This window comes from Schistocerca americana, chromosome 2 (genome assembly GCF_021461395.2).
Source record: "Schistocerca americana isolate TAMUIC-IGC-003095 chromosome 2, iqSchAmer2.1, whole genome shotgun sequence".
Taxonomy (NCBI): Eukaryota; Metazoa; Arthropoda; class Insecta; order Orthoptera; family Acrididae; genus Schistocerca; species Schistocerca americana.
In genome coordinates, this window is record NC_060120.1 from 48,334,099 (window position 1) to 48,478,277 (window position 144,179).

A 144,179-nucleotide genomic window follows, 5' to 3' on the forward strand; every position below is an offset into this window, starting at 1 on the left:
ATGTTCGCAGTTTTTTCCAGCGTGTGCTACACTATTTCGGCCATTACAAATGATTCTATGCATAATATTCAATCTTCTTCAATTTTCATACTAGATATTTCTTGGTCAGCTTACAAATAAACCCATGTCAAATTTTTTTAGCTACTTCCACACTTTTTACGGTCACTGTTTAACCCTGTAACATCGTATTTGTGAGTTGCTAAGCATAAGGACACTGCATTTGTAATGCTTTAAATTATGCAGCGTGTATAATCATTATTGGCAGCAACCGCTAAAGGTGAAAATAAACGAAATCGAAATGTAGTGGTAGTAGTAGCTTTATTCATCTGTAATTATCTTTTTACAAGGCTTTAGGACACGTCTAAGTTTTTACAACTTTAGATCAATTTAAAATAAGCTAATTCGTATACACATATATTTACAGACTTCTAGTGAGAGAGAATCATTAGCGTTACTCCTGGTATACAACACGTTTTTTACAAATAACTTATTAAATAATGTAATGCCACATTATTAACTCGTATCTCATTATCAGTCACTGTACACACTATACACACATTGTTCCATAACACTTCATTCACTAAACACACACACACACACACACACACACACACACACATAAACAGGTGATCTCGGGGCCATTTTCTGTACCACAACCTCCCATTTGCTATCCTGAAAAACTGAGGCAGCATCCCTCCATAATGAGTGAGGTATTGAGCTCAGAAAGAGGAAGAGGTGTTAATATGGTGCTATGGATAGCTTGGGGGTTACTATTTCTACAAAGGAAAAAGGAAGGAAAAAACATAAAGTGAAAGTGTTATGTGATATGTTAGATGTTTAATAATCCTTATGATAATGATTTATTTGTATATCTTTTTTTTATCAAACCACAGCTCTGTTTTATCTAAGTAATCCTTCAAAGTAAAAAATGTACTGCATAAGAAGTACTTTTAGCTGCCTTTTTAAATAAGTGTATTTTTTCGATTTCTTTAATCTGTTTTGGTAATTTTTTGTACAGTTTTATTCCTTGGTAGAATATCTGTTTTGAGTTTTATGTTTATTTTTTGTTGGTAAATATAAGTTGAGTCTATCTTTTGTTGCATAATCATGGACAGAGCTGTTTGTGCAGTAATTACCAATGTAACTTTTGATGTGTACAAGTGACTGGTAAATGTATCCACATGGAGCACTTCAAGTCCCCAGAGTTTTTAACAGATCTTTAAAATGAGCTGAACTGCTGTTTTTGGTTATTATTCTTATGGCTCTTTTCTGGAGTTTGAAAATTGTGTTCATTTTTTGTGCCATAGCAAAGAATTGAGTGTACATATGAATAATACATAACTAAAAGACACTGCAAATTACACACTGATGATAGGATTCTTAGTGCATAACATACTGTTGACATTCTGTTTGCAAGTACATTTGTGTGTTAACACCACTTCAACTGAGAACCAATATTAATTCCTAGAAATTTTGCATTTGTTATACAGTCTATACAGGAGCGAACTACATTTAATTTAACATTGTCATTTTTCCTCTTGAAACTGAAATTCATGGCATTAGTTTTATTTATGTTCAATGTCACTTTACTGCTTATTGACCAATCATAAATTTCCTTCAGAGTTTCTTTTGCTTTCTCAGCGAGGATATCTTTTGTTTTCTCAGTGGGTTTTCTCAGTGACTATAATATTGCTGTCATCAGCGAAAAGAACTTTTTTACTGTGAGTAACACTATTGGGAAAGTCACTGATGTGTATCAGGAATAGTATTGGTCCTAATATGCTACCTTGTGGAACTCCTATATTAATGTATTTTGGTTCTGATAAGCGTTTTAGTAAACGTTTGTTTGAAGTATGTGTTATCTCTGCTCTTCGTACTCTATCTGCTAAGTATGATCGAAATCAGTCATTTGCTACCTCTCTTATTCCTAATGATAAGCGTTTTACTAAATGTTTGTTTGAAGTATGTGTTATCTCTGCTCTTTGAACTCTATCTGCTAAGTATGATCTAAATCAGTCATTAGCTACCTCTCTCATTCCTAATTCTGCTAATTTGTTTAATAGAATCTGGTGGTCCGCTGTATGAAACGCCTTAGAAAGATCCAAAAATATGCCTGTGACACACTCATCTTTAGCAAGAGTATCAAATGCAACTTTTGTGAATTGTACTATGGTAGACTCCGTATCTTTGCCACGTCAGAAACCAGACTGTGATTCGCTTAGAAGATTGTATTTATTCAAGTAATTCATTAATCTATCTCTCACAATTGCTTGTATTATTTTTGAGAATGCTGACAGCAGGGAAATGGGCCGGTAATTTTCTATGTCTTTTGCATTACCTTTCTTAAGCAAAGTACAATTCTTGCCTGTTTTAACTGCTCTGGAAATCTCCCTGATGTGAAGGATTCATTTATTATTTTTGTTAAGGGGCCTTGTATAGTCCCTATGCATTGGGATTTTTACAGGGTTTGGGCAAAAATATGGAAGAACGCGATAAATGCATGTTTTAACATGAACATGATGTTCGCCAGGGCTGCACGTTGTGCTGCTCTATTTGGCCACTGAAAGCACCTGTGCAGTGTCCTCTGTACGTAGCAGATGTCCGCCGTGTTCAGAACAGTGTACTGTGTAACTGTCAGTGCATTATGTCGGAGCTAATTGAAGCTGAACGAGGGAAAATGGATGGTGTTCCAACAGCAATTACTTCTTTAACCAAGGGGGCCAAGTTTCTGGTGTTTCAGGAGGCACCAATCGGTTTTTTATACACCGAACAAGGAGGCCGGAAACACATTATCCACTAAGTCAAAGAGCAGGTAATAGGAGTTTGTTCAGTGATCGTGGCAGATGGTTACTGACAAGGACTGTGACGAAAAATAGCAGTACAACTGCAAAAGTCACCAAAGCAGGTATGTCTCACTTAGAACCATCAGCTCCACAAGAACACGAAGGGAATAAACAGGTCCAGTGTTACCCATCACATACCTATCTAATTCGCTGTTCTTGTCAAAACACGGTTTTATTTAACGTATTTATTCAGTCCACAGTTACCGGTAGCCGAAGTGGGAAAGAAAGACAAAAAAATGGCTCTGAGCGCTATGGGACTTAACTTCTGAGGTCATCAGTCCCCTAGAACATAGAACTACTTAAACCTAACTAACCTAAGGACATCACACACATCCATGCCCGAAGCGGTATTCGAACCTGCGACCATAGCGGTGGCGCGGTTCCAGACTGTAGCGCCTAGAACCGATCGGCCACTTCGGCCGGCGAAAGAAAGACAGTTTGAATTCATTTTCCATATGTGCGTTTCCTAATAGGTCCTCATGTCCATATTCGTAATGTTCTTGAATAGATAATGCATCAGTGTATCGTCTGAGCGGAAGAGACCGCAGTTGGTACACTAAGTCAGTAGTTATCTTCGAGCATTGTCTTGCTTGCCACTAGTTACACCAAAGAAATTTCAAAGTAGTGTTGGAAATGTTTGGAGGTTGGTTGACCAATGTGGTAACAAGGCGGATGCCCACTACTGACGAGGTGGAAGATTCCTTTGTGGGAAGCCCTGTTCCGGCATTCTGCCTGTGGTTCCTGTACTGAAGAGTCTAATGTCTTCTGTGCTCCGTAACGTCATCTCGAGAAGGGTATACATGTGACACATGTGAAATACTTAAGACAGTAGTTAGAAAAAATGATTTCTCTTTTCACGTTATCAACAACGAATAGCATATGGGGGTGGGGAGATTTTAATAATTTTAACATATCTTTGGGCATGTGAATCTTTGGAACGTCAGGTTTCACTTTGCCAAGCCAATGGTCATGATAATACTGCATGTGTTTGTTTCTCAGATGAATTACAACGTGGGATTGTTATTAAGTAGAGAATATTTAAGTATTCCGTGTGCTCATTTTGATTAAATCATCTGGTGAGTAAACTATGGCACAGAATTTGTTTAATGGTGCTGTGCAGAGAAAAGAGAACGGAAGGGCATTACCAAAGTTGAATCAGTAATCATTTTTTATTCAATCATGTTGATTAGTTAAAATTTGTTGTTGAGATGGTAAGATAAGCTTAGTCTACATCACACACACATGGTAGGGGTACAACGGGTTAACACCCATGACTGTAGCGTCAATAGAAAGATTTCATGTGATAATGATAATTTGATTTAGTAATATTTCGTGTGAAGTGCTTCTGACTTTTGGTTCTCCGAGAGAGAATGAAGGTCAGTTGTTAGCTATTTGCCAGCGGCTCCATGCGGGTTGCATTGCACTGGGAAAAGATCTTCAATGTTCCCGAGTTCAAGATAGATTTGATAGGAAAAAACGCGTGTGTGAAATCTGAAAAAATATGGCGTGTGAAAGTAACTTGGTGTATGTAGAAGTGATGTTCGTAAAACAGAACTCACTACGAGAGCGCGAAAGTTTCTCAGAAGAGTTTGTAAGTGCAGCATTCCTTTTTTGCAGACTTTTATTCGTTCATGAGACGGACGTACGAAAACCGATGGTGTCAACGACAAATGCTTTCACTTTTACGACAAAAAAAAAAAAAAAAAACCGAGGCCATGCACGGACAGATCTCAACGTTGGGGAACAAACTGCAGCGTTGCTCGGTTTGGGGACGCTTGTAATGGAATTACTGCTGTCGTGCTCTGATCCCCCTGCGGAATTGCAGAGAGTCGTGACGCGCCCGAACAATGGATTGCGCTGTTAAGTCCCGTAATTGGTCCGTTAATTGCTATAGCGTGCTCGCGGTAGCCAGGTAAAACGTACATCGGCACAGAATTTGCTCTCAATGTGTAAACGAGATTTGAGTTTTGCTCTGAGATGGTCCTTCACGAATTCCACATCATTGTCGCTCTTCATCAGTAACTGTGCATTCTACAAATGTCTGTTCACTTCTGTCGAGAACGGTTCCAAGCATTAGCGCTGCTAACGATAAACAAATTTTAGTGTATCACTGGACCGTCATTAGCGCAGATATGAATTTTTTTTTACCAGCAGTATTATTTCTGTAGGGTCCGTGGTAGGATAAGGGCATATTTAATGAAGCTAATGGCGTTTGGAGTTATAAACAAGCGTCTCTAGAACACATTTTTTTCATGTTTTGCAAATATTGTTTGTCTAAGTATATCAAAATTTTGGAAGTGCATAGTGGATTCAAAATACTGAGACCGATAAATGTAGCTAATCAATAAAGTGGCGACTCAGAGCATTTTGTACATGCTCGAGATTTTCGTTTATTATACCTTGCTGCTGATGTTACGCGCTTAGTCATAAATTGTAGGGTATCCACCACACTAGGTCAGCGATCAAAATTAACATATGGTTTAATTTTGATGGAATCGTACAAAATACTTCTGTAATTATCTGTGCATTATATAAGGACAGACGTTGTACTGTTGCAGTTTCAATAGAATTCTTCGATGTGTGTCTGTGACGATATGGCGATACAATTAAGCCTCCGACATTTCGGCCAAAATTGTAAACAGAGTTAATCAGGACTGCTCTGATAAAATTTTCCAGGAAGAGAATCTGTGACGTCAGTAGTCTTATCACATCAAGACGTGGTCCCACGATCAGCATAATCTTACTTAAATGTACATCTGCGCTAAGAACGCTCTCCGACCGTATGCTATAGGATTATATAGTACGAATTTAGTGTTGATTTCCCTCAGCTCGAATACGTCGGTCATCTATCTTCTAATAACCAAAAACGTCATATCAGTTGGTATAAGAGCGTAGTTGACACTGCTATGTCATTCTACGTTTCCAATGTACGCGGTGCGTTTCTGTTATTTGTGTAATTATATTATTTTCATAAATGTGAATGCAGGTACATGTTTTGCTTAAAAGGTCTAAGTCTACTGTTCACTGCTTGGCTTCTGGAATTACCAAATTCGAATAATATTCCACTTTACAAACGCAAAGATGTAATGCGGCTTATGTCACCTACCTTTTCAGCGAGGAAGAGGAAGGTATATGCAATGCACAACAAATAAATACGCACAAACTGCTTGCAATGATACCTTCCCTAGAAGAAAGAGCTCGATCGTAGGAGGTAGTCGTGATGCAGGCAGTAAAATACTGCACTCTTTAATTAATATTTTGAAACATTTCCTCCCAAGAATCATACTAGAAATAGGTCAACAATTTGGCCGTCGGAAGAGAACGAGGAAGAGTGAGAAAGCATTATACATGATTGCAGGTCGGTTAAAAAAAATGTTAGGCGCTCTGATGTTTTGCCGCCATATTTATAACTTCCAGCATTCTCGAGTTTCCGCTCAGGGCGATAACAACAATATCTACATCAGTATCTAAAAGACACTTGACGGTGTGTGACTGAGGGAACTTCTGGAACCACTACTAACTGATCCTCCATTCCTGTTCTACTCGCTAATGGTGGTGGGAGAAACGATTGTCGACAAGGCTCTGTATTAGCTCTAATTTCCCCAATTTTCTCCTCGTGGTCATTTCGTGAGACGTATATGTGTGGAATTAATATGCTGTCTCACTGTTCCAAGGGAAGGATCCCCCGAAATTTCGATAGTGAACCTCTGCGTGATGTGCAACGCCTTTGTAGTAGTTATATGGATATGGTGTCTGTTCTTTCAGACATGCCCGAAAGAACAGACACCTTATCCATATAAGTATATAGTTCTGGCAATACCGGCTATGACCTTCTTCTTCTGTGTGGATGGACACATACTACCCCAACTCTTACAGGACTTGGTAACAATGTCTTCCACCAGTAATGAGTATGTTGGCTAGGGGCACTACAAATGTAGTGTGTGGACATATAAGGTGAGAATGTGGGTCTCGCGGGAGGCATGTGTGAGATAGTCCCTGCAGTCGCACTATCCTCTGTGCCCTTGGTGGCTCAGATGGATAGAGCGTTTGCCTTGTAAGCAGGAGATCCCGGGTTCGAGTCCTTGATGGGGGCACACATTTTCACCCGTCCCCGTTGATATATGTGAATACCCGGCAGCAGCTGAAGGTATTAACATATAATCCTAATTCCTTTGTAGTAGTGTCTGCGACTGGAGTTTGTTGAGAATCTCGCTTACGCTCACGCGCCGAGGAAACGATCCCGTGACGGGATGCACCGCTCTTCGTTGAATGTTCTCTGTCTGTTCTACCAGTCCTCCACGTTAAAGGTCTCAGATTGCGACAAATACTGAAGAACGGTCGAGCAAGCGCTCTGCAACACACTTCTTTCGTGGCTGAGTTGCATTTCCTAAAATGTTTCTTATGTATCTCAGTCTGGCATTTGCTTGTCCTACTGTTTGTTTTGTGTTATCCTTCCACTTCAGGTCTCCACGGATAGTTACTCCCAGACATTTTACGCTGCATCGAGCAGCTTGTCAGCAATAGTGTAGTTGTAAAGTAGTGAATACCGTTTCCTATGTGTGCGCAATGTGTTACATTTATTTACGATACTTCGGCAAGCACACTCATTGCCATCTTCAGTGGTTTCTGATTACTGCTACACTGCTCTAGTTGGCATCCTGTGTTGATTGGCTATGGCCCCTCCATCACGCCGCTCTTTTCGATATCTGACTATCCGTTGCAACCGGCGGTGCACGAAACAGCTGCGTGAAATTACGGTCGTTTACTGCTCAGACCGAGACTTCACACAACTGTTACGTACACCGCCAGCTGCAGCCGTATGGTGCATTGGATCTGAAGATCATCAGCATAAAAGGCCAGTAACGGTCATCATTTTTAAATAAATGATTATTTCAATTTAGACTGTTTTATTAATTGATATTTTATAATAGTACGCTGTAAAAGTTCAGAACCTTATTTCTGACAGTTAGGAATGCTTATCGAAACTGGTAGTCTTTCATAAGCCTCTAGATTTTCACAACCCGGGTATACTTCAACAAATGTGGCCGATAGCTATGACACAATCGCGTCTTGTTCACTATACAAGTTGAATAATGCATCTGACTTCTCCATATCAAGTCCTAATTAAAACTTACGGCACCACGAAAAATCAGCAACTGACGAGAATTGTGCTAATGGGTCTTTGTAGAATGTCCTGAAAGGACCGTTCTGGGATGTTAGGTTGTCAGGTTCTGTTGACAATTTATTAACAGACATAGAAATCCCTTCTGTCAACGTGAAGTCCGACTTTTGTCATCTCCATTTTGCATGCAGTCTATAATTTATTAACGAAATTTTGAATATACTCGCAGATAGGAAGGTAAAAATATTCCAATACTTACATTACCTTCGTTTCTCATTCTCCCTCGAAACGCAGAAAGTGGACTTCATATCAAATGGTACTCACCAAATAACAAAATTTTATCATTAGATTTCAGTCACCACACCTTCTTTTTTTATTCTACGTCGATTATTCTACGTAGTTTTGGAATGCAACCTAGGCACCACCACACCTTGATGGCTTGGCACATCTTAATAGTGAGCTGCGAAATAGTACTGTAAACAATAACCAGCTTTTAGACATTAGAGTTTGATTACCGCGTAGTTTGTAGGCTTTGTTTGATCAATAGATGGCAGCTTAAGTTGTATTACTTTTGGTAAATCAGGGACCTTGTTAAGTCCATCGTCATTTAGCGTCAGTGTTGTGTCACGGAAGCAGACTGTGTAAACATGTTTAACGTAACGTTCTGTTATGTTTCGCAGGTGAAATCATGCTGTTAAGGTGTGTTGTCGGAGAGGGAATAAAGCGGTTGTCACATCGAAATCACCTGGTAGGGTAGCGCGGTGGTTACCCCAACGGACTCACATTCGGTAGGACGACAGTTGAAAGCCTCGTCTGGCGATCCTGATTTAGTTTTTCCGTGATTTCCCTAAATCGCTTAAGGTAAATGCCTGTATAGTTCTTTCGAAAGGTCGCGGCCGCTTTCCCTATTCATCCTTCTTTACTGTGAGCTTGTGCTCCGTCTCTAATGACCTCGTTGTCGACGGGACGTTAAACACTAATCTCCTTTCTCTTCCTCCACGTCGAAGTTCGATCCGATCCGTTATGTGGCACCAGGTACAACGTAGAAGAGGGGCAGACATTACATTTTTTTTGAAAACTGGAAGCTTTTATGCGTCCAGTAAATCAAAAATGTTTCAAATGGCTCTGAGCACTATGCGACTCATCAGTCGCCTAGAACGTAGAACTACTTAAACCTGACTAACCTAAGGACATCCCACGCATCCATGCCCGAGTCAGGATTCGAACCTGCTACCGTAGCGGTCGCTCGGTTCCAGACTGTAGCGCCTAGAACCGCACGGCCACTCCGGCCGTCTCCAGTAAATAAAAAAAAAAAAAAACTAAGAGACATATCACTATATAATTTCTTGCCCCGTACAGTTTTCTGTCTCGCAGTCTGTTTCAGTCCACATCTGCAGTCATTCTCTACAAAATACTGAATCACGATGAAGCATTGCAGTATCAGCTATTAGGGCTTATTTTCGTTCAATTCACGTATGCAGCGGGGAAGAAATAACTGTTTAGCCCTTTGAGCCCCATTAGTTTCAACTTCAAAGCACCATTTTGTTAATTTTGTTACAGGTAAAGGTGGCTTTAGCATGAAACCACAGATGCTACTGAAGCCTTCAATGAGGGCTTCATTACCGTCGCTTGGTTCATGCCAAGTCACTAGTATTTGAAACCAAATTGATAAAACGTTGGTTTGAGGCAGAAACCACCGTGTCTCGAGGGTTAAGTCAGCATAGAATGCAAACAGTGTTTCTATATACATAAACTTTTGCAGTTATATTTGTTAAATGGGGACGGATTTCTAATTGGCAATGGAGGAATAAAAGTCCCATGAATAGGTGTCCGGAAATGCATCGTTGCCACGGCAGATGGCGCTGACGAATGAAAGTCCCTCAGACCATGTGCTGCGTGTTCGTTACGGATTTCAGGCTGTGTGACTAACGCAGCGTACGGTAAGCAGCAGAATGGTCTGGTATTCATGTAGGGAAGAAGCTGTGATGGTGTTTGTGTACGGTCAAGCAGGTGAAAATGGTCGAGAGGCCGCATATGAGTATAGAACACGGTCCTCCAAATCTGGTGTACGCACGTTCGTCTGGCTGAAAGAACCCATAATCACACAGACGCCTAAAAAGGGCATGAAATGTTGTGTGATGTGGTTGGTGTCTGTGAGGATAATCGTTTTGGTACAGCTGAGGTGCCTCTCGACCGTTTCCATCTGCATCGCCGTTGACTGACACAATCTCGGCTTGTTCCCGACATGAATACGGGACCATTCTGCTGCTAACAATACGCCGCGTCAATCATACAGCCTGCAACCCGCCAGGCACACGCGACACGTGGTCAGAGGAACTTTCACTCGTTAGCGCCATCTTTCGTGGCCACGGTGCATTTCCGGTCACTTGCTCGTAGGACCCATTTCAATTCCGTCCCTGCAGTTTTACTGATTTTTGCCCTGTATCATTAAATGTGTTTGTGTATGTAACTCACAAAGTAATCGGTGACGGGAAATGTATTGTGGTAGGCCGAGATAAGAAACGTTACACTTTCTGTGGAGCTATGAGCATAGTTTACTGTGATCTTTTTCAAAAAGTTACAGCAAAGAGATACATTTTTTAAATGGACCAATACTTCTTTCTACCATTCGCTGTAATCATTAAAACGAGCATTTTACTAATCAGTTCAAATCCCATTCCTGTCACGTTTTGTTTGAGAGCTACAACCATTCAAAGTTTCAGGGGCGGATACTACGCGCTGTACATGATACCGGGTGATCAAAAAGTCAGTACAAATTTGAAAACTGAATAAATCACGGAATAATGTAGATAGAGAGGTACAAATTGACACACATGCTTGGAATGACGTGGGATTTTATAGAACCAAAAAAATACAAAACTTCGAAAAATATCCGACAGATGGCGCTTCAGCTGATCAGAATAGCAATAATTAGCATAACAAAGTAAGACAAAGCAAATATGATGTTCTTTTCAGGAATTGCTCAATATGTCCACCATCATTCCTCAACAATAGCTGTAGTCGAGGAACAATGTTGTGAACAGCACTGTAATGCATGTCCGGAGTTATGGTGAAGCATTGGCGTCGGATGTTGTCTTTCAGCATCCCTAGAGATGTCGGTCGATCACGATACACCTGCGACTTCAGGTAACCCCACAGCCAATAATCGCACGAACTGAGGTCTGGGGACCTGGGACGCCAAGCATGACGAAGGTGGCGGCTGAGCACACGATCATCACCAAACGACGCGCTCAAGAGATCTTTCACGCGTCTAGCAATATGGGGTGGAGCGCCTGGTCCTAATAAAAACCACTGTCATTTGAAGCATGTGTGTCAATTTTTATCTCTCTATCTACATTATTCCGTGGTTTATTAAGTTTTCAAATTTATACTGACTTTTTGATCACCCGGTACAACGTGCCTTCTTAACCAACGTCGGACGAGCTGTAACGTCGCCGTTGTCACGGAGCGACAAGCCTCCTCGATGCGCTCTTAGACTGTCGATTGTCACCGTACAAGGACGTACAGGTGACAGGTCGAAAAACACAAACAAACGAGGTTGTGTCCGACGGTTACTGACATAGGATGAAGATGGCATACTCGTATAAGGAGTACGTTCACATGTTGCTGATGCCCGGCAAATGCCGACGCGATACCACTGAAGCAGCCATGGCGTAGGCCGTGAGATATCCTAACAGAAGAGCTCCGGCAGCCACTAAGTTCTTACGTCCTGAACAACGACCAAAGAAAACAGGCAGCTCGACAAGCGCCCCAGTAACAGGCGAAGAGCAGCAAGATGTGAGGAGACGGAGGTGTCTGTTTTAGCTGCAATACACCGCGATCACAACTTCAGTTCACGAGACATAGCTGCTCTCGCATAATTCAACCGTACTGCCGTCGCTGACCCAGGAGCTGGTGGGAACGACTTCAATCGGAAAGATACTTTCTGTCATCGGGCCAAGCGTAATTTCTCTATGGACTCCTTAAAAGTGTTGCATCGTCTGTTGAGCTCAATTCACAAATTATGGTGGAGTGAACCTTCATAACATACACCATTAGGCCGTAGACAATCCTTTGTGGGTACGACTCGTCGCACAAAATGGTTCAAATGGCTCTGAGCACTATGGGACTTAACATCTATGGTCATCAGTCCCCTAGAACTACTTAAACCTAACTAACCTAAGGACATCACACAACACCCAATCATCACGAGGCAGAGAAAATCCCTGACCCCGCCGGGAATCGAACCCGGGAACCCGGGCGTGGGAAGCGAGAACGCTACCGCACGACCACGAGCTGCGGGCCTCGTCGCACATCAGCGTAGGTGTCTATTGGGGATGAAATCACCGGTCCACACTACTTCCCAAGTATGCCGCCAGGTGAGATGTTGCAGGCTTTTATAGTCGACAATTTGGGTGCTCTTCTCGAGCATGTGTGTGTAGACATCAGAGTCCATATTTGGAAGCCACACGATGGTTATCCATCCTATTATGCGCATGCTATTGTGCAAGGACCGCATGGTGGCCCGATTTAACACCAGCAGATTTCTTCTTGTGGGAATATCCAAAGAACCGTGTTCATGTCACTAAGCCCACAACTCCAGATGATCTAAAACGGGGCTTCCAGGAAGTACGTCCCTCCGTGACACTGGAGACGTTATATGTCGTCTGCAGATCCTTTAGAAGGCGCATTGCGTTGTGCATTCAGGAACATGGACACACACTGGAAAACCTCATTTAAATCAACATTTCGTAGCCAGAAGGTTGGTAACCACATAGTCACGTACGAGTATTATATAAAGCGTATGGTATTCACCCCTGAAACTCTGAAGGGTTGTAGCTCCCAAACTAAACGTGATACGAATGTGATTTAAATTGATTTGCACGCAATTGGTTTCAACAACTCCAGTGCACAATAGAAAAAAAAACTACTGTTCCATTTAAAAAGAAATGTATCTCTTTGCAGTAACTCTCTGGAATATAACACAATAAATTTTGTTTATAAGTTCGCAAAAGTGTACCGTTTCGTATGTTGACCTACCGCAATATATTTTCCCATCACACTTTACTTTGTAAGTTAGAGAGGCAAACACTTCTAGTGATACAATATGTGAATGTGTGTGTGTGTGTGTGTGTGTGTGTGTGTGTGAAGTCTGTATATCTGTGGTTTAAATCCTGTGTGCACGCTGTAATTAATCTAATAACGTCCTCACAATCTCTACGGAAGCGATACGTAGTGGACGTAAGAATACTGTGAGAGCATCCGTGCATTAACATTAAAGCTGATGGACGACTTAGACATATAAAGACACACACACACACACACACACACACACACACCACACACTTTAAATTTCAGATCTTGTTTTTGTGGGTAGCAATGGTACATCAATTTATCTGGATTGGGTTCATACCAAGGTAAAATAGGAGCACGCGGGACAGCCAGTGTTAGAGGTGCGATCAGCATTAATCAGTATTACCTCTAGATACTCCTCGCCACTGAAAAGATGTAAACACAGGTAAGCAAAACATAGCTAAGTGTTCCATGTGACATAACGTCCTAATTAAATGTTATTTGAATGTCTCCAGATATATACATACAAATAGGTTGCACTTGCATAGATTGAAAATTTGAGCCGAGAAAAGCATAGCTCCTTTTATATTTCAGTGCCTGGGATAGACAAAACTCAATAGAGTGAGCAGTTGTCGAGATCGCATAGGTGCATTTTTATTCTTTATGGAAACTATAAATCGGCTCTCAGTCGTTTCCAAGGCCCTGCATGCCTGTTAGCTTGAACAAAACTTGCCATAAAACAGGTTTAGCTTGGATATTTGTTCTCACTGCTTCAGATAACGGGCTTATGCTATGTTTACCACTGCTTCTGATGTCCACGTTTCTTTGGTTGCCTCTCTATAGGCTATTTGTTCATATTAGCTAAATTTTTTGTCGATGCACTGTAATTCCTTCTTTTGAGAACATTCGCTGTGGATCCTGCAGGATAACTTAAGAGACGGTGTCTTTCAACAAATTACTTTTCAATGGTTAGAGGAATAAAAACTGTAACTTCCTGAGGAATGAAAAATGTGCCGGGGCGATATTCGAGAGTACGATCTGGGCTCTTCGCGGACAGTGCTAATGTGGTGTGTCCAAGGTGTCTGATTGGATAAGCGCACAGGTAATGAATGTCACATTTTTCAAAACTTTCAGCCAATTTCGGGACAGAGTGTGCAGGGTAAAACGTCAGTCAGTTATATGATTGTTTACCAGTAACTGTTTATTTATCTCCACGCCGGGTTTCAAGGGTATAAACCTTCAAAATCAGGTGGATTTACATTTGTTAGTATAACATTTGTGTGTGTGTTGTGTTACTATTATTTGGAGGAACTTGTGGCACTGTCTTCAGTGGTCACAGGTTCCTTTCACTGTCGTCATACATCACATGTATACTGTCATATTGTATTTTACAGAATATTTTATACTGTCTTATTTTGTTTTACAAAATATTTTATACTGTCATATTTTGCAAAACAAAATATGAGAGTATACATGTGATGTGTTACGACAGTGAAAAGAACGTGTGACCACTGGAGACAGTGCCGTAAGTTCCTCCCAAAAATCGTAACACAACACACACACAAGTGTCATACTAACAGATGTAAATCCTCCTGATGATGGATATTCAAACCTTTGAAACGTGTCGTGGAGACAAATACTTACTGGTAACAGTAAATTTGTTGCTTCATTTAACGTAAATAACAGTCACGGTAAAACCTAACCTAAAATGTTCGCATTTATAGTTAATCTGTTTGTCTAGTTGCATTTACAAAGTGCGCACTGCTAATGATCGGATTCCGCTGAGCAGTAGACTATGAATCTGTTCACGTTATCTGAGAGAAAAGCTTTTATACTGTCAGATTTTGCTTCCTTTTTATGGCCTTCCATTCTGTGGTTTACGACATCACGGTAATGTCATTTTGTTGACGTTTCCCGAAGCAACCAGCTAGTGAGAAATACTAGCCGATCATCCCACGCGCTTCGCCACAGGCACTCCGCTCGCAAAACGCGCAGCCGTTACGCGCATCTGCTGGGTAGTGATCATAGCGGTGAAGAGCAAACACGTCAGTCTCGACATGAATATTCAGTAGAGCATTGATCACCCTGCTGCTGAGCGGCAGGCGGAAGCCACAAGCGGACGTAACTAGTCAGAGGATCAACGCTATCCGCTACCTGAGTGCACTGCAACACCTACAAGTAGGGAACAAAGTTTAAAGTTACGACCTAAATGTTCTGAACATTATATACCACTTAATTAATTTCGTCTGCTGGAAATTGGCTGCTACATAAATTTTGCAGCGAACTATAGGCAGTTGTCTTAGATATATAGGCTAAATTACTTTATAAGATGTGTCACATGTATCGTGACTATAATAGTTTAATTCAGTGGTACACAATGCTGAAAAAAAGTTTTTCTATTATCATGTGATAGACTAGAACATAACATATGTTCATTATAGTTATCGAGTTTGTACTAAGAAGTGATACGGTTTTCACTATGGCTGTTAGTCAGCAACCGTATACTAGTTTCAAGAAAGGATTAAAGAGCCAACAAGTTGCACATAAAGGGCAGGTACATTGACCTAGGTTTCCACACCTAGTAGGGGTGTCTCCATAAGAATGAAATGTTGCTGAATCGTAACATTACATTGCTAAAAATCAGTAGTCAGATTTATATATATATATATATATATATATATATATATATATTTCGACGCTGCGGTCGCTAACGCTTCCATAAGACGATACGTGTCTGGCGCAGTTGTTAGGTCGGTTACTGCTGCTACAATGGCAGCTTATCAAGATTTAAGTGAGTTTGAATTGGATTTGCTTACGGTGCCTTAACTTTGACTGCCGAACTTGTGCAGTCATGAAAATTGAACTGTAAGTATGGTGCAATTTGAGAATAGCTAAATATGTGACATATATGGCAATATCTTTTAAATTCATTGACTTCGAAGCTACATTTTCAACACCGCCTAGGTACCGGAACATAAACTTTAATTCCACGGTGCTGCCCGTTCCTGGGACAAACGGATCTTAACAGAGAGATAGACAGACGAACGAGAAAGTGATTCCACAAGGACTTCAATTATGTTTTATAATAAGAAAACTTCGTCTTTTGCAACTGATATTTGTTCCTGAGTACCAGACATGTTTCGCCTATTAACCCTCAGTGAGATTAATTTTTGGGTCTTGTTCATACAGCCATTTCTTGTTATACATATGCTAAGTGCAACAACAAATGATTAGATGAACAGCACCCAAAAATGAATACCACTGAAGATGCCTAACACGAATATACGAAATATATCTGGCACTCAGTAATACCTTCCTGTTGCTACACATGGTTTATTACAAAAGTAATTCAAGTTATTATTAGTAGCTGAAGAAAATGGCTGCAAATATTAACACTATGATCGTATTAGGGTTCCATTTTACCGACTGAGGTGCGGAAACATAGATATAAGTTCACTTCTTCATTTCAAAAGTAACGTTCGTAATTCTTAATACATTTATCCCGCTTTGGGACATCGGAAGAATTTTGGTGTTTGCCTCTGGAAATATGATTTTTCTTAGACTTACGTTTATTCACCTGAAGCAAATCGGTGACCACGAATCTCTTTCTTCAGGGCTCCAAAAATGTGGAAATCGCAAGGAAAGACATCTGTTATGTATGGAGGGCGTGTAAGAACTTCTCAGCAAAAGTTCTGCATGGTTCTCGAAACAATCTTAGTAGCATATTCAGCAGGCATTATCCAGCAACAGAATGATGCCATCTGTCTGTAGTCCCGAGCGTTTCGACTTACTGGCGAGTTTAAATTTTTACAAAGTGTCCACGAACAGCTGTGGGTTACTTGTGGTGTCGTATTACAGAGAATCAATAACCAGTTGTCAAAGGAAGAGGCCACCGTAATACTTAAGGAGCTGGAGCGGCTGTTTTCCGACTACGCTAAACTGTGGGAAGCCCTAAAACATCCTCCATAGTCCGATCGCTCCACATGCTACACTACTGGCCATTAAAATTGCTACACCAAGAAGAAATGCAGATGATAAAGGGTATTCATTGGACAAATATATTGTACTAGAACTGACATGTGATTACATTTTCACGCAATTTGAGTGCTTAGATCCTGAGAAATCAGTACCCAGAACAGCCATCTCTGGCCGTAATAACGGCCTTGATACGCCTGGGTATTGAGTCAAACAGAGCTTGAATTGGGTGTACAGGTACAGCTGACCATGCAGCTCCAACACGATACCACAGTCCATCAAGAGTAGTGACTGGCGCATTGTGACGAGCCAATTGCTCGGCCACCATTGACCAGATGTGTTCAATTGGTGTGAGATCTGGAGAATGTGCTGGCCAGGGCAGCAGACGAATATTTTCTGTATCTAGGAAGGCCCGTACAGGACCTGCAACATGCGGTCGTGCATTATCCTGCTGAAATGTAGGGTTTCGCAGTGATCGAATGAAGGGTAGATCCACGGGTCGTAACACATCTGAAATGTAACGTCCACTGTTCAAAGTGCCGTCAATGTGATTGGTTGGTTGGTTTGTGGGGGTTAAAGGGACCAGACTGATACGGTCATCGGTCCCTTTTCCCCAAAAAAAAGAAAAAAACTGAAATCACCCACAGAGAGTAAAAAACGAACAACAGAAAAGACGGCAGACGACACAGGACAAGAAAGACTCAGACAGAGATCAGACAAAACAAATTAAAATCACTCAGAGCGTGACGGTGGTTGGCCGACCATAGAGATAAAAAAGAAAAAGCCAACCACCGAGAACACATTAAAAACGCAGTCTATAATCGTAGGCCAAAGGCCAGAATCAAAACAAAAACGACATAAAAAACACTCAGATTAAATGATAAAAGCCCCCTGCCCTAATAAAACGCAAAACTAAGTCCACTATGGCACAGTCATCTGTTAAAAGGGCAGGGATCGTTCAGGCAGTGCGAACGTCTGCCTGAGCACAGCTAAAAGTGGACACTCCAATAAAATGTGGACCACCTTGAAAACGGAGACGCAGCGACACAGAGGTGGGTCCTCACGTCGCAATAGGTGGCCGTGCGTCACCCATGTGTGCCCAATGCGCAGCCGGCAGAGGACAACAGACTCCTTGCGAGAGACCTGCAAGGAGGAGCGCCACACGCCGGTAGCCTCCTTGATGGCCCAAAGTTTGTTACGTGAAGGCAGGGCGCGCCATTCACTGTCTCAAAGTTCGAAAATCTTGCGGCGTACGATCCCTCGCAAATCACTCTCCAGAAGGCCAATGTCCAGAGATGGTTTACTGGTGGCCTCTTTCGCCAGGCGGTCAGCATATTCATTGCCAGGTATCCCGACATGGCCTGGGGTCCACACAAAGACCACAGAACGGCCGCAACGGGCAATAGTATGCAGAGACTCCTGGATAGCCATCACCAGACGAGAACGAGGGAAACATTGGTCGATAGCTCGTAAACTGCTCAGGGAGTCACTACAGATAACGACGGACTCATCTGAGCAGGCGCAGATATACTCTAGGCACGAAAGATGGTGACCAGCTCAGCAGTAAAAGCGCTGCAGCCAGCTGGCAGTGACTGTTGTTCATAGTGGTCCCCTAGAGTCAGAGCATAACCGACACGACCAGCAACCATCGAGCCATCGGTGTAAACAATGCCAGAGCCCTGATACGTGGCCTGGATGGAATAAAAGCGGCGGAGGAAGGCCTCCGGAGGGACTGAGTCCTTTGGCCCCTGTGCCAAGTCGAGCCAAAGACAAGGGCGAGGAACACACCATGGGGGTGTACGCAAAGGGGCCTGGAAAGGAGATGGAACAGGGAAAACCCTAAGCCTGCAGAGAAGCTCTTTGACGCGGACTGCGATCGTACAACCCGACTGGGGCCGACGTTCTGGCAGATGGACGACCGATTGAGGGAACAGAAGACGATAATTTGGATGCCCGGGCAAGCTAAAAACATGGGCAGCATAAACGGCCAGCAAACGTTGGCGCCGTAACCGCAGTGGAGGGACACCCGCTTCCACGAGTTTGCTGTCCATAGGGCTGGTCCGAAAGGCTCCAGTGGAAAGTCGTATCCCGCTGTGTAGGAGTGGGTCCAGCACCCGCAACGCTGAAGGGGATGCCGAACCATAAGCTAGGCTCCCATAATCCAGACGGGGCTGGATTAACGCCTGGTAGAGCCGTAAGAGGGTAGATCGGTCGGCGCCCCAGCTGGTGTGGCTCAGGCATCGCAGAGCATTTACATGCCGTCAGCACGTTTAAGCTGCCGAATAAGAGGCAGCCAAGTCAACCGGGCATCAAAAACTACACCCAAAAACCTATGTGTCTCCACCACAACAAGAAGTTCGCCATCAAGATAAAGCCGCGGCTCCGGGTGAACAGTGTGTTGCCGGCAGAAATGCATAACGCAGGTCTTGGCAGCCGAAAACTGAAAGCCATGCGCTACAGCCCAAGACTGCGCCTTGCGGATAGTGCCCTGAAGCTGACGTTAGCGGCTGCAATGCCAATAGAGCTATAGTAAAGGCAGAAGTCGTCAGCATACAAGGACGATGAGACAGACCTTCCCACTGCCGCAGCGAGCCCGTTAATTGCTATTAAAAACAGGCAGACAAAACAGATCCCTGTGGCACCCCGTTCTCCTGAACTCGGGTGAGCTATGTGAGGCTGCGACTTGCACGCGGAAGGTTCGATGCGGCAGAAAATTTCGGATGAAAATCGGCAGTGGACCGCGAAGACCCCATCCATGAAGCGTAGAAAGGATGTGATGACGCCATGTCGTATCGTACGCCTTCCGCATGTCGAAAAAGACAGCGACCAGGTGCTGACGGTGGGCAAAGGCTGTACGGATGGCCGACTCCAGGCTCACCAGATTGTCGGCGGTGGAGCGGCCTTTACGGAACCCACCCTGAGACGGAACCAGAAGGCCCCGAGCCTCCAGTACCCAATTCAAGCACCCCTCACCATCCGTTCAAGCAACTTGCAAAGAACGTTGGTGAGGCTAATGGGACGGTAGCTGTCCACCTCCAAAGGGTTCTTGCCAGGTTTCAAAATGGGGATAACAATACTTTCCCACCACTGCGAAGGAAACTCACCCTCGACCCAAAGACGGTTGTAAAGGTCGAGGAGGCGTCGCCGGCAGTCCACTGAAAGGTGTTTCAGCATCTGACAGTGGGTGCAATCTGGCCCAGGAGCGGTATCATGGCAAGCGGCGAGGGCACTGTGAATTTCCCACTCACTGAATGGAACACTGTAGGATTCAGGATGGTGGGTGCGAAATGAAAGGCTCCGACGTTCCATCCGCTCTTTAATGGAGTGGAAGGCCAGTGGGCAGTTCGAAGAAGCGGAACTCTGAGCAAAATGCTCTGCCAAGCGGTCGGCAATTACGTCGGAGTCAGCACATACTGCTCTATGCAGCGAAAGCGCAGGGTCGCTGACAGGGGTCCGATAGCCATAGAGGCGTCGAATCTTGGCCCAGACCTGCGACGGAGTGACATGGAGGCCAATGGTGGACACATGCCGCTCCCAGCACTCCTGCTTGTGTTGGCGGATAAGGCGGCGGGCTCGCGCACGCACCCGTTTGAAGGCAATGAGGTGTCCTATGGAGGGATGTCTCTTGTAACGCTGGAGCGCCCGCCGGCGATCTTGAATCGCTTCAGTGATCTCGGGCGACCACCAAGGCACAGTCCTCCGCCGGGGGGACCCAGAAGAACGGGGAATTTGTGCGGCATTAACGATGCTGGTGGTGACTGAGTGAACCACCGTATCAACGGCTTCATGAGAAACAGGGTCAATAGCGGCAGTGGAGGAGAACAAGTCCCAGTCAGCCTTATTCATAGCCCATCTGCTAGGGCGCCCAGAAGAGTGACGCTGTGGCAGCGACAGAAAGATTGGAAAGTGGTCACTACCACACAGGTCGTCATGCACACTCCAGTGGACAGTAGGTAAGAGCCTAGGGCTGCACATCGAAAGGTCTATGGAGGATGGCGGAGTACGTGCCATGCGCCACACTGAAGTGTGTGAGGGCACCATCATTTAAATGCGAAAGATCGAGCTGTGCCAATAAATGCTCAATGGTGGCGCCTCGACCTGTTGCCACTGACCCACCCCACAGAGGGTTATGGGCGTTGAAGTCGCCCAGTAACAAGAAAGGTGGCGGCAATTGGGCTATCGGCGCAGCCAGGACATGCTGCGTGACATCACCATCCAGTGGAAGGTAAAGACTGCAGACGGTAACAGCCTGTGGCGTCCACACCTGAACAGTGACAGCCTCTAAAGGTGTTTGTAGAGACAGACTCGCTGTGATGTGAGTGAAGGACATAGATGCAGACACCACCAGACACCCTTTAATAAGCTGCCAAGTTCTTATAATAACCCCATGCCACGTAGTGCGGGGCTTCGAATTGCTGGAAACCGAGTTTCCTGAAGAACACTGCAGAAGAAAGTGTGAAGGCTGATAAGTTGTCGGAGCTCAGCTAGATGGTGGAAGAAACCGCTGCAGTTCCACTGGAGGATGGTACTGTCCATGGCTGAGAAAGGCATGAAGGGACTGGGGAGGCTGTTTGCGCCTTGTGTTCACTCGCTGCCACTGTTTCAGTACCCGTGCACGTGACATCCATGGCGTCTGAGAGACCGGCGAAATCAAGGTCCTCAGCGGATGCCAGGATCTCGACCTCATCCTCAGACGCAGAGCTCGAAGGGTGCAGTGGGGTCGGTGCCACCGCAAGTTCTGTGGCCTTGCAGGTCTTTCGCTTGGACTTCTCTCACTGAACTTTGGGTTTTACTGGCTGGGAAGGCTTCACCGATTCAGTCTCCGGGACGGAGGAGGATCGCGAAGCCCTACGACCAGCTGGTGGTGGGGACTTATGCCACTGTCTGGCGTCATCCTTCCCGCTGGTGGAAGCCTGGGAAGGGAGGGACCCAAGGGGACCCTTACGAGCTAGAGTAGCCAAAGAAGTTGGACGCTTCTCCGGCTGAGAAGCGGGGACAGATGTCCCCGATGGGTTGGATGATGTTGCTCCTGAGGTAGGTGGTGCAGGAACAACCGGGTGGGTAGAGCCCCCCACGGGCAAGGGGGCAGGAGGAGTTGTACTGCTCATCGAGCCAGCTGGAAGTCTCGAAACTGACGGGGCTATCACAGTTGTTGTAGCAGCGGCATAAGAAGATGTCATTCTCACAGGATGTAGTCTGTCATATTTCCTTTTGGCCTCAGTATAGGTCAGTCGGTCCAGGGTCTTATATTCCATGATTTTGCGCTCTTTCTGAAAGACTTTGCAGTCTGAGAAGCAAGGTGAATGATGCTCTCCGCAGTTGACACAGATGGGAAGCGGGGCACATGGAGTATTGGGATGTGATGGGCGTCCGCAATCTCGACATGTGAGGCTGGAAGTGCAGTGGGAAGACATATGGCCGAACTTCCAGCACTTAAAGCACCGCATCGAGGGAGGGATATAGTGCTTGACGTCACAAAGGTAGACCATCACCTTGACCTTCTCCGGTAATGTATCACTCTCGAAGGCCAAGATGAAGGCACCGGTAGCAACCTGATTGTCCCTCGGACCCCGATGAACGCGCCGGACGAAATGAACACCTCTACGCTCTAAGTTGGCGCGGAGCTCGTCATCAGACTGCAAAAGTAGGTCCCTATGGAAAATAACACCCTGGACCATATTTAAAATCTTATGTGGTGTGATGGTAACGTTAACATCCCTCAACTTGTCACAAACAAGTAACCTGTGTGACTGGGCGGAGGATGCCGTTTGTATTAGTACTGACCCAGAGCGAATTTTGGGCAAGCCCTCTACCTCCCCACACTTGTCCTCTAAATGCTCGACGAAAAACTGAGGCTTTGTGGATAGAAAAGACTCCCCATCAGCTCTCGCACAAACTAAGAATCGGGGCGAATAATTTTACCGCCATCCTGAGACTTACGCTCCTTCAACGGCGTGGCAAGGGAGGGGAACGTTTTCGGATCGTACTTCTGAGCATTAAATTGAGCCCGAGAACACTTAGAGACTGCTGCGGGCTGGCCGCCAGCGAGAGATGATGTACCACGCTTCATTGTGGGACATCCGCCCTGAGGCCACCCACTCCGACCAAGGGCCCTCCCCACAGGCGCCACCCAGCCTTTGCAATAGCCACCTGGCAGGATGGCCATTGCCGGGAGTCCCGATACCCCAGGAGGATAGGCATCTACTCCTTGGCATACGTGGGGAGTTAACGACGCAGGCATCAGTAGATCGATCCCTGTGTTGTCAGGGGGCTACAACCAACAGGGTACATGGCGGACCCACCACAAAGGATTGGCTACCGTGCTGGATGTTAGGTGACATGTGGTTCATGGTCGCCGTCAGTTCAGAAAGTGGCATTGCACAGCGCAAGGTGGAAAGTGCACGCAGGAACGTATATACACCCAAGAGATGGAGAACGGGCAGGACTGCAATGCAACGACAAATAAGCTGGCGAAAGGTCTGATCGAAAGATGGACACAATGCACCAAGTAAGGCGCCCTTCCCCAATCGCCTCGCTCTTAGGAAGAATTTTGAGACATGGAGGTCAAACCCGATAGGGGACCATCACATAAGGCTGAAACTTTTGAGCCTCCTTTTAGTCGCTTCTTACGAAAGGCAGGAATACCGCGGGCCTATTCTAACCCCCGAACCTTCAGGGGGGCGTCAATGTGAACAAGAGGTGACCGAGACGTGTAACCAATGGCACCCCAAACCATAACGCCGGGTGATACGTCAGTGTGGCGATGACGAATATACGCTTCCAATGTGCGTTCACAGCGATGTCGCAAAACACCGATGCGACCATCATGTTCCTGTAAACAGAACCTGGATTCATCCGAAAAAATACGTATTGCCATTCGTGCACCCAGGTTCGTCGTTGAGTACACCATCGCAGACCCTCCTGTCTGTGATGCAGCGTCAAGGGTAACCGCAGCCATGGTCTCCGAGCTGATAGTCCATGCTGCTGCAAACGTCGTCGAACTGTTCGTGCAGATGGTTGTTGCCTTGAAAACGTCCCCATCTGTTGACTCACGGATCGAGACATGGCTGCACCATCCATTACAGCCACGCGGATAAGATGCCTGTCATCTCGACTGCTAGTGATACGAGGCCGTTGGGATCCAGCACGGCGTTCCGTATTACCCTCCTGAACCCACCGATTCCTTATTTTGCTAACAGTCATTGGATCTCGACCAACGAGAGCAGCAATGTCGCGATACGATAGACCCCAATCGCGATTGTGTACAATACGACCTTTGTCAAAGTCGGAAACGTGATGGTACGCATTTCTCCTCCTTACACCAGGCATCACAACAACGCTTCTTTACTAGGCAACGCCGGTCAACTGCTGTTTGTGTATGTGAAATCGGTTGAAAACTTTCCTCGTGTCAGCACGTTGTAGGTGTCGTTACCTATGCCATCCTTGTGTGAATGCTCTGAAAAGCTAATCATTTGCGTATCACCGCATCTTCTTCCTGTTGGTTAAATTTCGCGTCTGTAGCACGTCATCCTTGTGGTGTAGCAATTTTAATGGCTAGTAGTGTATTTCAATATTTTTCGTTTCCTGAAGTAAGACATTCGGGGCTGTTGGTTTGTTTCGATCGAATAAGTACACGCCTTGTAATATCACTGTTCCGTAGGCAACCGAAAACTTTTTTCCATGAAGACACTCACTGTTATGTCTCACAGTGTGCTAAATGTATTAACAGTTAATGCGATTACTTTTGAAAGATATGTAATAAATACTTTTTTCCATTTGTCTCATTTTCATTTTGCTGCACCTTACAGGAACAAAACTTTGCAAATTTAAACACATGTGGAACAGTTAATGGAAGTTTGATATGTAAATCCAAAAATGAAACTATACTTGAACTGTATAGAACAATGACGATTCCTGTAGATTGTATGGAAGTGAGACATACGAGCTTTCAAACAAAAATAGCTGTTAAATTACGTCACGTGAGACGAAATTTCTAAGTGAAGTCTAAGTCTACGTGAAAGCGAAGGGGAGGATCTGTAACAGGGATGAGACAAGAACTACTTATCTTCAATTAAGAAAGGAAAATAAAGAAACGAGAAGGAGGGATAGGAAAAGTTATTTTCCGGAACAAGCTGTGTAGCCTGTTGCGTGAAGTGATGATGTGATGAATTTATTGTCTGTTACAAGACGAAAAAAATTTTACAATCACTTTCTCATAACCAAAAATACCTAATATCGCACGACCTTCTTCTTCTCCAGTATCTTTGGCTAAATTTGATAAGGTGATCAAACTACAGATGTTAAAAATTGTTATGTTCAAAACAAACGTTACGTGTTGCATGTGTTCAGTTTTTAAAATGTATTTCGGGAATACATCTCATCGAATGATTTACGCATGTGTATGACAAACAATACAGTAATATATTTTTTAATTAAGGAAGGTGGTTTGGGACTTATAAACGAAGAGACAGTGTGAATGATTGCAAAATACATGGTGATTCCGTTAAGCAGTTCACCTCAGATTTTTCCAGAACAGTTTAAGATACAGAAAGTCCGTTCTCACACAGAAGGACGGTGAGAAAATCCTGATGAAAAGGCGTATTTTCTCTTTTCACAGTTACGTTGAATCTAGAGACACTGTTATCAATTTCGCGTTTTCAGATTTAACTACAGTAATGCTAGTGTCTTGGTTCTAAAAGATACGAATTCAATGGTATTTCGGTCTTCGAAATCTAATTAGTTTTTTTGGAAAAATTGCAATATTTATAAGTTAGGAGTACCATTTTACAACATTAAGCCCATTGCTTTCTTGTGTGCGATTTCTTGATTTCGTACCCAAATAAGGAAGTACATCACATGCGACAAGAAGGAAATAACGTTGCACAATCGCGATACCGGTATAAATAAAAAGTACATGAAGTGTACGTCTCATTCCGTCTGTATCATTCGTAGACAAAGAGAAGCCAGTTATGCTGCTAATTCACGAAGAAAGGAGAAGAAATGGGGAGAAAACATCAGTGGGGCACTACCAAAGATATCCCGGCATAAGGTGTTCAATAAGAATGACAGTTTGGCGAGTGTTGAAAAATTGTTATTGGGAAAGCTCTGGAATACTACTCATTGTTACTGGGAAGGCACTGGAATTCGTAGGGTACGGAGCAGGCCTGAAACTAACGGAGCAAACGAAATACATGTTCTGGAAGCTGTTGCTCGTAAACGTGTGTAAGGTCCCCAGAAAGAGTGCCTCTGAAATTAATGAGCCCAGCAATGTACGCATTTTCCTCGCGAACAACTTCCATATATATCATGTGTCATTCCACCAGAAAACTAACAGGTGGGAATGCAGAAAAAGCAGCGAATTCTGTGACTCGATTCTGATGCGACATCACGACAGTTCCTCCTTTCTTCCTGGCTTTTTATCGAGGAAGCTATCTCTACGAACCGCAGAAAGCTGAATGTAAGAATCACACGAAATTTCGAATACTTGATGACATAATCGCCTTTTACGAAAGTGATTATGACTACAATATTTTCTGATTTCCTTTTTGTTGCTCTTGAAGATATAAAGTAAAGATAAGACGTAAAGTCAGGCTGCGTCTTGCACTGAACTAATGACGCTAAGTTAATATTTACTAATGTCTTCATTCCATTCGATTTTTTATGTGCATCATTCTTTCTAGGCTCTAGCAGAAGCCAGGATAGAACTATTGCCATAGATAACAGGTTAACCATCCCTATATACCACCTCCTTGGTCTTCCAATTGGTGTGTCGTTTCAGTAACATGCCGATGACGATGTAATTCTGTCAGAGACAGAAAAGGACTTGGAAGAGCAGTTGAACGGAATGGACAGCGTCTTGAAAGGAGGATATAAGATGAACATTAATAAAAGCAAAACGAGGATAATGCAATGTAGTCGGGTGATGCTGAGGGAATTAGATTAGGAAATGAGACACTTAAAATAGTAAAGGAGTTTTGCTATTTGGGGAGCAAAATAACTGATGATGGTCGAAGTAGAGAAGATATAAAATGTAGACTGGCAATGGCAAGGAAATCGTTTCTGAAGAAGAGAAATTTGTTAACATCGAGTATAGATTTAAGTGTCACGAAGTCGTTTCTGAAAGTATTTGTATGGAGTGTAGCCATGTATGGTAGTGAAACATGGACGATAAATAGTTTGAACAAGAAGAGAATAGAAGCTTTCGAAATGTGGTTCTACAGAAGAATGCTGAAGATTAGATGGGTAGATCACATAACTTATGAGGAGGTATTGAACAGAATTGGGGAGGACTTTGTGGCACAACTTGACAAGAAGAATGGACCGGTTGGTAGGACATTTTCTGAGCCATCAAGGGTTCACAAATTTAGCATTGGAGGGCAGCGAGGAGGGTAAAAATCGTAGAGGGAGACCAAGAGGTGAATACACTAAGCAGATTCAGAAGGATATAGGTTGCAGTTAGTACTGGGAGATGATGAAGCTTGCACAGGATAGGGTAGCATGGAGAGCTGCATCAAACCAGTCTCAGGACTGAAGACCACAACAACAATAATCAGTAACATGCAGTTACTAGTGGTCAGTATCAATTTAATTTAAAACTTTTTCCCACTATTCCGCTTTTGTAAGTAATGATGTCCATTTCGTATACGACAGCATTCGGTTTAATGGTCAAAACAGGTAAATCGCTAAGTTCTTAGTATTTTAATTATTAATTAATAACCGGTCTTGACGGTGATTATAGCTTCAGTGTTTGCAGTAGAAACTGCTGCAGCTAAGCAAAGTTCATATCGATATCTGTATAACCAATTTGGTTCTGAAACAATACTATACGTAATTTACTGAGGAGTTAATAGCAGTTCAATTGGATGAAAACAGAACTACACCTTAAAGAGTTCAGGAAGAATCTGCGGTTAACAGTTTAGCAGAATTGTACATCATGTCCTCCTAATATTGTGCATTACAATGTAGTTGACAGAAATATTAAAAGACGATGGATCTTACCGGCACTTTCCAACACCAGCACTCAAGAGCCAAGAGTTATATTTTGTTTATACATGACAAAAAGTACAATCAACGGAAAAACAGAAAACTTTATTTGAATATACTGTAAATGTGAAATAAAATCCGATAATTAGGCCCATACTAAAGGGTCTAGTTTGGTGAAGAATTCTGAACTAGGACCTTACGCAATAGGAGATAAATTATTGAAATTTACCGGACATCTTAATGAAGTGGAGCATGTGAGTGCATATTGTAAGGCAAATAAGACTCTCTTTCCACCGAGTGACTGTGTAATATTTCTCAGAGTAAAATAACTTTATTACGATTAATCATTTCCTTTAACAGAGTGCAGCACTCATTTTTGTGTTATGTGCAGCACGGAATTCTGTTAAGGGGAGGTAAATAATCAGAATTCAGGTCATACGGCAGACTTTTTTCGCCCTGACAACCTGACAGCCCTCGCGCTTCGAAAAAAATCTATCGTCAGCTCACGTAAAGCGATAAAGTCAACGCGGCCATAAATAAAAGAGTGGCGCCAGGAGCACCTAACGCAGATAATTTTCAGATCCTGTTAGCAGCGTCCTGAACCCGACCGCTGAACGCCATTTTTCATATGACGAAGGGCGAGTCGCTTCCGCCGGCCTCCGCAGTGCTGAATTATGTAGAAACGGAAGGAAGCAATAAATTTGTTGCCAGAAACATGCCTCCTGGGATTCACGATGGCCTGAGCTGGAGAGATGCGACATCTGTCGGTAACTCAGATGTGGAACCTTTACAACCTGCGTGACGAAGGCTGTGACGTACTACAGAAAGCAGAGTGTCCGAAGCTTTCTTCTCTGCTTGTTAACGTGAATAAGAAAACTTAGAAAGTGTATATCAATATAGCTCGGAGGAGGAGTTCATCAAAGTGGGAAGTAAAGGGAAATTTGAAGGTGAGTACCAAAATGAAAAATCAATAATTAATTAATTGTAGAAGTTACTATACCATTATGGAGTTATATACTCATGTGACAAGTTATGGGCTAGTGATATGCACACGTGGAGATGGGTGTAGTATCACGAGAAAAAGATAGAAAAGGTCACTGAACCGTGATTTATTTTCAAAGAATATTCCTAAGAATTTATTTTGTTTACTAGCGATTCATCAAGAACATTAACACATTTAATCACACTGTGTAAGCATGGAAGTAGTTGCCAGGGAGTAACTGATGAAATCATAACCAAATTCCTTTTAACAAATGGCAATTTTATTCACTTTAATAGTGCCTAAAAGAATTTTTTTTTAAAGAAACAGATTTAAAATTATAATCAGAAAGCACCCTCTAAATATCAAAGTTACAATTTATTCTGAGGCAGAAAGAAACAAGTTTTGACTGTATGAGCTTTCGGGCAGGGAATCTTGCCGCTGCCTTTTGACACGGCCGTAGTTACGACCGCTCACAACAGCCTGTGAAAGACTACACTGGTGCAATTCTGCAGCACACCAGATAACTTTAAACTAAGAGTTTTAACAGTTTACTCAAGCACACAAACTATGCACCCCCCCCCCCCCGTAGGAGGGATGTAAATAGTACAAAACACTAACAATTAAAATATTAACCTTGCCACCGAAGGTGCAATTCGATTTTAAATTCTAAGAAAAGTCTTACTGTGAAAGGGTGGCAACTTTACGTACTAAAATGATCATTTAAATAAAAGCCCATGAAATGCAATCTAATATAAAATTCTACAAGGTTGGCCAAAAAGCTCTACAGTACACAGGTACCGCCTCCCAACATCATAGGCAATAATATCAAAGTTTCCAAAGATCGAAACATATTTCAGGTATCAGGCCGTTACACTCCAAGCAATAACTTCGTTAACACACCAAATCCGACAAACACGACAGAGGCAGCTACTGACATACGGCAGACAGATAGTGAGATTACCGAACAACCCGAACCGCAGGTTGCATTAAACCGCCCCTACGCCACAAGGGAAAAACGGACCACCCGATGGGAAAACGTAGAAGAAGTGTGGGAAGACCCCAAAGCAAAACGGCTGGTGACCTCACCAAGAAAACAAGTAGAATTTAACAAGAGGAAATCAAACAACATATCACCAATCATTTAACTTCTGCGATTTCTCGAGAAGACCTGGCGACCCCCAAATTGCTCTCCCGAACCGTCCGCTGCCAGCCGCTTCAACGGACGCAGGAAAGCGCGCCGATCTCCCGTCTCACGGCGTCGCAGCTCGTACGGGCCAGACTGATATCGTGGGTTGACTCCTGTTGCTCTCATGTCGACCGCGAAGTCACTACCCCTCGCTATACGCCGCGGCCCACTGGACTCACGTGGTGACCTCACATGCGCCGACGCTCAAGACGGACAAGTCATGTTGTGTCTCAGTGCGCGACCGACCAACCGATCGATCCAACGGACAATGAACATTGCCTGAGCAAACTCGAGCAGACTGGCGGCCTAACGCGCAGACTCAGATGCAGGAACTAAGCCCCGACTGGGCGACCGCTCTCTGAGTTCTCTTACTGGCAGAGTGGAAAGACTCTCTTTTTGTCGGCTTTAAAAGTTGATCCGAACGACAGAGATACTAGCACTCCGAACTACAGACAGACACTAACTGCCTAACAAATGCGGACGAGAGACAGATTAAAAAACTGGGAACAGGAGACTATTCCAGAATGACCGACTGGCAAGCTCATAGCGCCCCTTAAATGCTCGTGAACAGGCAACCTTTTCCCCTTTCCCCACCAGAGGGAGACACCAAAGCTGCGATTGCCACAGCGGCGCCACCGCCAGAAACGGAGGGCGACTGCTTCACACCACGCGCTGCGGCGCGCTCTTGAAAACAGCAGTTTTTCCCACGGTTCAGTCACCGATTTGGTTGACCTGTCGTTTGTAGTCTGGTGGTCCACTTGAAATGTTTTCCAGCGTGATTATGGCAGCACGATGGGAACTGACAGACTTTGAACTCGGAATGTTAGTTGGTACTGGACCCAGGGGACATCCCATTTCCGAACTCGTTAGGGAATTCAATATTACGAGATCCACAGCCTCAAGAGTGTGGCGAGAGTACCAAATATCCCGCGTTACCTCTCACCACGGACAACTCAGCAGCCGACGCCTTTCACTTAACGACCGAGATCAGCATCGTTTGTGTGGAGTTGTCAGTGTTGACAAACAAGCTACACTGCATCAAATAGCCGCAGAAATTGAAGTGCGGGGTACGACGATCATACCTGTTAGGACAGTGCGGCGTACATGGGCGTTTATGAGCTAAAGCAGGAGAAGACCGAAGTGAGTGCCTCTGCTAACAGCGCGACATCGTCTGCAGCCCCTCTCCTGAGCCCGTAAGTATGTTCGGACTCTACACGACTGGAAAACTGTGGCGTGGTCAGATGAATCCAGATTTTAGGTACTAAGAGCTGCTGTAGGATTTGATTGTGGGGCAGACCCCACGAAGCCATGGACCCTAGTTTTCAATAAGGCACTGTCAAAGCTGATGGTGACTCCATAAGGGTGTGGGCTGTGTTTGCATGGAACTGAACAGATCATTGACTAGATATGGTCAGGTTCGGCTAGTTGATCTTGCCGTACATGACCTTCACGTTCTCAAACAAGGGTGGAATTCTTATGGACGGCCTTGCGCAGTGTCACCAGGCCACAACTCTTCGCGACTGGTTTTAAGAGCATTCTGAACTTGAGTGTTAGATTTGGCCACTCAGATCATCAGACAAGAATCCCGTTGAACATATGTGGGCCGTAATGGAGAGGTCATTTCGCGAACAAATCTTGCACTGTCATCCTTTCGCAGTTATGGACGGCTATGAGGCAGCATGGCTTAATATATCTGCAGGTGACTTCCATGTGATTGAGTCCATACCATGTCGAGCTGCTGCATTACCCTGGGAAAAAGGCAGTCCGACATGATATTAGGAGCTTCGTATATCCATAATTGAAATGGACGATTTGGAACTTCACCTAGTAGCTAGTATAATATATGCCCACTCTTTCCATCTGCTGTCTCTCATTTCGTCCCTCTCCTCATTTTCACTCTATTCATCCATCTTCTCCTCCCCCCTCTGTCCATCTGTTCCTTCACTATCTGTCCATCTCCTCCTCATCCCGCAAGTGCATCTCCTCCTGCCCTCTCTGTCTCCTCCTCCCCTTCCCACCTCTCGCTGTCCATGACTTCTCTCCACACTCAGTCCATATCTTCCTCCCTTCTCTCTATGCCATTTTATTTGTCCATTTTCTTCTCTCTGCGTTTGCCTATTTCCTTCTTTCACCTCTATTAGTCCATCTACTTCTCTCCCTCTCTCTGTCCAACTCCTACTCTCTCCTTCATCCATCTTACTCCCCCCTCTCTGTCCATTTCCTTCTCTTCCATTGCTCTGCCTATTCCCCCCTCCTCCTCTGTTCATCACCGAGCGAGGTGGCGCAGTGGTTAGACACTGGACTCGCATTCGGAAAGACGACGGTTCAATCCCGCGTCCGCCCATCCTGATTTAGGTTTTCCGTGATTTCCCTAAATCACTCCAGGCAAATGCCGGGATGGTTCCTCTGAAAGGGCACGGCCGACTTCCTTCCCCATCCTTCCCTAATCCGATGAGACCGATGACCACGCTGTCTGGTCTCCTTCCCCAAACCAACCAACCAACCAATCCTCTGTTCATCACTTTCTTCTCCATTCTGTGCCCATCTGTTCCTCCACCTTTCTGTCCATGTCTTCTCCCCCCCTCCCAGTTACACATCCTTCGTGCAGCTTCTAGTCCCACTACAATATGAGATTCCTAGTTTTTAATCCCAGGGAATTTCTATTTCTTACCCAAAAGAAAGTAATATGTGTACCATGTTTGGTGTACATCTGTCCACGGCTCTGCTCATGTAGGTGCATGTCACATGCATTTCACAGACATTTAACATATTCCACACATATTGTGCACACTTTTCAACTGAATCTCTAGCCAATTTCACACTGTAATTTCGTTTTCACATGGCTTAATGTTTATGACGATATATATCTTGAAATATGTGTCATAGAATGACATAATTTTACGTATATATTCAGACGCAAATCTGAATACTTTCTGCAGAGACTGTTGCGAATACAAATTTAGAGTAAGGAACAAACAAATTAAAATGGCATACCTTAGGTGGTAGTTTTGTGGAGCTCGTCAGCAAGAAAAGGTTTCATAAAAGTTTGATTATACGTTTAAAGTTAGTTGCATGTCACATTGTGCTCTGTTGTTGTTGTTATGGTCTTCAGTCCTGAGACTGGTTTGATGCAGCTCTCCATGCTACTCTATCCTGTGCAATCTTCTTCATCTCCCAGTACGTACTGCAGCCTACGTCCTTCTGAATCTGCTTAGTGTATTGATCTCTTGGTCTCCCTCTACGGTTTTTACCCTCCACGTTGCCCTCCAATACTAAATTGGTGATCCCTCGATGTCTCAGAACATGTCCTACCAACCGATCCCTTCTTCTAGTCAAGTTGTGCAACAAGCTCCTCTTCTCTCCAATTCTATTCAATACCTCGTCATTAATTATGTGATCTACCCATCTAATCTTCAGCAGTTTTCTGTAGCACCACATTTCGATAGCTTGTATTCTCTTCTTGTCTAAACTACTTATCGCCCACGTTTCACTTCCATACATGGCTACACTCCATACAAATACTTTCAGAAATGACTTACTAACATTTAAATCTATACTGGATGTCAACAAATTTTTCTTCTTCAGAAACGGTTTCCTTGCCATTTCCAGTCTACATTTTATATCCTCTCTACTTCAACCTTCATCAGTTATTTTGCTCCCCAAATAGCAAACTTCTTTACTACTTTAGGTGTCTCATTTCCTAATCTAATTCCCTCAGCATCACCCGACTTAGTTGTGCTCTCAGCGCCAAATACTGAATGAAAAAAAGATGGATATTTGCGGTCATGGTCTACATTCCTTTTTCACCCCTCCCTTTTGATGGATAGTCTGTTCTTAAAGCCACAGCGATTCTTACCAGATGATAAGTGATACATATTATAAGGAGATATGGATTCTATATACTATACGTATGTGTATACATCGATACATTTTTATAATGCTGTGAAATGATCCACGGATTGCCAACTCTGGAGAGTGAAATGAGACGTCATGTCGACACTAGATTTGTTTAATTAACTTCTTTATTCTGGCCTTCGACCTTAATGCTTCCTGTAGAGCTTGGTGGAGGTGTGCAGTTGCCTCTCATGCGAAACAATCCATTTCCAATATTGCCTGCAGCGCAAAGTGCGGGACCAACCGTGGAATCTCTTGAATGCCGCTGTCAGCAATGTCTCTGGCTGTCACTGTGATGACAGCAAGACTTCACAGCTGACGATACTGCAGGGGCAGCCATGACCTCCGTCCAGCGAGCGGGCGCCTCTCTGCTACAGTGGCGACTGCTCTTGTGACTCAAGGCACGCCCCTCCATCACGTGACTGAACAGCAGACCCTGTACTGCATTGTAGGATGTTGCTCTGGTTGTCACACGCTCGTGGGATAAGCTGTGATGATGAAACAAGAAAATTTTATTACACGAATTGCTGAGTAATTACATACTCCAGACTACGTTCGTTTAGAGTGTAAGGCACGTACTAAAAACATTTCCATGGTGACAAGTGAGGAAAGGCTTCTGTCCTTCCACTAGCGTATTGCAGAGTCAGTTGTTGCTGTACTGCTCCCAGCTGGCTCCGCTTCGCAACGCCTGGCAGCCGTAATTTGCTTCACAACGCTTACCACTCCTGCCCGTGTGTGTGTGGCTCTGTTACAACCCACTTCCACCCTGCTGGACTCTTCGACCAAACATGTTTGATACGCTGCCCCAGTGTCCTACTTTTTATCTAGACCCAGTCCCTCGAGTCGACCAAACTAGATTATCCTTTATGCTAGAGTTCCTGGTGACTAGCCCTTCTGTCCCTGTTTCAGCACCTATGAATTACTCTAGCAATTTGTTTCCTTAACCCTAACACTTAATATTGCATATTTTCACAGGGCCCGTTGCCCTGATTCTTAACTTCACCATGGAACTTATTTCATTACTAGGATTCTTGCACAATAACATTTAATACTACCCCCTCGTATTTTCATCTTCCTTCGGATGCTTTTAAGTCTGGGGCATCCAAGCCACTGGACTCTGAACGACGGCTGGGTCTGCAGTCAGTCTTGTGCTGCATCTTCTAAGCACCAAAACAAGAAATACGCTCAGCAGAATAAATGTCGCTGCAGTGGTTGGTATGACAATAGTCAACACTGATTTTCCTAACACAAATCTACATGCTCCACTAAGGTTTCCAGGGAGACTCGTCCCTTCTACTGGTTTAGAATCGTATTTGTAGACTGCGTTAATTCTGGCCCTAGAGTTTCATTTAAACTGGCTAGATTTATGGCAGGTAGCACTTCCATGGGCTCCTCTCGCCAATACAAACGAGGATGCGAAATATTCAGGTGGGTTATCTTTGAAATTGTGGCGGGAAGATGGGAAGTAGGCCCCATTATGTCGCACTCTGCTCCGTGTAATATCAAACCACTCTCGTTTAATTTTAGCCTCCTTGCTGACGAGATCTTACACTGGCCTCAAAAATTACCCACTACTACCATCTTGTCATAGGTAGAACACAACCAATGCGCCTCGACAAGCTGAAAATAAGATTCCGGCTCGCTTTTCTTTGTTGCCTTCGCTTACCTCCTTTTGACCCATTAGCAATTTCACTGCACAGGAATCCTGCCCCTCTCTTTTACCATACTTGGAAAGACTGTGATTTCCTCTTGGTACCAATTTTTGTAACGTTGCTTCCTCCATTTCTACATGTCTTCCCTTGTCTTTGGAAATTAATAACAGTCATTATGTTTTTACCCTTACAAATTTCTTCAGTATTCCCCACTTGACAGGATACGTATGAAGTGTGCAGCACTCGTAACGTGCTTCTTTCCCAGCTATTGATACAGAAACCGAAATGTAATCTTTCACCTCATCAGTTTTCAGCGATGCTACGGCTTGCTGGAAATGAGAGGGTAAGATTTTGTGCTCGGGTTCTAAAACCAGCACCAACACCAACTCCGGCTCTAGATCAGTATGAACTTTTCTTAGGCCCTCAAAATACTGCTCAGGGGACAGCAAGTTTACCCCTAACCAACCCCTTACAGCCTGCTGCATAGCCTCCTGTAGTCATGTTACTTTCTTCTGTGCTTCCCAAACACAGTCTTCTACTGTTTTCAACCATTTTGTTATTATTACTTCCCTATCTAAGACTTGTACTTCGGTTTGTAGTTTCATGACATTCTGATTAAGTAACTCTTCTGTAGCTCTGTCTGGCATACTGCATTACTTTTACAGTCAGTTGTCATAGTAGTTGTGAGTTATGCAACACATCGTTCTTAAAACTTGCAATCTGAGTAGTGTGCCAATCACTCATGGCTCTGTTCCCTTTTGCCGTCCGTGATGTCGTTCACTCTTCGAATATCTTCCTCATCACCAGTGCCAAATATCGTTTTCACAAGTCAACCTCCTCTTCTTTCTCGTTTTAGGAATACCCACAGTACCTGGGTCATCTCAACCCCTTAATTTCTCGTACACTGCATGTACTGTCTCACATAGTTCATTTGAGTATTCTGGGCTTTTCCATTTCCTGACGGAATTTGTCGAATGCTTCTTCCAACCTTCTGGCCTTGTTACGTATGTTCCACAAGTTGTATATCGCCTGTATAACCCAGCAATGTTTGGTGGTCATTACGTCTTTCTGCTTGGCAAACAGCACACCTCCTTCCAGGTGCTGGTTCTTTAACGCTTCCACCCAGACGAAGCTCAGTTTGCCCTTTATCAACGGCATCATTTTGCCTTTCTGCACGTCACCTATGGGCAGGAACACCTATCATTTTCCTGCCCTCTAAATTCATTGCCGCTTCACAGGCGCTTATACTAGTTGCACTAAATCTGTGCTTAACCAGAAATAAATATTGACTATCTCTTGGGTCTTAATCCATACAGGTTCCTCTTTACCTATTCATTCACGACCTCTTGTTTTCTTCTGACAACTTTCTCCTCACCTTCCCTTTCCAGTCCGCGTCTCCTGTCCCTGGAATAACTTCCAGACTCTCTTGAAATGGATTCAGCTTCCCTATATGCACAATTGTCGTTCTCGTTGGCATTGGATCTTGATATTTACTGGCGACGTAGTGTCTACCAATTGCATGGCCCTGACACTCTGCAGAAAATTTCTTTGTCTTTCCCTTCAGCATATATGAAGTTGATAGCCTCAACCACCGACCAACTTCATACTGTGGCATTCTTACCGTAAGATCAGCTGCATCTTCCTGCTTCTGTGGTGCTCGTTCATTTACCCAGTGTACTCTGTTCAAAATTTCCCTAATCACTCTGTAAAATAGCTTAACACATTCTCCAGTCTTCGCTTTCTTCATTTTCAATATGTCGAACCGTTATGGCATTTTACAACCATATACTACTTCGTAAGGTGATAATTCTGTTTTAGTATGCTGTTTTGAGTGTAGGTGACGACGACATACTTTAAATAGACATCCTAGTTCGTGTGATGTAAGCCACCATAGTATCGAAACAGTTTCCAAATTTACTATTGTTTCAGGCACTCCAGACTTCGATATCAAATTACTCACAAGTGCTCGTCCCAGTGTTGCTCTCACCTCGATAGATATTCCGACCATTTCTACATACCTTGAAAAATGATCTTTGATTTTCAGTACGTACTTATTCCCTGAAGGTGTTTTACTTAATTGACATAAATCATCAACCCCCAAAAATTCAAATGGTGGTAATTCTTCGGCTAACCTCTCGCAGTTGTACTCTTGTTAGACACAAATCCGCTCTCTGAGAGCGCTGTGGGCAATTCTGCACATACTGGTTTGAAGCTGTCTGCCTCTTCCATCACCTTTACCTTTGTGCTACATTCTGTTGGTTAGATCTGCAACATCTATTGCCCACTAATATGTGATCGTAAGTTTCTTGTAGCACTTTATTCCTTAGCTTTGCTGGTACCACTAGCCATGGTCCTAACTTGGTTTCTCTGCATAGCAACCCATTCTGCATACAAAACTGTGACTGCTTAAAATTCTGCTTACATTCGTCATCCGCTCTCTGTGCAGTTTGCCATTACTTATGCTCATTTCCACCAATTTGTAATACTGCTACTTTTCTACTTAAGCAATGCGCATTTTCAGTCTTACTGCCCATCACGTCAACCCACTAGATGGATCCTTTAACTCAAATAAAAATTTTTATACCACATGATCTGTTACTGCTCTAAAATTTTTACCGTAAATACGTGATTCCTTGAATATTGCTTAAAACCTTTTTCTTGAGTTGTTGAATAATTTATTTTCTCAGAATGTAGTTGTCTAGATGCATACGCTGCTGAATGTGCTAGTGAACGTACTATACCTTCCACCTCTTGTGAGAACACACAGCCAAGTGCATTGATTGGTGCATCACATGATAAAACGCGATCTCTGTTAAAATCCGGAAATACCAGAATCAGATCGATGTTAAAGCATAATAATTCTCTTCTGATTATACAAACTACGTACACTTTATTTTAACAACTTATAATGCTATTGAAAATATAATACTGCCATTAATCTGTATATTTTAAATTTTCTTTTGTTCCGTAATAATTTTTAAAAATTTTGCAAATACTATAACGAGAGTAAGCTTTTGTTAAGTGTAGTTTATCTGTTTAAAATAACCTCTTTGACGTAGGTGGAATAAATGTATTAAAACATATTTTGTAAATAATTATGTAACATTTCAAGTACAACTGTAATTAATTATTTCAATATTGTATGTATATGCTGTCATGCAATTGTAGATGGTTCATACTTAGGGTCTTCGTAAGTAGAAGTGTAAATTGAAGAGGTGTAGGGATCATAGGTAGAACGGAGATCCGTTCTGTGGTGGAATGGAAAAGGTGGTGGGGCGCCCAAGTGGCTCATACAGTCGGTAGCTGCCCTGCAAGTGGTGAACACGCATTACGTTGGTCAAGCATTAGAGGCCCGAATTTACCTGCAAGACTGGGGTTTGGCCTCGGACGTGTTGTACATGATTGGCGTAGTATGGCAATAAATTAATAGCTCAGAAATTTGCAATTGTTTCGAGGCCCCAAGAGGAAGACAGAGCTAGGTACATCAAGAGCCGTACCTGCGCAATGTTACTCCGCAGCACCGCCTCACACCACCTTCGACATCAGTAACAGGCAAAGTACTTTATTTAGAAATGTATCCCAGTATGAAGCATCCATCTTCAATCAGTGGAATATAAGTGTTAAATGTACCTTTGTGTTTAACACTAATTTTCCTATTTCATTTACCTCAGTAGGGTCCTTACCTAAACGAATTTATTCCGAGTATCCTGATGTTTATTGAAGCTTGAATAATAGTAAATTACTGGCAATAGTACTGTTTTGGTAGTAAATTCTGAAAATCATTATTAAATACTAAAGTTTGCACGTATCAGTTTAAGGGCCACCGCTTTGCGTGACCGTGAGGACAAGTTTTCAATAGCATTTCTGAAAGTAAAATAACATAATTGTTTAACTGCAACAATCTTAACAGTAATTGTTCGTGTTACTTCTCCATGTCAAAGAAAGCCATCAAATATTGCTGTTAGTAAAACATTAACAAATAACAGTCCTAAAGAAATGAAGTTTAGTCGTGTTAAATAATAGTTTTGGTCATATGAACGATAGCTATGAGTTTAATATTTTTTTCCTTGTTGAAACATATGTGTGTCTTCTTTAAACAATTACTGAAGTATAGTGATAAATTCCATAAGTAACAGAAAGTGGAATTAATAGTACTTACTGCCAAGTAACTGTAGTATATTGAAATTAAGTGGTTGTGTTTAAATTACGTAGTAAGTGAAAGTAGTTATTTATTCAGTGTCGAAAATTGACTTCGTCTTTTTGTGTAGACACTGTGCCCGACTTGGGCTGGCGGCCGTTTTATTAAGCGAAACTGTTTATCGTTATAACAGGCTTTGTCTGATAAAAGGTTTCCAAAAGTAATTATTGTCACTGCTTTTCCCACAAACCGTCTGATTCGGAGAAAAATAGTTCGATACTTTACCATTATGTTGAACACGGTTAAAATCTCTCTCCGACAGTCGATGGTTTGGAGTGTTAGTGCTGCGTGGTTTTGTGGTGGTGTTCCTGCCGCTACTTACTTCACAGTTCTGACATTCCGAATCGTGTATCTTCAGTCTTTACAGTGGTAGAACTTAAACGTTCTGGTATCGTATTGACGAGAACGCGAAAGTACCGTTGCAAACTGTGTCACCGATGTAATTGTTTGTCACTCCTAAGAACAATTACAACTCCTTTACGGATTCTCTTACAGGAAATTCACGTAAAGCTGTAATGAATCTTAGGTATGTCTTAACTCCAAGTTTACTTACGATATGACTTAATTATGTTACCCCTTCGACCACAAATTACACTTTTCTGTACCGAATGTTAACTTCCCTGCTTTCAACCTTAGGAATACTACCTTTCATCGCTGCATATGCTGTCAATATCACGCATCAGGGCCATTATGTCATCGAGATACATTAAGAATTGCCATGGTTAAACCTCTGAGTACTCAGTCCAAAAATCTTTGAAATTTTGCAGGTTCATTTTTTAGCCCGACTGGTATCCTTCTGAATTACTAATGTTCCCCTGGTGCCGCAACGCTGTTTTTGTCGATCCTGCAGTGCAACGTCTATCTGGTGATAACCACTCTTCAGATTCAATTTTGAAAAATATTTGTGTCGCCCTAAATTGTCCAAGGTTTATGTGAAGTTTGGCAAAGGGTGGGTTTCCATTACGGTTTCGGCAATTAGATGTCTGCTATCGCAACAAAACCTACTTTTTCATTTTACAGCTGTTGGCGTGTCGACCATTCCTGCCCCCCCCCCCCCTCCCCGCCCCATGCGCTATTACTTTCTGCAGGTATTCCATCTTTCAGCTGTAGCTCGATAAATTTCTCCACTACTGACTGCAAGTAGCTAGGTATTCTGTATGATTTGCAGTAGCGTGGTGGTTAATTTCTTGGTGGTATACAGTGCTGTGTAATTGCATAGATGGTAATGACCCTTTTGGAAATAATAAATCCTCAAATTCAAAATAATTTTTCCATACTTTCCCTGTCACTTCCATCTAGGTGCATCACATTTCTTTGACAAATCACTTTCAATGGCGTTCGGCGATTTCTGTGACTGACACAACTTCTGTCCCATTCTTGTTCTTCCAGGATATCCATATTAGCGATTAAGAACCCTTTTGTTAATCCTATGTGTTCAGCACTAAAATTATCTTTAAAGACAAGTACTTCTATCCACCCTTTATTTCGTGTATGCTTACAGTACTTCCTTCAACTAACAGCCATCTGACCTAATACTTAATTTTCTTCTAGCGGTTCCATTCATAAAATTGCTACCCACAACCTAGGCTCAGCACTGACCCAGGTACATAATGGTGCGAATCAAGTCTTAATGTGATCGTTCGCAGTTTATTCGACTCGTCTTTCATGACAGACTCCCCTTGCAGCGTCGCTACTGTGGTAGTGGCCTCACCTAACCGAAACATTTTTTCGACAAATTCAACCTCATGTTCCCGAAGATCGATTATGGCACAATGCTGATATAAGAAATCTATCCTACAATAATGTCATAGGCCTCATTCACATGTGGCTTAATCTCTACACATTGTTTGAATTGAACCAGATCCAGGGAAAAGTCTATGTCCACTGAGCCTAATGATGTGTCATCTTTATACCCCACTCCACGTGATTTGTACCGTGGTGGGTCCCATTGCTTACATTTCATCAGATCTCAGATCTCTACTGGCGACCGACACATACGCCCCTGTGTCCACTTCCAACCTACAACCTTTTTTCCTACTATTCCTTTTGTTTCACAGTCCACCTCTGCATACGATTTCATACCATCCAATCTCATTGGGAATGACTGTAGGTGGACCTTGGCTTCCCATTCGCTTTTATCACTTTTGCCTGTCCCAGTCCTCTACTTCTGAAACTATTACCTCCTATTATTTTATTCTCACCACCGTGAGACTGGCTACATTGACTCTTCCAAAAAATGGTTCAAATGGCTCTGAGCACTATGGGACTTACGTCCAAGGTCATCAGTCCCCTAGAACTTACAACTACCTAAACCTAACTAACTTAAGGACATCACAGACATCCATGCCCGAGGCAGGATTCGAACCTGCGACCGTAACAGTCGCGTGATTCCGGACTGAAGCGCCTAGAACCGCTCGGCCACTGCGGCCGGCATTGCCTCTTTACATGCTTCATTTGTCTACACCAGAAACATTGTATTTCCATGTACCCTGTATTCCAGTCGACAAATCGATGTGCTCACACGCTTCAGCTAACTGCACTGTTGTGCAGAAATCGGATGGACTACTTATATGTACACGTCTTGACATATCCATACACAACGCCCCTAAAAAAGCATCGAGCACGCACTGCTCAGGTTTTTGCAGAATAATTTCATTGACTGCAGCACTCTGCTCTAATTCATAGGTACATCCTTTAATTTTTCCTATCCTATCCACAAACTACTCCACAGCTTCCATGTTTCTTTAAGTTATTCCCCCTAATTGTTCCTTATAGTGTCTAGCGCCATTTCTTTTCATATACCTCAGAAGTAACCCTTCTTTAATTTTTTGTGATGTTGTGGCTCCCTTAACAGCTTCTGTATGCCATACGTAAGGTTTAGCTTCCGCTTTTAGTCTCAGTTTTACAACACTCAATAATGCCTTATCAGACGACATCAGACTTCCAAGACCTCCCACAAAGGCCTGCACATCCTTGGTTGCCTTACCAGAAAAATGAGCAATTAAACTTGCGACTGACAAACCTATACCCCACTGTGATGATTGTATTTCTGCCAGCCCACACAATTCTTTAATATTTCTGTTAATCGTGCTACTTTTCTAACAATACGCATACTGCTTTCGTCGCTGACACACTTTGCGTCTCTGGTTCAGTCCACACTTTGTCCTAGACAACACTCATTTTGAGAACTAACCTTCACAAGAATTAACTTTAAGCTTATGTCTAATCATGAGCCATCTCGGCTCCTGGCATTGCCTAGCCACATGCCCCTAACGTGTATATGTTGAACGTTTTACTGTCAGTTGATACATGGGGATGAGTGAGTGTCAAGGTTACACTGTGCAGATCTAACAGGCACCAACCAGGCGTGACCTCTAAAGAAAATGGCTCTAAGCACTGTGGAACTTAACAGCTGACGTCATCCGTCCCCTTGACTTAGAACTACTTAAACCTTACTAACCTAAGGACCGTGGCAGGAGGCAGGATTCGAAACTGCGACCGTAGCAGGCACGCAGTTCCGGACTGAAGCGCCTAGAACTGCTCGGCCACAGCTGCCGGCTTGACTGTAAACCTAGACAAATCCACTTATTCACTACTCGCATTAAAATCTGTTTTACAAAAAGCGTGACTGTAAAATCTTTTCTCCATGACCGAAATACAATCAGAATACCGTAGGCTGCCGGTTCAGATGTTGCTCTGCGAAAGCGGTGTCTGTGATCTGACACCAGTCTGAGGTGACCCATGGATAATCGCCCATGGAGAGTGATATGAGATATCATGATCACAGAAGATTTCTTTAATTAACTTCTTCATTACGACCCTCGGCCATAGTTCATCGATGTCTGGTACTGCTGATAGTGCAACAAGTGGGGCCGAGCGTGTCAGTGCTCGAATGCCACTGTCAACGACGTCTCCAGCTGTGACTGTGATGACAGTGTGGCAGTGCAGTGATACCGTGCAAGTGGCCATGACCTCCCTCCAGCGACCCAGCAGTTCTCCACTCCACAAGCGGCTGCTCTCATGACTCAGGGCTTGCTGACTCGTCTCATGATCGGACAGCGGACCCCTTACTGAATTACGGCATGTCGTCTCAGTGTCACAGGCTCGTGGTGCAGGCTGTGATACTGAGACGGAAGTATTTTAGTACACACATTTGTGAGTACATGTACACTCCAGACCATGTTCAACTAGGGCTTAAGGCACAAACTCTAAACACGTCTGCGGTGGCAAGTGACGAAAGGTTGCATGCTGCAGCATTGGCGGTTTCCAAATTGCACCCAGGTCACAACACCTGTCGGCCATGTTTTGCTTTACAATGAATAACATTCTTGTCTGCCTGTGCTGGCTCTGACCAACTATAGTCGATATGCTAGGTGTGGATGGGACATTGTGCAAACGAGGACGAGCAGTTGCCAAATTTTTGTAGTCGATAAACTACGTATTTACTGTTAATCAGCTTCTCCGCCGTGTGGGATTAGCCGAGCGATCTAGGGCGCTGCAGTCATGGACTGTGCGGCTGGTCCCGGCGGATGTTCGAGTCCTCCCTCGGGCATGGGTGTGTGTGTTTGTCCTTAGGATAATTTAGGTTAATTAGTGTGTAAGCTTAGGCACTGATGACCTTAGCAGTTAAGTCCCATAAGATTTCACACACATTTGAACATTTTCAGCTTCTCCGATTGTATTATGTCATCATGTTTTATTCTGACTTTTGCTAGTTTCCTCGTTAGTTTACGTAATGACACACAGTTTCTTGCCTAATATAGAAGCAGTAACGGTATAGTGATAACTATGGACGTTTCAGTATTTTCTCTGGTCAAAATGGGTGTGTCAGTAGTTAATAAACGTTGTTACCACCGAGTGTATCTGAAAACGTAGCACAAACTACATAATATGTAATAATTTTTTCATAATGCGGGGCCACAGTCATAATATATTTCTTTAAAGTCAACACAGTCAATAGACTGTTGTTTATTTACAGTGTTACATTTACATTTACATTTACACAATCATGATTTAGGCTTGAAAGTGCTTTTGTCAAGTGTTTTAAGTGTTATACAATGCCTAAGATGACATACTGTCGTTACCACCGAGTGTATCTGAAAACGTAGCAGAAACTACATAATATGTAATAATTTTTTCATAATGCGGGGCCACAGTCATAATATATTTCTTTAAAGTCAACACAGTCAATAGACTGTTGTTTATTTACAGTGTTACATTTACATTTACACAATCATGATTTAGGCTTGAAAGTGCTTTTATCAAGTGTTTTAAGTGTTATACAATGCCTAAGATGACATACTGTCGTATTAAAATACACTATTATACACATTGTCTAAGACTCGATATTTCTGGCACAGCCTACTGCTTCGTTTCATCACTGAGTAAACCATCACGTCTCATTTCAAGATGGTATACTCAGTCATGAAACAAAGCAGTAGGGTCTGCCAGAAATATCGAATCTTACACAATGTGTCTAATAGTGTATTTTAATACGACAGTATGCCATCGTAGGCAATGTATAACACTTAAAACTCTTGATAATGGCACTTTGAAACCGAAATGATGATTGTGTAAGAGTAAATGAAACACTGTAAATAAACAGCAGTCTAATGGCGGTGTTGACTTTAAAGAGATACATAATATGTGTATGAACTAAAAGAATTTTATAAAAATCCCATATTATTATGTCTTTGAATACATTTTGTACATTATGCTTAACTTCTAATAGTTTTCTAATCTTCGTAGCTAAATCCATTATTCTTTATATTTTTCAGGTAAATCATCGATTCCACAGGTCTAGAAGGTAAGGAAAAAATTTACTTGACAGCATACTTTCATTAATCTCAGAACCATTCCTCTGCTTTGAACAACCGTGTATTAAAAATGTACTGTCTACGTTCATACCGATCGAGTTAATTACGGTGACCTTTTCCGCTGCGTTTTGCAATTTGTAGGAACATTTTTAGTGTCATTTTGCGAGACCAATGCGAATACTACTATCAACATTTTATGATGCGTTCTCGTTAGATAACGCTGGTACTGTGATACCATGTCATTTCCCCACAAAAGAAGGAGGCACTGTGTATTATAGAATAAGTCAGCAATGCAGGTTTCGCTTCAATGAATGATCCATATTGTGCTCCTGTAGCTATTGTGATCAAAACTCACGCAGCAGTAGACATGCCTTAGCAGAGTAAGCGGAGTTAAGGTGCTGAGATATAATATTTGCGGCAAACAATGCTTCCCTACGACAAAATGAAACATGGACCTGGGGCAATAACCAAGCAAAAATTTTCATGTGGCGTGGACAAGCACAGTTGATACAGTACCTGTTACTGTTTCATATTCACTTAGACACTGGTGCACAATTTAATGGAGGGATAGGGCTGGGGGGGGGGGGGGGGGAGATGGTACCCCCTCATCCTGCTGAAACAACATAAATAATGAAAATTTCAAATTCAGTCTCACTTGTTAATATCTTTTGTGTCCTACAAAATAAATCTGTCATAAAAGACAGCCCTTCTGGACCCTAAAAGCATGCCGACTTCTACTGAAATAATGAACATGGCTCTCATATTACTAGTATACATAGATACAGCCTACTGACAGTATATGGCAACTTACCTGTGACTAACTTTTTTATAGCCCTGAAATAGTCGTGCTACTGCCATCGATTTGATTACTCTCCACCTATTAGATACAATTAACAAGAGAACTCCTATAGATCCTTCGTATTACCTTGTACGTGGATTTTTAACAACCCAAGTAATATCATTCCACAGTAATAACATAACTTCAGCTCTCTAAATTTCAAAAGAATACTTACGAAACTATGTAGTAGTAGTACTAGTAGTAGTGGTACACGATTTCGTTAATTTGTGAAATAAGTCTTACAGTACATCTGTTCTTGACTAGCGATTATGCAGGGTGAGTCACCCGACGTTACCGCTGGATATATTTCGTAAACCACATCAAATACTGAAGAACCGATACCACAGACCGAACGTGAGGAGAGAGGCTAGTGTAATTGTTTAATACAAACCATACAAAAATGCACGGAAGTAAGTTTTTTAACAAAAACCTACGTTTTTTTAAATGAAAACACGTTAGTTTTGTTAGCACATCTGAACATATAAACAAATACGTAATCAGTGCCGTTTGTTGCATTGTAAAATGTTAATTACATCCGGAGATATTGTAACCTAAAGTTGACGCTTGAAACCTCCGACGTTCAGTTGCGTGTTGTAACAAACACGGGCCACGGTCGGGGAGCAGCATCTGCAGGGACATGTTTACGATGACGACCGTGTTTCTCCTGATCTTACACCTCTGGACTTCTTTTTGTGGGATACGTTAAAGGAGAATGTGTACCGTGATGTGCTACAACCCCAGAGGATATGAAACAACGTATTGTGGCAGCCTGCGGCGAACATTACACCAGATGTACTGCGGCGTGTACGACATTCATTACGCCAGAGATTGCAATTGTATGCAGCAAACGATGGCCACCACATTGAACATCTATTGGCCTGACATTTCGGGACACACTCTATTCCACTACGTAACTGAAAACGGAAACCACGTGTGTACGTATACCTCACCCCCGCATGGTAATGTACATGTGCGTCAGTGAAAAATACCAATAAAAAGGTGTTAGCATGTGGGCGTAATGTGCTGTTCCAGTCTCTTCTGTACCTAAGGTCCATCACCGTTCCCTTTTGATCCCTTCGTAATTCGGTGCTCTCCGATAAACACGATCGAACAGCTGAGGAGTGGTACTCAAGCGTCAACTTTAGGTTACAATATCTCCGGATGTAATTAACATTTTACAATGCAACAAACGGCACTGATTACGTATTTGTTTGTATGTTCAGATGTGCTAACAAAACTAACGGGGTTCCACTTAAAAAAACGTAGGTTTGTGTTAAAAAACATACTTCCGTGCATTTTTATATGGTTTGTATTAACCAATTACACTAGCCCCTCTCCTCACGTTCGGTCTGTGGAATCGATTCGTCAGTATTTGATGTGGTTTACGAAATATATCCAGCGGTAATGTTAGGTGACTCACCCTGTATATACTGCGCCGCATCCACCGTAATGTAAGGCAGAAAGGCAGACCTCCAGCAGAAATATTATTAATTCTGTAATGCTTATGACAACAGAAAGTACAGAAAGAGGAATTCATTAGACTGCTTAAAAAGTAGAAGAAGATGAGATGCAGAAGAAATAATTACGAAATCAAAGGGACTGTTTGTGACACAGGACAGGATGGTAGAGTGTGGGATTCGAATCTGTATCAGTAAGGCTTAAGATACATTACGGAATCACTGACGTGTGATTACAGAGTGAAGCTGAAAGATATCTTGTGACTAAAGGTTGTTCTCTCAAAGGAAAAGTATTCGAAATGAATCTTAGTTGATTGTAGATAAATGTCAGAGAAATAAGATCGGAGATGTTTTACATGTAACATAATGGTTATCTCATAGACAATGAACCTACATCCGTAAGTCTCCAGGACGGATCCAAATAAGTAGCAAAATAACAGCACTAAGCGACACTGACGGGATGGGTCTGTGCTAGTAGCGTGTTCATATGGCGTAATCGATTTTGTATACTATTGTGAAGAGCAATGCACAGCGTATTTCCGGTTGTAACTTATATTACCACTGTAGGGGTGGCAGCCTGAATTATTGATCTGGCCTTCTGACATTAGCATGGCCTTGCTCTGCTGACACTACGAACGGCTGAAACCAACGGGAAACAATAGGTGCAGTTTTGCATATGGTTCGAATGGCTCTGAGCACTATGGGACTTAACATCTGAGGTCATCAGTCCCAAGACTTAGAACTACTTAAACCCAACCAACCTAAGGACATCACACACATCAATGCCCGAGGCAGGATCCGAACCTGCCACCGTAGCAGCACCACGGTTCCGGTCTTAAGCGCCTAGAACCTCTCGGCCACAACGACCGGCGGTTTCATTTTTACAGAGGGCTGCAGATCAGCTGTACGTATAGTCAGATGATGAGAACATGCTCTTGGGTAAGATATTGCAGAAGTAATGTAGTCCTCCGTTTGCATCATCATACGGGGATTGCTCAGGAGTCTGCCATAATCGGAAAACAAAACTGACATTCTACGGAACGCCATATGGAACGCTGTATCAGTTAACTAGGTAGGTAGGATAGCAATTTAATTATTTCAATGGATACCAGAACGTGATTTTCCCTCTGCAGCGGAGTGTGCGCTGATATGAAACTTCCTGGCAAATTAAAACTGTGTGCCGGACCGAGACTCGAACTCGGGACCTTTGCCTTTCGCGGGCAGGTGCTGTACCATCTGAACTACCCACGCACGACTCACGCCCCGTCCTCACAACTTTACTTCCGCCAGTACCTCGTCTCCTACCTTCCAAACTTCACAGAAGCTCTCCTGCGGTAGTAGGAGACGAGGTACTGGCGGAAGTAAAGCTGTGAAGACGGGACGTGAGTCGTGCTTGGGTAGCTCAGTTGGTAGAGCACTTGCCCGCGAAAGGCAAAGGTCCCGAGTTCCACTCTCGGTCCGGCACACAGTTTTAATCTGCCAGGAAGTTTCATGTAAATGGATAGTTTGAAGCTACAGTGTGAATTACTGAAGTGAAATGGCAGGAAGAACAGGACTTCATGTGACAGATAGGCACGGCTGGTGCATGCAATTATATGAAGCAGACAGTGTGGAGAAAAAAGAAAGGAATAGGTGGAAATTCCTGACTTCCAGCCGCACAGGGTATTGCTTAAATGCAACGGCGAAAGTAGAAAATATGTACGCGACCAGGACTCGAACCCAGATTTACCACTTATCATGAGCGGTTGCCTTAACCGCATTTTACCTATGTTTTTTTTCTTTTTTTAAGCAGTGGTTTTCATTTTATGGGGGCCCTAGAGCGGTTGGCGAATAGGGCAGAGCGGACAGGGTTCTTAACCCGGGACCTGCCCACGGCGTCGTCTTTCGTGGTCCAGGTATCAGAAGCGATGAGGGAAGTCAATAGTGGGAACGTTTTTTATTTATTTATTTACTTTCATTTTCATTTTCTTTGTACCACACCTGGAGTACGTGTAACTTCAAATGGCTCAAATGGCTCTGAGCACTATGGGACTTAACTGCTGTGGTCATCAGTCCCCTAGAACTTAGAACTACTTAAACCTAACTAACCTAAGGACGTCACACACATCCATGCCCGAGGCAGGATTCGAACCTGCGACCGTAGAGGTCTCGCAGTTCCAGACTGTAGTGCCTAGAACCGCACGGCCACTACGGCTGGCTACGTGTAACTACCACCACACTGTGCACTAAATAAATAAAACAAATAATTTCGGGGCCTTACTACTCCGACGCAATATGTATTGGGAAACTGAATATGTGTTAACACTACCAAAGATCGTAAACACTTTGGTTCTCCACACGACCTATCGATGTATTCGTTCGATAGCATAGTAGACCCAGCGTATAAATACAAATAACTTTTTTAAGCACCTTACAATACTGTTTGTAATGGGCTGCTGCATTTAGATTTTGTCTGTTTCTAACGTTTTGATATAATTGCCACTTTCTTCTACAGGATATTCTTATCCCTCTAGTCAGGCACCCAGGTTGCCTGTTTGTGCTAGTACCCTGTTCAGACGGAAAGCAACTGTCAAAGAGCACGAGAAAAGTGTTAAGGAAAGAATTATATTCATCGTCTACTGTATCCGCACTATAAAACACCTTGCCACTCTTGTTCCTTGATAAGGTTTGGTTTACAAAGTTCTCTACAGCAACTGGATCAGCTTTCCTAAAAAGTTGATAACTATATTTAACATGTGTTGCAGCACAAAAATCTTTTAGAGTTAAAACTTGTGCATCATGATCTGAAAGGCCATTCTTTTTTTTTTTTTTTGCTAACGGAATGCCTTTCCAGTAATTAGGAATGAACAAAAATGTTGTTTATGTTTGTTCTACTGTTCCCTTGCACTCTCGTTGGAAAGAGTGAATTAAGGAGGTCTACTAGCATTCTTTTCCTTTCACAGTCACTTATACAATTAATATTGAAGTCACCACATGTAACTAACTATTTGTATTTCCTACAAAGTGAACCAAGAACCTCCTCTAGCTTCAGCAAAAATGTTGTGAAATCGGAGTCTGGGGATCTATAAATAACAACAGTTAGAAGTGAGATGACGTGAGGCAGGGTCGGTTGTATACGGTTAGTTAAATGTCTCGTGAATATCTTCATGTGGCAGTTGAGGAGTGTTAGCGGGCGGTAATCAAGCACTGGAGCGCCACTGTCGGCTTGTGAACCGGTATAAGCCTGCGAGGAGCGACACCGCGGAGGCATAATTTCCCGACAGATGTCATTCAACTAGGAAACCAGAAGTTCTATAAAGCTCCACAGGGAGTACGTCGGGAGCAGGAGACCTGTTCGACACTCCTTTCTATATGGCCTCGATAACTTCCTCTTCCGTAATTCTGTCTGCTAATTCAGTTTGTAAGTCCTGTGGAACAGTGCCGTAAACCAATCGTGAGACTCCTGTCACCAAGGTTGGGTCGGAATATTGAGCAGAATAAACTCGTGCTTCATGTCGAAGAACGCTGCACCAATGCTGCGTTGCGTGGTGAGCTGTGATGGCCTGTATCCGCGCTCTTCGTCATAGTTTGCGTTCTCGAATACGTGGTACATGGTGAGGCGTTCCGTTGCTATTGTGCCATGTGTCCACTCTCTGGGTGGCATACGGGCTACGCACAGTGTACTGTTATCTGTCGTTGTTGCGAGGGTGGTAAGGAGACACATTTACGAAGGACGGTGAAATTAAAATCTGGGGTGGCAGTGCAGCGGACTACGACGTATCATAACAAGCAGTACACAGCGACCGGTGCTCGTGTATCGCGCAGACGTAGAACAGGTAGTAGCTCTGAACACAACAATACTTGAGCAGTGTTTATTGCCTGCACACCTACCTATCATTTGGAGAACAGACGTGCAAGTGGATGGTGAATATTGTAATCACAGAGGAAAACGTTAGAGTGGTCCTGATGTACGAAGAATGTAGGAGAAATGTTGAGGCTACCGCCGCCTTGTATGGTGAGCTTTTTCCACAAAAATCTCGCTCTCGATCGGTTTTTTTCCAGGTTGTGAAAGTTTTGTTTGTTTGATGGGAGCCTATGGACCGAAGGAAACGAAGGAAACGTGTTACAGGAGAAGCTAATGAAACAGATGTATTAGCGGCAGTGCACAACAACCCAGGAATAAGCGCCCGGCAGTTGTACCCTCGGTCCCGGTATTTCCGTAGGTAGTACTGCCACAATAACCAGCGTCTTAAGTACCACTCATATCACGTGTCAGTGCATCAAGAACTTCATGGCGCCGATTTCCGTAAACGGGTAGTATTTTGTGGGTGGGCGCGTCAGCAAACGCAAACGATCCCCATGTTCTTTGCAGAGGCAGTATTTTCCGGTGAGACCACTTTCACTGACCATGCTTGCGTTAACCGGCATAAAATGACATTTGGAGTGTAGACAGTCCCCAGTGGTTGCGGCCAGCTGACCACCTACGTACTTGGTCGGTTAACGTATCGCCGGCCGGAGTGGCCGGGTGGTTCTAGGCGCCAGAGTCTGGAACCGCGCGACCGCTGCGGTCGCAGGTTCGAATCGTGCCCCGGGCATGGATGTGTGTGTTGTCCTTAGGTTAGTTTGGTTTAAGTAGTTCTAAGTTCTAGGGGACTGATGACCTCAGCAGTTAAATCCCATAGTGCTCAGAGCCAATTTGGTTAACGTATGGTGTGGCATCATGGCGAACAAACTCATTGGTCCGTATTTTGTCGGCGGAACGTTGAATGGAGGAAATTATCGGACGTTTTTGGAACAGGAACTAACGGCACTACTGCAGGATGTTGCCAAGGACATTCGTCAACGTATGTCCGAGCCGTGCGTGGCTCACGATTGTGACCTGTCCTTCCTGCATTTCTGAAACGCCAAGAAACTTTTTTTTTTTAGTTTGGTGTTACTGTCTTCTGGCGCTACTATCCCTGCTCATCTTCGCTGTCCGTGAGTGGCAGCAGCAACGTTATCGATAGTAGGTTCGTGTTACTTTCTGTGGAGCGACGCAGTATTTTCCGGGTACTGCTCTGACAGGAACGAGTCGGTGTAGTCAGTGCAGTGAGTCGGCAGAGTCACTCGGAAGGCAGACAGTCGCATGTTGGTCAGTCGGCTCTGAGTCTCAGTCCCCTTTGGGTTGTGGACTGAGTCGGGTTCGTCGTTACTCGGCTGTTCGACGAGTTGGCAGTCAGTAGCAGGCAGGTCCTCACGGTGCAGGTACGCGGCAGGACCATGGTCGACGCCGATGGAAGGCCGTTGGTCGGTCGGTTGGTTGGTCGTCGAATGGCAACATGTCGTCTGCTGAGCACTGACACCAGTATCAGTCGGGGAAGAGTTGGCAGCCAGCAACGGTAGGGTCCGTATGGTGTTAGTATTCGCCGGGACCGCTGTTGGCGAAAGTGGGTTGCCGTTCATCGTTTGCTCGGCTGGTCGTGTCTCACGACAACGTCTTGGATCCTCAAGCCGAACACCATTTTCCGGGTCGGGATGTGGTTGGACCTTGTTGGTTCGTTGGAAATGAGCAGCGAAGTAGTCTCCACAGCACGAAACCCAGGCCGTGGCTTTTGGCGGAGGCACGTTCTGTTGCATTTGGAGGCGCTAGCTAAGTGAGCGACTTTTCGCTTTTCTCCGAAGCAGGATCCTCAAGATGAGTAATTAGTTGCCTGTTCTTAAAACTCGACTGTAACGATTTCTTCGTTTTGGTGGATTATTCTTTCCTCAGCCGTTGACGCTTGTGATCACAAGTGGTGTGTGTTGTTGCCTAGAACCCGCAGCCTCCTTCCGTACAGATTTGTTAGTTGTGACTTGTATTTGCTGAATTCTTTGAAACTAATCTTGAGTGGTGAGCGCTGCCTTGATCTTTGTGACCCCGTGTCCGAAGTATAGGTATTTTGGTTTACTCGTCATCGGCCGATAATTACTATTACTTGTGCAGTTGGATCTGACGGTTGGAAATCGGTCAGATTGTCTGTCGGTCGTAAACCATCCCTAGGTTTTGCCGCCTTCTCTTATCTGACCTTGCCGCCCGGAGTGGCCGTTCGGTTCTAGGCGCTACAGACTGGAGCCGAGCGACCGCTCCGGTCACAGGTTCGAATCCCGCCTCGAGCATGTATGTGTGTGATGTCCTTAGATTAGTTAGCTTTAATTAGTTCTAAGTTCTAGGCGACTGATGACCCCAGAAGTTAAGTCGCATAGTGGTCAGAGCCATTTGAACCATCGTATCTGACCTTAAACCTTGGCTGCCTGTCCCACTTCACTACACCTGTAAGGGACCTTCTCAGACCGATCCTGGAGTATTTTGTGAACACCACTTGTTACTGTTTTCATTTCTGTTTTCCCCTTTTGTAAATCTGTAAGTACTGTACTTGGCCTTCTCTAGTGCATTAATGCTATTTTAATGATTGAAATTAGGTCTTCATCTGCCCTTTTTTATTTAAATTTCTTTTTTGCTCTGTGTTTAGGCCTTTAGCCGTGTTTGTTGCAGAATCTGTGGCTTTAATATATAAATCCTTGTCTGTAAGCTTCCTCCTTAATTATCTTGAAATCTTGAAATGGCCTTCAGCAGTGTTCTGTAAATGTTTATCTTAAGTTTGTCTCTAATTATTCTCGAGCAATTGCCGACAAGATAGTTCAAGTTTTATTAAGATGTTTACCTGTTATATTGTGTAAAGGTTTATCTTTAAAGTCTCTCTTTTGTTATGTAAAGAAATTTTTTTTAATTGGACTTTCAGCCGAAGAATTAACTTGAATTTTCCTTAATATGACCTTTAGCCGTAATTTTTAAATGCTTGGCTTTTAAAGAATTTCCTTCGCTGATCTGAAATATTTATTCGGCCTTTAGCCGAGAAGATATTGTAATTTTACTTAAGTAAGGCCTTCAGCCATTATTCTAAATTCCGGTGTTTTAAAAGCAATCGTTTAAACTTATTGTGGGGAAGTTACTTGGGCCCTCAGTCGTGAATTGATCTTTTTTGATTTAAAGAGAAAACAGAGCATTGGTTTGAGGAATAAAGTTGTGTGTGTTCTTGTTGTTGTTTTTGGGGGAGGAGACCAGACAGCGAGGTCATCGGTCTCATCGGATTAGGGAAGGATGGGGAAGGAAGTCGGCCGTGCCATTTCAGAGGAACCATCCTGGCATTTGCCTGGAGTGATTTAGGGAAATCACGGAAAACCTAAATCAGGACGGCCGGACGCGGGATAGAACCGTCGTCCTCCCGAATGCGAGTCCAGTGTCTAACCACTGCGCCATCTCGCCCGGTGTGTGTGTTCTTGTGTAACTAACAGCAATGGACCTTGCCCCCTTTCCACAACCTGATCCGCTGTGTCCTGCGAAACCAGATTTCAGTGTGGTTTCAGATTGACAGTCGTCCAGCCCATTACACAATTGAAACACGGGAGGGGTTATACTGTGTTTATACTGGTCGGTTTATCGACAAAGGTGGCCTTATTAATTAGCTCGCTAGGTACGGTAGTCGGATTTGACGGCACCGGATTTCTTTCTGCAGGGATTATTAAAAGATAAGGTGAACCAGCGGGTGCCAACAGGCCGTGAAGACGTGGTGGACAGCATCAGAAAAGCGTGCTGACATTGCCGCAGACATGCTTCTATACTTCGTGCTCTCATTTGAAAAGCGGACACTAATGGTGCTGAAGTTGGCCGTACTAAGTGCGAACACTTACACTAATTAGAAAAGCAGAGTAGCGTTCGTCTCGAGCCACGGCCATAGTGGCGCGTCGAGAAGTCCCGTGTTCGATATGTCGGAGGAATGCAACACTGCGAATGGGGTTTCCAATTAGGAGTTGTGAAATACTGGCCTGCGGCATAGAGGTGGTGTCCCATATATCAATGGATATTTATGGGCCTTTGAGTAGCATGTCGTAAATCACGGTTGTGTACCAATTTCTTTTCCTACAATTACGCCGTCTGTGGCGAAATGGAGAAAATGCTTTAGACAAATGTGGATTTTGTCGTAGAATCGTAATCTTCAACAAAAACTGGTTATTCCTATTCGAGATTTGAAAGTTGCGCCCTCCTCCCACGCGGGGGAAACAAATTGGAATTATAACTTGTTTTGATCTGATGTGTAGCTTTCGAGATATTTCAATGTATTCAGTTAAAATGAACGCGCTGTGTTTATATACTGGAGCAGAAGGCAATGAAGAAACAATACTGTTTAACAACACTTGTGATCCACATTTTACCAAGAGTTATCAGTAAAGTATTATTTGGAAAAAAGTTGATATTTCGCATGAAAGAACACATGTTAACATGTTCAGCATTTACGACTTGATCAGAACTTCTCTCTTGAGAAATGTAGCCCTGTATGTTTTCGTTATTGTTGTTGTTACTGCTGGCAAGCTGAAATTTCCGGTCTTCATTTCTAACTAGGATTCAGTTCTCCGACAGAAATTCCTTTCCTATTTTAACCAGCTGGAAATATTTCACAGATTGTGTATAACATTTAACTACGTACACGCATCTACCCACTTGATTCCTTTACACGTTTCGATTTCCTTTCCCATAAGAAATAACGATAGATACTTGTTCTCCTTCCCCTAGTTACACAGTAACACGGGATCTCATGTCTTGATCTCCTCGACGCTGTTTCCCTTATTTTACTCGCGGAACCCACCTGACGGCAATTCACAGTGCTCACAGCTTACCGGCTTGTCTGCCTCGCGAAAGCGGGACTGTGTGCAGAGGGTGGGAGGGAGGAGGAGGAGGAGGAGGAGGAGGAGGAGGAGGGTGCTCGCTACCTCTCGTAAAGCACCTCATTAGAGGCCTGCGCGAGCGCCTCGACGCTCAAATACGGCCCGAGAGCGGCTTCTCCGCTGCACGGTCACTCCTGCTGCCGCGTCTCATGTTCCACTACACGATTTTTTCTAAAACACCCACTAGTGTCTCTTTAACTACCAAGAAATGCTATTCGATTCCTTACTCCGTCGAAAGCAAAACATCCAATACTCCACAAGCTACCTTAGGGTGCGAAGGTGTGTACTTCTACGCCGTCGGCACTCGGACCATGCAAAAAAAAAAAAAAAAAAAAAAAAAAAAAAAAAAAAAAATGGTTCAAATGGTTCTAACACTATGGGACTTATCTTCTGAGGTCATCAGTCCCCTAGAACTCAGAACTACTTAAGCCTAACTAACCTAAGGACATCACACACATCCATACCCGAGGCAGGATTCGAACCTGTGACCGTAGCGGTAGCGCGGTTCCAGACTGAGCGCCTAGAACCGCTCGGCCACTCCAGCCGGCCTCGGACCATGCACTATTACATTGAGTGTCCTGCGTGCCGAGGTTCTGACAGCGTGGAAAAATCCCGTTGGATACTCTTTCCGAACATGCAGAGCAGTGTGTGACATTTAAGATATTTCGAACGTGCGTTTGAACGTAGACCATGATATGGAAGAATGTGACACGCACACCTCCAAAATACAGAGTCGCGAGACCCCATTTGGACTTTCAGTTAAAACCCATATGTATATATGCCGTCTCTAGGCTCCATAAAACTGAGGATATTTCAAAAACCCATCGTTAATGTACGATTTGTTGTAATAGAATGACAGGAAGCGTCATATTGGTGATTAAAGAATTATTTTAGCTAGCGTATTATGGAAGTGTGCAGTTTCAAGGCAACGGCACACCGAGGATCGGTGAAAAAAAAACGCTTTGTTCTTCTTACAGTTTCTTATAATCAAAGGTGAGTTAATAACATATCTACGACTTCAGCGTTCAGGGGATGGTGAGATGCAAAGGCCGGCCGCGGTGGCCGTGCGGTTCTAGCGCTGCAGTCCGGAACCGCGGGGCTGCTACCGTCGCAGGTTCGAATCCTGCCTCGGGCATGGATGTGTGTGATGTCCTTAGGTTAGTTAGGTTTAAGTAGTTCTAAGTTCTAGGGGACTGATGACCTGAGATGTTAAGTCCCATAGTGCCCAGAGCCATTTGAGATGCAAAGTATCGTGGTAAATCTTTCATGGTCGGTGTCGGGTAATGAGCAGAGCCGCGGAATTGTGAAGTATAAAATGATGCATTCCAAGTTCGCAACCTATTGGATCTAACCTTTTTTAGTAACCATCGCATTTTATAGCAGATTCTCATAATTTCTTACTGGTTTACTAAAAGTTTATTCTATGGTATTTGATGTTATGTAAATAGAGATGCACTCTTTCTGGTGAGTGAGTTTGTTCGCTTGACTTTATCTACAAGACAACTTGCACTGCTGGCAGTAAGATATTTTGCAGTTTGTTGTTTAAGTTTTGTATTTAGTGTGTGTGTGCGAAATTTTATTGGACTTAACCGCTAAGGTCATCAGTCCCTAAGCTTACACGCTACTTAACCTAAATTATCCTAAGGACAAACACACACACACATGCCCAAGGGAGGACTCGAACCTCCGCTGGGACCAGGCGTACAGTCCATGACTGCAGCGCCTAGACCGCTCGGCTAATCCTGCGCGGCTTGTATTTAGTATATTGTATTGATTCTGTTACTAGATAGGGGCACTGGTCAAGTAAGAATGATAGAGTTTTCTCAAACATTGAGAGTGATGAGATAACTCTTATCTTATAAGGAGAACTATTGTAAACTTCCCACTGTTAATAATGGAACGTTTACAAGGTAGTGTCCTTATTGACTGGATACGATACTTCCCTTTGTGCCTTCTGACATGTTCCTGAATACTGAAGTTTTCATATACTACAGGTAAACCAACACAATCAGCATTAAAAGGGGTGAAAATGTGCTTTTGAATAGAGCTAACTTGGGAATTTTATGCCTGTCCATTACCTGATGAGTGTCATCTTGGAGCTAGGTACAGTCGACAACTGCCGCTGGAGCGAGCTGCAATCGTGTATGTCACGTTGGGACACGCATACTGTATGCACAAGACCTTTGTTGTGAGCATTCAACGACACGTTGAAGTCGGAACGCTCAACGTTGACGTTCGGAAGCACGGTCTGCGCTCCGACAGCTTTAGTCCCACTAAAATTTCCCCCTGGTGCATAATACGAACGACTGTCGATAAAATACCCCCTGTGAGCTCAAGTTTCTCTGATTTTCTCGCTGAGGTTCCTTTGCAAAAAATGAACATCGCCTGCCGCTTCCTTGAGTCAGACTGATTCCCTGTGGAATCCTTTGAATGTAAGCTGTCGGAATTTCGACCGTAAACGTCTCCATGATACGCACCGCCTCTACATCTACACGTTTATCATCATGTACGTCATTGCTCTGCTGTTGACACTGAAGTGCTTGGGAAAGGGTCCATGAGATAGACTGTCAGACTACTGTCGACCGTTTCACTCTCAAGTAGCACGTGGGAAAAAAGAACGCATAAATTTTCCTCTGAGAACTCTGATTTCTTTTATTGTATCACGATGGTCTGCTCTCACTCTCTCTCTCTCTCTCTCTCTCTCTCTCTCTCTCTCTCTCTCTCTCTCTCTGCAGGTGCAGGTCAGTAATGTACTGGATGTTAGAGGTTTCAGTGCAGATCTTGAGATCATTGGTACCTTTATATGCATTCACTTCAATGTGTTAGCTGTTTTTTCTCTGCGTCTGTCTTTCGGTAATCACATCACACAATTTACTACCTGTTATTTTCTACACTGCCGTAACTGCATCACTAGTGGATTATGCCAGTCAGTATAGACTCAACGTTTTGCATCTACGTGTCCATATTTAACACCTGAACTGCTGCTCAGGTGAAAATAAGCATTAATGGCTTGCTCTTGCCATGTGTAGTCGAAGGTAATAACTGCCCTAAAACATACTACTCCTAATAGCTGTAATTATTTGTCTGCCAATGAAGTAAATACTGTAGCGGCACCACCTTTTACGTTAAGGAAAGTTAGTTTTGTTCAATATTCTGATCACAAGTCATAGCCAGGTATGGGTCTGTTGACAGTAAGCTATGCTAACCAGTGACTGCAAAGTAGAATGGAGGCCACAGGGCCATCGAACCGCTGGAAAGAGTAAACGCAGCGGTTTGCGTGGCGCAAGTTACAGGCAGAAGGGGCCCACTAGCGCAACCTAGATGTTATGATTACGTGACTCGGAGCAGCGCGTTAGCAAAACAAGTGCACACAGCTGAGTATAAATAGGTGCCATTTTCTAACGAGAGTCATTCAAGTGTGGCATCTCTCCTGGACAGCAGAGCGTGTCACACCACCAGCTACACACAGCAGCAGATGGGGCGTCAGCGTTCCAGTCCACGACGGGCCGTTGGATCGACCCCCTGAGGCCGATGCGGGGTCTGTAGCCAGCCAGCCAATGGCGGGCCACTCCACGAGTCACTATCATTGGCAGTCGTCCTGGCTTCCAACACACGCTGGAGGCGTCCCGAGGCGAGGGCCACAGATTCCCGGGTGCTTGTGGTCTCCACGATCTCAGCTATGCCAGCAAGGAAGGACGTAGCGGGCCACTCGGCGACTCCCAGCGGAACAGTGCTGAGTCAACAGGGAAGAAGACCACTGAGCCGGCTGCCGGCGTAGCCCTGACAACGCGGTCCTACATGGCCAACACAAACCAGGGCATTGCACTGGCTTGCTGGGGCGGTGGCCTCCGCATTGCGGGGCCCTGTGATGCAGACTGAGGGGAACGGGGCACTGTAGTGGAAACAAATACATCATTTGGAAAGTTATCGCTGAGTTTTAATACGGCACCTCCTGGCACCCAGTCACTACAATACTGGTAAAATGTTGTTCAGTACATTGTCTATAGTCAACAATAAAACATCAGCCTTTTACCCTTATCACCCTGTATTATCGCATTCAGATGTGAAAGTTAGTGATTGGAACTCTGTGAACAGATCTTGGAGCAATTGAAAAACGCCTTTGCTTTATTAATTTCAACACCCAATTCGCATACCTTATGCAAGGCAATCTCTCCCTTATTTTGCGGTAATACAAAACAAGCGGCCCTTCTTTGAACTTTTTCAATGTCCTCCGTCAGTCTGGTAAGAATCCCATACCACGCAGCAGTTCCCCGGAAGGCGACTGGCAAGTGTAGCATATGCAACATCCTCAGATTATCTGTTGCACGTTGGTAAATGTTCTTCCAATAGAACACAATCTTTTGTTCACCTTCCCCAAAAGATTTTCCGTATGATGGCCTCAATTTAAGTTGTTCATCTGCAAGTTGTTGTGAATCACCATAACACAATCACCATAACACTCTCGCACAAGCTCAATGATCAAATAATGAAAATTGCAGCCCTTTGCTTGATCTTCTCTATCTTTTCTAGCAATAGTACGTGGTAAAGCTCACATAATGATGACCAATAAAAGAATCTATCTTACAGTTGTTCATTACAGCATGGTGCAGGACAACAGGAGTTTTCTGAAGCTAACTCAGGTTATGTTTGTCAATAACGTAGAGCTGGCTGTTTATCGGAACTTGTTCGCAGTTGTTTCGATCGCGATGCCATTTAGTAGTCATGCAGCACAGGAGAAGTGCGGAAAGTGCTGTGAGAACGTTCTACAAGGGAAGTGATAGTGTGACTGCTACGCAAAGGTTATTTCGACAACATTACCACTTACGACGTCATGGATGAGGCTCATCTGCTCATGTGATTACATCGTGGGTGCGTAAGTTTGAACGAACTGGTTTAGCCTTGAAAAATAAGTCAATGGGTGTCATTTGAAGGGTACGTAGCCCGGCGAACATTGTCGCTATTGGAGGTTCCATAGAGAGGTGCCCTCGGCGCCCCATTCGACAACCTACATCTGCACTAGAGTGGGCGACGAAACGTTCAGAGACTACAGCAGAAATTAATGTTCCAGACCTATAAGTTACAGACTTTGCATCATTTAACTCCAAGAGTACTGGATGGTATGAATGGCTGGAGAAACCCGAAAGGCATGATCATCCACATTAATAGAAAAGGTCTATCCCAGAGGCATCCCCCTTTCGCGAAGTATGAGCGCTGTGTGTTATTTAGATGTAAATGTTCGGTGTTGGTGACTGTAATGTGTGTGCGTATAGCGTGGTCTCACGTACGTGGTGGATAATGAGAGATCAGACAAACCCAGTGCCGGCACTTAGCCAGTTTCCTTAATAACATACGTGTACCAGATGAAGCCATCCGGATCCCTTAACGGATACATTATTATAGATATTTTTTTGTTACTTAGCCTCAGAAAATCCTTGTGAATTTCATGAGCTTGCAGTACGTAGCGCCCACGCTACGGTATGTTTGGTGTATCATGTCCTGGTGTCGTTGCTTTTACTTCTTCGAACAGGAGGGCGGCACTGCAACAACATTCTTCTGCTACGTATGTTGATAATATACTTTACATTGCGGTTGGTCGATGTTAATATCTAATATACATGGTTTTCATTAGGACGGAGCCCAGTCATATTCTGCTAGACAACCGAGGGATCCTCAATGCCTAGTTTATATATTTTTCGGTGCCGGAGCGGACCTCTTCAGTCATACAACACCCGCTCCCTCCACCGTAAAAACAAGTTTGTTTTTCGAAAACATGTGATAAAACTTATAATGAGAAATCATTTTTACAAAATACCATTCTGAATTTCAGGTTTTTCAAACACAATTTCTTACAATCATAATAATAAAACTACGGGGTTTAATATAAACCACAGGCTTTACCGTCGTCCCCGTAACAGGGTCATTTACTTCCCAGCTCTGCTCGATGCATATCGGCCCATGCCTTCTTGACTACGACGTCATTTTTTCAGCTGCTGCCAGCCGCAACTTTCTAACAGTTACCGGTAAGTACCGATCATAATTTCGGAAAGAGGCTCATTTATCTTGGGCATACTGTACATACACATACACATACACACACACACGCACACGTATTTACACTGCGATTTAGAACGCGTATACTATTTTAAATTCCCGGTGCCAACTTGTTGTTCTAGTAAGTGTAAGTTCCCTGGGTGATGCCAAAACCCTCTTCCGGAGCGTTCCGGTCGGAATTAAGCCCTGGGTGGAAGCCCTTCACAAATTGTTTGGAAAGCGCCTCAGTTGATGTAACGTGACATCCCATGACCTGCAAGATCCTCTGATTTAGTGTCTGCGGCTTCTTCCTGTGGTGACATCTTAAAATCAATGTGTGACGTGCACGTCCTGCGTCTACCTATGAACTGAAATTGAACATGAAGACTAACTCTCTGCCATTCCTGGAGACATGCTGCACCGAGAATTCCGGAATTTCCCTAACTGTCCTAGAATGTGAACGGCAAAAGAAAGCATACTGTTCCGATGTTGCTTTGAAGAGCCATTTTGCAAGGAAAAGATAAATGCCAGGGTGGTCCATTGATCGTGACCGGGCCAAATATCTCACGAAATAAGCGTCACACGAAAAAACTACAAAGAACGAAACTTGTCTGGCTTGAAGGGGGAAACCAGATGGCGCTGTGGTTGGCCCGCTAGATGGCGCTTCCGTAGAACAAACGGATATCAACTGCGTTTTTTAAAATAGGAATCCCCATTTTTATAACATATGCGTGTAGTACGTATAGAAATATGAATGTATTAGTTGGACCACTTTTTCCGCTTTGTGATAGACGGCGCTGTAATAGTCACAAACATATGGCTCACAATTTTAGACGAACAGTAGGTAACAGGTAGGTTTTTTAAATTAAAATACTGAACGTAGGTACGTTTGAACATTTTATTTCGGTTGTTCCAATGTGATACATGTACCTTCGTGAACTTATCATTTCTGAGAACGCATGCTGTTACATAGTGATTACCTGTAAATACCACATTAATGCAATAAATGCTCAAAATGATGTCCGTCAACCTCAACGCATTTGGCAATACGTGTAACGACATTCCTCTCAACAGTGAGTAGTTCGCCTTACGTAATGTTGGCACGTGCATTGACAATGTGCTGACGCATGTTGTCAAGCGTTGTCAGTGGATCACGATGGCAAATATCCTTCAACTTTCCCCACATAAACTAATCTGGTGACGTCAGATCCGGTGAACCTGCGGGCTATGGTATGGTGCTTCGACGACCAATCCACCTGTCATGAAATATGCTATTCAATACCGCTTTAACAGCACGCGAGCTACGTGCTGGACATCCATCATGTTGGAAGTACATCGCCATTTTGTCATACAGTGAAACATCTTGTAGTAACATCGGTAGAACATTACGTAGGAAATCAGCATACATTCCACCATTTAGATTGCCTTCGATAAAATGGGGGCCAATTATTCTTCCTCCCGTAATGCCGCACCATACATGACCCCGCCAAGGTCGCTGATACTCCACTTGTCGCAGCCATCGTGGATTTTCCGTTGCCCAATAGTGCATATTATGCTGGTTTACGTTACTGCTGTTGGTGAACGACGCTTCGTCGCTAAATAGAACGCGTGCAAAAAATCTGTCATCCTCCCGTAATTTCTCTTGTGCCCAGCAGCAGTACTGCACACGACGTTCAAAGACGTCGCCATGCAATCCCTGGTGCATAGAAATATGGTACGGGTGCAATCGATGTTGATGTAGCATTCTCAACACCGACGTTTTTGAGATTCCCGATTCTCGCGCAGTTTGTGTGCTACTGATGTGCGGATTAGCTGCGACAGCTGCTAAAACACCTACTTGGGCGTCATCATTTGTTTCACCTGTAGCTCAACACTTCCTGTTTCCTTAAATAACGTAACTATCCGGCGAACGGTCCAGACACTTGGATGATGTCGTCCAGGATACCAAGCAGCATACATAGCTCCAGCCCTCTGAGCATTTTGATCACAATAGCCATACATCAACACGATATCGACCTTTTCCGCAATTGGTAAACGGTCCGTTTTAACACGGGTAATGTATCACGAAGCAAATACCGTCCGCAATGGCGGAACGTTACGTGATGGCACGTACTTATACGTTTGTGACTATTACAGAGCGATCTATCACAAAGCGAAAAAAGTGGTTCAACTAAAACACTCATGTTTCTTTACGTACTACACGAATATGTAATAAAAAAACGGGGTTCCTATTTTAGAAAACGCAGTTGATATTCGTTTGACCTATGGTAGCCCATCTAGCGAGCCAACCATAGCACCATCTGGTTTCCCCCTTCAAGCTAGTCGAGTTTCGTTCTTTGTAGTTTTTTCGTTTGATGCTTATTTCGTGAGGTATTTGGCCCGGTCACTATCAATGGACCACCCCGCACATACAAGAACTTTCGTCAATAATATTTCTTTAGTATTTATTCGTGGAAATTACGATACTTTATCCGTTTCTATTCGCCACCCTCTATATGGTTGTATTGTCGTGGTCTATATTCAACAAGAAAGGACCAAAGTACGTAAATGTAGTGACTATTTAGGGAGCATTTCCACCTTAACAGCTTCAGTTAACACTCACCACTACTTTTACAACACTATTATCATTACACTTTTCGACGAAGATCACGGTAAAGTGTGAGACAGGGTTTTCTATCACGCACGTGCGGTAATTCGCTTGAATAACCCGAGTCGCCAAGTGACGAGTTTTGTCTCGAGGAGAGGATGGACAATGTTATGCTACATTACTTCACTATGAGAAACTCGGTGCCGCCGGCGTTAAACGCCGTATTTGGTAGGTTTTTCTTCATCACGGAGTACGTGGTATGAATATAAGCAGTTTCAGGGTGTCTGTAAATTGCAGATGTCTCGAAAACGCGTCGTTTTAGTTACGATTTGTTATAATAAAATGACAGGGCATTATATGTCAGTAGGTAAAGCCTTTCTGTAGTTGATGTTGTTCGTGTAAAACGGGTGTGCTGTGGAAGTGTACTTTTTCGCTTCTACGGTAGGGGGTGGTACTAAGTGGCACTTGCGCGGAGTGACGTCCTGAGAAGGATTTTGTTGACATTTACACGGAGCCCATGACACTGAAGGTAATAGGATGTTGCAGAAGTAGGGCACATCGGCCTGTCCGCCTCTACCATCGATGTATTCTGGGGAGGGCCAAAGCCCATTTCTGCACAAAGTTGTCTGTCCCGGCATCAGTTTGTATCAAAAGCGAGTCGTAATGGTACAAAAGTTCCTATCAAATATCAAAGTTGTAATGACACTTGTAGACGCACTTTTGTAGACAATGTACACCGTATACGGAGGTCTGGCTGCCAGTCGAAGCGGTAGTGTACTTGATAGAGACGTCGGCTGTCAGCTGTGGAGAGAAAGGTTGCAGGTTTGCGTTCACTTGCTTCCAGCATTCTTCTCCACCTTCTGTTTTATAAAAGATTCCTTGTTTTTATTATTAATTTAACAGACTTATCCTATGGAAAAGTCAATGTTATTTAATATAAATAATGTATATGTTGCAATTCCTGTTGCAAAAGTCAACGACTGGAAATTATCCTAGTGGCCAGGAATCTTAACTTGACTCTCAGTCTATGTCGAAAACTAAACAAAATTACCCACTGTATGCATTTTTGTAAAATATGCAGGGTGTTCGGAAATTCCCGTTACAAACTTTTGTGACTTATAGAGAGGAGTGAGTACATAATATTTCTGAATAGGGACCAATGTCCGAAAAGGTACCGTTTCTGTGTTACAGCAGCCTGAAAACATGTTTGCTAGGTAGGTACGAAACAGAGTAGTCATGGTAGGGGGTGGTACTTAGTGGCACTTGCGCGGAGTGACGTCCTGAGAAGGACTTTGTTGACATTTACACGGAGCCCATGACACTGAAGGTAATAGGATGCTGCAGAAGTAGGGCACATCGGCCTGTCCGCCTCTACCATCGATGTATTCTGGGGAGAGCCAAAGCCCATTTCTGCACGAAGTTGTCTGCCCGGCATCAGCTTGTAGTTGCGTGGCTTTCACCAGAGTTGAGTACTGCAGTTGATCCCCGTCTGGCAAGTAGTGTTCAGTGTTTTAGTGCTAAGATAATGGAGTTCACCTCGACCACCAAAGGAAAGCCTTCAGCGACTTACAACGGACGTCAGTATACAGTGGACTATACACACAAACAAGAAGTGACTTACTGCCGTTGTGTAAAGAGTAAAAAGAATAAATACAAAGGAAGACTATCCAAAAAAAAAAAAAAACAAAGCTTTGCGGGAAGGTAGCTACGTTTATATTCCAGATGACGCAGCAAATGATGTGTGAAAACATTTTGTCGGCGCAAAGAAGCGAGCAAAAGAGATAGACGTTACAGTTTCATTAGTTTACGTTGCAGAAGTAGGGCAGCTCTTCAATCGACTCCACGACTTAGTAACATCGTTACCCAAACAGACGTGCGGAACAGTCGTTACACTGCATTAGGCGAAAATATATGAGGACTACAGAAGATCCTACAGATTCTGGAGGAATATTCTTCCAAGAAAATAATTTACTGATGAATGATGGTAGCAATTTTTTACTTGCAGTCGATATCAGGGTACCGAACGACAGAATACTGGGGTTTGCCAGCGAAAAGGGCCATCCGTGTTTATCAAACTGTGAATCACTTTTTCTGAATATAACTTTCAAGAGTTCGAACAAACACTGTAGACAACAGTTGTTTATACTCCACTCCGACCTTAATAGTTCTTGGGAGGAAGCAAACACCATTCCAGTTGTTGACGCTTTGCTGCCAAATAAAATACGAGAAACATATGAACGTTTTTTTTAAACCTGTTAAAATTAACGAGACTGGAAGGATCCCTAAATCTCTGATGGCGGACTTCGAAACTGCCATCGTCCAAGAAGCTAAAAGTTTGTTTCCTGGTGTTGGTGTTGGACTAATGGTTGCAAATATCATTTCATTCAATATTTATGAAAACAAGTTCAGTGTTGCGACCTCGTTCCAGCCTATAAGAAAAATGAGGAAATATGCTGTCACGTAAGAATATGTTCTGCTCTAGCACATCTTCCCCTGGAAATGTTCGACGATGGTTCGTTGTGTATTCAGGAGAGCATGCCTGAAAACCAAAAGCTTCAGGACTTGTACGACTATTTTCTGGACCACTGGCTCGATAACAAACATATGCCAAGAGAAATGTGAAATTGCATACAGTGGAAGGCGCCATCGCACTAGCAGCGTCTCAGGAGGTTGGAACCGAAGAAGAAATACATTAAAATCAAAAGCCCATGCCAATGATTACTCATTAGTGAACATCAACACCAATGTATCAGAGCAGTTTGCCGCGTCTATGTGTTTATTGTTAGGGGACACGCTTAATTACCTATTAATGTGCTTCAGAACTTTGAACATAACAAAAAAACTTTTAAGAGATATTACTAAAGAAAATATTCATCATATGAAAGCAAAGAAATAAATATCTCAATAATTTTCACTGAGAAAATCTATTTTTATTTTCAGGAGGAACACTCAATTAATGAATCTGCAGTTCGATCAAGTTACCATATTGCTTTTCAGCGTGCAATGGGTTGCGCTGTTTCACTGATTTTCGGGTTATGTTGACAGTGTGCAAACATGGCTACATACAGAATTAAACACCTACTGTGTGGCGTTTGCACGATTAGTTTTACAGTAAAATCAGTATCGTAGCCTTTTGTTTCCTCAGTGTAAATTTTCATTGCTTTACGAGTCTGCTGCTAAGATTAGGTCGATGGTTAAACCTATATGCAAATGCTGCTTTTTTACACAATGGAGAGAGTGAAATCCACCCACAGAAACTCAGACAGACGTAAGCGTAAGAGCTTGTCTTTGAATTAGCACTACTCGAAAAATTGATGCTTTAGGAGACAGCAAAATAAGTAGAATTCATCGACTTTCTGTGTTTTTTTGTGTTTAACTTTAAAATAAAATGATAACAAATTGCAAATATGTCTTTCTCAATTTCACCCTAAAACGGCAGTCGTCACAAGGCTGCAACAATCGTAAGAAACTACCACGTTTCTTAGTTAGCATCATTAAAATTTTAATAGGGATGTTGAATTTCAATTTCAGTTCTCATTACTGCAACAGTCTTAAAAATAAATTTACCACGAAACGCGTTAATGAGCCACCCTGAAACGATACACTGTCGCTCACTGTTGGGGTGGGAGCGCGAGCCAGCTCGCACGAACAGCTGCGCTGAACTGCAAGACTTCTTAGTGTGCAAAGCCAGTTAACCCGGCAAGAGCCCCAGGCTCCGTGCAAGGGTCACTCCGTGGACATGTCACTCCGTGCAAGTGTTCCAGCCCGGGAGGTGGTTTGTCGTATCGGCTGACGTCTTTTGACGTCCACCCTACCTCTGTGACGTGGTTCGCGACTCATTCAAATATCTGTGAGTGTTAGGGCACCACGTTTGCGTAATACACCGACATGATCCTACTGAACGGCGGAGTTCTCGGTGAAGGAAGACCCGCTCGTCGCCTTTAACAAAATCCTTCTCCTCAACGTCCGACTTCATTGCATAACCTTTCACAATTACGTAATGGCTTCGAGAAAGTGTACCTTCGCCATGACTGTGGAGCTCCAAGGAGATGCCCCACGATCGAACTATTGAAAGCGCCCGTACAGCATCACGCTGAAGAGAATATGTCAGCGAGTTAACGAGATATTTCTTTGGCTATTAGTGAGTGGAACTGTAAAATAAGTGATGTACTGGATCACGCCTAATCATTACTCCTACACTGAAGCGCCAAAGAAATTGGTATAGGCCTGTGTATTCAAATACAGATATATATGTAAAGTGGCAGAACACGGTGCTGCGGTCGGTAACACCTGCATAAGACAACAAGTGTCTGGCACAGTTTTTAGATCGGTTACTGCAGGCAGGCAGGCAGGTTATCAAGATTTAACTGAGTTTGAACGTGGTGTTATAGTCGGCGCACGAGCGATGGGACTCAGCATCTCCGAGGTAGCGACGAAGTGGGGATTTTCCCGTACGACCATTTGACGCATATACTGTTGATATCAAGAATCCAGTAAAACGTCAAATTTCCGACATCGCTGCGTCCGCAAAAAGATCATGCAAGAACGGGACCAACGACGACTGAAGAGAATCTTTCAAAGTGACAAAAGTGCAACCCTTCCGCAAACTGCTGCAGATTTCAGTGCTGGGCCATCAACAAGTGTCAGCGTGCGAACCATTCAATGGAACATCATCGATATGGACTTTCGGAGCCGGACGCCACTCGAGTGTGTACCCTTTGTGACTGCACGACAACAAGCCTCACGCCAGGCTTGGGCCCGTGAACACCGACATTGGACCGTTGACGACTGGAAACATGTTGCCTGGTCGGACGAGTCTCGTTCCAAATTGTATCGAGTTGATGGACGTGTACGTACAATTTCATAAGGAATGTGCATGATTTACGCGCCATACGCAGCCGCGATCGTCCGTAGATGAGCGCTAAGTTCACAAATTTTGTGGAGGACGCTATGTTCCCTTAGATGCAGCAGGTCGTTTCAGAGCGCGGACCAACCATAGTGCACAACACGTCTGGCGTATTTCGCGATGAAAAACACGTCCAGTGTGAGGACGCCTTTAACACCATGACTACTACGAGGAAGCCGGCGGACACAACAGAGGATCACGCTTGATACCGTGTGACCGCTGGTTGCCGGACGCACACCGGAATACAACTTATCTTTCGGTAGTCGGTGAAGTTGCAAAAACCGAAGTACAAAACTTTAGCAATATATTGTACACGATCTCCTGTACACCTGCGTAAATTCACTCAAGAAATACAAATTAACGGACAATACCCCACTAAATACTGTACTAAAGATAGTGGAGCATGTGGCCACCGATGGGCACATGCTGCCATACGTTTATCTCTGTTGGGCAGCGTGTTAACTGCTAACATTCCTCCCTTAATCTCTTAATCCTCTTGCTCTGCCTACTAATTAATTTTCTTCCTCTCATCCCAGTACCCCTACTTGCTTATTCTATGCATAACTTCGTAGCACTTCTGTTTTGCATGTTGGTATTCCGGTTGCTATGGGTTTATCTATGGATTTTCATTTTTTTAATTTGTAATTCACTGTTGCTGTTTGCATCTACGTGCCGGCCGCTGTGGCGGATCTAGGAGCTTCAGTTCGGAACTGCGCTGCTGCTACGGTCGCAGGTTCGAATCCTGCCTCGGGCATGCATGTATGTGATGTCCTTAGGTTAGTTAGGTTTCAGTAGTTCTATGTCTAGGGGACTGATGACCTCAGATGTTAAGTCCCATAGTGCTCAGAGTCATTTCAACCATTTGCATCTACGTGCTGTCATTTTCTCATTTGGATTGGGAAGTGGAGCTGTAGAGGCTAGCGAATTGGAGTAATCTGAACTTTTCCGAGATTTTCTTCTCTTTGAGTTCAGTAGAGGGTATAACACTACTGTCAGCTACTGCTATACCATAACCTTCAAGTTGCAGGCAGGTCGTGAAATAAAAACTATCTCGTTAAAGTAGTTATGGTATAAAGCAACAGGGCAGTGTTACCCTCTGAGAGGAATTTTGTTACGTTGACAGTGTCGTACCTAACGGAGGTGGCTTATCGGAAGTGAAAGTTATAACTACATTAATATTCAAATAGTAAGAAATAATATTTTACCTTGATACACTGTTTAAAGAATAAAGGAAACGGTCGCCAGCCTAATTAGGCAAGAGAAAGATTAACGTTCTTGTTTAAGAAAGTATGTATGAGTAACTTTAACGGACAAACACAAACTATATTTTGCCACACGCGAGTGCAATGAACTCTGACACCTGCATATGTTCACGGTTAAGATTGGAGGCTGATAGAGCAGGACAGACTATTGTATAAATATAACAGATAATGAACCACGTTATTACTTTCAGGGCTTATTCCAACTGAATGGTCTTTATAACATTATTATTAATATTCACTGCAGGATCAGTAATTGGACATAGGTTAAGTATTATTTTTCAAAACACTTTCCTAACTGAGATAGAATTATAAATGTTGTTCACTGCAAAATTATGATCTGGTAACAGATTAAGTCTCTGCCAGTTAAATACTTTACTATTTAAAATGAAAGTTAAATTTAATTAACTAACAGGTTACTTCTCACTGTCTTTTGAATAAAGAAATTATTGTTTTCATAAATAGTGGTAAAGGATGACCTGTGGATCTTATTATACTATTAATATGCACTTTCAATACCCAAAAGAAACAAGTGCTTATAAGTATGGCTATATAACTTTCCACAAGTGCAATTCACGACTTTTACCGCAGTGAGACACAATGCTGACGAATTTACAAGATACTGACTCACCTTTTAAAATTTACTACAGGCAGCACTATGGTCATTAACTAAGAAAAACTTTATACGCCTCAGTTTTAAGAACTTTTAATTTTTAAAAGGAACAGCAAATTGTGTTTTTTACCACAGCCTTCTACTTTCAAGTAAATGATTAAATAGGTGACTTTGGGACTCCACTAAACTTTAAATTAGACTGTTTCCATCCCTGGTAGGCTTTCACAAGACTACATTTACTACCTCCCACAATTTCACTGAATGCACAGTAAATCTGAACACTCCCTTCTTACCAAAGGTCAAACAACATTATTTAATGTTCTGAGGCTTTTATTTTTTTTCACAAACTAGGACACTCGGTAATCATTGTTTAAATGGAGAGGAACATGAGAGGTGTTGTGATATGGAAAATATCAAGGTAGGTACATAAATTCAGTTATAACTTACCTTATATTTTAGCACACTAACTCATCCAATAAGCTGATCCTTCACTGTACATTATTATAGTATTCCGTTACAGTGATTGCGCAATGTGGTGGCAACTGCATGTTGGTAGGTACATTTGCAGGCAGAATTGCTGGACTTTGTCCTTTCTTGGTGGCGATGATGGATACCAATTCCAGAATCGTTCCAGCTATTTGTCCATCCGTCCAAGGCATTCGACAGTGGCAGAAAAAGCCTCTCTCGCAATCAGCACAATATACAACTTTTACATGGCAGTGAACAGTTTGGTAGCTTGTCCCCAACTGACTCTCAGTTCCACCTTTTCTACCTAGACCAACCACAATTTGCGGGTGGTACTAAGATCCGTTCCCGGAACCTCACTATCTCTTACACACAAGATAACTAAAAATTCTAAGTGAAGGTCAGCAGTTTACATAAGAGCAAACAATCATTTTAAACAAAACATGTCATTCCCATATATAGGTAGTTCTACAAAATTATTTAAACAAAGTCCAAATATATACAGTAAATTTTGTCTCCCTCCAATTGGGACAAAGAATTTAAATGACAGATATACTACTTTGCATAGAATCAAATCATGACATCAGAGTTTGTACAAAGAAAGGAGTATACCATTTTGTGTTATCGATTGAAACACATTTACATATACTCAATGCTATAACACTAAACTAAAGCAAAAGGCAAAAGAAATCTGTACAGCATTAGAGCTATGGTGTTACAAGGGGTGACAACAGACGAGTCAGACAGAAACATTGGAAACCACCTTGGAGCTGTACTAGCCCGTTTAACAACCAAAAACAAAGAAATAGTGTTTGCTGGTGAATTCAATGTAGATTTCCTTAAAGACTTATTTGAGTTTGTAACACTATCATTCAACTTAATTCCCACTGTAAAGTTCCCCACTAGTGTAGCCAGTTGCTCACAAACAGCCATCGATAATATCTTTATAGAAAAGTCCAGTGAACAACATTATAATACAAAACAAATAGTAAATGCTCTCTCAGACCATGACACGCAGTTCCTTCTGTTAAATGTTAATACTGAACAGCATATAAAATCTGAGCTCAAGAGGGTAATCAATTAGCCAGAAACTGATAATTTTAGGACACTCCTCAGAGACATTCACTCGACTGATGTTTACAGTGCTCATGGCATGAATGAAAAATATAACACTTTTGCTAATAAAGTGCTTACCTTAATCGAACACTGTTTTCCCCCAAAACTTACCAAGGTTAGAGCAAAGTCTACAAAGAAGCCATGGATTACTCAAGGAATAGGGGTATCTTATAAAACAAAAAGAAAACTGTATCTGTCAATCCGAAACAGTTCTGATGTTCATGCTATAGCATATTACAAGAAATATTGCAAAATATTAAACACTGTGATATGGACATCAAAGAAAATATATTACAACGAAAAGATAGTCATATCAGATAACAAAATATAAACAGTATGGGATATAGTGATGGAGGAGACCAGTAGAACCAGACATGAGGAGGATCAAATAGCATTAAGAGTAAATGATACATTGGAGACCGATGTGTATAGTGTCGCAAAAGATTTTATAACTGTTACTGAAAAGATGGGGTTGCCAGGTTCAGTAGATGCTACTATGGAACACCTCAGACAAGACATTTCAAGTAACTTAAATAATATGAATTTAACACTCACTGCCCCAGCAGAAATAATGTCCACCATAAAATCTTTAAAATCAAAATCATCTAGTGGGAATGATGAAATATCAACATAGTTAATTAAAGAATGTGATTGTGAGCTCAGTAACATATTAAGCTATCAGTGTAACCAGTCGTTTATCAGTGGAATATTTCCTGAATGGTTGAAATATGCTGAAGTTAAGCCACTGTTTAAAAATGGAGATAAAGAAACAGCATCAAATTTCCATCCAATTTCACTGTTGCCAGCATCCTCAAAAATTTTAGAAAAAGTAATGTACAATCGGCTTTATAACCATCTTATCTCAAATAACATACTGTCAAAGTCACAGTTTGGATTTCTAAAGGGTTCTGATATTGCGAAGGCTACCTACACTTACAGTGAAAATGTGCTTAATTCATTAGACAAAAAATTGCTGGCAACTGGTATATTTTGTGATCTGTCAAAGGCATTTGACTGTGTAAATCACAATATCCTTTTAAATAAATTAGTATATTACAGTGTAACAGGAAATGCTGCAAAATAGATCAAATCTTATATCTCTGGCAGGAAACAAAGGGTGTTATTAGGAAAGAGACATGTATCAAGCTATCAGGCGTCATCCAACTGAGAACTAATTACATTTGGGGTCCCACAAGGTTGTAAGGGGTGTCCCACGAGTATATGCCTAACATACGATGACAAGCAGATAGAAGCTGTGGACAGTGTTAAATTCTTGGGATTACACCTCATAATAAATTCAACTGGGAGGAGCACACCATAGAACTGATAAAGCGTCTTAACAATTCCCTATTTGCAATGCGAATTGTGTCAGACATAGGGGATATAAAAATGAAAAAGCTGGCATACTATGCTTATTTTCATTCCATAATGTCATATGGGATTATTTTTTGGGGTAATTCATCAAGCCAAGCTAAAGTTTTCTGGGCAAAAAAAAAAAAAAGTGCAGTAAAAGTTACATGTGGTGTAAACTCAAGGACATCCTGCAGTAGCCTATTAGGGAACCAGGGATACTAACTACAGCTTCCCAATATATTTATTCCTGAATGAAATTTGTCATTAAAACTATATCACTTTTTGAAACCAACAGCTCAATTGGTTGGTTCAAATGGCTCTGAGCACTATCGACTCAGAGTCTGAGGTCATTAGTCCCCTAGAACTTAGAACTAGCCAAACCTAACTAACCCAAGGACATCACACACATCCATGCCCGCGGCAGGATTCGAACCTGCGACCGTAGCAGTCTCGCGGTTCCAGACTGCAGCGACTAGACACACACGGCAACAGCTCAATTCATAGAGTCAATACTAGAAATAAGAATAATCATCACTAGGATTTAAAGTCACTTGGTCTTGTACCAAAAGGTGTGTATTGTTCAGGAACACACATTTTCAATAACTTGCCAGTAGCCATAAAAAGCTTAACAACAAATGAAATTCAGTTTAAGAAAAGCGTAAAGGATTTATTGGTGGCCAACTCCTTCTACTTCATTGACGAATTTCTCAGTAAAACCAACTGATTTGTGGTATATATATATATATGTGCGTGTGTAAGTACAATCTAACTTCTGCACCATTCAGTGCAGTAATGTGTTAATCGTAAATAAGTATTATAGTAGTTGTATTACACGTTTATTACCTTATAAATAAATAAAAACCTTTTTTATTTTAAATTCAGTGCATTAGTATTTGTAAAATGACTCTTTCATATAGTGTTCATTAAAAAATGACGATCATTCCACTTGGGACCTGTGAAATGGTACATTAGCTTATTTGTTTTAGTTGTAAATATTTGTCATCTATTGTTGTTTTCCTGACATGTTCTACATCCTGGAGGACCTCCTCACCACGGATCGTATGGAATGAAAGTAAATCTAATCTAATGTAATTTAATCTGCCACTAGACAGAGAAAGGCAAGAAAATGTTTTTCTTGTTTTAATAAGGATTGTATTCATATTACTGACATCTCACGTTGAGGGAGTCTTTCGAGGTTCGATGAAATCGTATTAATCCACATTGACCAACGTCAGTGTACTGTAAAACCGGGGAATGTGATGAGCTGCGATCATTCCAGCATCGTACATGCAGTGCGGAAAGTTCAAGATCGGGTCTATAGGTACCGCATGCTCCATGCACAAAAATCAGCAAGTGCCCATGTATGCACCTTTGCTTGTTCGTCATCAGTTTGCTCTTGATCAACACCGACCATTCCTATCTTGTACCGTTACTGGTGACGAGCAATGAGTCTTTAGGCTAACATAAACTAAAGAAAAGAATGGTTGTGCCCAAACGAAGCAGTAATTCCCTGGGTACACAAAAGACAATGTTACGCATCTAGTAGAAAAGCGACGGTGTGGACAAATTCTTTACCCGAGATTTAACCATCGCTGCTGACGTTTTCTGCCAACAATTGAGACGTCTTGCACACACAATCCAAGAACAGCGACCAGGAAGGTCGCGTGAAGTGATGCTATTCCACCACAGCACCTGCTCGCATTCTGCTAGACTGACAAAAAGCACTATACGGAAGATGATTTGGGAAGTCATTCGGTACACACCTCATTCACAAAATAGTACACCCTCAGATTTTCACCTTTTCCGCTCTGTGTCGAACAATCTTCAGGAAACGCCGGTAAGGGATGATAATGCGTTCCGAACATGGCTGTACGACTTCCTCGCTTGGAAACTATATGGATCCTACAGTCGCGGAATCGCAAAGTTACCCCAAGAGTTGCAGACTGTTCTAAATAGTGAAGGAGAATGTATTATTGACGACTAATGCCTCTGTTACGTGTATCTGTTGTGTTTGTTAAACTTAGAGAAAAACACTACGAAATTACGCACCAAGGTAATACATTAATTTCACATTCTGTTTACTAAAACTCTCTGCGCTCAAAATTATGCCTGCCTCCACTGGTCTCCACGACCAACTGACGTGAATACGCACGCGCTTTTTAATCGCACAACCAGCATTAGCAGCGCTACCGTACTCAACAAGTGAACGTCTGCCAGAGATCTTGAGGACGATAGTAACGTTACGGTCGCAAGATTTATGAAAGGAAAACACATAGGATTCGAAATCGACTAAGCAACAGAAACTCCGTACCAAGTACCTCCAGTTGTCGGCTGTTAGACAGAACCATCTTCTTTATACCAACTGAGCCAATCCCACGAAGACGTGAAGAGCGTATTTACGTTTACTGCTTTGTTTTTCACGACCCTGAAACAGTGAAAACCGTATCGTGGCAATTGTTGCAACGTGTATGTCTTGAATTATACACTACTGGCCATTAAAATTGCTGCACCACTAAAATGTCGTGCTACAGACGCAAAATTTAACCGACAGGAAGAAGAAGCTCTGATATGCAAATGATTAGCTTTTCAGAGCATTCACACAAGGTTGGCCACGGTGGCGACACTTACAACGTGCTGACATGAGGAAAGTTTCCAACCGATTTCTCATACACAAACAGCAGTTGACCGGCGTTGCCTGGTGATACGTTGTTATGATGCCTCGTGTAAGGAGGAGAAATGCGTACCATCACGTTTCCGACTTTCATAAAGGTCGGATTGTAGCCTAGCGCGATTGCAGTTTATCATATTGCGACATTGCTGCTCGCGTTGGTCGACATCCAATGACTGTTAGCAGAATATGGAATCGGTGGGTTCAGGAGGGTAATACGGAACGACGTGCTTGATCGCAACGGCCTCGTATCACTAGCAGTCGAGATGACAGGCATCTTATGCGCTTGGCTGTAACGGATCGTGCAGCCACGTCTCGATCCCTGAGTCAACAGATGGGGTCGTTTTCAAGACGACAACCATCTGCACGAACAGTTCGATGACGTTTGCAGCAGCATGGACTATCAACTCGGAGACCATGGCTGCGGTTATCCTTGACGCTGCATCAGAAACAGGAGCGCCTGAGATGGTGTACTCAACGACGAACCTGGGTGCACGAATGGCAAAACGTCACTTTTTCGGATGAATCCAGGTTCTGTTCACAGCATCATGATGGTCGCATTCGTGTTTGGCGACATCGCGGTGAACGCACATTGGAAGCGTGTATTCGTCATCGCCATACTGGTGTATCACCCGACGTGATGGAATGGGATACCATTGGTTAAACGTCTCAGTCACCTCTTGTCCGTATTGACGGCGCTTTGAACAGTGGACATTACATTTCAGATGTGTTACGACCCGGGGCTATACCCTTCATTCGATCCCAGCGAAACCCTACATTTCAGCAGGATAATGAACGACCGCATGTTGCAGGTCCTGTACGGGCCTTTCTGGATACAGAAAATGTTCGTCTACTGCCCTGGCCAGCACATTCTCCAGATGTCTCACCAATTGATAACGTGTGGTCAATGGTGGCCGAGCACTGGCTCGTCACAATAAGCCATTCACTACTCTTGATGAACTGTGGTATCGTGTTGAAGCTGCATGGGCAGCTGTACCTGTATACGCCATCCAAGCTCTGTTTGACGCAATGCCCAGGCGTAGCAAGGCCGTTATGACGACGAGAGGTGGTTGTTATGGGTACCGATTTCTCAGGCTCTAGGCACCTAAATTGGGTGAAAATGTAATCACATGTCAGTCCTAGTGTAATATATTTGTCCAATGAATACCCATTTATCATCTGCATTTCTTCTTGGTGCAGCAGTTATAATGGCCAGCAGTGTATCATGCTAAAAATTGTTATTGAAATGCGCACCTTTCGTATAAGACGCTGTTTTCCCGCCTTCAATTAATGAAAATTTTGCACTTTTTTGGCGTTCCATTTTTATTTGGTTGATACACTCGATTCTAGCGTTTTTCCGTAAGTTGAACAAACACAACGGATACTCGTAGCCTCGGCTTCAGTCAACAATCACATATTCTCCTTCACTATTTACAGCAGTCTGTCTACGCTGGGGTAATTTTCCTTTACCGCCACTGTAGAAATCACGTGGTTTTGAGCCGAAGAATTCGTCGATCCATATTTAGAGTGCATTTTCATCCGGAAAGGAAGTCTCTTGAAGGTGGTCATATGGTGAGCGAGAAGATGAAAATAGATGGCGCAAGATCATAAGTTCCCAGCCCATCTCCTCTCTAGTGTTCTTTGTCAGTCCAACAGAGTGCGGGCGGGCGTTACCATGTATTTTTACGAATGAGTCACGCGTCGGAATTCGGACAGATGTGAGTGTAGTTTTAATGCTGTAGTTTCTCAATCTCGATGTGATTATTGGTTTGTAGAGAATAGTAGGAAGGAAACACTACTTCTGCGTCTGTGGAGGCGTTTATACATGCACAGGTGTGTTGAGATAATGCAGAGGTTCCCTTTGTGCACTCTGGCAGGTGAAACATCTTGTGCTGGCTACAGGTTTTATTCCCGCTCGTAGTTTCTCGTAGCTTCAGCTTACCGCCAAATATCCTGTGAAGGGAATTACGGAGATTTATCGTATATTATTTCATTGTTCTTACAGATGGTATCGAATAAAATTTGAAGATATATTGTTTTCCTGCTGCTCATTGTTCTCTCGAATCGCATATACAAAGAATCTGAGGTTTTATTGTTCGGCTGTAGCGATACGTTGACGCTACAGCTGCGGTCTAATCCACGGCCGCAAATTAAATCCGTCAGTCAGGCGGTGTGCGGGTTGCAGCACTACTCGGCGTGATATACGCTCCGCGGGAAGCAGACTCCAGTGACGTAACAAACAACGCGGAGGAATATATAGCGGAATGTTTAGTTTAGCGTAAAACTTATCATAAAATGAATATAGAACAACACGCTTCTCGTCTTATCTTGCAGTTATGAGCTCTATTTCCTTTCTGGAAACACTATAGTTCATTTAATTTTAAGGTAATAGCATCCTTCGAATGGGTGATCCAAACAGCTCATGGTCAACGAAGCCTATGTCCATGTGCCTACCGCCTGCAACGTTCTGTAACTGATTCATTTACAAAACTAATAACTTGTGGCGCAGATATTCAATGGGAGTGATTGTGTAAGCATGGGTACGTAGTCCAGCACTTTGATATTTCAGCATGAAACTTGCTATGCCAGAGCGCAAGCATAAACTGACAAGGCAAGCACTGACACCCGAATCTCCCATCAGTTAGTTACTCTGATTTATTTATTTACATAAGTTACACTCACACAGGAGCATTTAAACATTATACAACAGAGTCTACAATGAATAAGTCTGGATCGTACCAGTCAACAGTTTCTTCCTTTCCCAAAACTGCTTCATTCGAAGTGATCTGGTGCCTCGTTCTTCTGAAGATATGACGTACTCCTTCTGTAGTCATACACTCCTGGAAATTGAAATAAGAACACCCTGAATTCATTGTCCCAGGAAGGGGAAACTTTATTGACACATTCCTGGGGTCAGATACATCACATGATCACACTGACAGAACCACAGGCACATAGACACAGGCAACAGAGCATTCACAATGTCGGCACTAGTACAGTGTATATCCACCTTTTGCAGCAATGCAGGCTGCCATTCTCCCATGGAGACGATCGTAGGGATGCTGGATGTAGTCCTGTGGAACGGCTTGCCATGCCATTTCCACCTGGCGCCTCAGTTGGACCAGCGTTCGTGCTGGACGTGCAGACCGCGTGAGACGACGCTTCATCCAGTCCCAAACATGCTCAATGGGGGACAGATCCGGAGATCTTGCTGGCCAGGGTAGTTGACTTACACCTTCTAGAGCACGTTGGGTGGCACGGGATACATGCGGACGTGTCCTGTTGGAACAGCAAGTTCCCTTGCCGGTCTAGGAATGGTCGAACGATGGGTTCGATGGCGGTTTGGATGTACCGTGCACTATTCAGTGTCGCCTCGACGATCACCAGTGGTGTACGGCCAGTGTAGGAGATCGCTCCCCACACCATGATGCCGGGTGTTGGCCCTGTGTGCCTCGGTCGTATGCAGTCCTGATTGTGGCGCTCACCTGCACGGCGCCAAACACGCATACGAACATCATTGGCACCAAGGCAGAAGCGACTCTCATCGCTGAAGACGACACGTCTCCATTTGTCCGTCCATTCACGCCTGTCGCGACACCACTGGAGGCGGGCTGCACGATGTTGGGGCGTGAGCGGAAGACGGCCTAACGGTGTGCGGTACTGTAGCCCAGCTTCATTGAGACGGTTGCGAATGGTCCTCGCCGATACCTCAGGAGCAACAGTGTCCCTAATATGCTGGGAAGTGGCGGTGCGGTCCCCTACGCCACTGCGTAGGATCCTACGGTCTTGGCGTGCATCCGTGCGTCACTGCGGTCCGGTCCCAGGTCGACGGGCACATGCACCTTCCGCCGACCACTGGCGACAACATCGATGTATTGTGGAGACCTCACGCCCCACGCGTTGAGCAATTCGGCGGTACGTCCACCCGGCCTCCCGCGTGCCCACTATATGCCCTCGCTCAAAGTCCGTCAACTGCACATACGGTTCACGTCCACGCTGTCTCGGCATGCTACCAGTGTTAAAGACTGCGATGGAGCTCCGTATGCCACGGCAAACTGGCTGACACTGACGGCGGCGGTGCACAAATGCTGCGCAGCTAGCGCCATTCGACGGCCAACACCGCGGTTCCTGGTGTGTCCGCTGTGCCGTGCGTGCGATCATTGCTTGTACAGCCCTCTCGCAGTGTCCGGAGCAAGTATGGTGGGTCTGACACACCGGTGTCAATGTGTTCTTTTTTCAATTTCCAGGAGTGTATTTTAACGTCAGTCGTACGTATTTGTTCGTCAGCAGCAGCTTCCCTTCTCTAAGTTTAATTTGATGTTTAGTAATGTTCAATTCATTTGGATCCGTTTGTAAATCTTTAAACTACTTGTTTTTGTCTTTCTATTCCAGAAATGATCAGAAAGTTGGGTCAATAGTCTAGTACTCGGTAAACGAGAAATGTGGCCAAAAAATGCAGCTCTTGTTTTTCGCATCGTAGCAATCATAGGACTCTCTTTTTTGAAAACAGCTGAACCGGGCAACAGTCTCCACTGACCATTAACTTGCTGTTTTTATTGATAATCGAGTAGAGTATTCTTGTACCAAGTTTTTGCCATTTATCAGTTGTTGCTTGAATATTTAATTTAAACAGTGTTTCACTTGCATATGTTGCCTCTGATTTTACGACGGTGGAATAATACCAAAATTCAGAATTTATTGAAAGAGATCGTTTTTGTTAAGTTGGTCACGCGCTTCTCTGTGCTCGTTGTAGTTTTAATGTTCTAATATCAACTGATGCTCTTTCATTGACATTACAAGTAATAATCTCGCCAAGATATTTATCCTTTTTCCACACAAATTTTTTTAAACATTGTGGAAAATAATATGAGCTGTATCAATTTTTAAGGTAGGCATCATTTCTGTTTTCTCAAAAGAAATTTGTAACCCAACCCTTGCCACTACCCGTTCCAGTTCTTCAATCTGAAACTTTGCTTCATCGATACTATTTGCTAAGAACGCAAAGCAGTTAAGTGGAATCTTTCTGCCATTCCCAACAGATTGTGGACCGATCTAGTTCCATTTTGGCACGAGTTTCTCAGTACACAGTTAAAAAGTAATGGAGACTATACACCACCTTATCGAAGGCGACTTCGAATCTCAGAAGGTTCAGAGAATTCGTTTCTAAACTTCATTTAGTATTCTGAAGAGTGACCACAATGAGGTTGACAAATTTCTGAAGTAAACCAAATTCTGTAAGGATAGACACGAGAGATTCACGATGGATACTATCAGGCTCTTTTAAAATCGAGGAAGGTGATCACTATCTCCCTATCCTTGAACTTTTGTTTTTTTATTATCCATTTAAACTAATAAACAGCATTGTCCTGAACGAAACCCTCCTCATATTCACCTAATTTACCATCAAGCTGTTCATAGATTCTTAAATACAGACATTAGAGAAAATTTTGTATGGTATGATCATTTATCTCATTGAGCATTCATATACAAGAAGTACCGGTACTGAAATAAATGTGACTTAACAACATCAGCCCACTTGTTGATATGATGGAAGCCAACTACAAAAAAAGCGTTATTCATGGATAGGACTGACAATACTTATGAACATCACAATGTACACCTGACATGTAAACTAACGTGTAATCAACTATTAAGGTACAGTGTTAGACATAAAACCTGGCCTCCAGGAAGGTGACATATTATTATGCCTTAATGTTAACTTCAGTGGAAGAAACTGAGTGATCCCTAACAGATAATGCTCTAGAAATGGCCGTGTGAACACAATATATTGCGTTTGGTGGCTCAAAAAGTGAACGATGCACTACGAACTTGTCCCCTGGAGCGAGTGTCACAGCTGATATTTGCTGAAACAACTGAGACACCTTTCTGTTGAAATGTTAGAAAAACGACCTATGAAGTAGCATCAGTCAATCCTTTTACAACAATAGTCAAGAAAATTGGTTTCCAAATGAAAACGCAATTAAAACCTGATTTGACGACATATTTAACTCAGAACCAGTAGGTTTCTACAGGCGAGAAATGCAATCCAAGTGAGGCCTATTCCTCTAGTGGTCTCTGCTGTCTGGTACATTTTTCCAAGTTTGATTTTAAGGCATAGATAAAAGTAATCATTTTTCACTTCCACTGAATGGTTTTCGATGGAGACCATAATACTGACCGAGCACAAGGCCTCGGTGTTTTAGTGGTTAATTTTGAGGCCTTTGGGAGGATATTTGGGTTGTGGGTCGTTGTTGACAGTTAATTTGTGTCACTGCTAAAGAGGATATCGGCAAAGGAAAGCTGGATGAGCCTTTTTCCATGTTGATACCTTTATGTCACTAGGATAAACACCCCCCCCCCCCCCCTCCAAGTCAAGATGAATGTGTTTCTGTGTGTGACACATCGTCTCATGGGAATTCTTCCAGTCATCAGGTCTTTCTTTATTTTCATGCAAAGAGTAGCTTTCTCGAAAATGTAGTGGATTAATTTTGCATCTCTGTATTTAGTGTGTGTGTGGTGTGTGTACTGTAAGACCTTCGGTACACACACCATCAGATTATTTGACTTGTCGCTCTAACGAAGTAGGCGAGTGTTAGCAATATGTCTCGTGGTCTTATCGTGGCGTGTTTATCTCCTGCCGTTAGGTCAGACGATAGAAATGCCACTTGCACGCTTAAAGTAGCAGATTGACAGTGACCAACTTTAAAGAGAACTTGATTAATTTCCACATACATTTATTAAAATAATAAAAAGCATAGGCATTATGTAACTTGATTCTGGATGCTGTTTACAATTGACAATCTGAAGTTCCTTTGGTCTTGGTACGTTAATCTTATTCTCACATATCTCTGATACTTGACAAAGTGTCTATACATTTATCTTCATGGCTAAGTACTGGATTATGGTAATCTTATTAGGCTCAGACTGAAACTTGACTATAGACTGGTACAGACAAATGCAGACTGGTACAGACTAATGCAGACAAATGCAGACTGACTGATCGGAGGTCTGTACACTCATTATAATACCTCGTGCATTCAGGTATCACTGCGCAAGTGTGATCTGCGAGGAGAAAAGGTTCTACGTTAGCAGCAATCTCATTGGCTACGTTACATATTAATATCCGGATCGGCGGAAGCAGAATTTAGTCCGTCTCTAAGGAATATAAATTTATCTTCATGGCTAAGTACAGGATTATGGTAATCTTATTAGGCGCAAACTGAAACTTGACTATAGACTGGTAGAGACAAATGCAGACTGGTACAGACTAATGCAGACAAATGCAGACAAATGCAGACTGACTGATTGGAGGTCTGTACATTCGTTATAATACCTCGCACATTCAGGTATCACTGTGTGAGTGTGATACACGCGGAGAAAAGGTTCTACGTTAGCAGCAATCTCATTGGCTGCGTTACATATTAATACGCTGATCGGTGGAAGCAGAATTTGGTCCGTCTCTAAGGCAGCACCATCTCGTAGTGCGGAGATGGACGAGCGTTGCGCCTGCGCTGTTGTGCTTAGCGGGGCGTGCTCTAGTGGGAAAGTTGTGTACGCGCTGACTGCGCGGAACTATGTATACAACAGCGTGCTCGTTTCATCGTACTGAATACTGACCAGGTCTCGTTAGTGCTGAACGATTACTGGCAGTCTATGAAGGTGGACTCTGTACATTTCTCTGTCACTGTACGTACTACTTGGATATGGTCAGTAGTGCTGGATTCTGTTCTGAATCGTTCTTATTTGATGGGCTTGTAGTAGTCAAATTTATCACCCAGATAGTTCTGAAATATTTAGCAGCTTGTAAATATAGAAACAATCCTAATACGTCTGGAACTCTCAATATTCCTATTGTCACCTTTGTTGAAGAGGAGAATGGCTTCGGCATACTCTATGACAGGGAATCTACACTTCCTCAAGACATTTATGTAATAAAATTGCGAATAACTGTTCATACCTCTTCCAGACATGATCTAATCTTCTCCTGGAACCTTAAAATTCTAGAGTTATATCAGAGATATTTCCATTTCATTTTTACCAATAGCTTTCTGTTCATATCATACCGCGTTCGTTATATTCATCATGATTCAACATGGAGGCTTCACCCTATCAATGATTGACTGTTGAGCTTGTGATAAAAGTCCTTGACAGTTTTTTCATAAGTTTGTCTTTTTCAGTAACAACTTCTACTTGAGCATTACGAATGTTGCGGATGATAAGCTTCCATTTTGATTGCCTGTAACAAAGAACTCTCTTGTTCACATTCATTTTGTTAGCCTCCTTGATTGGTCTTGTGTTTTTCAATTACTGATCTCTTCTGATGTTTTTTTATTGAGGTCTCTGTATTTGGGTTAGTCTCTGTCAGTGTTATGCACTTCTACTAGAAGTTGTGCTGTTTCGAGGCTGAATCCAAGATCTCTCGGATTTTGGAATGACTGACTTTTTTCCTGCTTTTCGGACACTGTCGGTAATTCCTGTTGAAAGTTTGTTCAGTTCCACTCCTCTTTGTTGGTAATTTCTAGTCGATGGCTCAAGTCACATCATTTCTCTTTCAGCTCATTTGTTGTTGGTCCATAGTTTCATTTAATCATGAATTTCTGTCGATTTGACTGCCGATATGGATCATGACACTAACTGGCATATGGTCGCTACCTGTACTGAAGCTATTTATGACTGATGGTTGTTCGATGTGAGAATTTAATCTATTTCAATCTTAACCATACCGGCAGAGCTTCTCCAGGTTCGCTTCCTACTGGAATGTTTCTTGTAAAACACATTCATATAGGATATTCATTTTCCAGAATATTTCATCATCATCTCTCCTCTATGGTTTCGCGTTGAAAGTTCAAAACTTCCAATACAGCGATGGTCATCTGTGAACTTTACTCCTGTCTTAGTGTCAAAAAGATGAAGTACTGAGGAAAATGTGAAGATCTCTCAATGTTTTTGCTGTTGTCAGACCTTCAGAGAATTGTTACGGTCATTCATCGATTGAATTGGAAGTAGATGTGCAGGCAAAACTGATTTCAAGGCTAATTTTAGCATTCAACTCACGGATCATGTGGATCACTCTGTCGACATTGGACATGATCTTGGTGTTAAGGGGTCCCCTCCTGTTGTGAATCGGCAGAGCTGTTCGGTCAATACGCAAATTCATGTCAGAGTTGTTCTGAAATAGATGCGCCAGACTTGAGAATAGTTGTTGCTTTGCTTTTTAGCCTCGTCTCACTGATCGTGAGTATGTCCCCTTTAATATTGTGCAATAATTCATGTTCCAAACCGAAAAGATATTCTTCAAATCTCATAGTGCACACACTATACGTTGAAGCATAGAAAGTTCCATTCACTCATTTTCTCCCTACTTTCTTTGTGTTTATTTTAGTGTTTAATTTCATTAGAAGATTTTAGCCACCCCTGCCCCCCACTTCCCAGAATCCACTTGGAAGACACTTCAGTTTGGGATTCCGCGCCTCCAGGACTACATACCTTGGGTGTGCTTGTTTTAAATTTCGAAATTTTCGTTCGTGGAGGGTTTGGACCACACCTTATCACTCTAGTCCAGTGTGGGGCTGGATGCAGTGTGTTCGGGAGCTGTACAGAAATTATTACAGATTTGGATGCATGTGAGATGTAGGGCATATGACCCTAGGATATGGAGTCGAGGAAGAACAAGTGCTTGTATAAAAACGTTATGATCGCTGCTCCCTCCAACCAACAGGATCGTTAGAGGAAACCATCTACGACCACAGCCTTCACGTAACACATTGGTAATTCTCATATGAATATTGTTACAGCCTAAAGGCGCCGTTTCTTTAAAATGATCAGGACCTAAATTAACGACGCTCTGCGCCGATTACCAGAATGCTCAATTCATTCTCTAGCTCTTAACAATACTCCAAGAAAAACAGATCCTCAACATAGTCATTTTCCTGCTACTGATAAAAACATCAGCGATGGTAGTATCGTAATCATTGCTAGAATTTTCGTCGTTCATACAGTATTGATAAACTGAATGACATTTCTGCTTAAGGATTACTTATTCTAGACATCACTGTCAACGATCTGCGTTCTATGTTCCAGTCTCTGGTGATCACAGTTTCTGCTTTCCTGTTAGCTGGCTTCATTTTCCCTACTCCTTTTTGAGCCCATTTTCTCGGTCATCGGTCATATACGTATAGCATACTTGGTGGTATGATTTTCTAATTCAAGTTAATCTACTAGAGGTACAAGTAATCTCAGGTGAAGGGATGGATCAATCTCATCATTTATTTGATCAGTGAACGTCATTTCCCGTCCCTATCCATTCCACAGTTGACCATGACTGAGTCGATATGATTGTGCCTGAATTTCAGATGATTTTGCCGGCTACCACAGATAGAGTGGATGGTGTGGAGTACCTGGTATGGTAGTTCAGTAATGGACGATAGGTGACAGCAGAGCCGAAGATGAACTCTAGTTTCACATTTTGTCGTGAATGACTTGGGCACAGCCAACTGACCTCTCGCCCCTCCATCGCGGTATGAAAGTAGAACTGTTTCGCTTAGGAATCACGCCAGGCACTCTGTACCAGATTAGGCATGTGAGTGTTCATGATCTAATGGGCTGACTCGTTCCAGAGTAGCTACAGGTATCTAAATATGTTGGTTTAATTAAAAAAATGTGGCATCTTCTCTGTTCCAATATTAGGCATTTTAGGCCATTGTATTGACATTCAATATTATGGGGATTTCAGTTAACTTTATCACGAGAGGGCAGTTTAGTAGTACCAGCTTTGTTCGAACATCAACCATCATACTGCATGTCTAGAGCCATACGACTTCAGCATTGTGAGATAGATTTCGTGTGAAATCTATTTGCTTAGGAACTACAGTGTCATGTAGGGAACTTTCCATAAAGTTAATCCGTTTTCATCATAGTCTTTATGCAATGCAACGCTACATGTATATGGTCTTGTAGCTCTTGCATAGTGATCCCATTCTTCTTCTGTACCGAATAATCAATAGTGAATTAGCGTCTTTAAGCACTATCTCAAACTTTTAAGAAAGAAACCTACGTATTTACAGTAACGGCCGTTACTGATCACTCCCATTTTTCTCTGCTTGGTTGAGTAATATTTGTGATTAAAATAAATCATTGGATGAAATACTTATTGTTTGTGGTGACTCAGTATAATATCCTAGTCTGCCTGATGCGAATCTTAGTTCAGTTCACCACCCGTACACTCTTGTATTTAATTTTAAGGATCGTATATAATTGTATGCTCTTACTTACCACCTACAATTTGTCTGGTAATTGTGATTTTAAATGCTGCTAATGACGCTGCCAAGTGTATGTTCTATTTCTCTAAATAAGTCTCGGCATTCCATTATGAAAATAAGCCCTCTGTTTCGGTAATTGATTGCTACCTTTTAAGCCTCCTCCATCCTCCGTCATGTACTTAGTTATAAGAGACACGCAAGCGATATGGGAACTTCAAGGGTTTGAGACAACACCGTAAGAAAGAGAGGGAGCTGTAATATACTCGTACGTCAACACAATATCCAGGACTTTGCCTTCCATGACCTTCTAGCTTGTCATTACGTTATCTGTTGTTCTAATTAATTAATTACCCTTCCTGTTGGGTGATATCCGTTGTGTTATCATTAAATAATCCAAGAATGCTATGTAGTGAACATAGCGTAACTGGAATCGCACGTACTTATCAATATATTGATCAACATTAGTCCCTCCGGTAAACGCCTGGATTCAAAAGCGCAAGGTAAATTGCAAAGATACAGAAAGACAAATAAACATACCCTCTGCTCAGGAATATTTTACAAATAATTTACACCGCATATTATATCTTTAGCACCCCTCTTTCAAAATGTACTTCTTTTATTATTCTTCAAACAGTAGAGGAGGCCTAACTATGTCCTTCTCAACAAAATTGTTCAAATGTGTGTGAAATCTTAACTGCTAAAGTCATCGGTCCCTAAGCTTACACACTACGTAACCTAAATTATCCTAAGGACAAACACACACTCATGGCCGAGGGAGGATTCGAACCTCCGCCGGGACCAGCCGCACAGTCCATGACTGCAGCGCCTCAGACCGCTTGGCTAATCCCGCGCGGCCTATGTCCTTCTCATTCTCAGTGATGTAGTTCACAGAGAAAATTTTTTTCCCAACCATGTCATAGTTTGTTCATGTTGGTTCAGTGTTAGTATAAATATAGTAAAGTCATTTACAAATTATTCTGTGTGCCGGTATTGAATCTAATAATGGGTTTTCACCTGAATCTCGTTATGTGACATCTGATCTCGTAATTAACTTCCTCGACAAGTAAAAGATTATGTAAGTCTGCAGGCTTTCGTGGCCGTTTCACTGAAGTTAAAATCTTCTGGGTTATTAGGCCACGACATATATCTTCTAAAATTATCGACATTTCGACCCTTCTGCTGGGATCTTCCTCAAGATCTTTTGGTGTCCTAGTAGTGGACACCAGAAGATACTGAGGAAGATCCCAGCAGAGGGGTCGAAACGTCGATCATTTTAGAAGAAATATGACGCGGCCTAATAACCCAGAAGATTTTAATTTCAGTGAAAGTTTCTCCAATTTACAACTTCTAAATAACCTTTGTGTATTAATTAATACAGGTCTCCGAACAACTGCATATATGCTTCCCAGCTTAATTTTTACGAGTCCATCTTCCTGCTACTTTATCTAGATGTTACCCCAAATGCATTCTACATTTAACTTCAAATCTGCTGCTGACTACATGTGCTCGTTACTGCAACCAATCTCCCGCTAGGCGCCAGCAAAGACTCCTAACAACGAAAAATACCAGAAGATAGGCACATCGTGTAACTCATACTAAGCCAACGAGTGCAACTTGCAAAATCACCCTGGTCCTACGCAGCGCTCTAACAGTTGGGACCGGTGGACTAGGTGGTCCGGTTCTCTCCTAGTCCCCCAGTGTCCCTCGGACATCTCGGCGTACCCAAGCGGCCTCGCTCACTGGTACAATTACAGCATTTCCTCTTCTGCCTGTTAGTTACTTTCTGTTCATTTGATTGGTTTTGTTTCGCCAATAAGGGAAAAGCTTTGTGAAACAACGAAACAATAACATTCCCTCTGCAGCCGCCCAGCATCTGACACACTGGTACGGCGGTAGCGTGGGCGGTGGCTATCACAGAGCGGAGCGCGCACGTGTGTGCTATATGGCCGCCGGCTCTCTGCTGAAGCCATTAGCTGGCTGCGTGCGGGTTGCTCATGGCGAGGGATAAGCCCGCCTGCATGTGCCGGTATAATCGCTTCAGATCTGCCACTACGGGAAACACTCAACCGCCACCATGAATGAGCCAATGCAGTTGCGAGCTACGGCGATTACCAAGGTAACCGGCTGCCCCGAGTTAAACTGTGCCAAATTGATTAATGTGCGCGTTAGTGTAGTGTAAACAGATATCACTTCCTTTCTAACAGTGTGAGAGAGTAGTCAATATCACCCACTACCCAATTTCGCGAATAAAGAGAAATATCTTCATTAATTTGCGGAGCTGTCTCAAGTTACTCTTCATCTCGCTTTGCTTCGCACTACGCGTCAATTACAACGTTCCTGGTACATTCAACATATTTTTTGAATAACATTTAACATTATACGTAACTAGTTCATCAAATATCTTTGAAGATCTGCTTTAACTCTGTTATCGCCCGACGACTCCTCACCTCTACAGGTGTCTACGTGAATATTAAATTATATATTTCTTTCTTTCGGTTAGAGTTTTCCAGGGAATTCCTTCTTACTAGCTATTCACCATTTAGTATTCTTCAGTTTTCAGTCTTTCGTAATGTAACCCACTACCACTTTATTCCTGTTAAGGACATATCTTTCCGTACTGTGAGTGCTTATTCGACGTATAAGTGAAACGAGCGGCCCTATAAACTAAAATCGTGCCAAACACAGTCCTTAGCTCGATATTGTCTACTTACATTCGACCTATATATATAATATATAGTTATATATATAGGTTATATATATACCTTAGAAATATTCGCATTAAACAATCGTTTCTCATGGACATCACATGGCTACAGGATTTATGAATCATATCTCGTTCTTGAGACACAGGCACACTACAAGAGGAAACTAATATATATATATATATATATATATATAACCTATATATATATAACTACCACCCAAACACACATATTTGCGAAACACCAGTGTTAATGGAATAGAAAGTGACTGAATTTTATTCTGTATGAAAGCCTCAAGAGTGTAAATTACGGGTGCAAAATTAAGGATGAGTGTGGTACTGTAGTCTAGATCACATCACTGTATTGCAGCGATATAACAATTGGGAAAAAAATTACAGGAATAGATAGAACTGGAAAAAATCTACTGGTTTGTGTGTAAAGAATTCCTTCTTACCTCATACACACAAACCAGTAGATTTTTTCCAGTTCTATCTATTCCTGTAATTTTTTTCCCAATTGTTATATCGCTGCAATACAGTGATGTGATCTAGACTACAGTACCACACTCATCCTTAATTTTGCACCCGTAATTTACACTCTTGAGGCTTTCATACAGAATAAAATTCAGTCACTTTCTGTTCCATTAATACTGCTGTTTCGCAAATATGTGTGTTTGGGTGGTAGTTATTCACCATTTAGTATTCTTCAGTTTTCACTCTTTCGTAATGTAACCCACTACCACTTTATTCCTGTTAAGGACATATCTTTCCGTACTGTGAGTGCTTATTCGACGTATAAGTGAAACGAGCGGCCCTATAAACTAAAATCGTGCCAAACACAGTCCTTAGCTCGATATTGTCTACTTACATTCGACCTACCTTAGAAATAATCGCATTAAACAATCGTTTCTCATGGACATCACATGGCTACAGGATTTATGAATCATATCTCGTTCTTGAGACACAGGCACACTACAAGAGGAAACTAATATATATATAAGGCTCACCGGCCATTTGACCATCTTCTTCTTACGGGAATTGGCAAAAAGCCGCGAGTAATGAGTATCGTGGGCAAGGGCACTATGAATATAGTGCGGGACAATAAAATGGAATTTGCGTCTCACGGGAGGCGTGTCAGAGTTAAGGGCTTGCAGTCGCACTATCCTCTGTGTCCTCGGTGGCTCCGATGGATTGCCGGCACGGTAGCTCAGCGTATTCGGTCAGAGGGCTGCGTGCTCTGTCTAATAAAAAACCTGAGTCAAGGAATCATCGATCAACTTGAACGGATGTCTTGTGACGTCCATCCAGATCAAACGCAGCGAACTATATCGAACAAAATGGAGAAAAAGATGGATAGAGCGTCTGCCATGTAAGCTGGAGACCCCGGGTTCGTGTCCCGGTCGAGGCACACGTTTTCAACTGTCCCCGTTTACTTATATCAACGCCTGTATGCAACTAGGGGTATTCATTTCACTGTATTTTATGATTTCCACTTTACTCCACTTCCGTTCAGTATCTCGGTATGTTTACAACATCTGTACACTAATTTATTATTTCCACTCCTATTCAATATCTAAGTGTCTTTATAATATAAGAAAAGAAATCCAACTCACTATCAGGTGCCGTTTGTCTGTTTTACAAGAACAACGTATCCCCGAGACACCATAACAGTTTTAATCTTTTCAATATACCCTCCTTTCCGACAACCGCATATCTTGCTAATTTTCGTAGAAGTATTCATTTCCGACAACCGCATATCTTGCTAATTTTCGTAGAAGTATTCATTTATTGAAACGATTGATGTATGAAGATTTAAATACAAATATGCATAAATTTCGCCCAAGTGCGGATTATGTCTTGTAATAACGTAATATAAACACAGGAGTAGTTTCACACGGAAATAGATTAATTTGCGTTGGAAAACAAAGGAGACGCATGCATAGGACAATCCACCGACACTATCAACAATTTAAAGGCCTCGCAATATCCTTGAGGCTGTAGGCACTTTAGACACTACCTCGAATACTCGATAGAATGCTTTCCAAGATTATTGCAAAATTGTACCAAAAAATTTGCACGAGGTATTCAGTTCTGAAGAGTCAAAGTACGTCGCCTTGACAAAATCCTAAGATTAATGCATATGCTAAGTGACGAGGGTCCAAATCGATGAATACATGAGGTAGTAGACTAACAGAACGTAATGCCAATGGAGAAGTAAGTGGACAAACTATTTAGAATGATAAAGCACAGTTTAAAAGGAGCAACAGGTCGACGTAAATATTTGTGTTAGTATGGAAAAAACGAGCATATATTTGGAGAAATAAAGTTTCTGTACCAGAAGTTAAGTGTGATGTGAACGGTCAAATGTCTTTCCTGATCTACAATATATGGTCCGTTACATATCAGCATGAACAACACATCCGTCGGACCGTCACTAACTTTCCTTGCAATAAGACGAAGAATCACCAATGTACTAAAGGGATGTAGAATGTGTTCCTATATCGAATAAATCTTCTCCTAAGGCGACGTAAAGGAGATTGTAGTGGCCTGAGTTGAGACCCCTACAGTTGTCGGGATGGAAGAGGTCGGATTGCGGTAAAGCAGGCAAGTCGGCGCCTTGGGAGCTAATAGTAGGCGCCCAGGCCAATGGAGAACCAACAACGCGTTCTTGAAAGTGACTGATGCTGACTTGGTGAACTCCAACGGACCTTACTCTCGGCGTGCTGCTCACGTAATTACGGCGTCGGGAGGGTGGCAGGTATCGGGCGACGAAAGGCTTATTGCATACGACGGGTCTGACTAACGAACACAGAGAATGTGAATTAACAGGGTACCCTCGTTGAAGAGGGTGTGCTTGGATAATCCCTCAGCATTTCTGCATGGTGTGGAGATTGTCCACACCGTAGCCGTTGCACCAAGAAAGGCCAGGGAAGTCGATGCTTTCTTAGAGATTCCAGTCAAGGGCAGCAGCGGCTATCGTCCCTCCTGAATAATTCTACAGGCTGACAGTGCATGAGTCACTATCAGTTCAGCTCAGCAAGATGTGGGTGGAAGTATTAAATTCTTCTCACCAGTGGTTGCGAGATCGGCAGCCCACACCGACAGAATCTGGTAGACCAGACACGTAGCAATCTCGGAGGCGGAAGTCACCTTGGCGGACAGTATCAGCACATCGCAGCCTCGGCCTGGTGATTGGTGTAGTGCAACGTAAAGATTGACACAAATGTTGGAACCCTTAGTGTATATTACTACTGTTGTGAGCCCAACGATGTGCGAATGTGGCCTACCTTCCGGGCTCATAAGCAGTCTGCACCACCCTCTGTTTCGCAAGAACGCCTTTCAGAGCTTCAGCTTGTTGCTGTTCCGCTGTATCAGCAGGTGTCCTTGTGGAACTTTTACTCTCACTTACGAAATCAAGCCGTGCTGTTAACAGTTATTACCAAGACGGGGTTGCTTTTGCTCGTAGGGGTCATGTTGCTGCATTTACAATGTCGTTTTTGTTGAGACACGGGGCGTTGACCAGTATTGCCCTGGCTCCCTGCTGTCTGTACACGACTTCGCAATAACACATTTCTGCTGTGTAACAATGTTTGGTAGAACATAAAACCAGTAACATTACCAGTATTTCGGTATGAAATTGTAGATGCAATGTATATTTCGATTCGGCAGTGAGGACTCGGACAAACCTGTCTGAAGCATCTGCCTGCATCCAACATTTGTTGTAATCAGAAATGTCCTGACTGTACTTGACAGTAATTAACGGAAACGGTAGTAAGAGAAAAATGTACAAAATATTCGTCCTCACACAATACTATTACTATGTTTATCTGTTCGTACGTCAGTAGTCTCAAGGTTGCTAACAACTCTTACAGAAAAGACTGCAATTATAACAGGTGAAAGACATGAGAGGGCGTGAGACATAATTGAAGCCTGTCCCAGAATTTATACAATCATTAAAAAGGGCAAGCAGTAAAGGGAATAATGGAGGAACGGAAAGATTAGTAGAATCCGGCGGAGGGGAATATGGTACCGGGGAAATGTAGAAAAGCGAAGTACAATACTGACCTTACGACTTATCTTCGAAAACGGATCAGAGGAAGGCAAATCTATGTCCATAGAATTTGTAGATTCGTAGATGGAATTTGACATATTTACAATACACTCTTCGAAATTCTGAACATAATAGAAATAAAATACAGTGAGTAAAAGGTTTTACCCGACATGTACAGGAACGACATTAAAGTGTAACGCTTGACGAATGTGTAAGGAAGGGAGTGAGACAGAACAGTGGCCTACTCGAATTTTTTCGAGTCTGTACACTGAGAGGACTGTAAAGGAATCAAGGAAAAATTTAGGAAGCGAATTAAAGTCAAGCGAGTAGAAATTGATATACAGGGTGAGTCAGGAGGAAAGATACATGCGTTGGGGGGTTACAGCATTAGTGACTCTGAACAAAAGACTCCAGTTGGGAGTATGTCCTCTTCCGAATGGTTTCCGAAATAGCACACGTTATATGTACACGCGTATTTATTTTCTGCTTTATTCAGACATTATCATTGTTTCCAATGTACAACAGTAGCGAGGAGGAAGTTGAGACGAACATTTATATTCACGACACTTCTGGGCTATAAAATCGGAAATCTATCTAAAACTGGCTCACAGAAATTACCTAAAATACAGCGGATACGCGTCCCATAGCAATTTTCAATATTCACGAGCTCTTTTCGCGCGAAATATTAGTCCTAGAGAAAAAATGAAAAACACATTTTTTATATTAACTTTAATGTGGTTTAATGTTTTGCTATGACACGTTTTCGCTATTTAGGCTGAGATTTTCAGGTTATACATGAAAAACGTACAGAGGTGATATTAAATAAGTTATGTCTTGGAAATCACTTGGAATCGAGCATACGTCCATATGATGACCTTTGTTCAGAATAACTAATACTATCGCCGCTTAAAGCACATACCTTTCCGCATCTCGTGGTCGTGAGATACCGTTCTCGCATCCCGAGCCCGGGTTCCCGGGTTCGATTCCCGGCGGGGTCAGGGATTTTCTCTGCCTCTTGATGACTGGGTGTTGTGTGATGTCCTTAGGTTAGTTAGGTTTAAGTAGTTCTAAGTTCTAGGCGACTGATGACCATAGATGTTAAGTCCCATAGTGCTCAGATCCATTTGAACCATTTGAAGCACATACCTTTCCTCCTGACTCATCCTGTAATAATGCTACAGGCAGACCAAGAACTCCACGGACACGACACCAAGAGCACGTACTGAACAGTTCAACCACACACACAATAAGTAGTATGAAATATATTGAACAGAAGGTGCCTGGGTTAGAACAGTTTCCAAGTTACATACACAATAGCAGATAATGTAAATTGAAAGTGATCCTTACAAATGAAATTGCACATACGGAGAGACAGATCTTGTCTCAATAATTGACGCGAAATGTGTCTGCCAAAAAGCTGTTTTTTTGTTCTAACAGTCCTCCTTAAGCTGAAAACCACGCACGTAATAGAAATTTTTAGGTCTGGGAATGTCATGGAATATTATAGGAAAAACAGGAAGAGCTGTTGTGGGGATTGGATAGCGTCTTGTAGAGAGATTATAGGATGAATATCAACAAAACTAAAACAAAAGTAATGGGTTGTAGCCACAGTAAATGCTTGTGGTCATCCCATGTAAAGGTGTCATAACAATAAAAAATCTACCATAATTCGCCAAATTTTGTTTCGTAACACCATACGAGATAAATTTTGGTACAATTCAAACAGACAAAATAATTTTTTTCCGAGTTGTAAAGCGTGCTAAACTAAATATTCGTGGTTTCAAACTGACGTACTCCTGCACAGGCTCGTTCAAGTAACGGGAATAGTTAAGTACTGCTTTCGAATATATTTTTCCCTTATTAAATGTGTCATAAGTAACATGACTATGTACTGTCCTTTCACTATTGAGGTCACATTGCTCAGTTTGCGATTCAGATGACACGTTCATGCTGTGTGTGGCAACGACCTCAACTGTGTCAAGCGATATTTGCCGTATCGACTCTCCTATCTGTGTGTCGTTCTGGTTGTGGCGCAGTGATTGAGGCATGGTGTTTGCTGGGAATAACTTCAAAAAAAATTTACATTCACCGAGAATAGCTTTCTGCGTCGCAATTTTATTCAGTTTTCTTCTGAAATAGTCTCTTTCATCAACAGTTATTAACTGTGTACTTCCTGTGATTTAAATGTTTGTGAAAACTGATTCAAACAGTCCTCGTTCTTTAATTTTATGGTTTCGCTGTTGACTTTCTATACACTATCACAGACTCACAAGTTTGATAGCTACACTTTGTGTTCCTTATTTATACTAATAAGCTACTACATCTACATCCATGTGATAACTCTGCTATTCACAGTAAAGTGCCTGGCAGAGGGTTCAAGGAACCACCTTCAAGCTGTCTCTCTACTGTTCCACTCTCGAGCAGCGCGCGGGAAAAATGAGCACTTAAATTTTTCTGTGCAAGCCCTGATTTCTCTTATTTTATCGTGGTGATCATTTCTCTATATATAGGTGGGTTCCCACAGAATCTTTTCGCAATCGAAGGAGAAAACTGGTGACTGAAATTCCATGAGAAGATCCCGTCTCAACGAAAAACGGCTTTGTTTCAATGATTGCCACTCCAATGCACGTATCATGTTTGTGACACTATCTCCCCTAATTCGCAGTAATACAAAACGAGAAGCCCTTCTTTGTACTTTTTCGATGTCATCCGTTACTCCCACCTGATGCGGATCCCCACCGCACAGCAATACCACAGAATAGAGCGGACAAGCGTGGTGTAAGCAGTTTCTTTAGTAGCACCTTCAAAGTGTTCGGCCAAAGAATCGCAGTCTTTGGTTTGCTCTACCCACAACTTTGTCTATGTAATCGTTCCACTTTAGGATATTTTTAATTGAAATCCCTAAGTATTTAGTTGAACTTACAGCCTTCAGATTTGTGTGACTTATCGCGTAATCGAAATTTAGTGAATTTCTTTTAGTACTCAGGTGAAAAAGTTCACACTTTTCTTTATTAAGGGGCAATTGCCGCATTTCGCACCACACAGATATCTTAACTAAATCATTTTGCAACTCGTTTTGGTCATCTCATGACTACAAGACGCTAAATGACAGCATCATCTGCAAACAATTTAAGAGGGTTACTAGATTGTCTCTTATGTCGTTAATATAGATCAGGAACAGTACAGGACCTACAACACTTCCTTGAGGAATGCCGGATATTTCTTCTGTTTCACTCTATGACTTTCCGTATATTAATACGAACTGTGACCCCTCTGACAGGAAATCACGAATCCAGTCGCACAACTGGGACGACATTCCATGGGCACGCAGTTTGGTTAGGAGACGCTTGTAAGGAACAGTGTCAAAAGCCTTTTGGAAATCTAAAAATATGGAAGCAAGTAGCCATCTCCTGTCGATAGCACTCTTTACTTCATAAGTGTTAAGAGCTAGTTGTGTTTCGCTAGAACGATATTTTCTGAATCCGTGTTGACTATGTGTCAATAAATCGTTTTCTTCGAGTTACTTCATAATGTTCGAATACAGTATACGTTCCACAACACTACTGTATATCGACGTTAGTGATATGGGCCTGCAAGTCAGCGGATTACTCCTATCTCACTTTTCGGGAATTGGTGTGACTTGATCAATTTTCCAGTCTTTAGGTATTGATCTTTCTATGCGTAAACGGTTGTATATGATTGCTATATGGAGCTATTGTATCAGCATACTCTGACAGGAACCTGACTGGTATACATTTAGCTGCTTTGTTACACCGAGAATATCGACTCCCATGTTTCTCATCTTGGCAGTTGTTTTTGATCGGAATTCAGGAATTTTTACTTCGTCTTCTTAGGTAAAGTAGTTTCGGAAAACCGTGTTTATTACTGTACTTTAGTGGCACTGTCATCCGTAATAGCACCGTTGTTATCCCGCAGTGAAGGTAGTGATTGTGCCAAGCCACTGGTTTGCTTTATGTATGACCAGAATCTGTTTGAGTTTTCTGCCAGATTCCAAGAGAGATTTTCGTTGTGGAAATTATTAAAAGCCTCACTCATTGAAGTGCGCTCTAAATTTCGAACTTCTACAAAACTTTGCCGGTATTGGGGATTTTGCGTTGTTTTAAATGTGGCACGCTTTTTTCGCTGCTTTTGCAACAGCGATCTGGCCCGTTTTTTGTACCATGGGGGATCAGTACCATCACTTATCAATTTATGTGGTATATCTCTCTCAATTGCTGTCGATACTATTTCTGTGAAATATTTCCACAACTTTTCTACGCTTACATGATCAGATCGGAAGAAGAGAAGACTCTCTATTAAAAAAGCGTTAAGAGCATTTTTATCAGCTGTTTGAAATAGATACACTTCGCGTTTCTTTTTGATGGTTGTATGTGTTACAGTATCAGCCTAGTAGCAACTGCCTTGTGGCCGCTAATCCCTGTAATCGTCACGATACTCACTATTTGTCCTAGATTATTTGTTGCTAAGAGGTCAAGTACGCTTTCGCAACCATTTACGCTTCGAGTGGGCTCATGAACTAATTGTACAAAATAATTTTCTGAGAAATCATTCGGTACAATTTCGCATGACATTTTGTGCCTGCCACCGGCTTTAAACGTGTAATTTTTCCAGCATATCGAGGATACATTGAAGTCACCACCGACTATAATTGTATGAGTGGGGTAAATATTTGAAATAAGACTGAAGTTTTCTCTGAACTGTTCAACACCTATATCTTCTGAGTCGGGGGTCACTAAAACGAACCTGTTAATAGTTTAGTCCGATGTCGTGTATAGCCCCTACCCACACTATTTCGCAGGAACCATCTACTTAAGTTTCACTACAAGGCAAACTACTTCTGCCGTCAATACATATTCCACCACTAATTGTAAATAATGTATCCTTTCTGAACACTGTTACATCGTTTGAAAAAATTTCAGCTTAACTTATTTCCAGTTTTATCCAGCTTTCAGAATGAGATTTTCACTCTGCAGCGGAGTGTGCGCTGATATGAAACTTCCTGGCAGATTAAAACTGTGTGCCCGACCGAGACTCGAACTCGGGCCTTTTGCGGGCAAGTGCTCTACCATCTGAGCTACCGAAGCACGACTCACGTCCGGTACTCGCAACTTTACTTCATTTATGTACCTACAAATATTTCAGCTTCTGTGTTTTCTATTAGGGCTTGGAGCTCTGGTTCTTTCACAACACAGCTACGACAATTTAAAACTTCAATACCGATCGTTTCTACAACTACCTTACTGTGTTTTACCTGCCCCTTTTAGACGGACGCCCTTTCTGTGGTTTCCTGAGACCCTCTAACCATAAAAATCGCCCTGTCCCTACCACAGAGCCCCCTCTACCCGTGGAGCCGCTTCCTGGTTGTAGTGGACTCCTGGCCTATTAAGCGGAACACGAAAACCCACCACCTGTGGCACAAGTCAAGTAATCTGCGGCCTACATGGTCATAGAACCGCCTGAGCCTCTGATTTAGACCCTCCACTCGGCTCCGCACGAAAGGACCACAGTTGGTTCTATCGACGATGCTGCAGATGGTGATTTCCACCTTAATCTCGCAAGCAAGACTGGTATTTCCGCTAGCCGTCCGACACCAGAGAGAACCTCCTCCGATCCAAAGCGACATACGTCATTGGTACCGACATGACCCAGACCCACCACCTGCATACTTTCCGCATCCGGAATGACTCCCTCCGGTATGCACACTGTGTGCACACTGGCTTCCTTCCCCTCCTTGGCAGCCAAGTTCCTAAGGGGACCCGTTACTCGCCTTACGTTGGAGCTCCCAACTGCCAGCAAACCCACCCTCTCTGAATGCCCAGAACTTGCGGGCAGATAAGCTTCCTCTGGAACAGGATGGACGACTGCATACGGCTCAGAGACATCATCAGCCACAGATAACTCCCGAAACCTGTTCGTCAAACGAACCAAGGAGGCCCCGTTATCGGCCCCTCGGAGAGTTTTTCGCTGCCTGCCAGAGTTTGAAATGATCTCCAAGGGTGAGGGGTCAACCCCAGTGCAGGCAGTACCCGGAGCTGCCACAACAGTGGACCGATCGTGGGACACGTGGGACGTGCTCAACGTCCTGCGCATCACCACGTCCGTCCCCTCAGAGTGATGCCGCCTGGCAGCGCTGAAGCTGTGTGACGGAAGCCAACGCAGCACGGAGCTGTGAGCGAAGGGTCGCCAGCTCAGCTCGCATCTGTACATAGCAATCACAGGTCCTATCCATTACTGCAGTCGCTGCCGTTTGCAGCTCATAAAAGTGTGTAACAAACGAACGGTGTCCTCGCCTTATTAGAAGCAGCGAATTCATTGGAGGGAATAGTTTTACGGTTAAAGAAAACTGGAGTAAACAAACCGCTAGTAGAACTAATGACAACACGGGCAGTTGTAATGCTTATCGTCGTATTGTTGTACTGTCGTTTGTCTCGATATTGCTGGATATGCTTAAACATTTAATCCGCTAAAATTGTCTGTGGTTCAGTGCGTTCGTCCAATAAAAGTAATAGGTTGGAGTTCAAGGTGTCGTTCAGAAGAAGCAGGTGTTGTGTTAGTAACAGTTCAGCAGTGTTTCCAGGAGGGTGTGACAACTACCGGTGGTTTTAACTAAAAGACGAAACGGTACTCCTGCTATATTACAAGTCATACCATTTATTAATATTCCACAGTTTTGTAATTCTCCTTTTGCTGCAACTTGGGTTTTCCGTACACGCAACAATTCTTTATAACGACTTCTGATGAGAAAACTGAATAAATCCAATGCACTGCCACTGTCCTAAGGTGAGGCTGCGCGGACAGCACTTTCCTGTTTCACTCTGTTGATTCCCTTTTCCCTAACAACAGTTGTCCTTCTTACGCCTGTGAGTTAGTCTGTATCACTCTGGTTGGACAAATCGTAATGCATTTTCTCCAAAACTCTCACAAGTCTTCCAGTGACACGAGACAATAAGATTCCCTCTGTTCCGAGACTATTAACTCTTCCTAAAATTGTATTTGTATCAACTAGCATATAGTTCCCGACGTAAATGAGTATGGACGAACCGTGAAACATTGATATTGTGCGTCCATACCAGCTATCGGAAATCGAATCGATACTTGTGGTTTTCTTCCATCACTATTGACTTCATCAGTTGCTATTTTCTAGAATTGTGGCATGTCCTTCTCAGTTAGTTCCACTATATGTTGTAGTTATGCATGCAATTATTTTTGTGCTTGGAGTAATCCTGTTAAGAATTGGCGTGGATGCAACAGTGTAGAATCCAGTTGTCCGTGTACTGCTTGGTAAAGCGGTTCTAGCAGTGTTGCTCCTTTTGTTCTTGAGTCACTGAGGCTATCCACCAATGCTCGCAACAGCCTGGTTATCGCCGTTGCTCTATTCAATGCACTTAACCGATTGTGTACTCTCTCTGTGTTTTTTACTGTCCGCGTAGTGATTACGTAGTTAACTTCATTATCAGTTTTGTATCATTTAAATAATTCCGCTTCCTGGTTTGACAGTTGCGTAGTATGCTATTCCACTATGATTGTAGTTGTGTTGGCTATTGCACCGTATTGTTTAGATTTTGTATGTAGTCGCTGTCCGCCGTGCCAAACACTATTTTCAGTAACTTCCCTCCTGCCTCCATCCTTCCTGTTTTTCATCGTACTGGTGTCTGTGGTACTAGATCCTTTAACTGATTCAGCTGTGCTCTCACTTTCTTTTACGAGAGTCTCAACTCTTGACAGTCGTCCTGTATTTCTTCTAAAACTTTCTTTTTCTGTATTTACTCCTATAATTCCGAGAATATATCTTGTAACCATCAACCCTCATTACTTACTTTCCACACACCGAATGTTTCTGCTGCAGAAAGTATAATTCCTTCAATAAACATAACACATCAAAAGCAGTCAGTAGCCAGGGCAGAGCATACTAAGTTTTTGGGTATACATATAGATGAGAATCTTAATTGGAAAATTCATATTTAGGATCTCCTAAAGCGACTAGGTTCAGCAAATTATGCAATCAGAATAATTACCAATTTTGAGGATGTAGAAATTAGTAAGCTAACATACTTTGCATACTTCCACTCTCTGATGTCATACGGAATAATATTCTGGGGCAACTCAACACTTAGGCAGTAATGAAATTTTTTCTCAACAACACGTACCTAGTTTAAAATCAACACCGACATTCATGATTACATTACCAGAAAAAAGAAAGGCCTACACTATCCTTTACTTAACCTATCTTTGGCACAGAAAGAGGTAAAATATGCTGCTATAGAACTTTTTGATAAATTACCAGATGAAATAAAATGTCTGACAGAAAGCAGGAATAGTTTCAAAAGCAAATTGAAATCATACCTCCTTGACAACTCCTTTTATACCATAGATGAATTCTTGAATATGAGTAAATAAATCTGGTGATATAATATATGCATTTTGTGCCATTTAAGGGCATGGGATATATAATAGAAATATTTAGGTATAACACTATAATGTAAACAAAAAAAGAAAATGAAAAGGAAAAAAAAACTTGTTTCCTGTGCACATTTCTAATGCATTTGACACGTTGCACATCATAACGGTTTGCCGTGCTATTGATCAATGGAACACGTATCTAATTAACTAACTAACTGTCAATGTCCGCCGGTGGCTTGTTTCATGCTTTCAAGCATATGTGGTTGCCTGGAAGACATTATTCCAGAATTTAGTGGCCAGTTCTGAACTGTATTCAGTATTCCTCCCCTGACAACGTGTAGTAATATCGGGACTACAGCCTCCCAGACAGCCATGTTGCTTTTCCAATACCTCACTGTTTCAATGCATGGATATGCACGTGACCATTAGTATACGTTTTAAACCACTAAATGAACTTGGAACTGAGTGTTCCTAGCTTCGGTATAATATTATTCATACTGCGTTTGTATCTAACCGATGGGTAAGCTCTTAGGAAAAGAAGTGAATAGTTTGATTTATTTATCGATTAGACACAACACACGGTCAAATCCTGTAAAATGGGTAACTCTTAGCTTTTCCTATTAACAGGACTACCCTCACATAGTGTACTCTATTTGCAAACTGAACTATATTTTAGTAAGAGGGCTACACGTGCCTTTTTTCATGACAGGACTATTTGTTCGGATGGTTATAGTGTACGTGGTAACATAGAGATATGGTTTTCTGTTATTTAGCTAAAACCGTACTAAATTACAATAGTAGTGGTAGGGCTATAAACTAAGTGGTTACATAATTATTATAGTAAATGCGACATCTGACAGAGATAAAGAGTACAGGTTGGAGAGTAACCGAATAAAAATAATATCAGCAGCGAACTGTGAACATGTCCAGAGCTTTCATACGAACTGGACGTGGCACGCCAATACCGCAGCTGGACATGCGACAGGTGTCTGTTACACCGAGGATATGCACTCATAACCAACCTGACATTATTACAGACATTTCTGTCATATGATTTTCAGCGATCTTTGAAGCCAATGATGACTTGTTTTCAACTTTAAAAAATGTACACTTTTTATCAGGGCACGCGATCATAAATACTCGGAGCTATGAAATACACTGTCTAGTCCCACTGTCGTGTCCACCTATCAAAAGCCTAAACAACTACCTTTTGCAACGCTGACCACTGTTAGACGTGCAGGAAGGGAGACAGTGATGTTCTGACAGTTACGGACAGGGATGTGTAGCCACGCCGGCTACAGGGCAATGGCCAGCTGCGCTAGGCTTCTCGGCTGAGGATCCATGGTGCGAACGCCGATCGATGCGGTCTCGCAGGTTCTCGATTGGGTTTAAATCCGGGTAATTTGGTCAAGGGAGTACAGTAAACTCATTCTGGTGCTCACCGGACCATGCACGTACAACGCGAATTGCATGACATGTTGCATTGTACTGCTGGTCGACTCTGTTGCGCTGCAGGAACAACACTGCATGTAGGGGTGGACATGGTTCCCACGGATAGTTGTATACTTACCTTGGTCCACTGCGCCTTCCAGAATGACAAGATCATCCGGTTCGTCCCATTACAACCTTACTTAGACCATAACGTACTAACCTCCGGCCTAGACCCTTGGTTTCAGACATTCCACGCCGATGGAACATAAAACGTGATTCATCTGAAAAGGGCACCTGTCGCCATGTCCAGCCTTCGTCACTGATGAACAGTAGTCATCATGGGTGCGTGAAAATGGAGCCTATCTGGGAGGTCCATACGCAGCGGCGTTGAGTATACGGTCTTTGAGGAGATACTGTTGGCAGCCCCTTGGTTGATCTGGCCAATCTTTTGCTCGGCAGTTGCACTTCTATTAGCCACCACACATCTCCGCAAGTTAGGTTCAGCCCTGTGACATTTGGAGCGTAGTGCTCCACTCTTACCTTAGCGTCGGTTTTCCTCTTACACAATATATTTTAACAACGGTGGCACGTGAACAGTTAACAAACTTAGCCGTTTCGGAAATGCTTCCATTCTTGTCCCGATTACCAATGACCGTTCCTTTATGGTCGTCAGTTAATCCGCTTCGCTTCCGCATTACAACAACTGCACTCATACAACGAAAGCTTTCACGACCGGGTGTCTCAGCTGTCAAGATTTCTTCCAGGTTGTATGGCAGTGGTCCATGTAACTCTTGTGTCCCTGACGTTTCGTCTAAAGCTACGTTGGACATCTTCGGAGGTGCTCCTGGTTGTGCTGATTCTTGCCGACTGCCGAGTCGGACGCCGAAGAACGGCCTAAATACCGTGGAAAGTGGGCGTGGTCTGGATTTCACAAAACCTTGTCAAGGATAATCATCATCCATTACAGAAAAGAGGTGTAATTAAAAGTCTAGTAGACAGAGCTAAAATCATTTGTGCGCAGGAATACCTGGACGCCGAGTTAAAACATCTAAAGCAGGCTTTTGAGAAGAATGGGTACTCTAGTAAGGAAATAACAGGAGGCCTAAGGACGACGATAGGACACAGCGATGGAAGAACGCGGTTTCTCTACCCTTCATAAAAAACGTAACGGATCAAATCGGCAAGATTTTAAGGAAACATAACGTTTGACCGATTTTCAGACCAACTAAGAAAATAGACCAAGCACTTGTTGGAGGAGGATAAAGACAATTTCTTTGAAGGAGTATATATGATGAACATCAACAAAGCAAAGTAAGGTTAATGGAATGTAGTCAAATTAAATCAGGTGATAATGAGGGAATTGGATTGGTAAACGAGATACTTAAAGTAATACATGAGATTTTTATTTGAGCAGCAAAGTAACTGATGATGGTCGAAGTAGAGAGCATATAAAATGTGGACTGGTAATTGGAAGGAAAGCGTTTCTGAAGAAGAGAAATTTGTTACCATCGAATATAGATTTAACAGTCAGCAAGTCTTTCTTGAAAGTATTTGTTTGGATTGTAGGTATGTATTGAAGTGAAATAGGGACGATAAACAGTTTAGATAAGAAGAGAACAGAAGTTTTGGAACTGTGGTGCTACAGAAGAATGTTCAATGTTAGATGGGTAAAACTAATGAGGAGGTAATAGAATTGGGGAGAAAAGCAATTTATGGAACAATCGGACTTCGAGAAGGGACCGGTTGAAGTGACACATTGAAAGACATCAAAGAATCACCAGTCTCTTATTGGAGGGAAGTGTGCGGAAGGGGTGGGGAAAAATCACAAAGGAAGGCCAATAGATGAATACTATAAGCAGATTCTGAAGAATGTATACTGAAGTACTTATTCTGAGATGAAGGGCCTTGCACAGGACAGAGCAGCATGAAGAGTTGCATCGAACCAGTCTTCGGACAGAAGGCTACAGCAACAACAACAAACTTCACTGACACGGAATAAACTTTCACTTTCATGTAGCATAGATCCACCACACCCCGTGCGCACACACAACGGAATAGCGGACGATTCCACCATCTCAACAAAACCAAACGCAGTCGGATCCCGCCGCTTAAAAATAAAGTACACGAGGTGTAAATGGATTGATACAATATAAAAACAAAAACTCAGTGTCAATGAAAACGGTGTACCAAAAATCGAACACCTATGTGTAGAAAAACATTTGGAATGAAATAGGAAACAAAGTCAAGAGTAATAATTGCAATTTAGTAATGTTTAATGTTAGTGATTTAAAACATGAGAACTGTTCGTGAACATGACAAATACGTTTGTAAGAAAAACCAAGTGAATATCCTTGAAATAAAGCAAATGCTTACGTTATAAGTAAGACTTTTGTTGAATTCGCAAAGACTGTATATAACCTATAAAACTTAAAAGCCTAACAACTCACATTGAAGCAACTGATTGCTGTACTTCTGCATGATAAAGAGGTTAACGTGTAAGACAAGAGAGCACTTCGGTAGTTAAGGCCATTGTAACGGTTCAAGTGATGGCATGCTACTCATTTGTTTTACTAATGTCATGAATATTCAGGTCGCGCCTCGGCTATAATTGGCGGCGTGCATTCATTTGTAGAGGCAGCAGGCGTTTGCATTTTCGGGTCTTCAAGAACAAGGGTCGCCTCTCTCTAATGCTCAATATTAACAAATTCAGATAATTTACACTTTCACACTTAACGTATTTATCAGAAATGCTAACAATTACAGAGTGTTTGCCAGCTTCAGTGATATTTTTCAGTAGCTTTGCTTGACGCATTTTCAGTCACGTAATAGTCAATATGGGCAGTTTTCGCAAAGATTACAAAAAATTCGCAGTGAGACGCACAAAAATTAGTCTTGTATATAAGGCAATAATTAAACCGAAGTCACCTCGATTCGTGATATCCCGCTGGGTCTTAAACAAGGCGGGACTTGGGTATGTGGGCATCATGGACCGCAATTCATGTTCCTCAAGGTGCTTCATGCTAGCGACAAAGGTATAAACAGTTCTCCCTTAGAGATATGACAGCAAGAGAGGGGAAGAAAACCAATGTGCACTCCGTGTGCATACCGGGGGGAGTAATTCCAGATGTGGAAAGGGTCCTTCCGGATGCCATGAAGGGTACAGGGTGCACCCATCTGCAGGTGGTCGTTCATGTCGGCACCAATGATGTGTGTCGCTATGGATCGGAGGAAATCCTCTCTGGCTTCCGGCGGCTATCTGATTTGGTGAAGACGGCCAGTCTCGCTAGCGGGATGAAAGCAGAGCTCACCATCTGCAGCATCGTCGACAGGACTGACTGCGGACCTTTGGTACAGAGCCGAGTGGAGGGTCTGAATCAGAGGCTGAGACGGTTCTGCGACCGTGTGGGGTGCAGATTCCTCGACTTGCGCCATAGGGTGGTGGGGTTTCGGGTTCCGCTGGATAGGTCAGGAGTCCACTACACGCAACAAGCGGCTATTCGGGTAGCAGGGGTTGTATGGCGTGGGCTGGGCGGTTTTTTAGGTTAGATAGCCTTGGGCAAGTACAGAAAGGGCAACAGCCTCAACGGGTGCGGGGCAAGGTCAGGACATGCGGGGACCAAGCAGCAATCGGTATTGTAATTGTAAACTGTCGTAGCTGCGTTGGTAAAGTACCGGAACTTCAAGCGCTGATAGAAAGCACCGAAGCGGAAATCGTTATAGGTACAGAAAGCTGACTGAAGCCAGAGATAAATTCTGCCGAAATTTTTACAAAGGTTCAGACGGTGTTTAGAAAGGATAGATTGCATGCAACCGGTGGTGGAGTGTTCGTCGCTGTTAGTAGTAGTTTATCCTGTAGTGAAGTAGAAGTGGATAGTTCCTGTGAATTATTATGGGTGGAGGTTACACTCAACAACCGAGCTAGGTTAATAATTGGCTCCTTTTACCGACCTCTCGACTCAGCAGCATTAGTGGCAGAACAACTGCGAGAAAATTTGGAATACATTTCACAAAAATTTTCTCAGCATGTTATAGTCTTAGGTGGAGGTTTCAATTTACCAGATATAGACTGGGACACTCAGATGTTTAGGACGGGTGGCAGGGACAGAGCATCGAGTGACATTGTACTGAGTGCACTATCCGAAAAATACCTCGAGCAATTAAACAGAGAACCGACTCGTGGTGATAACATCTTGGACTTACTGATAACAAACAGACCCGAACTTTTCGACTCTGTATGTGCAGAACAGGGAATCAGTGATCATAAGGCCGTTGCAGCATTCCTGAATATGGAAGTAAATAGGAATATAAAAAAAGGGAGGAAGGTTTATCTGTTTAGCAAGAGTAATAGAAGGCAGATCTCAGACTACCTAACAGATCAAAACGAAAATTTCTGTTCCGACACTGACAATGTTGAGTGTTTATGGAAAAAGTTCAAGGCAATCGTAAAATGCGTTTTAGACAGGTCCGTGCCGAGTAAAACTGTGAGGGACGGGAAAAACCCGCCGTGGTACGACAACAAAGTTAGGAAACTACTGCGAAAGCAAAGAGAGCTTGACTCCAAGTTTAAACGCAGCCAAAACCTCTCAGACAAACAGAAGCTAAACGATGTCAAAGTTAGCGTAAGGAGGGCTATGCGTGAAGCGTTCAGTGAATTCGAAAGTAAAATTCTATGTACCGACTTGACAGAAAATCCTCGGAAGTTCTGGTCTTACGTTAAATCAGTAAGTGGCTCGAAACAACATATCCAGACACTCCAGGATGATGATGGCATTGAAACAGAGGATGACACGCGTAAAGCTGAAATACTAAACACCTTTTTCCAAAGCTGTTTCACAGAGGAAGACCGCATTGCAGTTCCTTCTCTAAATCCTCGCACAAACGAAAAAATGGCTGACATCGAAATAAGTGTCCAAGAAATAGAAAAGCAACTGGAATCACTCAACAGAGGAAAGTCCACTGGACCTGACGGGATACCAATTCGATTCTACACGGAGTACGGGGAAGAACTTGCCCCCCTTCTAACAGTCGTGTACCGCAAGTCTCTAGAGGAACGGAAGGTTCCAAATGATTGGAAAAGAGCACAGGTAGTCCCAGTCTTCAAGAAGGGTCGTCGAGCAGATGCGCAAAACTATAGACCTATATCTCTGACGTCGATCTGTTGTAGAATTTCAGAACATGTTTTTTGTCGAGTATCATGTCGTTTTTGGAAACCCAGAATCTACTATGTAGGAATCAACATGGATTCCGGAAACAGCGATCGTGTGAGACCCAACTCGCTCTATTTGTTCATGAGACCCATAAAATATTAGATACAGGCTACCAGGTAGATGCTATTTTTCTTGTCTTCCGGAAGGCGTTCGATACAGTTCCGCACTGTCGCCTGATAAACAAAGTAAGAACCTACGGAATATCAGACCAGCTGTGTGGCTGGATTGAAGATGATGCTGTAGTATACAGAGAAGTTGCAGCATTAGAAAATTGTAGCGAAATGCAGGAAGATCTGCAGTGAATAGGCACTTGATGCAGGGAGTGGCAACTGACCCTTAACATAGACAAATGTAATGTATTGCGAAAACGTAGAAAGAAGGATCCTTTATTGTATGATTATATGATAGCGGAACAAACACTGGTAGCAGTTACTTCTGTAAAATATCTGGGCGTATGCGTGCGGAACGATTTGAAGTGGAATGATCATATAAAATTAATTGTTGGTAAGCCGGGTACCAGGTTGAGATTCATTGGGAGAGTCATTAGAAAATGTAGTGCATCAACAAACGAGGTGGCTTACAAAACACTCGTTCGACCTATACTTGAGTATTGATCATCAGTGTGGGATCCGTACCAGATCGGGTTGACGGAGGAGGTAGAGAAGATCCAAAGAAGAGCGGCGCGTTTCGTCACAGGGTTATTTGGTAACGTGATAGCGTTGCGGAGATGTTTAACAAACTCAAGTGTCAGACTCTTCAAGAGAGGCGCTCTGCATCACGGTGTAGCTTGCTCGCCAGGTTTCGAGAGGGTGCGTTTCTGGTTGAGGTATCGAATATATTGCTTCCACCTACTTATACCTCCCGAGGAGATCACGAATGTAAAATTAGAGAGATTAGAGCGCGCACGGTGGCTTTCAGACAGTCGTTCTTCCCGCGAACCATACGCGACTGGAACAGGAAAGGGAGCTAGTGACAGTGGCACGTAAAGTGCCCTCCGCCACACACCGTTGGGTGGCTTGCGGAGTATAAATGTAGATGTAGATTTAGAGGTAGGAGGGGGGGGGGGGGAGGGGAGGGAGTACCCCTCGTCCATCAGCGGGGTAGAAAATCGTTGGGTGGTCGTTGTTGCACGTGATGGAATACGACTCCACACACGTGCTTGATGAGATTTAAGTTGCGGGAACTGGTAGGGCAGTCCATTCGTCGAAAATCCTTTAGGTCGGAGGGCTCTTCCACGTGTACTCTTCCATAAAGTCATCCATATCATTGAAGTCGGGGCCGAATGCACACCTGGAAAGAAACGTATGGACAAGGAGTGCCCGCGCGACTGCTACGGTCGCAGGTTCGAATACTGCCTCGGGCATGGATGTGTGTGATGTCCTTAGGTTAGTTAGGTTTAAGTAGTTCTAAGTTCTAGGGGACTGATGACCACAGATGTTAAGTCCCATAGCGCTCAGAGTCATTTGAACCATTTGACAAGTTCAGTGTCAAAATAACATTGACCGGTGACTGTAAAGTGTTTACAGATGTGGGTGTCACTTCGCCCATGTAACATTACATACGTCGAGAGGCAGTGAGACTTAGTGCAGCCAGGAACATTGGCGAAAGGGATGGCGATTGTCGCCGAAATAACTGGTTTTTGGTTATATCGCTTTTTCCATATCAGTTTACCTTGACAGTTCGAACCGCTCAGAATAAACAGTTATGAAATAACCGGTTTTCGGTTTTTTGTTTCCGTTATTTCCTGTAATAATCGCAGAAATCGAACAAAGGTAGAAAAATTTTCACTCTCTCAGTTTCAAGATAGGCTACATTGAATCGAAACGTTAAATTAAATAGGTGGATACGAGAAAACTTAGTCAGTCCATCGTTACTGCTGTTCTCGAAAAATGGTAAGTGGTCGAAAACCACAAAATCTAACAGTGTTTTCCTGTGGCATTTTTGAAACTCTGCTCTAAAATCGTGTTGTAATCGAGGATCGTGTCACTATTAGCACATTACAAACCGTCGTTGCTGAAGCGTGGAGACTAAGGCTGAAGAACTCCGTTTTTCGTGTTAATATGTCCTTTTTAAGGGCTACAAGCAGATAAAGATATGTCAAGTAGAAATAGGAACCAGATGAGCTACTTTCTATTTTTATTGTTTAGTTTGAATGAATTGCTAAGTTTTTAATATATTGCTGTTAACGTAATTTTCTTCCTGTCTTATTATATCATAGTAGACAAACATTTCATCTTTTAAAACAAATGGAACATTCTAATTCATTGTTACGTAACTTCGCAAAAATGTGCCAATCTGGAACGCAACGGTTGTTCTGCGATGGCAGCTAGAAACTACGATATAGACCAGGTTGGGGCAAGTCTAGCACACTGTACGTACAGTACATGCGCCAGGTTAAGGGGGGATGTAATAGGTTTTAGTACAAAATATCGATTTTTTAAAAATATTATTTTCTTTTTGAAGGACATCATCTTTCCGCCAGTGACTGTTATAAGTATTTGTTACACTATTGCAATTTCGGCCTAAGGCCGAAATTCCAATAGCGTAATAAAAATTGATAATAGTCACTGGCAGAAAGATGATGTCCTTAAAAAATTTTTATGTGACTGTGAATCCCAGCTACAGCAAGTTTATTATTTTCTAGATCCACACAGTTTAATCTATGTTGTGTGTGAATCGTATCGTGATACCAGCTTTAGAAATGGCTTTAAATCGTTAAACTGATTAATTCTGCGCTGGCGACCACTCCCACCTATTCGAACATTTGGGAAATTGCTTGCTTCATCGGAATTTTTGTCAGTGCGAAGGCTATGTTCTTTCAATATCTTTGGCTGACACCTAAATCTCTGGCTGGCATCTATTTCTTACCTGAAAACTTTTTGAATGTGTTATATTTACATTTTGACAGTACTAACACATATTGGTAGGTGGAAGGTTGAATTCGCAAACTTTTACGTGGCAGTCAAGATTTACGCATAATGGGTGGTGAATAAACTGTGTTTAGGAAACGGAGGTTTCATGGATATCGGTTTACCAACAAAAAAAAAGGAAGCAGCTCCTCTCAGCTTCTGCATCGAAACTAGGGTCATACGAAAGGCGTCAAGTAAACGTGAAAGAAATATGGTTCAAGCAGGACAGTGCCGCAGCTCATACGGCTAGAGCATCCATGGAAGTGGTTCGACAAATGTTGCGAAGACATGTTACTTCGAGATATGGTGATGTTTACAGGCCTCCTCGCTAATCCGATTTGCCGGTATGTGACTTATTTTTGTGGGGATATTTAAAATCAAAAGTTTACATGAACGAGTCTCGCACAATCGATGAAGTGAAGAATTCCATTTATCAGGAAATTGAAGCCGTTGTTGACTGACATGTTGAACAGAGCCATACGTAACTTTCCGGAGACGATCCAAATTTGTATCCAGCAAGAAGGACGTCATCTCCAAGACATTAGTTTTCGAACCTAATTAAAGTATGTATATTTGAAAACTGCATTAAAAGATCTATCACTTAATGCTTGTTTTGTTATTTTTATCAAACCGTGTCCCAGTCATTCAATAGTCAAAACATGTGTTTCCTCTCCTCCACTCCGTGTATATAACAACAATAGAAACGATGGAATGAATTGGTGGTAGGCTTCGTCGGTTGCTGATAAAGAAGAAAGGTGAAGTACTTGATGATGGAAAAACACTAGGAGGGAAAGGCAGGCTTACTCTGAAAGAAACTGAGTCTCTTCAGTTATGTTGTGGGAAAGCTATCAGGAGAAACACACATAGCTTAGAGGCAATGAAGCGTGCTGTGTGGGCAATTTCCTTCCAAAAACTATCCACTTACCAAACACCAATGCACAATCTGCGTCCGAAAGACGATTGATGTATGTTCAACAACCGAAATGAGACGTATTCACATAAACACTCATTACCAGAACCTGTTATGAATGCAATTAAGGCCACCACCCAGGTTTCTTGCAAACCCTGATTTATTGAGGAACTGTCTTCACTAAAAGACACAAAACGCAAACGAAATCCACAGTAACTTAATTTAGATTAGATGCTCAAAAAGGACGTTCTGTGGACTTGAAGTACTCAAGATAGGGATCTAGGATGCAGTTTTATGTTATAACAACGGAAATAATGGCAGAATTGAAGTGCTCAAGAGAGCTGGCATAGATCATGCTGTGTTTACAACAAAAGCATTTTACAACATCGACGAGAGCTGGGTCAGGACAGCTAACAGGTGACTGTCTGTAACACCATAGCTCTAATGCTCTACTGATTTATTTTGCTTTCGTATCATTTAATATTACATCGTTAAGCTTCTGTAAATATTGTTTGATTGAACGATAACACAAAATTGTTTACTCCTTTCCTTGTTAAAACTTTGATGTCATGATTTGATTCTGTGCGGTATAGTGTATCTGTTATTTAAATTCTTTGTATCAACTGGAGGGAACAAATCCTACTGTACATAATTGTAATTTTGTGTGAATAATTTTTGGTAGAAATGTCAATATGTGCAAATATTCTGTCTTTTTTAAAATGTATGTTAGTTGTTATGTAAATTGCTGATCCTCACCTAGGGTTCTTAGTTAGTTTGTATGTAAACGGTGTAGTGGTTCCCCTCGGGAACGGAACTGTGTAGCGCGCGCAAATTGTGGTTGGCCTAGGTGGAACTGATAACCAGTCGGGGACGAGCTACCAAACTGTGCACTGCCATGTAAAAGATGCATATTGTGCTGGTTCCGAGAGAGGCTTTTCTGTTACTTTCCAATGCCTCGGATGGATGGATAAATAGCTGGAACTATTCTAAAAATTGTATTTATCATCGCCACCAATAAATGACAGAGTCCAGCAATCCTCTCTGCGAAACCACCTACCAAAATGCAGTTGCCACTACGTTGCGCAATCACTGTAACGTAATACTATAATGATGTACAGGGAAGGATCAGCTTAATGGATGTGCTAATGTGTTCAAATATAAGGTAATTTATATCTGAATTTATGTACCTACTTTGATTTTTCTCCTCATCATAACACCTCTCAGGATCCTCTCCGTTTGAACTAAAGTGATTACCGAGTGTCCTTACTGAAAGTACATTAAAACCCAGTTTGCTAATTAATGCCTCTTGAACTTAGTAAAAAGAAAGTTAAAGTTAATGTGGCAAGAGAGTGAGTTAAAGTAAATGTTGTTTGCTGAAAATAATTTTTCTATTAAAACTGCTGTTGCCAACTGCAAACTTAAAACTTCTTAAGACTGAGGCTTATAAAGTTTTGCTTAGTAAATTCTAAAAGGTGAGTTAGTTTCTTGCAATTTTGCCAACATGGTGTTTCACTGTAGTAAAAGAGGAAAACTGCAGTTGTGAAACTTTATATACTCATGTTTATTAAGTGTATAGGAAGTGCATATTTATAATATAACAGGATCCACAGTTTGTCTATTGTATTAATGCTGGGTAACAAGTAATGGGAAGACCACTGATTATAAAAACCGTAATTCCTTTATTCAAATGATAATGAGAAGCAACCTGTGAGTGGATTCCAGTTAACTTTCATTTTAAATAGTAAAGTATTTAACTGAGAGAGACTTCACATATGTACAATTTATGATCCTGCAGTGAATGTTAACAGTAATGATATAAATACCATTCAGTTTGAACAAGGTCTGAAAGTAATAGTGTGTTTCGGTATCTGTTATAAATTTGCAAATAGTTTGTACTGCTCCAGTTGTTAGCTTCAATCTTAACGTAAACATATGTATGTGTCAGGGTTTATTGCACTCGCGTGTGGCCAAGTATAGGTTGTGTTTATCCATTAGAGTTACTAATAACTATTTTCTTGAACGAGAATGTTAATCATTCTCTTGCCTAGTTAGGCTGGCGACCGTTTTATTTATCAGTTAAACAGTGCAGATAGGCAAAATTTTGTTTGTTACTGTTCAAATATTTACGCAATTCTGATTTTCATTTCCGATAAGCCACCTCTGTTAGGTACAACACGGTCAACTTAACAAAATTCCTCTCAGAGGGTAACACTGCTCTGCTGCTTTATACCATTATTACTCTAACAAAATAATTCTGTTTTGCAAATTGCCTCCAGTTTCGAGGTTATGGTATAGCAGTAGCAGACAGGAGTGTTATACGTGGCGCCGCGTGACAGGACGTTGTTCAATTTGCATCTACAACCGAAAAAAAAACTATAAGTGGTTAGCCTTTTACAAACATAGAGTGAACATAAAACGTCCAGCGGCACGAACCTGTACATTAGTTGACAGAACGGATAGTGAAAGTTCAGTTTAAATTGAAAATAAAAGGTACCAATACTTAATAGTAACTAAAATGGACAGGGACCTAGAAATGAATCTAAAGACGCGAGAGCAGAATGCAATCGAGAGTAATTCATGCAGCAGACCAACAGATGGCATTACGCGCGAGTTAAATTACGTACGTTATCCCGCAGACGTCAGTAAACAGATCGAAGCTATGTGTGTCGCGCGTACTAAGCTAGACAGTATGAGTGATGTTGTGGAAGATAGTGGTTATGTTAATGAATCGCGGGATATGTTTGAATCACCAAAAACTGAAAGGAAAGTTGAACTTGAACACGAAAATGTAGCAGAACCTAAAAGTGAAAAGAATTCAGATGTGATAGAATTGTTAGAAATGATGTCTGCACAAATTGCAGCACAGGGACAACAAAGCGCTGCACAAAGTGACAATATTAATGCACGAATAGCAGCACAGGGTAGTGATATAAGTCGGCAAATGCAAGCACAAAGGAAGAACATTACTGAACAAATCGAGAAGGTTAACGGAAAAGTAGACATTGTGAGTAATGAAATTAAAAACCTCAAAAGCGAAATTACTGTCATCAATGGCAATATAGGGACACATTGATGACATTAACGAAAGATTTGACACTGAAGTAATTAAAATTCAAGATCAAATAGAACCCTTAGTCTGTACTAAAGTGGATGAAAAGGTATTCGGTATTAAATCCGAAATACAAACAGAATGTAACGTGGAATTTGCAGAGATTAAACAATCTGTAACAGAAACAAGTAGAGAATTAACCAAACAGATTGTTACTTGCGAAAAGAAGTGTGAACATAACACTTCACAAATCCAAGGCAAAATGTATGACTTGGAAAGAAAAATACAAACAGGACCTACACATTTTACAGAAAGGTTCCCTTTCAGTAAAATATTACAGGGCGAGGAAAAATTCGACCCTGCAAAGAGGCATTACGGATGGCACCCCCTTGATTTTGTAAAGAATTGCGAAAGAAATTTTCCTGAATATTTGACTGACCAGGAAAAAATCAATGATGTGATCAGTGCATTAATGGGAGAAGCAAAAAGGTGGGGATTGAATCTGGATACTAACCAGACGTCTTTTGAAAGCTTTAAACAAAAATTTACTGACGAATACTGGTCAGAACAAAAACAAGACCAGTTGTGGCGTGAATTTCTAATGGCGAGGTTGTATGACATCAGAGGCAGGCAAAACATGAAAGAGTTTTGCGAATCATGGTACAGAAAGCTGATACATGTGAAGGCTTGGAGAACTGAAGCCGAGATCGTTTGGGTTCTTTGGCAGAAACTGCCTGATGATTCTAAACGATATGTAGGGAGTACACAAAGAAGTTTTTCTGCGTTTTTGGAAAGGGTAGAGGATGAAGATCACTGGCGAAGAAATCGCGAGTCTCGTCCCCACAATAACAATTATTTGCGAGAAAGTAATGAGCATAACGAACGACCTGAAAACGATAGATTTCATGTAAAGACGAATCAAAGAGGTCGTGCGAGAGGTAGAGGAACTTATATGAGGCGCGGCAGAGGATACATGGCGCGGAATTTCCAAACTAGAGACGAAATGGAAAACTGAAAGCCGCGTGTGTTACGGCCCGGATTCACGCGGAGACCGGTTTTGGGCCCAAAGAAAAGGTGTCAAATAATAGATTCGAGAAGGAAAGATGTAAACTACAGGGCATGAAGGTTAAGGACGCGCCTATGGAAGACGTGCACGGAGTGATACGTAGTGGCGAGCCCAGTGCGAAGTCACGTGGCTGTTTGTGCTCGGGGTAGCGGTTGCCGGAGCAGCGTACATTGCACTTGGCAGCAGACACAAATGGCAGACGTCAGAACAAGATGGCTGCCGTAGAGAGAAACACAAGATACGGGATCGGACACTTCCGTTGGCCGGTTTCAGTAGTAGACGAATGTAAAACTGAAAATAAAGTTAATATGTCATGTGATAAGGATAACTCAATGTCGAAATCGTGCGAAAAGACATTATTAAAGGAAGAAAGGGGGCCAGTAAAGGAGAGTGAAAGGGGGAATATTTGTACTGCTAATGATGTGTATGAGGTAAAAGGCGTAAATGTGGGGGAGGTTATGATGAATAAAGAGGAAAGGAAGGTAGAATATGCCACGCAAAAGACATGTGCACAATTAGTAATAGATGAAAGTGATGTAAAGGAGGACGTCAGTGAACATGACATTATAAGCAGTGCAGTTGAAGTTATTGTTGATGGAAAGGTGTTCTGTGATTCTAATGCAGAAGGGTCTAGTAGGAATTTCGCACGATTGTCTGGAACTGATAGTAAGGAAGAAAATGAAATGAAGGTTATAGAAATATATGACGATTATACTAAGTATGAAGTTAAGGATGAAGTCGTTCAAAGTAATTGAACAGAAGTACCTGAGTGTCCAAACGGTGTGCTTTGTGTAGAAAATGAGTCGAAAAACGAAGTGGCTGAAACATCTAGTGATAATCTGCTGCACTGTCTAAAAGTTGCTTTCCTGCTCGAATCTGATGACGAAAATGAAATCAGTGATAGTTCAGATGGTGGAGGGTATATGGATACAGATAAGAACGAATATACTAACTTTCCCTATTGTTCGAAACTCGCATACTTAAGTGAATCTGGTGGTGAGGAAGAGAGTACTGATGACTCTAGCGAAGATGAATTTTTAGATGTAAACGAAAGTGAATATAATTTTACTGAAAGAGGGTACGAAAAAATTAGTGACATTTTTCCAAAGCAAGATACAGAAAGTAGAACTGGGCCAAAACCGAAGGAATTATTCAGTAATGTAACACAGGTGCATAATTTGCAGGAACCTCCAGATGATATTATACTGGGGCAAGCCTTAATAAATGTTTTGAAAGAGTGTGAATTACAGGAACAAAAAGGACCATCTGATAAAATAATAGCAGGACAGGAGATGTTGTATCTTGCTAAAGACTTTGAAATTTCAAAACCTAAAAAGCCACCTGATGAAACAAAACGTTGGCAAGATCTGGATAGGTTAGTGAAAGATGTAGAAAATAGGAGGCCTAAAAAACCACCAGACTTAGTAACTATTTTATGATCCATAAAATACTGCCATGTTAATAAAGAGACTGGGGGCTGGATGTATGTATATATATTGTTAAAGTAATCCATGTCTTTATTATTATTGTATCTGAGTGTTACCTGAAGGTGAATTATTGTTTTGTTGATCCTGAGACCTGGGGGGGGGGGGGGGGTTGCTTATTTATTGTACTGTACTGTATGACTCTGCTTATGAGCTGTTTCAATTTTAATTGGATACTCATTGTTGCCAGTCTAATTATGAAGATAAAGCCATATAGTATGAGAAACATGAAAACTTTATGTATGAATATGCTTATGGTAACTTAAAGAAAGTGCAAAGAACTCCTCAAGATAAAAATTAATTTCTAATATACTTAAAAAACCCGAAAAGTCTTATGTTTGCATTATGTGGTTTACTTAAAGATACATGTCCTCAAATGAGGGTTGTTAAACCCTCAGGGGACATGCACTCTTTGCATTATCAGGTGCCTGACGAGCACCAGGGACCTGAGTCGTTGCCAGTACTACTTCCGTTTCTTTTCCTGCTGCCAACCTTCCTCTTCATCATTCAGAACTTTTACTATTTTCTTTCCTTCTTCTCTATCAGAATAAACTGAAAAGTGTTGACATAATGTAAGATACTGTGTACTGTTTGTGGACAAGTAAATGAATAATTAAATTGGGTACACTAGAAAATGACCAAGAATAATGAAAGTATAGTGGGTATTGTAAAGGAAAAATGTAATGGGAAAGTAATTGGAAAGAGAAATATGTATGAGAAAAGGTAAGAATACTGAAAACAAGGTAAATGAATACTATAATATGACTGAATGTAAATGTCTTTTTTTGAAAATATGGGCAAATATGGTGTTGAAAAACTGTATGTGTGTTTAAATCTGAGGAGATAAACCTGACTAATGTATGTGAAAATAGGTATGAGAGGCATGTGTCTAGTACCACAAAAGGTAGGGAGAAATCACTTGCAATAGGATTTAAAGTTATTGTTCTGATTTTGACATATCTGGTGACCTAAATGTGTGAAAAAATAAGAAAGTGGGGAGAAAAACCACAAATCTCGGATTCTCAAATAACTACTGAACATTGTCATTATACCAAAAACGACATTTAAATTTTTCTTGATTAATGTATATGTTACCTGATGTCATTTGAAAAGAAATGGTTTTGTTGCCAGTGTCTAATTACTGTTCTGAAGTTACACGTTTTATGTTTTATACCATTAATGCAAATTTTACCAAAGATGTGACATAATGATGAAAAACTCATAGATGATGACAATAAACTGCTGAAAAATATGTTGTTGGGCAGCAAAACAAGACAAAAGAATAAAAATGTTGTGGTCCTGAAGTTGAGGGCTACCAAATATGCTATGTGAGCAGTAGCAAGGAGCAGATAAGTGGTCATGAACTGCCAAACCTAGAGGATGGGGCAGCGTGTCAACTTAAAAAATGTGGTTTCTTTAGTGATTTTAATCTAAATTGTGTTTTTGTGCCTAAATGTTTACATACAAAGACTGCCAAACCAGTAATGGGCAGAATGAGTAACATGGACTGCTAGTGCTCAGGCAAGCAGTGAAGTAAGTTAGGTTTATTGGTCAATGAGGTATGAACTGACTATTCTTATTAAAGTCAGTGAAACGTTATTATAAAATATATATGCATTCTTATTCAAATGGCTATAGATGTTTTGTTTTGGACTGCCTTGCTTTAAAAATACAGCAGTGATGATTAAAGATAGGGTCTGAATAGGTTAATGTGTTTATGTGCAACAAACATTTTGGACTGCTATTAATGAAGAGCAGCTTTAAAGTTAATTGTTTTGAGAAAACCTTGAAAAGTTACTTTTGTATTTAAAGAGTCAGTTGGAAAAAGTGCTCATAGCTTTTTTGTGTAAATATTAGTACATATGTGGATGCAAACTGAATTTTTCAATATTTCATTAACTGCTGAACCTTGCAAAATGGACTGTGATCATGAGTATGTTTGGGTGTCTGTGAATATTTACTTTCTTTGAAAATATTGAAAGACTAATTCCTGCTTTGTCAAGTTAATTTGTTCTGTGCTATTGTATGTGTGTTTATTTTCTTTTATTTTATTTGGAGGCTATAACTATTCTACTAATGTGTAGATTAGTTTGTGTACTGTTTGTCTGTTTTTTTTGAACTGTATGTGTATGAAATGAACATGCTTAAAGATAACTTAAGTTAAGATGCAAAATTAGTTTCCTTAAACCAGTCTGAAAATGAAAATTACTGTAAATACCTTATTTTGAAAATCTTTTGGAAGAAATGTATGCAATTTCTTAGTGTATGTACTGTATGTCTGTAATATGTATTTCTTTTGTCCCAACTGAAGTTGGATGGTAAAATTTTTGTTTTTGTACCCAACACCACTTAGGTGTTATAGATGTTTCCTTGAAGTATCCCTTACAGGAAACTTCGACGAAACATGGGGCATGTGTAACACCAGAGCTCTAATGCTCTACTGATTTATTTTGCTTTCGTATCATTTAATATTACATCGTTAAGCTTCTGTAAATATTGTTTGATAGAACGATAACACAAAATTGTTTACTCCTTTCCTTGTTAAAACTTTGATGTCATGATTTGATTCTGTGCGGTATAGTGTATCTGTTATTTAAATTCTTTGTATCAACTGGAGGGAACAAACCCTACTGTACATAATTGTAATTTTGTGTGAATAATTTTTGGTAGAAATGTCAATATGTGCAAATATTCTGTCTTTTTTAAAATGTATGTTAGTTGTTATGTAAATTGCTGATCCTCACCTAGGGTTCTTAGTTAATTTGTATGTAAATGGTGTAGTGGTTCCCCTCGGGAACGGAACTGTGTAGCGCGCGCAAATTGTGGTTGGTCTAGGTGGAACTGATAACCATTCGGGGACGAGCTACCAAACTGTGCACTGCCATGTAAAAGATGCATATTGTGCTGGTTCCGAGAGAGGCTTTTCTGTTACTTTCCAATGCCTCGGATGGATGGATAAATAGCTGGAACTATTCTGGAATTTGTATTTATCATCGCCACCAATAAATGACAGAGTCTAGCAATCCTCTCTGCGAAACCACCTACCAAAATGCAGTTGCCACTACGTTGCGCAATCACTGTAACGTAATACTATAATGATATACAGGGAAGGATCAGCTTAATGGATGTGCTAATGTGCTCAAATATAAGGTAATTTATATCTGAATTTATGTACCTCCCTTGATTTTTCTCCTCATCATAACACCTCTCAGAATCTTCTCCGTTTGAACTAAAGTGATTACCGAGTGTCCTTACTGAAAGTACATTAAAACCCAGTTTGCTAATTAATGCCTCTTGAACTTAGTAAAAAGAAAGTTAAAGTTAATGTGGCAAGAGAGTGAGTTAAAGTAAATGTTGTTTGCTGAAAATAATTTTTCTATTAAAACTGCTTATTAAAGTGCTGTTTACAACCGCAAACTTAAAAGTTCCTAAGACTGAGGCTTATAAAGTTTTTCTTAGTAAATGATCACATTGCTGTCTGTAGTAAGTTCTAAAAGGTGAGTTAGTTTCTTGCAATTTTGCCAACATGGTGTTTCACTCTAGTAAAAGTGGAAAAGTGCAGTTGTGAAACTTTATATACTCATGTTTATTAAGTGTATGTCTCTCTTGTGTATAGGAAGTGCATATTTATAATATAACAGGATCCACAGTTTGTCTATTGTATTAATGCTGGGTAACAAGTTATGGGAAGACCACTGATTGTAAAAACCATAATTCCTTTATTCAAATGATAATGAGAAGCAACCTGTGAGGGGATTCCTGTTAACTTTCATTTTAAATAGTAAAGTATTTAACTGAGAGAGATTCACATATGTACAATATATGATCCTGCAGTGAATGTTAATAGTAATGATATAAATACCATTCAGTTTGAACAAGGCCTGAAAGTAATAGTGTGTTTCGGTATCTGTTATAAATTTGCAAATAGTTTGTACTGCTCGAGTTGTTAGCTTCAATCTTAACGTAAACATACGTATGTGTCAGGGTTTATTGCACTCGCGTGCGGCCAAGTATAGGTTGTGTTTATCCATTAGAGCTACTAATAACTATATTCTTGAACGAGAATGTTAATCATTCTCTTGCCTAGTTAGGCTGGCGACCGTTTTCTTTATCAGTTAAACAGTGCAGATAGGCAAAATTTTGTTTGTTACTGTTCAAATATTTACGCAATTCTGATTATCATTTCCGATAAGCCACCTCAGTTAGGTACAACACGGTCAACGTAACAAAATTCCTCTGAGAAGGTAACACTGCTCTGCTGCTTTATACCATTGTTACTCTAACAAAATAATTCTGTTTTGCAAATTGCCTCCAGTTTCGAGGTTATGGTATAGGAGTAGCAGACAGGAGTGTTATATGTCTTAACTTCAAATACAGTTCAGGCAGACTCTAAGAGCGGAGAAGAGAAACCTGGAGGATGAAGGGTATCAGTACAGAGAATTTTAAAAATGAGGTAAGTTTATTACATGTAGAAGAATGAGAAGAAAATATTTGATTCTCATTTTCTCTGTTTAAATTTTTTATGTAATTAGAAGCCTTTTCTCTAAACGTATTTGCGCTAATGCTATGAAATTTTCGGGAACTGTTCGCAACATGTCGCTGTCTCCCTGAAACTAAATTATACGTGATCCTGCAATCACATTTTGATTTTTAGATGACTGTATGTAGAAAAAAAAGTTAGTTTTGGATGTGGAAAATTAAAAACTCTGTCAATGATACAATTTGTACCATAAATTAATAACTGTATTTCAGTGGTCTTATAACCTTCTCACGACACTGAAATAACATTTTCTGATAAATTGCATGAATAAAATTTGAGTTATGGCTTTTTATAAAAAAAGTCAATTAAAAAATTAAAAATTCAAATTTCTGGCAAAATATTAATTCTGCATATTTTATTGTACTTTTCCGTTAAAACACAGCTCTTTCGCTTTACACAAGCAAAATTTTAGGTTCTGTACATTATTAAATATGGCTTTAATGGTTTTTTAAATAAATGTTTACATTTTCATCCGATCGCCCCTTAACGCACGAGACATTGTTAAAAGGCATTATTGTCTCATCAGTGCTGTTCCAATCCTTACACCATGTATTTCTTGTTCGTTACTGTCGGCATAGTTATTAAAATAATGCTGAGTGCTTTTTCCATTTTCTACGATAAGGTAATATTTGAAATCAATGCAAATTATGCGAACAAAAACTACTCCACTTTAAAAAGTAGAAACTTTAGCCCTGGTGATATGGTTCACTGATATTAAGCCATTTGCGTTCGGTTATTAGTAAAAAACAAAAATAGCCTGATATAACTGAGCCAAACCAAAAACTGGAAAATACCGGTTATTCAGAACAAAAATACTGATATAGGTTTTAACTGGTCTGTTCTTTTCATCCCTATGTCGCACATAATGCACAGGGAAGTAAATGTGCTTGCGTCGGAGGTAAGTCTGAGCAAGAGTTTCAACTGCATTATGTGTCTAAGAATAAGACATTGCAAGTGGTGAGCCAGTAAGTCAGCAAGAATTCCCATCTGTGTTATTAATTATTTAGTCATATGTAATGTGTTGGCATGCCAGACAGGACTGTGTCAGATCAATAAGTCCTCTGAGAGCGCACATGTGAAATGAGTGACTTCCATGATTTGTTGAGCTGGAAACCGTCGTCTGTGTTGAGCAGGTTGTTTGCTAATTTTACACACATCAAAAAACGTTTTGCATCACCCCGCTTCCCAAAACTCCTGTCTGTGGATATTGTGTCACAGACACAGTATCTTAGACTGTTCAGAGATGTCACTAAAACCACCCAAAGATGTAAACAACCATGCATTGGCAGCGTCTATTAGACGGAGGGGGTCCGGCAGCCGATCAGTTCCAGTCATTCTGCCAGGAAGGAGGTACATGGCTCGTGTTGTCTGTAGTTCAACCATGCCTAGACGGCGAATACCGAGGTGTGATGGCGTCCGCATTGTTACTTTGTGCCAGGAAGGGCTCTGAACAAGGGAAGTGTCCAGGCGTCTCGAAGTGAACCAAAGCGATGTTGTTAGGACATGGAGGAGATACAGAGAGACAGGAACTGTCGATGACATGCCTCGCTCAGTCCGTCCCAGGGCTACTACTACAGTGGATGACCACTATCTACGGATTATGGCACTGAAGAGCCCTGACAGCAACGCCAACATGTTGAATGATGCTTTCCGTGCAGCCATAGGAAGTCGTATTACGATTCAAACTGTGCGCAATAGGCTGCATGATGTTCAATTTCACTCCCAACGTCCATGGCGAGGCCCATCTTAGAACCACGACACCATGCAGCGCGGTACAGATGAGCCCAACAGCATGCCTAATGGGCCGCTCAGGATTGGCATCAAATTCTCTTCACCGACAAGTATCGCATATGCCTTCAACCAGACAGTCGTCAGATGCGTGGTTGGAGGCAACACGGTCAGGCTGAACGCCTTAGACACACTGTCCAGCGAGTGCAGCAAGGTGGAGGTTCCCTGCTGTTTTGGGATGGCATTATGTGAGGCCGACGTACAACGCTGGTGGTCATGGAAGGCGCCGTAGCGGCTGTGCGATACGTGAATGCCATCCTCCGACCGGCAGTGCAACCATATCTGCAATATATGGGCGAGGCATTCGTCTTCATGCACGGGAATTCACGTCCCCATCGTGCACATACTGTGAATGACTTCCTTCAGGATAACGACATCGCTCGACTAGAGTGTGCAGCATGTTCTCCAGACATGAAGCCTATCGGACATGTCTCGGATAGATTGAAAAGGGCTGTTTATGGACGAAGTGACCCACCAACCACTCTGAGGGATCTACGCCGAATCGCCGTTGAGGAGGGGGACAACAGTGTGTTGATTAATTTGTGAACAGTTTGCCACGACGAATACAGGCATACATCGATGCAAGAGGACATGCTGCTGGATATCAGACGTACCAGTGTTTACAGAAATCTGGACCACCACCTCTGATTGTCTCCCTGTATGGTGGTACAATATGCAATGTGCGATTTTCATGAGCAATAAAAAGGGCGGAAGTGATGATTATGTCGATCTCTATTTCAATTTTCTGTACAGCTACCGGAACTCTCGGAACCGAGGTGAAATGGTTCAAATGACTCTGAGCACTATGGGATTTAACTTCTGAGGTTATCAGTCCCCTATAACTTAGAACTACTTAAACCTAACTAACCTAAGGACATCACACACATCCATGCCCGATGCAGGATTCGAACCTGCGACCGTAGCGGTCGCGCGGTTCCAGACTGTAGCGCCTAGAACGACTCGGCCGCCACGGCCAGCAACCGAGCTGATGTAAAACTTTTTTTGATATGTGTATTCCCCAAGCTTTCGAAAACACTGAATCTCAACAGGATGAGGAAGTGGCCATCAGTCTGAATTTCTAAAAAGTTCAGCCTGGAAAACTCAGCTTTCTTATGTAAGAATCTGCGAATGTTATACTAAAGAGTTCTCCTTTCTTCAGGTTGTCCTCTAAGTTGACTAATAAAGTAAAAGCCAAGGACTGATGTCAGCAAATCAAAAAACTTACACTTATCCGTAGAACGTGGTCCATTGCTGGCGCCCCGTCCGTATTCTAACGTTACCAAGAAACAAGAGGTTGCAGCTGTAGCAGTCTATTGCTCACTGAGCAAAGACTGAGTGATACATCGTAGTGCAGTCGCCCACAGTGTTTTGTTTCCATTTAGCTGTAATAACAGGACAGCAGCGTGATGGAGAAGAGTCTGTACTGAGGAGAAGGGGTGGGGGTGGGCATGCGGTGGGGTTGGGAGGTGGGGATCTTCAACCAATTACGGCGGCCGCCTACGCCAGCTGGCTGTCCGAAAAGCCCGCTGCTCTTACCACAGCTGCCGTTCGTATCTGTGCCGCCAGACGGCGGCAAAAGCAGCGAGCCCAGTAATGAAACCGGCCCCTAAAAAGCGCCACCTACATAAATCACACACTTACACCACTTTGCACCATAATTACATGATTCCTGCACAGATGTTAGTAACGACTGCCAGAGGATAGTTTCCAATATTAAGGATTGTTGCGCTGCTGGGGCAGGGTTTAAGTATATGTGTTTGAAGAAGACTTTGTCTCTCTAAAGTAATTTTGGTACTGCTCATCTATCCAACTGACTCCCGAGCCCAATGTGGAATTTGCAAACTCTTAAGAGATTACACAAACCGCGAAAGGACTTAAGTTTCAGAATTATAGTTAGAAATAGAGACATTCGAGTAACATTTAATACATAGAGAACAAGTAACTCTATACATAGGAAAACAACAATTTCATTAGTAATAGTCTTTCAGTTGTATGCGAACAGAGCTGAATCACTGCACAAATATTCGTTGATATTGGTACTAATTAATGCTAATTAATGACAGGCTGTATGATAACAAGAGACGTTGGCCGATATATCATTCAGAGACCACTGGTGCTGTGTGGAGACCTTAAGACTTGTGTAAATTTAGCATGCTGTACAGACATTAGTAGAACGACGTGCTGATAATATTGACATGGAAAATACTGTTAAATTTTAATCACCGTTTGCAAGACAATGTTCTTCACAATTGTTGCATATATTTCAAATTCGTCTGTGCAGCTACTTAAAAATCGTATTTACTTTACCATACGAACGTCGTATAATTCACTTTCAAAATATAGTACTGGCCATTAAAATTGCTACACCACGAAGATGACGTGCTACAGATCCGAAATTTAACCGACAGGAAGAAGATGCTGTGACATGCAAATGATTAGCTTTTCAGAGCATTCACACAAGGTCGACGCCGGTGGCGTCACATACAACGTGCAGACATGAGGAAAGTTTCCAACCGATTTCTCATACACAAACAACAGTTGACCGGGGTTGCCTTGTTAAACGTTGCTGTGATGCCTCGTGTAAGGAGGAGAAATGCGTACCATAACGTTTCCGACTTTGATAGAGGTCGGAATGTAGACTATCGCGACTGCGGTTTATCGTATCGCAACATTGCTGCTCGCGTTGGACGAGTTCCAATGACTGTTAGCTGAATACGGAATAGGTGGGTTCTGGAGGATAACACGGAACGCCGTGCTGGATCCCAACGGCCTCGTATCACTAGCAGTCGAGATGACAGGCATCTTATCCGATTGGCTGTAACGGATCGTGCAGCCACGTCACGACCCCTGAGTCAACAGATGGGGACGATTGCAAGACAACAACCATCTGCACGAACAGTTCGACGACGTTTGCAGCAGCATGGACTATCAGCTCGGAGACCATGGCTGCGGTTACCCTTGACGCTGCATCACAGACAGGAGCGCCTGCGATGGTGTACTCAACGACGAACGTGGGTGCACGAATGGCAAAACGTCATTTTCTCGGATGAATCTAGGTTCTGTTTACAGCATCATGATAGTCGCATCCGTATTTGGCAACTTTGCGGTGAACGACATTGGAAGCATGTATTCGTCATCGCCATACTGGCGTATCACCCGGCGTGATGGTATGGGGTGCCATTGGTTAAACGTCTCGGCCACCTCATGTTCGTATTGACGGCACTTTGAACAGTGGACGTTACATTTCAGATGTGTTACAACCGGTGGCTCTACCCTTCATTGGATCCCCGTGAAACCCTACATTTCAGCAGGTTAATGAACGACCGCATGTTGCAGGTTCTGTACGGGCCTTTCTGGATACAGAAAATGTTCGACTGCTGCCCTGGCCAGCACATTCTGCAGATCTCTCACGAATTGAAAACGTCTGGTCAATGGTGGTCGAACAACTGGCACGTCACAATACGCCAGTCACTACTCTTGATGAACTGTGCTATTGTGTTGAAAGTGCATGGGCAGCTGTACCTGTACACGCCATCCAAGCTCTGTTTGACTCAATGCCCAGGCGTATCAAGGCCGTTATTACGGCCAGAGGTGGTTGTTCTGGGTACTGATTTCTCAAGATATATGAACCCAAACTGCGTGAAAATGTAATCACATGTCTGTTGTAGTATAATGTAACTGTCCAATGAATAGCCGTTTATCATCTGCATACCTTCTTGGTGTAGGAATTTTAATGGCCAGTAGTGTAGTAAGAGATGTGGAATCAAATATATTGACACTTTTAGCATGTGAACCGTTCAGCGACTGATAGATCTCCAGTAGAACATCTTTGTCCTACCAGGGCGTGGCTCACACGCAGAACTGAGGTTCTAGTTGTGTAATACACTCCTGGAAATGGAAAAAAGAACACATTGACACCGGTGTGTCAGACCCACCATACTTGCTCCGGACACTGCGAGAGGGCTGTACAAGCAATGATCACACGCACGGCACAGCGGACACACCAGGAACCGCGGTGTTGGCCGTCGAATGGCGCTAGCTGCGCAGCATTTGTGCACCGCCGCCATCAGTGTCAGCCAGTTTGCCGTGGCATGCGGAGCTCCATCGCAGTCTATAACACTGGAAGCATGCCGCGACAGCGTGGACGTGAACCGTATGTGCAGTTGACGGACTTTGAGCGAGGGCGTATAGTGGGCATGCGGGAGGCCGGGTGGACGTACCGCCGAATTGCTCAACACGTGGGGCGTGAGGTCTCCACAGTACATCGATGTTGTCGCCAGTGGTCGGCGGAAGGTGCACGTGCCCGTCGACCTGGGACCGGACCGCAGCGACGCACGGATGCACGCCAAGACCGTAGGATCCTACGCAGTGCCGTAGGGGACCGCACCGCCACTTCCCAGCAAATTAGGGACACTGTTGCCCCTGGGGTATCGGCGAGGACCATTCGCAACCGTCTCCATGAAGCTGGGCTACGGTCCCGCACACCGTTAGGCCGTCTTCCGCTCACGCCCCAACATCGTGCAGCCCGCCTCCAGTGGTGTCGCGACAGGCGTGAATGGAGGGACGAATGGAGACGTGTCGTCTTCAGCGATGAGAGTCGCTTCTGCCTTGGTGCCAATGATGGTCGTATGCGTGTTTGGCGCCGTGCAGGTGAGCGCCACAATCAGGACTGCATACGGCCGAGGCACACAGGGCCAACACCCGGCATCATGGTGTGGGGAGCGATCTCCTACACTGGCCGTACACCACTGGTGATCGTCGAGGGGACACTGAATAGTGCACGGTACATCCAAACCGTCACCGAACCCATCGTTCTACCATTCCTAGACCGGCAAGGGAACTTGCTGTTCCAACAGGACAATGCACGTCCGCATGTATCCCGTGCCACCCAACGTGCTCTAGAAGGTGTAAGTCAACTACCCTGGCCAGCAAGATCTCCGGATCTGTCCCCCATTGAGCATGTTTGGGACTGGATGAAGCGTCGTCTCACGCGGTCTGCACGTCCAGCACGAACGCTGGTCCAACTGAGGCGCCAGGTGGAAATGGCATGGCAAGCCGTTCCACAGGACTACATCCAGCATCTCTACGATCGTCTCCATGGGAGAATAGCAGCCTGCATTGCTGCGAAAGGTGGATATACACTGTACTAGCGCCGACATTGTGCATGCTCTGTTGCCTGTGTCTACGTGCCTGTGGTTCTGTCAGTGTGATCATGTGATGTATCTGACCCCAGGAATGTGTCAACAAAGTTTCCCCTTCCTGGGACAATGAATTCACGGTGTTCTTATTTCAATTTCCAGGAGTGTAGTTAGACCGGGAAGGAGTAACAGTTCTCTTGGTATGAGGCGGCCTGGTTGGAACCTGGTGTCAAGGCGAGTTGTGCGCCGACGGTTGAAGGCTGGAACAGCTTCGACATTTAACAGTCACCGGCCCTGATCATAACAGCGACAGCAGGAAGCGACGCTCTGACTGGTTTCGTGATTTATTACTTCGGTACCGGCCTGCTGGAAACCTCGGGACATGTGGGGCACGTACCGAGGGAAAGAGGATGTTGGGGTGGGGGGATTCAGTGACTGATCCCACCTGGAGGCGCACTGCCGCTGTGTTGAAGTTGTACATCGGCTCCTCGGTATCCTTTCTGAATCGTTGTACGGATATATCTCCTAAGCTTCCACTTTGTTTTGTCGCATGCAAGTGAGCCGACCAGCAGCAGTAACCACAGCTATAAATGCCATTTCCTGCACTAGTACTGCGGCCGTTTATTTCGGTAGTGTCCTGGTTGTTAGAGGTTCACGTCCGGCTCCGTATCGGACTTCTGGTTGTTGATCCCAATTCTGTCTTGAGGCAGGAAAGTTGCGTGTGCACTCCCACAAAACTACTGAATCTATTTCTTTTATTTAAAGCTCCAAATTGAGTGTAGTTACTAAGTTCGGTTTCAATTTCTTAGTTGGCTGCTGTAAGGTGTCGGATTTGTAGCGGCGATGATTTATGTCTTAAGCGATTGAGCCGTGCAGTGCTCCATTTATTGTTTGTCATTTTCTGTTACACTACTGCCGCCTCCTTTTCTTTTCCATTTACTGGCGTCACTAAGTTCCTGCCTTACTTGCCCGTGAGCGGCAGCAGCATTACGTATCGATAAGTGCACTGTCGTACCATCTCTGCAGCGACCGATAGTATTTCCGGGTCGTCGTGTGTCTGGCAGTCAGTTGGGGACGAACCATCAGTGCAGTCGGGACGCAGCAGCAGTGAAGTCGGTGAGGCGCCGATAGCCAGTGCTCCCCGGCAGCTGGTGACTCGCATGCACTGTCCGACGGAAGGAGATTGGAGCAGGACGACCGTTGGTTGGTCGTTTGATTGGTCGCCTCATCGGCCGACGTATATTTGCTCCTTTCACTGTTTCCGGGCCTGGGGAGTCAATTGGTTAGCGTGGAGCAGCGAGAAATTCTCCGCGGGACGTAGTTTGGCTGGGGCTATTCCCATTGCTATCAGGTCCGTGGCCACCGAAAGTAGACTCGAAAGTTGAGTTTTGATTTAATCTACCAGTAAGTCAGGTCTGTTCACATTGAGTCGTTTGGAGTTCGTTGTCGGCTGTCGGGATATTCCCGTGAGTAACAACGTGGTTTACAAGTTGGGAAATTCTAACCACCCTCCGGTGGAGTTTCACTGTACCTGATTATTTGAATTGAAGAGTAGCTACCAGCAGAATCTTCTGCCTTGTGGCCGTTAACGTTCCATTTACCTGCCCTGGCCGTTGACGTATATTTCAAGCATTGTGTTGTTGCTGTTTTGACTGCTCCGTGTATGATTGGTAGTGGGCACAAATATCTTCTACGTTGTTCCGTTTGGCTCTCTGTTGTGCCCTGATTGGGTGAAGTGGAAGTTATCTTGTCGGTGGGTCCATTGACTGTAGGTCGGTTGGGTTGTCATCAGATCGTGAATGGTTGGCCCGACTGCCTGTCTCACCTAAGGGAACGTTAGTGTTTGAATTCCAGGCCGACCCTCGACATCTGAGCACCCTTGGGTGTACTGCCTCTTTTTATTTCTTCTTGTTGTTCGTACTTGTATGGCTTTCGAGCAGATTTTTTAAAATTAAGTTTGTTTTGCCCTTAAGGCGTAAGATTCTTCAGGCCTTCAGCCTCATTTAAAGAACTGTTTCACGTAAGTCCTTTCGTATTTTAAAAGTTTTACTGTTGTTGAATTTTAAGCGTTGTGCCTTCAGCCGATTTTGAGTTTGAGTTGTTTTCCTTCAGCCTGAATTAAAATAGTTTCACTTAAGGCCTTTGGTATTTTAAAAAAATAATGTTATGGAGATTTAAGTGTTAGGCCTTCAACATTTCTCCGCCTCGTGATGACTGGGTGTTGTGTGATGTCCTTAGGTTAGTTAGGTTTAAGTAGTTCTACGTTCTAGGGGACTGATGACCATATATGTCAAGTCCCATAGTGCTCAGAGCCATTTTTCTTTTTTTTGCCTTCAACAGATTTGAATTTAACTTGTTTGATTTTCAAGTGTCCGATTCTTTGGGCCTTCGGAATAGCTAAGGAACTGTTTTAAGATAAGGCTTTGCCTTGTAATTTCTCTTTTGGTTGAGTTTTGCCTAATTAAGAAATGTTTTACGTAAGGCCTTTCTTTTTTTTAATTTAATGTTGTTTAGCCTTATATATTGGGCTTTCAGCCTATTTTGTATTCAAATTGTTTGCTCTAAAAATCTAAGATTCTTTGTGCCTTGAGCCTAAATAAAGAACTGTTGTAAGATAAGGCTTGCCTTTTAAATTTCTGATTATGCTTGCTTTTTGAGTTATTGGCCTTCAGCCGTTTTTAAATAAAAGTGGATATCAGCCAGTAATTGAGTCCCAAATCTTAGAGCTGCGTGTTTAAAAAAAAAAACAAATTTCTTTCGGGCTTTTGTAATGTTTGATCAAATAATAAAGTTGTATGTTCGAATGTAACTGACAGCCCCTTACATTGCCCCCTTTCCACAATTAAAAATACCTGTCCAGTCCTGCGGGTTGAGCGGAGCGTCTCAGCGATAAGTGGGTTTCATGTACCACATGCTGCATGTTATATCACTGGAGCGGACAATTTCATTTATTGTCTTATTGGCCGGTTTTACTATCAATATTGAGTGCTTTTGTTTTTTTTTATTGTCTCGAAGGGTGGAGTCTCTTTATCTTAATTACAGGTATTGAGTCTCTCTTCTCTCTAAATGAAGATTTTATTTTGTGTTTGTAACTACTATCTTATAAATGACTGAAATTTTTTTCCGAAAGGTTAGGGTCTGTCTGCTGTTAGGGGTTCGTTAGCCAACTGAACGCGTTAGCTGGGAGTTTAGTTTTCCGTCCCGAGTGCGTGGTGGTTACTCGTTTACCTCTCGCCCACGTGGCGCGAGGTTGGTAGTCGAACTTCGTGCTCGGTAACTGTATTTGGAACTGCGTTTAGATTTTGGGCCCCTTACAGGTTTCATTGATTTGACACAGTTAACATATTGAAAAAAATTATGTTCTTGGTTTTGTTGTTGCTGTAATTTTGTCTGTCGTGTAGCAGCGTTCGGTCTATAGTAAATGCCTGGCCCATTTCCTGTACTAAATTCTGTACTTACGTGTTCATCAGGCTACCAGTTGTGTTTCTTTTTTGTGGGACCTGGGTGACATCTGCCTGGCTGATAGAGCAGGCGCAGAGTCTGGAAGCGGAGTCAAGTCCGCGGCCAGAGGGGTGCAGGTGGTCCTGCACCATTTAATCTTTCCGAGCCCACTATGCATTGCGAAGACAGATTGTGTAGCAAGTCGATGTACGTATCTGTGTCTTAATCATTGCGCTCCTACTGCAGTTCTCCTTTTAATTTCTTTCTTTATTTCTAGCTCATGTACAATGTAGAAGTGGTAACTGGCTAACATTTGAGCCATTGTTGTGCATCTCCGTTTCTTACTGCAATGTCTAGAAGTAGCAAACCTAATATCACGAGCAGCACCTCCGTCGACGTTGTTCTACACGCATCCATCAGGCGCAGTGATACGCTCTTCTGTGATCTCCGTAGAGCCCTTGCTACCCTTAAATTTCTGGCTCTACGGGTCCAAACGCTCAACCCGTAGCCCATAATAGCGAGTAAGATTGCGTTGTGGCACGATTTTATTGCACTTAGTGGCATCTGAAAACTTCTTTGGTCAATTGCTGCTCTTTTATTTCGGATTTTAATGCGTTTCTGGCAGACGATTTCTACATTTGCATGAAAGTTTTTCTTTTAGTTGACTGTAATTCCAAGGTATCTAATATACTGCTTTTGTTTCCACAAGTTGGTCATTTATTCAAGTTGTGGGATTTCTCGTTCTTGATAATGTTCCTTTCAGGAACATATAAACTATTTTGTGCGCTGCTATCGTTTGCTTCCTACGTACCAGATACTTTGTTTTTAAAGAACTATCCTATGACTCTACGACAACATCCCAGAACTGTAAACCAGAAACAGAGCCTTATGGTCAGTCTTTTGTGATGTCTTTTACGATTTTATTTCCAGTTCATTCTAATTGCACCTGTCTGTCGCTCTAACAATTTAATACACTGTTTAGAGATACCTGGGTCAGTTCATCTGTCTCAGTCTTTCGAAAAGTGCAGGCCACCACAAATTATCAAACGCCCAATCAATCGTCATGCCTTAACATACTTGGCGTCTGATGTGGTCACAACACTAATTGCGTGATTTACCGCATCCTCGATGTTTTTTCACTTCCCTGAATCCATACTGCAGGGGGCTCATGCTTACTACCTGTCTGTGGTCCCTCAGACGGTGACACAGAACCTCTTCCTGTACTTTGGCTAGAGCATTTACCAAGCAAATCGGCCTATAAGATTTCTGTTCTCTTGGGTCTTAGTCTTCCCCTTTTTTAAGTATAATGATATTCGACATTTTACAACTTCTGGGAACCTGACCCTCCCAAAGACAATTGTTTATTAACACTGTTATATATGGCATAAAAATCCATGCAATTCTACACGCAGGGATCTAAGCAAAGCAAAGGCAGCTGTTCAGCGCACTGTCCGCAACTACATCAATACCTATTCGGAACAAATTTGCACTGGCATACAGGAGTGTTCAATGCTGGCGACATTGATGATGTGTACTGAGGCATCAAACGGTCCATTCCATAGTAGAGTGTACCACTCAAGGAAATAGATGGCAAAGTCATCACAGATCGAAATCGTCAACTGCACCGTTAGGCAGAACATTACTCCAGTCTTCACTCACATCCCATCAACATTATTCTAAACGCAATGGATGAAATTCCTCAGATGACAGCTTACATGGATGCCACGCCTACTATGGAGGAGCTTAAAAGAGCAATTGCATAGCTCAAATGTGGGAAGTGCCCTGGCAAAGACAATGTCTCCACAGAAATTGTAAAACTTAAGCCAGTTTTCCGCTGCTTTTCAACCTCTTACTGAAATGTTGTGCTGGGAGTATTGCGCCGCAAGACAGACGCGGTGCCAATATTGTTACTTTATACAAAGGTTAAGGTTATCGCGGCGTTTGCAACTGTCGCATTGGAATCTCATTCCTGAGTGTACCTCGAAAAACATTTGAAACTGTGGTACTGGGCAGACTTCAGAAGCTTGCCGAGCGCATATACCCTGAGATAAAATGTGGATTTCGTTCCCAAAGAACTATAGTTGACACTCCGGCAATTTCAGGAAGAGCGTCACGAGCAGAAAACCCCTCTGTCCATTGTCTTCATCGACCTAAACAACGCTTTCGACGCATTCAGCAGAGAAGGACTGTATGATAGTGTGTCCTCCAAAACTATTAATGATCAAGGCTTTTCACGAAGATATGGAAGGCGCTGTGGTCTTCGACGGAATCATATATAACCCTTTTGCTGTGAGAAGAGGGGTTCTTCAGGGCTGCGTATTGGTTCCCACTCTGTTCAATATTTTTTTTCTCAGCACTCCTCAAAGTCGCTTTTGGTGAAACTAGCCTGGGCATTCATCTGTATACCAGAGCTGATGGGAAGCTCTACAACTCAGATCCCAGCGCTTCAGAGAGGACTTGCATGTATATAACTTTTTATTTGCTGACGACGTTGCATTTGTATCTCATACTCAAGACGATCGACAAGAGCTTGTGGATAAATTCTCTACTGAATGCAAGCTCTTCTCCATGTCTATAAACGTAAAAAAGACGGTTGTCGTGGCACAAGGATACACAGATCCGCTTATCATCAAACTGTCCGGATCGATGTTGAAGGTAGTCGATAATTCTGCTATCTTGGTTCAATAATGACAGAAGATCTCTCCCTGGATGAAGAGATCAATGCAAGAATAGGAAAGGCTTCCAGCACTTTCGGAAAGTTCCGCATACGAGCATGGGACAACAAACATTGTCGACAATAATACTTGTGTATCAGTCATGTGCGCTGAGTACTCACCTGTATGGAGCTGAGACTTGGACGTCGTATGCCAAGCAGGAACGAAAGCTCAACGCCTTTCGCCTGCGATGCTTACGGAACATCTTGGGAATATCATGGAAGGAACATATGGCAAATAACGTGGTTCTGAAAATTGCAAAACAATAATCACTGCCACACTCAAGCAACGTCACCTGCGTTGGTTAGAACATCTACATGGTATGGACCACTCCCGTCTGCCCCAGCGCACATTACACAGTTAAGTATCAGGACCAAAGAGACCTCGTGGAAGATCCTTACTACGCTTTAGGGATTGCGTTAAGCGGGATGTGTGCGCATTTAATATTGACAGTGACAAGTAGGAACAATTTGCTGACGGTCGCAGCAAATGGAGGAAACTGACTGCAGTTGGAACCATGATGCACGACCAAGTGTGGCTTAATAACTTAGCTGTAAAACGACCGCGCAGACATGAGCTTATGATTAACCCTCCAGCTGGAGCGACTCATATTTGCCTGGCTTGTGGGCGCCAAGTCCGCTCTCGCATTGGACTTCTGAGCCACCAGCGAAAATATCTCCAAGGTACCACCTGAATCTTCCGACAGGTAACACCAGGCCATTATATATATATATGGCACAATTTGGTTCACCAGCTGATGCAACACTTTTGCCATTATTCTGTTTAGTCCTAGCACTTAAATCTTCTTTAACTTCATAGTTTCTAGTCTTACTTCCTCTAGGGCAAATTTAATCACAACACTGTCATTCATTTGCTGCTCTAGTAATTCATAGTTTAGATGCTGATGGTACTTTGTCGCTCCATTGTTATGTCTTCCGGCAACAAAGTTCTGAGTGTTCTGTCGTCATCGTGTCATCAGATCGTCTCAGGGCTGATAATATAGTGGTGATGGAACATCGCCTGCAGCAAGTTTATATGGAAATCCCCAAACATCTGTTGCCATTTGGTCCGTGAGGTACGACTCCCATTTTTGTAATCTTGTTTTCTGTAGTAGCTCTTTATGTTGTTGTATGACTGTCTGATAGAGACTCTGCGTTCTTTGTCTTTCTGTTTCCCCAAAGGATCTTTCGAAGTGTCTCCTCGCCTGCCTTGATCTGAGTGTTAAGAACTGTACTGCGGGACATCAGGATATTTTAACCCCTTCTGACTTCCTAAGAAACGCTGGTATGGCCTTATCTTTCGCCGTCTGGAACGCTTGCACCAATTCGCCTGCTTTAGCGTCAACATACATCGGCTTCCTTGTGATGGTGTATCTTGCAGTCTGGCTTTATAAGTTACCAATTTGCCTTGCACAGATTGTATTGTCACTCAGGCGCGATTTTGTGTCTAAGTCATTATCTGCGTTTATAATTACGAAGTGAATGAGATTATGTCGCAGAGCTCTTCCATTGGGAAATGTTGTCATTGACGTTCGAGTTTGCGAGGGCGGTATCTATATTTGTTACCGCATGTGTGCCATTTTAGAAAGTAGATCTTAGAAGAAAGATTAAGGAAAGGCAAACCTACGTTTCTAGCATTTGTAGACTTAGAGAAAGCTTTTGACAATGTTGACTGGAATACTCTCTTTCAAATTCTAAAGGTGGCAGGGGTAAAATACAGGGAGCGAAAGGCTATTTACAATTTGTACAGAAACCAGATGGCAGTTATAAGAGTCGAGGGACATGAAAGGGAAGCAGTGGTTGGGAAGGGAGTAAGACAGGGTTGTAGCCTCTCCCCGATGTTGTTCAATCTGTATATTGAGCAAGCAGTAAAGGAAACAAAAGAAAAATTCGGAGTAGGTATTAAAATTCATGGAGAAGAAATAAAAACTTTGAGGTTCGCCGATGACATTGTAATTCTGTCAGAGACAGCGAAGGACTTGCAAGAGCAGTTGAATGGAATGGACAGTGTCTTGAAAGGAGGATATAAGATGAACATCAACAAAAGCAAAACAAGGATAATGGAATGTAGTCTAATTAAGTCGGGTGATGCTGAGGGAATTAGATTAGGAAATGAGGCACTTAAAGTAGTAAAGGAGTTTTGCTATTTGGGGAGCAAAATAACTGATGATGGTCGAAGTAGAGAGGATATAAAATGTAGGCTGGCAATGGCAAGGAGAGCGTTTCTGAAGAAGAGAAATTTGTTAACATCCAGTATTGATTTAAGTGTCAGAAAGTCATTTCTGAAAGTATTCGTATGGAGTGTAGCCATGTATGGAAGTGAAACATGGACGATAAATAGTTTGGACAAGAAGAGAATAGAAGCTTTCGAAATGTGGTGCTACAGAAGAATGCTGAAGATTAGATGGGTAGATCACATAACTAATGAGGAAGTATTGAATAGGATTGGGGTGAAGAGACGTTTGTGGCACAACTTGACCAGAAGAAGGGATCGGTTGGTAGGACATGTTCTGAGGCATCAAGGGATCACCAATTTAGTATTGGAGGGCAGCGTGGAGGGTAAAAATCGTAGAGGGAGACCAAGAGATGAATACGCTAAGCAGATTCAGAAGGATGTAGGTTGCAGTAGGTACTGGGAGATGAAAAAGCTTGCACAGGATAGAGTAGCATGGAGAGCTGCATCAAACCAGTCTCAGGACTGAAGACCACAACAACAACAATGGGTTGGGAGGCCTATTCATGACAAGAAGGACAAGTTCTTATATAACGTCCTGAAGGCAGAGTCCTCTTTGATCCGCTACCCTGCTATGCCACAATATTGATTTGTGGTTGTGTCTGTTACGAAAATGTGTATGTCGTGAATACCCGCTATTGTTGTCTTTTTTAAGTTTACTGTACGTGGTTGTATCTCCTGACAGTATGAAAATACTGATCAGTTACGTAAAATATTCCTAAGTCAGTATTTATTTTTATTATCACCACGTGTTCGACACAGAGCTATTGTGTGTCCGCCACTGTTATGTCTTTATCTGGCACCACAATGGCGACCATTGGATGACGACCTAATGCTATGATATATACTGTACCTGGCATGTAGGGCAACGCAGAGTGTTTGGAATATGGCTAGTGAATCTACACTCCTGGAAATTGAAATAAGAACACCGTGAATTCATTGTCCCAGGAAGGGGAAACTTTATTGACACATTCCTGGGGTCAGATACATGACGTGAACACACTGACAGAACCACAGGCACATAGACACAGGCAACAGAGCATGCACAATGTCGGCACTAGTACAGTGTATATCACCTTTCGCAGCAATGCAGGCTGCTATTCTCCCATGGAGACGATCGTAGAGATGCTGGATGTAGTCCTGTGGAACGGCTTGCCATGCCATTTCCACCTGGCGCCTCAGTTGGACCAGCGTTCGTGCTGGACGTGCAGACCGCGTGAGACGACGCTTCATCCAGTCCCAAACATGCTCAATGGGGGACAGATCCGGAGATCTTGCTGGCCAGGGTAGTTGACTTACACCTTCTAGAGCACGTTGGGTGGCACGGGATACATGCGGACGTGCATTGTCCTGTTGGAACAGCAAGTTCCCTTGCCGGTCTAGGAATGGTAGAACGATGGCTTCGATGACGGTTTAGATGTACCGTGCACTATTCAGTGTCCCCTCGACGATCACCAGTGGTGTACGGCCAGTGTAGGAGATCGCTCCCCACACCATGATGCCGGGTGTTGGCCCTGTGTGCCTCGGTCGTATGCAGTCCTGATTGTGGCGCTCACCTGCACGGCGCCAAACACGCATACGATCATCATTGGCACCAAGGCAGAAGCGACTCTCTTCGCTGAAGACGACACGTCTCCATTCGTCACTCCATTCACGCCTGTCGCGACACCACTGGAGGCGGGCTGCACGATGTTGGGACGTGAGCGGAAGACGGCCTAACGGTGTGCGGGACCGTAGCCCAGCTTCATGGAGACGGTTGCGAATAGTCCTCGCCGATACCCCAGGAGCAATAGTGTCCCTAATTTGCTGGGAAGTGGCGGTGCGGTCCCCTACGGCACTGCGTAGGATCTTACGGTCTTGGCGTGCATCCGTGCGTCGCTGCGGTTCGGTCCCAGGTCGACGGGCACGTGCACCTTCCGCCGACCACTGGCGACAACATCGATGTACTGTGGAGACCTCACGCCCCACGTGTTGAGAAATTCGGCGGTACGTCCACCCGGCCTCCCGTATGCCCACTATACGCCCTCGCTCAAAGTCCGTCAACTGCACATACGGTTCACGTCCACGCTGTCGCGGCATGCTACCAGTGTTAAAGCCTGCGATGGAGCTCCGTATGCCACGGCAAACTGGCTGACACTAACGGTGGCGGTGCACAAATGCTGCGCAGCTAGCGCCATTCGACGGCCAACACCGCGGTTCCTGGTGTGTCCGCTGTGCCGTGCGTGTGATCATTGCTTGTACAGCCCTCTGGCAGTGTCCGGAGCAAGTATGGTGGGTCTGACACACCGGTGTCAATGTGTTCTTTTTTCCATTTCCAGGAGTGTATAATATGTGTAGGTCCAACTCCTTTAGCACTTCTCCTAGCTCTTGCGTCACCATAACACTGTGCATCCCATATAATTGGCCGATTTTAACCATCTGTTTCTCTTTCCATTGGCGTTGGGGTTGGATTTGACAATAAGTGAAAGCTAAGGAAATCTATGAGCACATAACTAAGGGGCCAGTCTAACCGACAATCATATACAGTTTGCCCATTTGTCATCACTAATTGCCTGTACAGATGCCCAATAACAAGCGTCTTCTTCCTCACCTTTAATTCCATTTGTGGGCAAGTAGTTAAGACTGAACTGTATATGACCTACTTCTTCCTTGCCACGAAAATTTATGGTAGAGCCTTTTCAATGAATGAGGCTAACTAGGTATCTTATTGCTTTGGTTAACATAAGCATATCCTCCAATTTAGGTAGTCTCATTCCGTTTTTACACATTTTGTAAACTGGGCGTGCGTCCAGCTATAGTCTCCCTCCAATTTGCATGTCATGCCCATCATTGTTTGTATATTTTCCATAATTCCCGTTGCCATCTTTAGCTACTATGACCAATGTATTTTGGTAATGTTCCTCTGTCACCTGCTGCGTGCTATCACACTCCGCTACTACAGCGTGTTGCGTGCAGTCAAATCTTGCATTCATTGCAGTTCCCGAAATTGAGATTATGTCTTTCTTTATGTCTTCCTTGTCCAGAGATGGTCATGCCATCCGTTCCTCATTTTCCTTTCTTCTCATCAATGTCCAGAAACAAACAACATTGCGAGACGTTCCTCAGTCAGTTGTGCCGAATGGGTGCCCTATTGACGGGCGCCAGCGGCTATAATTTCTTTTGTAACGTCCTTAGATGACATTTCCGGTCACAGGTTTCTGTCTTCGATTTGTTCGTCAAGACACTATCTACAACCTCTCAAAGTTGCCGCAACATTTCTGTGATACCCTTTACAGTATTCCTCCATAAGGTTATAGATCCTACACTGATAACCGAGCGAGGTGGCGCAGTGGTCAGCACACTGGACTCGCATTCGGGAGGACGACGGTTCAATCCCGTCTCCGGCCATCCAGATTTAGGTTTTCCGTGATTTCCCTAAATCGTTTCAGGCAAATGCCGGGATGGTTCCTTTGAAAGGGCACGGCCGATTTCCTTCCCAATCCTTTCCTAACCCGAGCTTGCGCTCCGTCTCTAATGACCTCATTGTCGACGGGACGTTAAACACTAACCACCACCACCACCACCACCACCACCACCTACACTGATACTTATATTATAAGTAGGAGACACAGCTTACAATATTTAATACATTCCACAGTTCCACCACAAACATACCGCAGTTTTTAAACATGAGTCTGGAACCGCGCCACCGCTACAGTCACAGGTTTGAATCCTGCCTCGGGCATGGATGTGTGCGATGTCCTTAGGTTAGTTATGTTTAAGTAGTTGTAAGTTCTAGGGGACTGATAACCTCAGATGTTAGGGCCCATTCCGCTCAGAGCCATTTGAATGATTTTTTTTTATTAAAAATGACATCACATAGATATTAACACGTTACACAGAAAGAGGATATAGATCAAATTCAGCGTAGTTTATAAAAGTAGCTTTGTCAGATTGAACGTTCCGACAGTGAAATAAAAGAAAGATCCACAGCGAGCGAGTTTCGTGCAAACACGGCGAAGAATATTAACAGTCGGCAGAAGCAGTGGACGTATGTCAACCGAAAATGCATGTTATCGGATTCTGTCATCGGATGCAGGCTCTCTTACACGTTCGCAGCACATCC